Source organism: Aristolochia californica, unplaced genomic scaffold (genome assembly GCF_029961685.1).
Source record: "Aristolochia californica isolate CCGP_79_NKW_82.1479 unplaced genomic scaffold, dmAriCali1.0.hap1 SCAF_1, whole genome shotgun sequence".
In the NCBI taxonomy this organism is placed as follows: domain Eukaryota; kingdom Viridiplantae; phylum Streptophyta; class Magnoliopsida; order Piperales; family Aristolochiaceae; genus Aristolochia; species Aristolochia californica.
The window spans coordinates 33,178,693-33,322,871 of record NW_027181770.1 but is presented as its reverse complement, the minus strand read 5'-3'; positions in this window follow the sequence as shown (position 1 = coordinate 33,322,871).

Genomic DNA, 144,179 nt, shown 5'->3' with positions numbered 1-144,179 from the left:
CAGCGTCCATCACAGGTCTAGTTTGATATTTCTATGGACTTCATAGATGGACTTCCGTCTTCATCGGGTAAATCTGTTATCCTTGTAGTGGTGGATCGTTTCTCTAAGTATGGGCATTTCATTCCTCCGGCGCATCCTTACACTGCAACTCAGATTGCTCAACTTTTTATGGATAACATTGTCCGCTAACATGGGATGCCTAATTCAATTACTAGTGATAGGGATGCAATCTTTACAAGTACCTTCTGGAAAGAACTCTTCAAGTTACAGGGCACAACGTTAGCCTTTTCTTCAGCATACCCTCCGCAGACTGATGGCTAGACAGAGGTCGTCAATAGAACCATTGAAATGCATTTCCGCTATTTCGTGGGGGACTCACCTAAGAGGTGGGTTAAGTGGCTCGCCTGGGCTGAGTTCTGTTACAACACCTCCTACCACAGCGCACTTGGCACAACCCCATTCAAGGTGGTATATGGTAGAGAACCTCCCCGTCTTTTAGCCTATGAACCAGGGGCGTCTAAAGTCACCACTTTGTACCAAGCATTAGCTGAAAGAGACACATTCATCACTTAGGTGCGCACTCATCTACAGGAGGCACAACATTCTATGAAAAAATATTATGACAAGAAGCACCGGGAAGTCTTCTTTTCTCCTAGAGATTATGTTTGGTTTCATCTCCAACACTACAGGCAGTTGTCGTTGACAGCCTCCAAACGTCACAAGCTCTCTCCTAAATATTATGGTCCCTTTCAGGTGATGGACCGCATTGGGACAGTGGCCTACAGATTGCAGCTTCCGCCAGAGGCCAGAATTCACAACATCTTTCATGTCTCACAATTAAAGGCCTTCCAAGGTGATTCGCCTTTGCTGCACACCCCGCTGCCCCCACTCCATGAGGGACGTGTAATTTCTACCCCGGCATAGGTATTACAAACTCGCCGTATTCAGAGTGATTGGGAGATCTTAGAGAAATGGGCAGATGTTGACCCCAGTGACACGACATGGGAGCCATTAACGGCGTTTCGCACCCTCTACCCATACTTTGAGCTTGAGGACAAGCTCTTTCTCCAGGGGGGGGGGGGGTGATGTTATGGACTCCATAGCATCACGAGTTATCCATAGGCATAGGAATTAAATTATGTCAATTTACTTTTCATATAATTTCAATTCGGTTGGGTTTACTTTATTTGGTTTGGTTTACTTTGGGTTGGTTCAGTGTAATGTGGCGTGAACCACTTGACCTATGGGTCATCTTTTTATTTTCGTCCTCAACCCTATTTAGGGGGACATGAAGGAGAGGAGAGGCAACTATTGAGAAAATTATATTTTACAGGTCAGATTCTCCCTCAGAGGTCTAGGTCGGATTATCCCTTTGAGGTCCAAGGTTGAGCTTCCTCCAAAGCTCCTTCATTCTAATTGAGTTCCACCATTACTCGTTCAAGAAACAAGAATTCTCTTCCAACGTCAAGATCATCCATGGAGGGAAGAGAGGAAAGAAGGGTGACTCAATCCATGGCAAGGGAAGAACCTAACAGTGTTCCCCTTGAGGAACCCAAGGTTCAAATCTCCCTTTGATAAGCCTGGTTTCCCTTCTCCACTTGATTCTGAGTTCATTCCTCCCTATCCTCATTCCATTCCATTTTTCAATCACAAATCGTCATCATAGGTCAAATAGGAAGATCAAGGTGTCCTGGTTCTGCCCGCGAGTTGCAAGAAGATCTCTCCCTTCGTCAAATCACACGGTCCATGGTTAGAGATCACAACACTTTCGCCTGATTACTAAGCTTTAGCGGCTTCTACATTCGAAGTTCCATATGAAAGATCTAGGACAACTCACGTACTTCTTAGGACTAGAAGTACATCATCGGGACAAAGCTATTTTCTCAAATCAGCACAAGTATACTCAAGATATTATTACCTTAGCTGGTTTGGCGGACACCTCTTCTGTTGGTACTCCTATAGAGGTCAATGTGAAATACCGGAAAGATGAAGGGGACCTTGGTGATCCTACTCTCTCTCGGTGTTTAGTTGGGAGTCTCATCTACTTGAACAAGACTCACCCGAATATCTCTTATATCGTTCATCAGGTCAGTCAATTTATGTCTTCTCCATGGCATCTTCATCTTGAAGCAGTTTGATGCATTATTCGCTATGTTTGAGGTTCTCCTACTCATGGGTTATTCTTTCCTACGGGCTCGTCTCTTCAACTTATTGCCTATAGAGATGCTAATTGGGATGGTTGCCCTGATTCCCTTCGCTCTACTACAAGTTGGTGTATGTCCAAGTTATCAGGTTGGTGTGTGTCCAAGTTATCAGGTTGGTGTGTGTCCAAGTTATCTACTGAGGTAGAGTATCGAGCCATGTCTACTGCGTGTTCTGAAATTATATGGCTCAGCGGTCTCCTTGTAGAACTTGAGTTTCCTCAGACCACCTCAACACCCCTTCATGCAGATAACACTAGTGCTATTCAGATTGCTACCAATCCTGTTTTCCATGAACACACCAAGCACATTGAGGTTGATTTTCATTCTATTTGTGACACCTTGGAGCGTCAAGTGATATCGCTTCCTCACATCTCTTCGGATCACCAAGTGGTTGATGTCTTCACCAAAGCCATGACTCAACACTGCCATAATTTTCTGGTTGGCAAATTGTAAGGAATCACTTATGGATTTGGAATCAACACTCAGTTAAAAATCCCCCGCCTCCTCCTTTTCCCAACGATTGCAGAACCTGATATATAAAAACTAAAAAGAGTTTACAATCCCTTAAAATTACACACGTTTTGGAATTATCTCTCTCTACATTAGTGCATTGTGCATTTTAATTTTAGATGTATACTTTTTTCTTAAATCAAAACTTGTTTTTTCTCTTTCCATTCATTTCATATACAATAAAAGATATACAAGGCAAATAGATCACAAAAAAAAGAAAATTTAAGAATTTATGTATGGAAAAAATTTAAAGCAATAAAAAAATGTATGTAAAGAAAATTTATTCACACACCACTAATGAACACAAAAATTTTGTTATCCAAGTTTGAGAAATTCCTCTAGTTAAACCCTAATAGCAAGGAATTTTATAAGAAAGAGATTTTTCTACACATGTTTTAAGAAATGGATATGCATGTTTGAAACATGTTAAAAATGCAAATGGCCGATGGATCCAAACCTTCTAAAGAGAATAACATTAAATTCTCAAGTGAACATGCGGTGGTATATTTACTCGAGTCAAACAAGCCATTATTTTGCCTATTTACAAAAAGCTGACCTAACGATCATAGATGATTGTAAAGTGATTTGTCATGCTTAAAAAATGTAAGTAAAGAAAATTTATTCACACACCACAAATGAACTCAAAAGTTTTGTTATCCAAGTATGGGAAGTTCCACAAATTCAACCCTAATTGCTCGAAATTTTGGAGGAAAGAGATTTTTCTACTCATGTTTTAAAAAATTGATATGCATGCTTGAAACATGTTAAAGATGCAAATGACCTATGGATCCAAAAATTATAAAAGAGAATAACATTAAATTCTCAAGTGAACGTGCGGTAGGATATTTACCCGAATCATACAAGCCATTATTTTGCACATTTATAAAAAGCTGACCTAACGATCATAGATGATTGTAAAGTAATTTATCAAGCCTAATGGGATATATTTTTGTAAGGAATTACTTATGGATTGGGAGTCAACACTAATTTAAAAATCCCCCGCCTCCCCCTTTTCCCGACGATTGTTGAACCTGATATATAAAAGTTGAAAAGAGTTTACAATCCCTAAAAATTGCAGACACTTTTTGGAATTATCTCTCTCTACATTTGTGCATTTGTGCATTTCCATTTTATATGTATACTTTTTTCTTAAATCAAAACTTGAGTTTTTCTTTCCCTTCATCTCGTAAACAAGAAAAGAGATAAAAGGCAAATAGATCACAAAAAAATGAAAGTTTTAGAGTTTATGTATGGAAAGAATTTAAAACAATAAACAAATGTAAGTAAAGAAAATTTATTCACACACCACAAATGAACACAAAAGCTTTGTTATCCTTCATTGGGAAATTCCACAAGTTCAACCCTAATACCTCGGAATTTTATAAGAAAGAGATTTTTCTACACACATTTTAAAAAATGGATATACAAGCATGAAACATGTTAAAGAAGAAAATGCCCTATGGATCCAAACCTTATAAAGTGAATAACATTAAATTCTCAAGTGAACGTGCGGTGGGATATTTACCCGAGTCAAGCAAGCCATTATTTTGCTCATTTACAATAAGCTGACCTAACGATCATAGATGATTGTAAAGTGATTTATCATGCATAACGGGCTATATTTTTGTAAGGAATGACTTATGGATTGGGGGTCAACACACTGTTAAAAATGCCCCGCCTCGCCCTTTTCTCGATGATTGCAGAACCGGATTTATAAAAATAAAAAGAATTTACAATCCCTAAAAATTACAAACACTTTTTGGAATTATCTCTCTCTACATTTGTGCGTTGTGCATTTCCATTTTAGATGTTTACTTTTTTCTTAAATCAAAACTTGAGTATTCACTTTCCCTTCATCTCGTAAAAAAAAAGCGATAAAATGCAAATAGATCACAACAAAATGAAAATTTTAGAGTTTATGTATGGAATGAATTTAAAGCAATAAACAACTATAAGTAAAGAAAATTTATTCACACCCCACAAATGAACACAAAAGTTTTGCTATCCAAGTTTTTGAAATTCCAATAGTTCAACCCTAATTGCTCAGAATTTTATAAGAAAGAGATTTTTCTACACATGTTTTCAAAAATGGATATGCATGCTTGAAACATGTTCAAGATGCAAATGACCAATGGATCCAAACCTTTTAAAGAAAATAACATTAAATTCTCATGGGAAAGAGCGGTGGGATATTTACCTGAGTCAAACAAGCCATTATTTTGCCCGTTTAGAAAAGGCTGAACTAAAGATCATAGATGATTGTAAAATGATTTATCATGCATAACGGGCTATATTTTTGTAAGGAATGACTTATGGATTGGGAGTCAACACTCAAGTTAAAATCCTGCACCTCCCCCTTTTCCAGACGATTGCAGAATTTGATATATAAAAACTAAAAAGAGCTTACAATCCCTAAAAATTACGGACACTTTTTGGTATTATCTCTCTCAACATTTGTGCATTGTGTATTTCCATTTTAGATGTATACTTTTTTCTTAAATCAAATCGTTTGTTTTCACTTTCCCTTCATCTCGTAAACAAAACAAGAGATAGAAGGCAAATAGATCACAACAAAATGAAAATTTTAGAGTTTATGTATGGAAAGAATTTAAAGCAATAACAAATATAAGGAAATAAAATTTATTCACACACCATAAATGAACACAAAAATTTTATTAGCCAAGTTTTGGAAAATTCCACTAGTTCAACCCTAATATCTCGGAATTTTATAAGAAAGAGATTTTTCTACTCATGTTTTAAAAAATGGATATGCATGCTTGATACATGTTAAAGATGAAAATGACCAATGGATCCAAACCTTTAAAAGAGAATAACATTAAATTCTCAAGTGAATGTGCAGTGGGATATTTATCCGACTGAGACAAGCCATGATTGTAAAGTGATTTATCAAGTTTAACGAGCTATATTTTTGTAAGGAATGACTTATGGATTTGGAGTCAACACTCAGTTAAAAATCCCCTGCCACCTCCTTTTCCCAACGATTGCAGAACCTTATATATAAAAACTAAAAAGAGTTTACAATCCCTAAAATTTACAGGCACTTTTTGTGAATTATCTCTCTCTACATTAGTCCATTGTGCATTTCAATTTTAGATGTATACTTTTTTCTTAAATCAAAACTTGTATTTTCTCTTTCCATTCATTTCGTACACAATAAAAGATATAAAAGGCAAATAGATCACAACAAAAAGAAAATTTTAGAATTTATGTATGGAAACAATTTAAAGCAATAAAAAAATATATGTAAAGAAAATTTATTCACACACCACAAATGAACAGAAAAATTTTGTTATCCAATTTTGGGAAATTCCTCTAGTTAAACCCTAATAGCTCAGAATTTTATAAGAAAGAGATTTTTCTACACATGTTTTAAGAAATGGATATGCATGTTTGAAACATGTTAAAGATGCAAATGGCCTATGGATCCAAACCTTTTAAAGAGAATAACATTAAATTCTCAAGTGAATGTGCAGTGGTATATTTACCCCAATCAAACAAGCCATTATTTTGCCCATTTACAAAAATCTGACCTAACAATCATAGATGATTGTAAAGTGATTTGTCTTGCTTAAAAAATGTAAGTAAAAAAAAATTATTCACACACTACAAATGAACTCAAAAGTTTTGTTATCCAAGTTTGGGAAGTTCCACAAATTCAACCCTAATTGCTCGGAATTTTAGAAGAAATGGATTTTTCTACTCATGTTTTAAAAAATTGATATGCGTGCCTGAAACATGTTAACGATGCAAATGACCTATGGATCCAAAAATTTTAAAGAGAATAACATTAAATTCTCAAGTGAACGTGCGGTAGGATATTTACCCGAATCAAACAAGTCTTTATTTTGCACATTTATAGAAAGCTGACCTAACGATCATAGATGATTGTAAAGTAATTTATCAAGCCTAATGGGATATATTTTTGTAAGGAATTACTTAAGGATTGGGAGTCAACACTAATTTAAAAATCCCCTGCTTCCCCCTTTTCCCGACGATTTTGAACCTGATATATAAAGGTTGAAAAGAGTTTACAATCCCTAAAAATTATAGACACTTTTTTGAATTATCTCTATCTACATTTGTGCATTGTGCATTTTCATTTTATATGTATACTTTTTTCTTAAATAAAAACTTGAGTTTTTCTTTCCCTTCATCTTGTAAACAAGAAAAGAGATAAATGGCAAATAGATCACAACAAAATTAAAATTTTAGAGTTTATGTATGGAAAGAATTTCAAACAATAAACAAAAGTAAGTAAAGAAAATTTATTCACACACCACAAATGAACACAAAAGTTTTGTTATCCTACTTTGGGAAATTCCACTAGTCCAACCCTAATACCTCGGAATTTTATAAGAAAGACATTTTTCTACACACGTTTTTAAAAATGGATATGCATACTTGAAATGTGTTAAAAAAGAAAATGCCCTATGGATCCAAACCATTTAAGCGAATAACATTAAATTCTCAAGTGAACGTGCGGTGGGATATTTACCCGAGTCAAACGAGCCATTATTTTGCTCATTTACAATAAGCTGACATAACGATCATAGATGATTGTAAAGTGATTTATCATGCGTAACGGGTTATATTTTTGTAAGGAGTGACTTATGGATTGGGGGTCAACACACTGTTAAAAATTCCCCACCTCCCCCTTTTACCGACGATTGCAGAACCGGATATATAAAAATAAAAAGAGTTTACAATCCCTAAAAATTATGAACACTTTTTGGAATTATCTCTCTCTAAATTTGTGCGTTGTACATTTTCATTCTAGATGTTTACTTTTTTCTTAAATCAAAACATGAGTAATCACTTTCCCTTCATCTCGTAAAAAAAAAAAAAGAGATAAAATGCAAATAGATCACATGAAAATGAAAATTTCAGAGTTTATGTATGGAATGTATTTAAAGCAATAAACAACAATAAGTAAAGAAAATGTTTTCACATACCACAAATGAACACAAAAGTTTTGTTATCCAAGTTTTTGAAATTTCAATTGTTCAACCCTAATTGCTCGGAATTTTATAAGAAAGATTTTTCTAGACATGTTTTCAAAAATGGATATGCAAGCTTGAAACATGTTAAAGAGGTAAATGACCTATGGATCCAAACCTTTTAAAGAGAATAACATTAAATTCTCAAGGGAACGAGCAGTAGGATATTTACCTGAGTCGAACAAGCCATTATTTTGCCCGTTTAGAAAAAGCTGAACTAAAGATCATAGATGATTGTAAAGTGATTTATCAAGAATAACGGGCTATATTTTTGTAAGGAATTACTTATGGATTGGGAGTCGACACTCAGTTTAAAATCCCCCGCCTTCCCCTTTTCAAGACGATTACAGAAGCTAATATATAAAAACTAAAAAGAGCTTACGATCCCTAAAAATTACGGACACTTTTTGGTATTATCTCTCTCTACATTTGTGCATTGTGCATTTCCATTTTAGATGTATTCTTTTTTCTTAAATCAAAGCTTGAGTTTTCACTTTCCCTTCATTTCGTAAACAAAAAAAAGAGATAAAAGGCAAATAGATCACAACAAAATGAAAATTTTAGAGTTTATGTATGGAAATAATTGAAAACAACAAAGAGAAAAATTATTCACACACCACAAATGAACACAAAAGTTTTGTTATCCAAGTTTGGGACATTCCACTAGTTCAACTATAATAGCTCGGAATTTTATAAGAAAGTGATTTTTCTACATATGTTCGAAAAAATGGATATGCATGCTTGAAACATGTTAAAGAAGCAAATGCCCTGTGGATCCAAACTTTTTAAAGTGAATAACATTAAATTCTCAAGTGAACGTTCGGTGGGATATTTACCCGAGTCAAACAAGCCATTATTTTTCTCATTTACAATAAGCTGACCTAACGATCATAGATGATTTTAAAGTGATTTATCATGCGTAACGGGCTATATTTTTGTAAGGAATGACTTATGGATTGGGGTCAACACACTGTTAAAAATCCCCCGCCTGCCCCTTTTCCCAAAGATTGCATAACGGGATATATAAAATTAAAAAGAGTTTACAATCCCTAAAAATTGCAAACATTTTTTGGAATTATTTCTCTCTACATTTGTGTGTTGTGTATTTCCATTTTAGATGTTTACTTTTTTCTTAAATCAAAACTTGAGTATTCACTTTCCCTTCATCTCGTAAAAAAACATAGATAAAATGCAAATAGATCACAACAAAATGAAAATTTTAGAGTTTATGTGTGGAATGAATTTTAAGCAATAAACAACTATAAGTAAAGAAAATTTATACACAAACCACAAATGACCACAAAAGTTTTGTTATCCAAGTTTTTGAAATTCCAATAGTTCAACCCAAATTGCTCGGAATTTTGTAAGAAAGAGATTTTTCTACACATGTTTTCAAAAATGGATATGCATGCTTGAAACATGTTAAAGATGCAAATAACCAATGGGTCCAAACCTTTTAAAGAGAATAATATTAAATTCTCAAGGGAACGAGCGGTGGGATATTTACCTGAGTCCAAAAAGACATTATTTTGCTCGTTTAAAAAAAGCTAAAATAAAGATCATAGATGATTGTAAAGTGATTTATCATTCATAGCGGGCTATATTTTTGTAAGGAATAACTTATGGATTGGGAGTCAACACTCAGTTTAAAATCCCCCACCTTCCCCTTTTCCAGACGATTGTAGAAGCTAATATATAAAAACTAAAAAGAGCTTATGATCCCTAAAAGTTACGGACTTGTTTTGGTATTATCTCTCTCTATATTTCTGCATTGTGCATTTCCATTTTAGATGTATTCTTTTTTCTTAAATCAAAGCTTGAGTTTTCTCTTTGCCTTCATTTCGTAAACAAAAAAAAGAGATAAAAGGCAAATAGATCACAACAAAATGAAAATTTTAGAGTTTATGTATGGAAATAATTGAAAGCAACAACAAATGTACATAGAGAAAAATTATTCACACACCACAAATATACACAAAAGTTTTTTATCCAAGTTTGGTAAATTCCTTTAGTTCAACCATAATAGCTCGGAATTTTATAAGAAAGTAATTTTTCTACATAAGTTTTAAAAAATGGATATGCGTGCTTGAAACATGTTAAAGATGCAAATGACCTATGGATCCAAACATTTTATTGAGAATAACATTAAATTCTCAAGTGAACGTGTTGCGGGATATTTACCCGAGTCAAACAAGCCATAATTTTTCCCATTTACAAAAAGCTGACCTAACGATCATTGGTGATTGTAAAGTGATTTATCATGAGTAACGGGCTATAATTTTGTAAGGAATGACTTATGGATTGGGAGTCAACACTCACTTAAAAATCCCTTTCTTCCCTCTTTTTCGACAATTACAGAACCTGATATACAAAAACTAAAGTGTTAAAATCCATAAAAATTACGTACACTTTTTGGAATTATCACTCTCTACATTTGTGCATTGTGCATTTCCAATTTAGATGTACACTTTTTTCTTAAATCAAAACTTGAATTTTTTCTTTCCCTTCATCACTTAAACAAAAACATAGATAAAAGGCAAATAAATCACAACAAAATGAAAATTTTAGAATTTATGTATGGAAAAAATTTAAAAAAATAAACAAATGTAAGTTAAGAAAATTTATTCACACACCACAAATGAATACAAAAGTTTTGTTATCCTACTTTGAGAAATTCCACTAGTTCAACCCTAATACCTCGGAATTTTATAAGATAGAGATTTTTCGACATGAAACATGTTAAAGAAGCAAATGCCCTATGGATCCAAACCTTTTAAAGTGAATAACATTAAATTTTCAAGTGAACGTGCAGCGGGATATTTACCCGAGTCAAACAAGCCATTATTTTGCTCATTTACAATAAGCTGACCTAACTATCATAGATGATTGTAAAGTGATTTATCATGCGTAACGGGCTATATTTTTTTAAGGAATGACTACAACACACTGTTAAAAATCCCCCGCCTCCCCCTTTGCCCGACGATTGCAGAACCGGATATATAAAAATAAAAAGAGTTTACATGCCCTAAAAATTACGAACACTTTTTGGAATTATCTCTCTCTACATTTGTGCGTTGTGCATTTCCATTTTAGATGTTTACTTTTTTCTTAAATCAAAACTTGAGTATTCACTTTCACTTCATCTGGTAAAAAAAAGAGATAAAATGCAAATAGATCACAACAAAATGAAAATTTTAGAGTTTATGTATGGAATGAATTTAAAGAAATAAACAAATATAAGTAAAGAAAATTTATTCACATACCACAAATGAACACAAAAGTTTTGTTATCCAAGTTTTTGAAATTCCAATAGTTCAACCCTAATTGCTCGCAATTTTATAAGAAAGAGATTTTTCTACACATGTTTTCAAAAAAGGATATGCATGCTTGAAACATGTTAAAGATGCAAATGACCTATGGATCCAAACCTTTTAAAGGGAATAACATTAAATTCTGAAGGGAACGAGCGGTGGGATATTTACCTGAGTCACACAAGCAATTATTTTTCCTGTTTAAAAAAAGCTAAACTAATGATCATAGATGATTGTAAAGTGATTTATCTTGCATAACGGGCCATATTTTTGTAAGGAGTAACTTATGGATTGGGAATCAACACTCAGTTTAAAATCCCCGCGTTCCCCTTTCCCAGATGATTGCAGAAGCTGATATATAAAAACTCAAAAGAGCTTACAATCCCTAAAAATTATGGACACTTTTTGGTATTATCTCTATCTACATTTGTGCATTGTGCATTTACATTTTATATGTATTCTTTTTTCTCAAATCAAAGCTGGAGTTTTCACTTTTCCTTCATTTCTTAAACAAAAAAAAGAGATAAAAGGCAAATAGATCACAACAAAATGATTATTTTAGAGTTTATGTATGGAAATAATTGAATGCAACAACAAATGTACATAGAGAAAAATTATTCACACACCACAAATGAACACAAAAGTTTTGTTATCCAAGTTTGGGAAATTTCACTAGTTCAACCAAAATAGCTCGGAATTTTATAAGAAAGTGATTTTTCTGCATAAGTTTTAAAAAATGGATATGCATGCTTGAAACATGTTAAAGATGCAAATGACCTATGGATCCATACATTTTATAGAGAATAACATTAAATTCTCAAGTGAACGTGCGACGGGATATTTACCCGAGTCAAACATGTCATAATTTTGCCCATTTACAAAAAGTTGTCCTAACGATCATTGAAGATTGTAAAGTGATTTATCATGAGTAAGGGGCTATAATTTTGTAAGGAATGACTTATGGAGTGGGAGTCAACACTCACTTAAAAATCCCCTTCCTCCCCCTTTTCCGACAATTGCAGAACCTGATATATAAAAACTAAAGTGTTAAAATCCCTAAAAATTACGTACATATTTTGGAATTATCTCTCTCTACATTTGTGCATTGTGCATTTCCATTTTAGATGTACACCTTTTTCTTAAATCAAAACTTTAGTTGTTTCTTTCCCTTCATCACTTAAACAAAAAAAATATATAAAAGGCAAATAAATCACAACAAAATTAAAATTTTAGAGTTTATGTACGGAAAGAATTTAAAAAAATAAAAAAATGTAAGTAAAAAAATTATTCACACACCACAAATGAACACAAAAGTTTTGTTATCCTACTTTGGGAAATTCCACTAGTTCAACCCTAATACGTCGGAATTTTAATAGAAAGAGATTTTTCTGCACACATTTTAAAAAATGGATATGCATGTTTGAAACATGTTAAAGAAGCAAATGCCCTATGGATCCAAACCTTTTAAAGTGAATAACATTAAATTCTCAAGTGAACATACGGTGGGATATTTACCCGTGTCAAACAAGCCATTATTTTACCCATTTACAAAAAGCTGACCTAACGATCATAGATGATTGTAAAGTGATTTATCATGCGTAACAGGTTATATTTTTTTAAGGAATGACTGATGGATTGGGAGTCAAGACTCAGTTAAAAATCCCAGCCTCCTGCTTTTCCCCACGATTGCTGAACCTGATTTATAAAAGCTAAAATGAATTTACAATCCCTAAAAATACGGACACTTTTTGTAATTATCTCTCTCTACAATTGTGCATTGTGCATTTCCATTTTAGATGTATACTTTTTTCTTAAATCAAAACTTGAGATTTCACTTTCCCTTCATCTCGTAAACAAAATAAGAGATAAAAGACAAATAGAATCCAACAAAATGAAAATTTTTGTTATCCAAGTATGGGAAATTCCACTAGTTAAACCCTAATTGCTAGGAATTTTATAAGAAAGAGATTTTTCTACACATGTTTTAAAAAATGGTTATGCATATTTGAAACATGTTAAAGATGCAAATGGCCTATGGATCCAAACATTTTAAAGAGAATAACACTAAATTCTCAAGTGAACGTGTGGTGGGATATTTACCCGAGTCAAACAAGCCATTATTTTGCCTATTTAGAAAAAACTGACCTAACGATCATAGATGATTGTAAAGTGATTTTGTATGCATACCAAATGTAAGTAATGAAAATTTATACACACACCACAAATGAACTCAAAAGTTTTGTTATCCAAGTTTCGTAAATTCCACAAGTTCAACCCTAATTGCTTGGAATTTTATATGAATGAGATTTTTCTACACATGTTTTTAAAAAAAGTAAATCCATTCTTTGATACATGTTAAAGATGAAAATGACCTATGGATCCAAAAAATTTAAAGAGAATAACAATAAATTCTCAAGTGAACGTGCAGTGGGATATTTACCTGAGTCAAACAAGCCATTATTTTTCCCATTTACAAAAAGTTGACCTAATGATCTTAGATGATTGTAAAGTGATTTATCATACGTAAATGGCTATTTTTTTAAAGGAATAACTTATGGATTAGGAGTTAACACTAAATTAAAATTCCCACGCCCCCGCTTTTCCCGTTAATTGCAAAACCTGACATATAAAAAATAAAAAAAGTTTACAATCCCTAAAGATTACAGATACTTTTTGGAAATATCTCTCTCTACATTTGTGCATTGTGCATTTCCATTTTATATGTATACTTTTTTCTTTAATCAAAACTTGAGTTTTCACTTTCCCTTCATCTCGTAAACAAAAAAAGAGATAAAAGGCAAATAGATCACAACAAAATGAAAATTTTAGAGTTTATGTTTGGAAAAAATTCAAAGAAATAAATAAATGTATGTAAATAAAATTTATTCACACACAACAAATGAACACAAAATGTTTGTTGTCCAAGTCTGGCAAACCCCACTAGTTAAACCCTAATAGTTCGGAATTTTATAAGAAAGTGATTTTTCAACACATGTTTTTAAAAATGTATATGCATGCTTGAAACATGTTAAAGATACAAATGACCTATGGATCCAAACCTTTTAAATAGAATAACATTAAATTTTCAAGTCAATGTTCGATGGGATATTTACCCGAGTCAAACAAGCCATTATTTTGCCCATTTACAAAAAGCTGACCTAACGATCATAGATTATTGTAAAGTGATTTATCTTGCGTAATGGTCTATATTTTTGTAAGGAATGACTTATGGATTAGGAGTCAACACTCAGTTAAAAATCCCCTGCCTCCCTCTTTTCCCTATGATTGCAAAACTAGCTATATAAAAACTAAAAAGAATTTTAATTCCCTAAAAATTATAGACACTTTTTGGAATTATCTCTCTCTACATTTGTGCATTGTGCATTTCCATTTTATATGTATAATTTTTTCTTTAATGAAAACTTGAGTTTTGTTATCCAAGTTTGGGTAATTCCACTAGTTCAACCCTAATAGCTCGGAATTTTGTAAGAAAGAAATTTTTCTACACATGTTTTAAAAAATGGATATGCATGCTTGAAACATGTTAAAGATTCAAATGACCTATGAATCCAAACCTTTTAAAGAGAGTAACATTAAATTCTCAAGAGAAAGTGCGGAGGGATATTTACCTGAGGCAAACAAGCCAATATTTTGCCCATTTACAAAAAGCTGACCTAACGATCATGCGTAACAAGCTATATATTTGTAAGGAATGAGTTATGGATTGGGACTCAACACTCAGTTAAAAATCCCTCGCCTACCTCTTTTTTCGACGAACACAGAACCTGATACATAAAAACTAGAAAGAGTTTAGAATACCTAATAATTATAGACACTTTGTTTGAATTATCTCTCTCTACATTTGTGCATTGTAAATTTCCATTTTAGATGTATACTTTTTCTTAAATCAAAATTTCAGTTTTCACTTTCCCTTCATCTCTTAAACAAAAATAAGAGATAAAAGGCAAATAAATCACTATAAAATGAAAATTTTAGAGTTTATGTATGGAAATAATTTAAAGAAATAAACAAATGTAAGTAAAGAAAATTTATTCACAACACAAGTTTTGTTATCCAAGTTTTGGAAATTCCACTAGTTCAACCCTAATAGCTCAAAATTTTGTAAAAAAGAGATTTTTCTACACATGTTTAAAAAAATGGATATGCATGCTCTAAACATGTTAAAGATTCAAATGAGGAATGCATCCAAACCTTTTCAAGAGAATAACATTAAATTTTCAAGTGAACGTGCGGTGGGATATTTACCTGGGTCAACCAATCCTTTATTTTGCCCATTTTTAAAAAGCTGACCTAACGATCATAGATGAATGTAAAGTGATTTATCATGCGTAACGAGCTATATTTTTGTAAGGAATGACTTAAGGATTGGGAGTCAACACTCAGTTAAAAATCCTCCGCCTGCCCCTTTACCCGACGATTACAGAACCTGATATATAAAAATTAAAAAGAATTTACTATTCCTAAAAATTACAGATACTTTTTGGAATTATCTCTCTCTACATTTGTGTGTTGTGATATTCCATTTTAGATGTTTAATTTTTTCTTAAATCAAAATTTGGGTTTTCACTTTTCCTTCATCTCCTAAACAAAAAAAGGAGATAAAAGGCAAATAGATCACAACAAAATAAAAATTTTAGAGTTGATGTATGGAAAGAATTTAAAGCAATAAACAAATGTAATTACAGAAAATTTACTCACACACCACAAATGAACATAAAAGTTTTGTTATCCAAGTTTGGGTAATTCCACTTGTTCAACCCTAATAGCTCGGAATTTTATAAGAAGGAGATTTTTCTACACATGTTTTAAAAAATGGATGTCCATGCTTGAAACATGTTAAAAATTCAAATAATCTATGAATACAAACCTTTTAAAGAGAATAACATTAAATTTTCAAGTGAACGCGCGGTGGGTTATTTACCCGAGTCAAACAAGCCATTATTTTTCTCATTTACAAAAAGCTGACCTAATGTTCATAGCTGAATGTAACGTGATTGATCATAAGTAACGGGCTTTATTTTTTAAGGAATGACTTATGGATATGGAGTCAACACACAGCTAAAAATCCCCCGCCTGCCCCTTTTCAAGATGATTGTAGAACCTGATATATAAAAACTGAAAAGAGTTTACAATCCCTAAAAATTATATACACTTTTTGGAATTTTCTCTCTCTAAATTTGTGAATTGTGAATTTCTATTTGATATGCATACTTTTTCTTAAATAAAAATTTGAGTTTTCAGTTTCCCTTCATCTCGTAAACAAAAAAAGAGATAAATGGCAAACAGATCACGACAAAATGAAAGATTATAAGTAATAAATAAATATCTGGAAAGAATTTAAAGCAATAAATAAATATAAGTAAAGAAAATTTATTTACACAGCACAAATGAACACAAAAGTTTTGTTATCCAATTTTGGGTAATTCCACTAGTTCAACCCTAGTAGCTTAAAATTTTATAAGAAAGATGTCTTTGTACACATGTTTGAAAAAATGGATATGCATGCTTGAAACAAGTTAAACATTAAAATGACCTATGAATCCAAACCTTTTAAAGATAATGACAATAAATTCTCATGTGAACGTACGGAGGGATATTTACCCAAGTCAAACAAGCCATTATTTTGTCCATTTACAAAAAGATGACCTAACGATCATAGATGATTGTAAAGAGATTAATCATGCGTAACGGGCTATATTTTTATAAGGAGTGACTTTAAAGATTGGGAGTCAACAGTCAGTTAAATATCTCCCACCTCCACCTTTTCCCGACAATTGCAGAATCCGATATATAAAAACTTAAAAGAGTTTACAATCCCTTAAAATAACTGACACCTTTTGGAATTATCTCTCTCTACATTTGTGCATTGTACATTTCTGTTCTAGATATATACTTTTTTCTTAAATCAAAACTTGAGTTATCGCTTTCCTTTTATCTCGTAAAAAAAAAAAAGAGATAAAAGGTAAATAGATCACAACAAAATGAAAATTTTAGAGTTTATGTATGGAAAGAATTTAAATCAATAAACAAATGTAAGTAAAAAAATTATTCACACACCACAAATAAACACAAAAGTTTTGTTATCCAAGTTTGGGAAATTCCACTAGTTCAACCTTAATAGCTCGGAATTTTATAAGAAAGAGATTTTTCTACACATGTTTTAAAAAATGGATATGCTTGCTTGAAACATGTTAAAGATGCAAATGACCTTTGGATCCAAACCTTTTAAAGAGAATAACATTAAATTCCCAAGTGAACGTGCGGTGGGATATTTACCCGAGTCAATCAAGCCATTATTTTTCCCATTTACAAAAAGCTGACCTTACGATCATAGCTGATTGTAACGTTATTTATCATAAGTAACGGGCTATATTTTTTGTAAGGAATGACTTATGGATGTGGAGTCAACACAGTTAAAAATCACACCCCCCCCCCCCCCCCCCCCCCCCCCCCCCCCTCCCCCCCCCCCCCCCCCAACCTCCTTTTCTTGACGATTGCAGAACCTTATATATAAAAACAAAAAGAGTTTACAATCCCTAAAAATTACTGACACTTTTGGAATTATCTCTCTCTACGTTTGTGCCTTGTAAATTTCCATTTCAGATGTGTACTTTTTTCTTAAATCAAAATTCTAGTTTACACTTTCCCTTCTTCTCGTAAACAAAAAAAAAGATAAAAGGCAAAAAGATCATAACAAAATGAAAATTTTAAAGTTTATGTATGGAAATAATTTAAAGAAATAAACAAATGTAAGTAAAGAAAATTTATTCACACACCACAAATGAACACAAAAGATTTGTTATCCAAGTTTTGGTAATTCCACTAGTTCAACCCTAATAGCTTGGAATTTTATAAGAAAGAAATTTTTCAACACATGTTTTAAAACATAGATATGCATGCTTGAAACATGTTAAAGATTCAAATGAGCTATGGATTCAAACCTTTTAAAAAGAATAAATTTAAATTATCAAGTGGACGTGCGGACGGATATTTACCTGAGTCAAACAAGCCATTATTTTTTAACTTTAGAAAAAGTTGACCTAACGATCATTACAGACACTTTTAGGAATTATCTCTCTCCATATTTGTGCCTTCTGAATTTCCATTTTAGACGTATACTATTTTCTTAAATCAAAATTTGAGTTTTCACTTTCCCTTCATCTCGTAAAAAAAAAAAGAGATAAAAGGCAAATAGATCACACCAAAATGAAAATTTTAGAGTTTTTGTTTGGAAATAATTTAAAGCAATAAACAAATGTAAGTAAAGAAAATTTATTCACACATCACAAATGAACACAAAATTTTTGTTGTACAAGTTTGGGTAATTCCACAAGTTCAACCCTAATAGCTCAGAATTTTATAAGAAAGAGATTTTTCTACACTTGTTTTAAAAAATAGATATGCATGCTTGAAACATGTTAAAGATTCAAATGACCTATGGATCAAAAACTTTTAAAGAGAATAACGTTAAATTCTCAAGTGCACGTGCGGAGGGATATTTACCGGTGTCAAACATGCCATTATTTTCCAACTTTACATAAAGTTGACTTAACGATCATAGATGATTGTAAAGTGATTTATCATGTGTAATGGGTTATATTTTTGCAAGGAATGACTTCTAGAATGGAAGTCAACACTCATTTAAAAGTCCCCCGCATGCCCCTTTTCCCGACAATTGCAGAATCTGATATATAAAAACTAAAAAGAGTTTACTATCCCTAAAAATTATGGACACTTTTTGGAATTATCTCTCTATCCAATTATGCATTGTGAATTTCCATTTTAGATGAATACTTTTTGCTTAAATCAAAATTTGAGTTTTCTCTTTCCCTTCATCTCGTAAACAAAAAAAAAAGAGATAAAAGGAAAATAGATCACAAAAAAATGAAAATTTTAGAGTTTATGTATGAAAAGAATTTAAAGCAATAAAAAAATGTAAGTAAAGAAATTTTATTCTCACACCACAAATGAACACAAAAGTTTTGTTATCCAAGTTTGGGTAATTCCACTAGTTCAACCCAAAAAGCACGCAATTTTATAAGAAAGAGATTTTTCTACACATGTGTTAAAAAATGGATGTGCGTGCTTGAAACATGTTAAAGATTCAAATGATCCATGAATCCAAACCTTTTAACGAGAATAACATTAAATTTTCTAGTGAACGTGCGGAAGGATATTTACCCGATTCAAACAAGCCATTATTTTGCCCATTTACAAAAAGCTGACCTAACGATCATAGATGATTGTAAAGTTATTTATCATGCGTAATAGGCTATATTTTTTTAAGGAATGACTTAAGGAGTGGGAGTCAACACTCAGTAAAAAATCGCTCGCCTGCCCCTTTTCCCGACGTATGCAGAACCTTATATATAAAAACTAGAAAGAGTTTACAATCCCTAAAAATTACAGACATTTTTAGGAATTATCTCTCTCTACATTTGAGCATTGTGAATTTCCATTTTAGATGTATACTTTTTCTTAAGTCGAAATTGGTGTTTTCACTTTCCCTTCATCTCGTAAACAAAAAAAAGAGATAAAAGGCAAATAGATAACAACAAATTGAAAATTTTAGAGTTTATGTATGGAAAGAATTTAAACTAATAAAAAAATATAAGTAAAGAACATTTATTTACACACCACAAATGAACACAAAAGTTTTTTTACCCAAGTTTGGGTTATTCCACTTGTTTAACCCTAATAGCTCAGAATTTTATAAGATTCAAAGGACTTATGGATCCAAAACTTTTAATGACAATAACATTAAATTATCAAGTGAATGTGCGGAGGGATATTTACCCGAGTCAAACAAGCCATTATTTCGCCAATTTACAAAAAGTTGTCCTAGCAATCATAGATGATTGTAAAGAGATTTATCATGCATAACGGGTTACATTTTAATAAGGAATGACTTAAGGATTGGTAGTCAACAATCAGTTAAAAATCTCCCGCCTCCCCCATTTCCCTACGATTGCAGAACCTGATATATCAAAACTAAAAAGAGTTTACAATCCCTAAAAATTATTGAAACTTTTTCGAATTATCTCTCCTCTACATTTGTGCATTGTGTATTTCAGTTTTAGATGAATACTTTTTTCTTAAATCAAAACTTGAGTTATCACTTTCCCCTTATCTCGTAAACAAAAAAAAGAGATAAAAGGAAAATAGATCACAACAAAATGAAAATTTTAGAGTTTATGTATTGAAAGAATTTAAAGCAATAAACAAACGTAAGTAAAGAAAATTCATTCACACACAACAAATGAATACAAAAGTTTTGTTTTCCAAGTTTGGGAAATTCCACTAGTTCAACCCTAATTCCTCGGAATTCTATAAGAAAGAAATTTTTCTACACATGTTTTAAAAAATGGATAAGCATGGTTGAAACATGTTAAAGATGCAAATGACCTATGGATCCAAACCTTTTAAAGAGAATAACATTAAATTCGAGATTGAATGTGTGGTGGGATATTTACCCGAGTCAAACAAGCCATTATTTTTCCCATTGATAAAAAGTTGACCTAACGATCATAGCTGATTGTAACGTGATGTATCATAAGTAACGGGCTATATTTTTGTAAGGAATGATTTATGGATGGGGAGTCAACACTCAGTTAAAAATCCTCGGCATGCCCCTTTTCCCGACAATTGCAGAACCTGATATATAAAAACTAAAAAGAGTTTACTATCCCTAAAAATTACAAACACTTTTTGTAATTATCTCTCTTCACATTTGTGCATTGTGAATTTCCATTTTAGATGTATACTTTTTTCTGAAATCAAACTTTGAGCTTTCACTTTCCCTTCATCTTGTAAACAAGAAAAATATATAAAAGGCAAATCGATCACAACAAAATGAAAATTTTACAGTTTATGTATGGAAAGAATGTAAAGCAATAGAAAAATGTAAGTAAATAAAATTTATTCTCACATGACAATTGAACACAAAAGTTTTGTTATCCCAGTTAGGGTAATTCCACTAGTTCAACCCTAATAGCTCAGAATTTTATAAGAAAGAGATTTTTCTACAAATGTATTAAAAAGTCGATATGCATGGTTGAAACATGTTCAAGATTCAAATGACCTATGAATCCAAACCTTTTCAAGAGAATAAAATTAAATTCACAAGTGAACGTGCGGAGGGATATTTATCCAAGTCAAACAAGCCATTATTTTGCCAATTTACAAAAAGCTGACCGAAAGATCATGGATGATTGTAAAATTATTTATCAGGCATAACGGGCTATATTTTTGTAAGGAATTACTTATGGATTGGGAGTCAACACTCAGTGAAAAATCACTCGCTTGCCCCTTTTCCCTACGAATGCAGAACCTGATATAAAAAAACTAGAAAGAGTTTACAATCCCTAAAAATTACAAGCACTTTTTGGAATTATCTCTCTCTACATTTGTGCATTGTGAATTTCCAATTTAGATATATACTTTTTCTTAAATCAAAATTTGAGTTTTCAGTTTCCCTTCATCTCGTAAATAAAAAAAGAGATAAAAGGCAAATAGATCACAACAAAATGAAAATTTTAGAGTTTATGAATGGAAAGAATTTAAAGCAATGAAAAAATATATGTAAAGAAAACTTATTTACACATCACAAATGAACACAAAAGTTTTGTTATCCGAGTTTGGCTAATTCCACTAGTTAAACCCTAATAACTCGGAATTTTATAACAAAGAGGTTTTTCTACACATTTTTGAAAAAATGGATATGCAAGCTTGAAACATGTTAAAGATTCAAATGACCTATGGATCCAAACCTTTTAATGATTAGAACATTAAAATTTCAAGTGAATGTGCGGAGGGATATTTACCCGAGTCAAACAAGCCATTGTTTTACCTATTTACAAAAAGTTGACCTAACAATCATAGATGATTGTATAGAGATTTATCATGCGTAACAGGCTATATTTTTATAAGGAATGAATTAAGGATTGGGAGTCAACAGTATGTTAAAAATCTCCTGCCTCCCCCTTTTCCCGACTATTGCAGAACTTGATATATAAAAACGAAAAAGAGTTTACAATCCCTAAAAATTACTAGCACTTTTTGGAATTATCTCTCTCTACATTTGTGCATTGTGCATTTATGTTTTAGTTGTAAACATTTTTCTTAAATCAAAACTTGACTTTTCACTTTCCCTTCATCTCGTAAACAAAAAAAAAAAATAGATTAAAGCCAAATACATCACAATAAAATGAAAATTTTAGAGTTTATGTATGGAAAGAATTTAAAAAAATAAAAAAATGTAAGTAAAGAAAATTTATTCACACACCACAAATTAACAAAAAAAGTTTTTTATCCAACTCTGGGAAATTCCACTAGCTCAACCCTAATAGCCCGGAATTTTATAAGAAAGAGATTTTTCTACACATGTTTTAAAAAATGGATATGCATGCTTTAAACATGTTAAACATGCAAATGACCTATGGACCCAAACCTTATAAAGAGAATAAACTTAAATTCCCATGTGAACGTGCGGTGGGATATTGACCTGAGTCAAAAAAGCCATTATTTTTCCCATTTACAAAAAAACTGACCTAACTATCATAGCTGATTGTAATGTGATTTATCATAAGTAACATGTCATATTTTGCAGAGAATATACCCTATGGATATGGAGTCAACACGCAGTTAAAATTTCCCCCCCAACCCCTTTTCTTGACGAGTGCAGAACCTTATATATAAAAACTAAAAAGAGTTTACAATCCTTAAAAATTACAGACAGTTTTTGGAATTAGCTCTCTCACCATTTGTGCCTTGTGAATTTCTATTTTAGATGTATACTTTTTTCTTAAATAAAAATTTGAGTTTTCACTTTCCTTTCACCTCGTAAACAAAAACAAATGATAAAAGGAAAATAGATCACAACAAAATGAAAATTTTAGTGTTTTGTATGGAAAGAATTTAAAGAAATAAACAAATGTAAGTAAAAAAAATTATTCACACACAACAAATGAACACAAAAGTTTTGTTATCCAAGTTTGGGAAATTCCACTAGTTCAACCCTAGTAGCTCAAAATTTTATAGGAAAGAGATTTTTCTACACATGTTTTAAAAAATGGATATGCATGCTTGAAACATGTTAAAGATGCAAATGACCTATGGACCCAAACCTTTTCAAGAGAATAACATTAAATTCCCCAGTGAACGTGCGGTGGGATATTTACCCGAGTCAAACAAGCCATTATTTTTCCCATTTACAAAAAGCTGACCTAACTATCATAACTGATTGTAACGTGATTTATCGTAAGTAACGGGCTATATTTTTGTAAGGAATGACTTATGGATATGGAGTCAACATGAAGCTAAAAATCTCCCGCCTGCCCCTTTTCCCAATGATTGCAGAACCTGATATATAAAAACTAAAAAGAGTTTACAATCCCTAAAATTTACTGACACTTTTTGGAATTATGTCTCTCTACATTTGTGTAATGTGCACTTCTGATTTAGATGTATACTTTTTTCTTAAATTAAAACTTGAGTTTTCACTTTCCCGTTATCTCGTAAACCAAAAAAAGAGATAAAAGGAAAATAGATCACAACAAAATGAATATTTTAGAGTTTATGTATGGAAAGAATTTAAAGCAATAAAAAAATGTATGTAAAGAAAATTTATTCACACACCACAAATGAACACAAAAGTTTTGTTATCCAAGGTTGGGAAATTCCACTAGTTCAACCCTTATAGCTCGGAATTTTATAAGAAAGAGATTTTTATACACATGTTTTAAAAAAAGGATATGCATTCTTGAAACATGTTAAAGATGCAAATTACCTATGCATCCAAACCTTTTAAAGAGAATAACATTAAATTCCCAAGAGAACGTGCGGTGGGATATTTACCCGAGTCAAAAAAGCCATTATTTTTCCCATTCACAAAAAACCGACCTAACGATCATAGCTGATTGAAATGTTATTTATCATAAGTAACATGCTATATTTTTGTAAAGAATGACTAATGGATATGGAGTCAACACGCAGTTAAAAATCCCCCGCCTGCCCCATTTCCCACCGATTGCAGAACCTTATATATAAAAACTAAAAAGAGTTTATAATCCCTAAAAATTGCAGACACTTTTTTGAATTATCTCTCTTTAGATTTGTGCCTAGTGAATTTCCATTTTATATGTATACTTTTTTCTTAATTCAAAATTTGAGTTTTCACTTTCCCTTCATCTCGTAAACAAAAAAAAGAGATAAAAGGCATAGATCACAACAAAATGAAAATTCTAGAGTTTATGTATGGAAAGAATTGAAATCAATAAACAAATGTAAGTAAAGAACATTTATTCACACACCACAAATAAACAAAAAAGTTATGGTATCCAAGTTTGGGTAATTCCCTTAGTTCAATCCTCATAGCTCGAAATTTTATAAGAAAGAGATTTTTCTACACATGTTTTAAAAAATGGATATGCATGCTTGAAACATCTTAAAGATGCAAATGACCTATGGACCCAAACCTTATAAACAGAATAACATTAAATTCCCAAGTGAACGTGCGGTGGGATATTTTCTTGAGTGAAACAAGCAATTATTTTTCCCATTTACAAAAAGGTGACCTAACTATTATAACTGATTGTAACGTGATTTATCATAAGTAACGGGCTATATTTTTGTATGGAATGACTTATGGATAAGGAGTCAACATGTAGTTAAAAATCCCCCGCCTACCTTTTTTCCCACGATTGCAAAACCTTATATATAAAAACTAAAAATAGTATACAATCCCTAAAAATTATAGACACTTTTTGGAATTATCTCTCTCATTCATTTGTGCCTTGTCAATTTCCATTTTAGATGTACACTTTTTTCTTAAATCAAAATTTGAGTTTTCACTTTCCCTGCATCTCGTAAAGAAAAAAAAAAGAGATAAAAGGCAAATAGATCACAACAAAATGAAAATTCTAGAGTTTATGTATGGAAATAATTTAAACCAATAAACAAATGTAAGTAAAGAAAATTTATTCACACACCACAAATGAACACAAAAGTTTTGTTATCCAAGTTTGGTTAATTCCACTAGTTCAACCCTAATAGCTCGGAATTTTATAAAAAATAGATTTTTCTACACATTTTAAAAAATGGATATGCATGCTTGAAACATGTTAAAGATTCAAATGACCTATGGATCTAAACCTTTTAAAGATAATCACTTTAAATTCTCAAGTGAACGTGCGGAGGGATATTTACTCGTGTCAAACAAGCAATTATTTTGCAACTTTATAAAAAGTTGACCTAACGGTAATAGATGATTGTAAAGTGATTTTTCATGCATAACATGTTATATTTTTGTAACGAATGACTTATGGATAGGGAGTCAACACTCAGTGAAAAATCCCATGTCTCCTCCTTTTCTTGACGATTGTAGAACCTGATATATGAAAACTAAAAAGAGTTTACAATCCTTAAAAATTATAGACACTATTTGGAATTATCTCTCTCTACATTTGTGCTTTGTGCATTTCTATTTTATATGTATACTTTTTTCTTAAATCAAAACTTGAGTTTTCACTTTCCCTTTATCTTGTAAATAAAAAAAGAGATAAAAGGCAAAAAGATCATAACAAAAAGAAAATATTAGAGTTTATGTATGGATAGAATTTAAAGCAAGAAACAAATGTAAGTAAAGAAAATTTATTCACACACCACAAATGAACACAAAAGTTTTGTTATCCATATTTTGGCAATTCCATTAGTTCAACCCTAATAGTTCACAATTTTATAAGAAGGAGATTTTTCTACACATGTTTTAAAAAAGGTATATGCATGCTTGACACATGTTAAAGATGCAAATGACCATTGGATCCAAACCTTTTAAAGAAAATAACATTAAATTCTCAAGTGAACGAGCGGTATGATATTTACCTGAGTGAAACAAGCCATTATTTTTCCTATTTACAAAAAGCTGACCTAACGATCATAGTTGATTATAAATGGATTTATCATGTGTAACGGGCTATATTTTTGTATGGATTGACTTATGGAATTGGAGTCAACACTCAATTAAAAATCCCCCGTCTCTCCTTTTTCCTGACAATTGCTGAACCTGAAATATAAAAACTAAAAAGAGTTTACAATCCCTAAAAATTACAGACACTTTTTGGAATTATCTCTCTCTACATTTGTGCATAGTGCATTTCCATTTTAGATGTATACTTTATTCTAAAATCAAAACATGAGTTTTCACTTTCCCTTCATCTCGTAAACAAAAAAAAGAGAGAAATGGCAAATAGATCTCAAAAAAATGAAAATTTTAGAGTTTATGTATGGAAAGAATTTAAAACTGTAAACAAATGTAAGTAAAGAAAATTTATGCACACACCACAAATGAACACAAAATTTTTGTTATCCAAGTTTGGGTAATTCCACTAGTTCATCCCTAATGGCTCGGAATTTTATAAGAAAGAGATTTTTCTACACATTTTTAAAAAATGGATAAGCATGCTTGAAACATGTTAAAGATTCAAATGACGTATGGATCTAAACCTTTTAATGAGAATCACTTTAAATTCTCAAGTGAACGTGTGGAGGGATATATACCCGCGTCATACAAGACATTATTTTGCAACTTTACAAAAAGTTGACCTAATGATAATAGATGATTGTAAAGTGATTTTTAATGCGTAATAGGTTATATTTTTTTAACGAATGACTTATGGATAGGGAGTCAACACTTAGTGAAAAATCCCCCGCCTCCTCTTTTTCCTGACGATTGCAGAACCTGATATTTAAAAACTAAAAAGAGTTTAAGATCCTTAAAAATTATAGACACTATTTGGAATTATCTCTCTCTACATTTGTGCATTGTGCATTTCTATTTTATATGTATACTTTTTTCTTAAATCAAAACTTGAGTTTTCACTTTCCCTTTATCTCATAAATAAAAAAAAAGAGAAAAAAGGCAAATAGATCAGAACAAAAATAAAATATTAGAGTTTATCTATGGAAAAAATTTAAAGCAAGAAACAAATGTAAGTGAATAAAATTTATTTACACACCACAAATGAACACAAAAGTTTTGTTATCCATGTTTTGGCAATTCCATTAGTTCAACCCTAATAATTCAGAAATTTATAAGAAGGAGATTTTTCTACACATGTTTTAAAAAAGGTATATGCATGCTTGACACATGTTAAAGATTCAAATGACCATCGGATCCAAACCTTTTAATGAAAATAACATTAAATTTTCAAGTAAACGTGCAGTATGATATTTACCCAAGTGAAACAAGCCATTATTTTACCTATTTACAAAAAGCTGACCTAACGATCATAGTTGATTGTAAAGTGATTTATCATGTGTAATGGGCTATATTTTTGTATGGATTGACTTATGGAATTGGCTCCAACACTCAATTAAAAATCCCCCGCCTCACCTTTTTCCCGACAATTACAAAACTTCATATATAAAAACTAAAAAGAGTTTACAATCCCTAAAAATTACAGACACTTTTTGGAATTATCTCTCTCTACATTTTTGTATTGTGCATTTCCATTTTAGATGTATACTTTTTACTAAAATCAAAACTTGAGTTTTCACTTTCCCTTAATCTCGTAAACGAAAAAAAGAGATAAATGGCAAATAGATCACAACAAAATGAAAATTTTTGAGTTTATGTATGGAAAGAATTTAAATCAATAAACAAATTTATGTAAAAAAAATTTATTCTCACACCACAAATTAACAAAAAGTTTTGTTATCCAAGTTTGGGTAATTCCACTAGTTCAACCCAAATAGCTCGAAAATTTATAAGAAAGAGATTTTTCTACACATGTTTTAAAAAATGGATATGCATGCTTGAAACATGTTAAAAATTCAAATGACCTATGAATCCAAACCTTTTAAAGAGTATAACATTAAATTCTCAAGTGAACGTGCGGAGGGATATTTACCCGAGTCAGACAAGCCATTATTTTGCCTATTTAAAAAAACCTGACCGAACGATGATAGATGATTTTAAAGTTATTTTTCATGTGTAACGAGCTACATTTTCGTAAGGAATGACTCACGGATTGGGAATCAACACTCAGTTCAAAATCCCCCGCATGCTCCTTTTACCGACAATTGCAGTACCTTAAATAAAAAAACTAAAAAGAGTTTACTATCCTTAAAAATTACAGACACTTTTTGGAATTATCTCTCTCTAAAATTGTTCATTGTGAATTTCCATTTCAGATGAATAATTTTTTCTTAAATCAAAATTTGAGTTTTTACTATCCCTTCTTCTCGTACACAAAAAAAGAGATAAAAGACAAATAGATCACAACAAAATGAATATTTTAGAGTTTATGTATGGGAAGAATTTAAAGCAATAAAAAATTTAAGTAAAGAAAATTTATTCTTACACCACAAATGAATACAAAAGTTTTGTTATCTAAGTTTGGGTAATTCCACTATTTCAACCCTAATAGCTTGGAATTTTATTAAAAAGAGATTTTTCTACACATGTTTTAAAAAATGGATATGCATGCTTGAAAAATGTTAAAGATTCAAATGACCAATGAATCCAAACCTTTTAGAGAGAATAACATTAAATTCTCAAGTGAACGTGCGGAGGGATATGTGACCGAGTCAAACAAGTTGACCTAACGATCATAGATGATTGTATAGTTATTTATCATGCGTCACGGGCTATATTTTTGTAAGGAATGACTTATGGATTAGGAGTCAACACTCAGTTAAAAATCCCTCGCGTGCCTCTTTCCCTGACGAATGCAGAACCTGATATATAAAAACCAGAAACAGTTTACAATCCCTAAAAATTACAGACACTTTTTGGAATTATCTCTCTCTACATTTTTGCATTGTGAATTTCCATTTTAGATATATACTTTTTCTTAAATCAAAATTTGAGTTTTCACTTTCCCTTCATCTCGTAAAAAATAAAAGAGATAAAAGGCACATAGATCATAACAAAATGAAAATTTTCGAGTTTATGTATGGAAAGAATTTAAAGCAATAAATAAATATAAGTAAAGAAAATTTATTTACACACCACAAATGAACACAAAAGTTTTGTTATCCAAGTTTGGGTAATTCTACTAGTTCAACCATAAAAACACAGAATTTTATAAGAAAAAGGTTTTTCTACACATGTTTGAAAAAATGGATATGCATGCTTGAAACATGTTAAAGATTCAAATGACCTATGGATCCAAATATTTTAAAGATAATAACATTAAATTCCCAAGTGAACGTGCGGAGGGATATTTACCCGTGTGAAACAAGCCATTATTTTGCCCATTTACAAAAAGTAGACCTAACGATCATAAATGATTGTAAAGATATTTATCATGCATAACGGGCTATATTTTTAAAAGGAAGGACTTAAGGATTGGGAGTCAACAGTCAGTCAAAAATCTCCCGCCTCCCCCTTTTCCTTATAATTGCAGAACCTGATATATAAAAACTAAAAAGAGTTTACAATCCCTAAAAATTACTCACGCTTTTATGAATTATCTCTCTCTACATTTGTGCATTGTGCATTTCTATTTTAGATGTATACTTTTTTCTTAAATAAAAACTTGAGTTTTAACTTTCCCTTTATCTCGTAAACAAAAAAAAGAGGTAAAAGGCAAATAGATCACAACAAAATAAAAATTTTAGAGTTTATGTATGGCAAGAATTTAAAACAATAAAAAAATGTATGTAAAGAAAATTTATTCACACACCACAAATGAACACAAAAGTTTTGTTATCCAAGTTTGGGTAATTCCACTAATTCAACCATAATAGCTCAAAATTTTATAAGAAAGAAATTTTTCTACACTTGTTTTAAAAAATGGATATGTATGCTTGAAACATGTTAAAGATTCAAATGACCTATGGATCCAAACCATTTAAAGAGAATCACTTTAAATTCTCAAGTGAACATGCAGAGGGATATTTACCCGTGTCAAACAAGCCATTAGTTTGTAACTTTACAAAAAGTTGACCAAACGATCATAGCTGATTGTAAAGTGATTTATCATGTGTAACGGGTTAGATCTTTGTAAGGAATGACTTATGGATAGGGAGTCAACACTCAGTGAAAAATCCCCCGCCTCCCCTTTTCCCGACGATTGTAGAACCTGATATATAAAAACTAGAAAGAGTTTACAATCCCTAAAAATTACAGACACTTTTTGGAATTATCTCTCTCTAAATTTGTGCATTGTGCATATCTATTTTAGATATATACTTTTTTCTTAAATCAAAAATTGACTTTTCACTTTTCCTTTATCTCGTAAATAAAAAAAGAGATAAAAGGCAAATAGATCACAACAAAATGATAATTTTAGAGTTTATGTATGGCAAGAATTTAAAGCAAGAAAAAAATATAAGTAAAGAAAATTTATTCACACACCAAAAATGAACGCAAAAGTTTAACTATCCAAGTTTGGGCAATTACATTAGTTCAACCCTAATAATTCAAAATTTTATAAGAAGGAGATTTTTCTACACATGTTTTAAAAAAAGGGATATGCATGCTTGAAACATGTTAAAGATGCAAATGACCTTTGGATCCAAACCTTTTAAAGAGAATAACATTAAATTCTGAAGTGAACATGCGGTGGGATATTTACTCGAGTGAAACAAGCCATTATTTTGCCCATTTACAAAAAGCTGGCCTAACGGTCATAGATGATTGTAAAGTGATTTATCATGCGTAACGGGGTATATTTTTGTAAGGATTGACTTATGGATTGGGAGTCAGCACTCAATTAGAAATCCCCAACCTCCCCCTTTTCCCACCCATTGCAAAACCTGATATATAAAAATAAAAAGAGTTTACTATCCCTAACAATTACAGACACTTTTTCGAATTATCTCTCTCTATATTTTTGCATAGTGCATTTCCATTTTAGATGTATACTTTTTTCTAAAATCAAAACTTGTGTTTTCAGTTTCCCTTCATCTCGTAAACTATAAAAAGAGATAAATGGCAAATAGATCGCAAGAAAATGAAAATTTTAGAGTTTATGTATGGAAACAATTTAAAGAAATAAACAAATGTAAGTAAAAAAAATTTATTCTCACAACACTAATGAACACGGAAGTTTTGTTATCCAAGTTTAGGTAATTCCACTAGTTCAACTCGAATAGCTCGAAAATTTATAAGAAAGAGATTTTTCTACCCATGCTTTAAAAAATGGATAAGCATGCTTGCAACATGTTAGAGATTCAAATGACCTATGATTCCAAACCTTTTAAAGAGAATAACAATAAATTCTGAAGTGAACGTGCAGAGGGATATTTACCCGAGTAAAACAAGCCATTATTTTGCCCATTTACAAAAACCTGACCTAACAATCATAGATGATTGTAAAGTTTTTTATCATGCATACATGGCTATATTTTTTTAAGGAATGACTTATGGATAGGGAGTCAACACTCAGTTAAAAATCCCTCGCCTGCCCCTTTTCCCGACGAATGCAGAACCTGATATATAAAAACTAGAAAGCGTTTGCAATCCCTAAAAATTGCAGACACTTTTTGGAATTATCTCTTCCTACATTTGTGCATTGTCAGTTTCCATTTTAGATGTATTCTTTTTCTTAAATAAAAATTTGAGTTTTCACTTTCCCTTCATCTCGTAAAGAAAAAAAAAGAGATAAATGGCAAATAGATCACAACAAAATGAAAATTTTAGAGTTTATGTATGGAAATAATTTAAAGCAATAAACAAATTTAAGTAAAGAAAATTTATTCGCACACCACAAATGCACACAAAAGTTTTTTTATCCAAGTTTGGGTAATTCCACTAGTTCAACCCTAATAGCTCGGAATTTAATAAGAAAGAGCTTTTTCTACACATGTTTTAAAAAAATGGATATGCATGCAAGAAACAAGTTAAAGATCCAAATGACCTATGGATCCAAAACTTTTAAAGAGAATAACTTTAAATTCTCAAGTGAACGTGCAGAGGGATATTTACCCGTGTCAAACAAGCCATTATTTTGAAAATTTACAAAAAGTTGACCTAACGATCATAGATGATTGTAAAGTGATTTATCATGCTTAATGGGCTATATTTTGTATGGAAGGACTTATAGATTGAGAGTTAACACATAGTTAAAATTCCCCCGCATGCCCCTTTTCTTGACAATTGCAGAACCTCATATATAAACACTAAAAAGAGTTTACTATCCCTTAAAATTACAAACACTTTTTGGAATTATCTCTCTCTACATTTTTGCATTTCGAATTTCCATTTTAGATGTATACTTTTTCTTAAATAAAAAATTGAGTTTTCACTTTCCCTTCATCTCATAAACAAAAAAAAAAAAGAAATAAAAGGCAAAAAGATCACAAAAAATGAAAATTTTAGAGTTTATGTATGGAAAGATTTTAAAGAAATAAAAAATGTAAGTAAAGAAAATTTATTCTCAAACCACAAATGACCACAAAAGTTTTGTTATCCAAGTGAGTTAACAATCTCCCGCCTCCCCATTTCCCGACGATTGCAGACCCTGATATATAAAAACTAAAATGAGTTTATAATCCCTAAAAATTATTGGCACTTTTTGGAATTATCTCTCTCTACATTTGTGCATTGTGCATTCCAATTTTTGATGTATACTTTTTTCTTAAATCAAAACTTGAGTTATCACTTTTCCTTTATCTTGTAAAAAAAAAAAAAAGATAAAAGGCAAATAGATCACAACAAAATGAAAAGTGTAGAGTTTATGTATGGAAAGAATTTTAAATTAATAAACAAATGTAAGTAAATAAAATTTATTCACGCACCACAAATGAACACAAAAGTTTTTTTATCCAAGTTTGGGATAATCCACTAGTTTAACCCTAATTGCTCGAAATTTTATAAGAAAGAGATTTTTCTACACATGTTTTAAAAAATGGATATGCATGTTTGAAACATGTTAAAGATGCAAATGACCTATGGATCCAAACCTTTTATAGAGAATAACATTAAATTCCCAAGTGAATGTGTGGTGGGATATTTACCCGAGTCAAACAAGCCATTATTTTTCCCATTTACAAAAAGCTGATCCAACGATCATAGATGATTATAAAATGATTTATCATGTGTAAAGGGCTATATTTTTGTAAGGAATCACTAAGGGATTGGGAGTTAACACTCAGTTAAACTTCCCCCGCCTGCCCCTTTTCCTGACTATTGTCGAACTTGATAAATAAAAACTAAAAAAAGTTTAAAATCCCAAAAAATTACAGACACTTTTTGGAATTATCTCTCTCTACATTTGGGCCTTGTGAATTTCCATTTTAGATGAATACATTTTTCTTCAATCAAAAATTGAGTTTTCACTTTCTCTTCATTTCGTAAACAAAACAAAGAGATAAAACGCAAATAGATCACAACAAAATGAAAATTTTAGGGTTTATGTATGGACAGAATTTAAAGCAATAAACAAATGAAAGTAAAGAAAATTTATTCACTCACCACAAATGAACTCAAAAGTTTTGTAATGCAAATTTGGGTAATTCCACTAGTTCAACCCAAATAGCTCGAAATTTTATATGAAAGAGATTTTTTTGCACATGTTTTAAAAAATGGATAAGCATGCCTGAAACATGTTAAAGATGCAAATGACCTATGGATCCAAACCTTTTAAAGAGAATAACTTTAATTCCCAAGTGAACGAGCAGTGGGATATTGACTCGAGTCAAACAAGCCATTATTTTTCCCATTTACAAAAAGTTGACCTAACGATCATAGCTGATTATGACATGATTTATCATAAGTAATGGGCTATATTTTTGAAAGGAATGACTTATGAATTTCTAGTCATCACGGAGTTAAAAATCCCCCGCCTGCCCCTTTTCCCGATGATTGCAAAACCTGATATATAAAAACTAAAAAGAGTTCACAATCCTTAAAAATTAATAAAAAGTTTTGGAATTATCTCTCTCTACATTTGTGCCTTGTGAATTTCCATTTTAGATGTATACTTTTTTCTTAAATCAAAATTTGAGTTTTCACTATCTCTTCGTCTCGTAAAGAAAAAAAAGAGATAAATGACAAATAGATCACAACAAAATTAAAATTTTAGAGTTTATGTATGGAAAGAATTTAAAGCAATAAACAAATGCAAGTATAGAAAATTTATTCACATATCACAAATGAACACAAAAGTTTTGTAATCCAAGTTTGTGTAATTCCACTAGTTCAACCCTAATAGCTCGGAATTTTATAAGAATGAGATCTTTCTACACATGTTTTAAAAAATTGATATGCTTGCTTGCAACATGATAAAGATTCAAATGACCTATGGATCCAAACCTTTTAAAGAGAATCACTTTAAATTCTCAAGTGAACGTGTGGAAGGATATTTACTCGTGTCAAACAAGCCATTATTTTGTAAGTTTACAAAAAGTTGACCTAAAGTGATCATAGATGATTTTAAAGTAATTTATCATGCGTAACGGGTTATATTTTTGTAAGGAATGACTTATGGTTAGGGAATCAACATTCAGTGAAAAAGACCCCGCCTCCCCTTTTTCCCGACGATAGCAGAACCTGGTATATAAAAACAAAAAAGAGTTTACAATTGCTAAAAATTACAGACACTTTTTGGAATTATCTCTGTCTACATTTTCACTTTCCCTTTATCTCGTAAATAAAAAAAAGAGATAAAAGGCAAATAGATCACACCAAAATGAAAATTTTAAAGTTTATGTACGGAAAGAATTTAAAGCAAGAAACAAAAGTTAGTAAAGAAAATTTATTCACACACCTCAAATGAACACAAAATTTTTGCTATCCTTGCTTGGGTAATTCCATTAGTACAACCTTAATAGTTCGGTATTTTATAAGAAGGACATTTTTCTACACATGTTTAAAAAAAGGGATATGCATACTTGGAACATGTTAAAGATGCCAATGACCTATGGATCCAAACCTTTTAAAGAGTATAACCTTAAATTCTCAAGTGAACGTGCGGTGGGATATTTACCTGAGTCAAACAAGCCAATATTTTTCCCATTTACAAAAAGCTGACCTAACGATCATAGATGATTGCAAAGTGATTTATCATGTGTAACGGGCTATATTTTTGTAAGGATTTACTTATGGATTGGGATTCAACACTCAATTAAAAATCCCTCGCCTCCCCTTTTTCCCGCCAAAACAAAACCTGATATATAAAAAATAAAAAGAGTTTACAATCCCTAAAAATTATAGACACTTTTTGGAATATCTCTCTCTACATTTGTGTATAGTATTTTCCATTTTAGATGTATACTTTATTCTTGAATCAAAACTTGAGTTTTCACTTTCTCTTCATCTCGAAAACAATAAAAAGAGATAAATGGCAAATAGATCACAACAAAATGAAAATTTTAGAGTTTATGTATGGAAATAATTTAAAGCAACAAACAAATGTAAGTAAAGAAAATTTATTCTCACACCACAAATGAACACAATAGTTTTGCTATCCAAGTTTGGGTAATTCCACTTGTTCAACCCTAATAGCTCAAAAATTTATAAGAAAGAGATTTTTCTACACATGTTTTAAAAAATGGATATGCATGCTTGAAATATGTTAAAGATGTAAATGACCTATAAATCCAAATCTTTTAAAGAGAATACAATTAAATTCTCAAGTGAACGTGCGGAGGGATATTTACCTGAGTCAAACAAGCCATTATTTTGCCCATTTACGAAAAGTTGACCTAACGATCATAGACGATTGTAAAGTTATTTATTATGCGTAACGGGCTATATTTTTTTAAGGAATGACTTATGGATTGGGAGTCAACCCTCAGTTGAAAATCCCCCGCATGCCCCGGTTCCAAACAATTGCAGAACATGATATATAAAAACTAAAAAGAGTTTACTTTCCCTAAAAATTACAGACACTTTTTGGAATTATCTCTCTCTACATTTGTACATTGTGAATTTTCATTTTAGATATATACTTTTTTCTTACATCAAAATTTGAGTTTTCAATTTCCCTTCATCTTGTAAAAAAAAAAAAGAGATAAAAGGCATATAGATCACAACAAAATGAAACTTTTAGAGTTTATGTATGGAAAGAATTTAAAGCAATAAAAAAATGTAAGCAAAGAAAATTTATTCTCACACCACAAATGAACACAAAAGTTTTTTTATCCAAGTTTGGGAAATTCCACTAGTTCAACCTTATTTGCTTGGAATTTTATAAGAAAGTGATTTTTCTACACATGTTTTAAAAAATGGATATGCATGCTTGAAACATGTTAAAGATGCAAATGACCTATGGATCCAAACCTTTTAAAGAGAATAACATTAAATTCCCAAGTGAACGTGCGGTGGGATATGTACCCGAGACAAAAAAGCAATTATTTTTCCCATTTACGAAAAGCTGACCTAACGATAACACCTGATTGTAACGTGATTTATCATAAGTAACTGGCTATATTTTTGTAAGGAATGACTTATGGATTTGGAGTCAACACGCAGTTAAAAATCCCCCACCTACCCCTTTTTCGGACGACTGCAGAACCTGATAAATCAAAACTAAAAAGAGTTTACAATCCCTAAAAATTACAGATACTTTTTGGAATTATCTCTCTCTACATTTGGGCCGTGTCAATTTCCATTTTAGATGAATACATTTTTCTTAAATCAAAATTTGAGTTTTCACTTTCCCTTCTTTTCGTAAAGAAAACAAAGAGATAAAAGGCAAATAGATCACAACAAAATGAAAATTTTAGAGTTTATGTATCGAAAGAATTTAAAGCAATAAACAAATGTAAGTAAAGAAAATTTATTCACACACCACGAATGAACACAAAAGTTTGGTTACCCAAGTTTGGGTAATTCGACAAGTTCAACCCTATTAGCTCGGAATTTTAGAAGAAAGAGATTTTTCTTCACATGTTTTAAAAAATGTATATGCATGCTTGAAACATATTAAAGATCAAAATGACGTATGGATCAAAACCTTTTAAAGAGAATAACTTTAAATTCTCATGTGAACATGCACAGGGATATTGATCCGTGTCAAACTAGCCATTAATTTGCAACTTTACAAAAAGTTGGCCTAACGATCATAGATTATTGTAATGTGATTTATCATGTGTAACGGGCTATAGTTTTGTAATGAATGACTTATGGATTGGAGATTTTATAGTTCAACCCTTATAGTTCGGAATTTTATAAGAAGGAGATTTTTCTACACATGTTTTAAAAAAAGGGATATGCATGCTTGAAACATGTTAATGATTCAAATGACCTATGAATCCAAACCTTTTAAAGAGAATAACATTAAATTCTCAAGTGAACGTGTGGAGAGATATTTACCTAAGTCAAACAAGCCATTATTTTGCCCATTTACAGAAAGCTGACCTAACGATCATAGATGATTGCAAAGTTATTTATCCTTCGTAACGGGCTATATTTTTTCAAGGAATGACTTATGGACTGGAAGTCAACACTCAGTTAAAAATCCCTCGCCTGCCCCTTTTCCTGATGAATGCAGAACCTGATATATAAAAACAAGAAATAGTTTACAATCCCTAAAAATTACAGACACATTTTGGAATTATCTCTCTCAACATTTGTGCATTGTGAATTTCCATTTTAGATGTATAATTTTTCATTAAATCAAAATTTGAATTTTCACTTTCCCTTCATCTTGTAAACAAAAAAAGAGATAAAAAGGCAAATAGATCACAACAAAATGAAAATTTTAGAGTTTATGTATGGAAAGAATTTAAAGCAATACATACATATAAGTAAAGAAAATTTATTTACACACCACAAATGAACACAAAAGTTATGTTATCCAAGTTTGGGTAATTCCACTAGTTCAACCCAAATAGCTCGGAAATTTATAAGAAAGAGGTTTTTGTACTCAAGTTTGAACAAACGGATATGCATGCTAGAAACATGTTAAAGATTCAAATGACCTAAGGATCCAAACCTTTTAAAGATAATAACATTAAATTCTCAAGTGAACGTGCTGAAGGATATTTACTTGAGTCAAACAAGCCAATATTTTTCCCATTTACAAAAATTTGACCTACGATCATAGATGTTTGTCAAGAGATTTATCATGCGTAACAGGTTATATTTTTGTAAGGAATGACTTATGGATTGGGATTCAACATTCAGTTAAATATCCCCACCTCCCTTTTTTTTAGACGATTGCAAAACCTGATATATAAAAACTAAAAAGTGTTTAAAATCCCAAAAAATACAGACACTTTTTGGAATTATCTCTCTCTACATTTTTGCCTTGTAAATTTCCATTTTAGATGTATACATTTTCTTAAATCAAAATTTCAGTTTTCACTTACCCTTCATTTTGGAAAACAAAAAAAGTGGTAAAAGGCAAATAGATCACAACAAAATGAAAATTTTAGAGTTTATGTATGGAAAGAATTTAAAGCAATAAAAAAATGTAAGTAAAGAAAATTTATTCACACACCACAAATGAACACAAAAGTTTTGTTATCCAAGTTTGTGTAATTCCACTAGTTCTACCCTAATAGCTCAGAATTTTATAAGAAAGAGATTTTTCTACACTTGTTTAAAAAAATGGATATGCATCCCTGAAACATGTTAAAGATTCAAATGACCTATGGATCCAAACCTTTTAAAGAGAATCACTTTAAATTTTCAAGTGAACTGGCGGAGAGATATTTACCCGTGTCAAACATGCCATTATTTTGAAAATTAACAAAAAGTTGACCTAACGATCAAAGATGATTGTAAAGTGATTCAACTTGCATAACAGGCTATATTTTTGTAAGGATGACTTATGGATTGGGAGTCATCACTCAGTTAAAAATCCCCCGCATGCCCCTTTTCCCGACCATCACATAGCCTGATATATAAAAGCTAAAAAGAGTTTACTATCCCTAAAAATTACAAACACTTTTTGGAGTTATCTCTCTCTACATTTGTGCATTGTGAATTTCCATTTTATATGTATACTTTTTTCTTAAATCTTTGCGTTTTTACTTTCCCTTCATCTTGTAAAAAAAAAAAAAAAAAGATAAAAGGCAAATAGATCACAACAAAATGAAAATTTTAGAGTTTATGAATGGAACAATTTAAAGCAATAAAAAATTCTAAGTAAAGAAAATTTATTCTCACACCACAAATGAACACAAAAGTTTTTTTATCCAAGTTTGGGAAATTCCACCAGTTCAACCCTAATTGCTTGGAATTTTATAAGAAAGAGATTTTTCTACACATGTTTTAAAAAATGGATATGCATGCTTGAAACATGTTAAAGATGCAAATGACCTATGGATCCAAACCTTTTAAAGAGAATAACATTAAATTCCCAAGTTAACGTGCGGTGGGATATGTACCCGAGACAAACAAGCAATTATTTTTCCCATTTATGAAAAGCTGACCTAACAATCATAGCTGATTGTAACGTGATTTATCATAAGTAACTGGCTATATTTTTGTAATGATTTGGAGTCAACACGTAGTTAAAAATCGCTGCCTACCCCTTTTTTCGACGATTGCAGAACCTGTTAAATAAAAACTAAAAAGAGTTTATAATCCCTAAAAATTACAAACACTTTTTGGAATTATCTCTCTCTACATTTGGGCCTTGTCAATTTCCATTTTAGATTAATACATTTTTCTTAAATCAAAATTTGAGTTTTCACTTTCCCTTCTCCTCGTAAAGAAAACAAAGAAATAAAAGGCAAATGGATCACAACAAAATGAAATTTTTAGAGTTTATCTATCGAAAGAATTTAAAGCAATAAAAAATTGTAAGTAAAGAAAATTTATTCACCCACAACAAATGAACGCAAAAGTTTTTTTTATCCAAGTTTGGGTAATTCAACTAGTTCAACCCTAATAGCTTGGAATTTTAGAAGAAAGAGATTTTTCTACACATGTTTTAAAAAATTTATATGCATGCTTCGAACATATTAAAGATCAAAATGACGTGTGGATCAAAACCTTTTAAAGAGAATAACTTTAAATTCTAGAATGAACGTCGCAGTGATATTTACCCATGTCAAACTAGACATTATTTTGCAACTTTACAAAAAGTTGACCTAACGATCATAGCTGATTGTCAAGTGATTTATCATCCGGGCTATATTTTTGTAATGAATGACTTATGGATTGGAGATTTTATAGTTCAACCCTTATAGTTCAGAATTTTATCAGAAGGAGATTTTTCTACACATGTTTTAAAAAAGGGATATGCATGCTTGAAACATGTTAATGATTCAAATGACCTATGAATCCAAACCTTTTAAAGAGAAAGCTATTATTTTGCCCATTTACAGAAAGCTGACCTAACGATCATAGATGATTGTAAAGTAATTTATCATGCGTAACGGGCTATATTTTTTCAAGGAATGATTTATGGATTGGGAGTCAACACTCAGTTAAAAATCCCTCGCCTGCCCCTTTTCCCGATGAATGCAGAACATGATATATAAAAAGTAGAAACAGTTTACAATCCCTAAAAATTACAGACACTTTTTGGAATTATCACTCTCTACGTTTTGTGCATTGTGAATTTCCATTTTAGAGGTATAATTTTTCTTAAATCAAAATTTGAGTTTTCACTTTCCCTTCATCTCGTAAACAAAAAAAGAGATAAAAGGCAAATAGATCACAACAAAATGAAAATTTTAGAGTTTATGTATGGAAAGAATTTAAAGATATACATAAATATAAGTACAGAAAATTTATTTACACACCACAAATGAAGACAAAAGTTATGTTATACAAGTTTGGGTGATTCCACTAGTTCAACCCAAATAGCTCGGAAATTTATAAGAAAGAGGTTTTTCTACACATGTTTGAAAAAATGGATATGCATGCTTGAAACATGTTAAAGATTCAAATGACCTATGGATCCAAACCTTTTAAAGATAATAACATTATATTCTCAAGTGAACGTGCGGAGCGATATTTACTTGAGTCAAACAAGCCATTATTTTTCCCATTTATAAAAATTTGACCTATGATCATAGATGATTGTCAAGAGATTTATCATGCGTAACAGGTTATATTTTTGTAAGGAATGACTTATGGATTGGGATTCAACACTCAGTTAAAAATCCCCACCTCCCCCTTCTCCCTACAATTGCAAAACCTGATATATAAAAACTAAAATCTGTTTACAATCCCAAAAATTACAGACACTTTTTGGAATTATCTCTCTCTACATTTTTGCCTCGTAAATTTCCATTTTAGATGTATACATTTTCTAAAATCAAAATTTGAGTTTTCACTTTCCCTTCATCTCGTAAACTAAAAAAAGAGATAAAAGGCAAATAGATCACAACAAAATGAAAATTTAAGAGTTTACTTGTGGAAATAATTTAAACCAATAAACAAATGTAAGTAAAGAAAATTTATTCACACACCACAAATGAACACAAAAGTTTTGTTATCCAAGTTTTCTACCCTAATAGCTCGGAATTTCATAAGATAGAGATTTTTCTACACTTTTTTTAAAAAATGGATATGCATGCTTGAAACATGTTAAAGATTCAAATGACCTGTGGATCCAAACCTTTTAAAGAGAATATTTTAAATTCTCAACTGAACTGGCGGAGGGATATTTACCCGTGTCAAACATGCCATTATTTTGAAAATTAAGAAAAAGTTGACCTAACGATCAAAGATAATTGTAAAGTGATTTATCATGCGTAACGGGCTATATTTTTGTAAGGAATGACTTTTGGATAAGGAGTCAGCACACAGTTAAAAATCCCCCGCATGCCACTTTTCCTGACAATCGCAGAACCTGATATATAAAAACTAAAAAGAGTTTACTATCCCTAAAAATTACAGACACTTTTTGGAATTATCTCACTCTACATTTGTGCATTGTGAATTTCCATTTTCTATGTATACTTTTTTCTTAAATTAAAATTTGAGTTCTCACTTTCCCTTCATCTTGTAAAAAAAAGAAAAAATAAAAGGCAAATAGATCACAACAAAATGAAAATTTTAAAGTTTATGAATGGAAAGAATTTAAAGCAAGAAAAGAATGTAAGTAAAGAAAATTTATTCTCACACCACATATGAACATAAAAGTTTTGTTATCCAAGTTTGGGAAATTCGACTTGTTCAACCCTAATTGCTCGAAAAAAATGGATATACATAGTTGAAAATGGATATGCATAGTTGAAACATGTCTCGAAACATGTTAAAGATTCAAATGACCTATGAATCCAAACCTTTTCAAGAGAATAACATTAAATTCTCAAGTGAACATGCGGAGGGATATTTACCTGAGTCAAACAAGCCATTATTTTGCCCACTTACAAAAGGCTGACCTAACGATCATAGATGATTGTAAAGTTATTTATCATCCGTAACGGGCTATATTTTTTTAAGGAATTACTTATGGATTGGGAGTCAACACTCAGTTAAAAATCCCTCGCCTGCCCCTTTTCCCGACAAATGCAGAACCTAATATATAAAAACTAGAAAGAGTTTACAATCCCTAAAAATTACACACACATTTTGGAATTACCTCTCTAAATTTGTGCATTGTGAATTTCCATTTTAGATGTATACTTTTTCTTAAATCAAAATTTGAGTTTTCAGTTTCCCGTCATCTCGTAAACAAAAAAAGAGATAAAAGGCAAATAGATCACAACAAAATGAAAATTTTAGAGTTTATGTGTAGAAATAATTTAAAGCAATAAATAAATATAAGTAAAGAAAATTTATTTACACACCACAAATGAACACAAAAATTTTGTTATCCAAGATTGGGTTATTCCACTAGTTCAACCCAAATAGCTCGGAATTTTATAAGATAGTGGTTTTTCTACACATGTTTGAAAAATTGGATATGCATGCTTGAAACATGTTAAAGATTCAAATGACCTATGGATCCAAACCTTTTAAAGATAATAACATTAAATTCTCAAGGAAACGTGCGGAAGGATATTTACCTAGTCAAACAAGGCCAATATTTTTTCCATTTAAAAAAAGTTGACCTAACGATCATAGATGATTGTCAAGAGAATTATTATGTGTAACAGGTTATATTTTTGTAAGGAATGACTTATGGATTGGTATTCAATGCAAAGTTAAAAATCCCCGCCTCCCCTTTTCCCGACGATTGCAAAACTAGATATATAAAAACTAAAAACTGTTTACAATCCCAAAAATTACAGACACTTTTTGGAATTATCTCTCTCTACATTTGTGCCTTGTATATTTTCCTTTTAGATGCATACTTTTTTCTTGAATCAAAATTTGAGTTTTCACTTTCCCTTCATCTCGTAAACAAAAAAAAAAAAAGATAAAAGGCAAATAGATCTCAACAAAATGAAAATTTTAGAGTTTATGTGTGGAAAGAATTTAAAGCAATAAACAAATGTGAGTAAAGAAATTTATTCACACACCAAAAATTAATACAAAATTTTTGTTATCCAAGTTTGTGTAATTCCACTAGTTTTACACTAATAGCTCGGAATTTTATAAGAAAGAGATTTTTCTACACTTGTTTTACCAAATGGATATGCATGCTTGAAACATGTTAAAGATTCAAATGACCTATGGATCCAAACCATTTAAAGAGAATAACTTTAAATTCTCAAGTGAACTAGCGGAGGGCTATTTACCCATGTCAAACAGGCCATTATTTTGTAACTTTACAAAAAGTTGACCAAATGATCATAAATGATTGTAAAGTAATTTATCATGCGTAACGGGCTATATTTTTTTTAACTGATGACTTATGGTAGGGAGTCAAAACTTAGTAAAAAATGCCCACATGCCCCTTTTCTCGACAATTGAAGAACATGATATATAAAAACTAAAAAGAATTTACTATCCCTAAAAATTACAACCACTTTTGGAATTATCTCTCTATACATTTGTGCATTGTGATTCCATTTTAGATGTATAGTTTTATCTTAAATCAAAATTTGAGTTTTCACTTTCCTCTCATCTCATAAACAAAAAAAAAGAGATAAAAGGCAAATAGATCGCAACAAAATAAAAATTATAGAGTTTATGTATGGAAAGAATTTAAAGCAATAAACAAATGTAAGTAAAGAAAATTTATTCTCACACCACAAATGAACACTAGTTTTGTTATCCAAGTTTGGGTAATTCCACTATTTCAACCCTTATAGTTCGAAATTTTATAAGAAGGAGATTTTTCTACACATGTTTTAAAAAAGGGATATGCATGCTTGAAACATGTTAAAGATTCAAAAGACCTATGGATCCAATCCTTTTGAAGAGAATAACATTAAATTCCCAAGTGAATGTGCGGTGGGATATTTACCCGAGTCAAACAAGCCATTATTTTGCCAATTTACAAAAAGATAACCTAACAATCATAGATGATTGTAAAGTGATTTATCATGCGTAACGGTCTATATTTTTTAAACGAATGGCTTTTGGATTTGGAGTCAACACTTAGATAAAAATCCCATGCCTCCCCCTTTTCTCGACGATTGCAGAACCTGATATATAAAAACTAAAAAGAGTTCACAATCCCTAAAAATTACAGTCACTTTTCATAATTAGTTCTCTCTACATTTGTGCATTGGGCATTTCCCTTTTAGATGTACACTTTTTTCTTAAATCAAAACTTGAGTTTTCACCTTTCGTACATCTCGTTGTCAAAAAAAAGAGATCAAAGCCAAATATATCACAACAAAATAAAAATTTTAGAATTTATGTATGGAAAGAATTTAAAGCAATAAACAAATGTAACTAAAGAAAATTTATTCACACCCCACAAATGAATACAAAAGTTTTGTTATCCAAATTTTTGGAAATTCAACTAGTTCAACACTAATTGCTCGGAATTTTATAAGAAAGAGATTTTTCTACACATGTTTTAAAAATTGGATATGCATTCTTGAATCATCTTAAAGATGAAAATTACATATGGATCCAAACGTTTTAAAGAGAATAACAATAAATTCTCAAGTGAATGTGCGGTGGGATATTTACTCCAGTCAAACAAGCCTTTATGTTGCCCATTTACAAAAAGCAGACCTAACGATCATAGATGATTGTAAAGTGATTTACCATGCGTAATGGGCAATATTTTTTATGGAATTACTTATGGATTGGGAGTCAACACTCAGTTAAAAATCCCCCGCCTCCCCCTTTTCCCAAAGATTGCAGAACCTGATTCAAAAAAACATAAAAGAGTTTACAATCCCTAAAAATTTCAAACACTTTTTGGAATTATCTCTCTCTACATTTGTGCATTGTGCATTTCCATTTTAGATGTATACTTTTTTCTTTAATCAAAACTTGTCTTTCCTCTATCTCTTCATTTCGTAAACAATCAAAGATATAAAAGGCAAATAGATTGAAACAAAATGAAAATTTTAGAGTTTACGTATGGAAGTAATTTAAAACAATAATGAAAATTTATTCACACACCACAAATGAACACAAAAGTTTTGTTTTTCAAGTTTGGGAAATTCCACTAGTTCAACCCTAGTAGCTTGGAATTTTAAGAAATGGATATACATGCTTGAAACATGTTAAAGATGCAAATGACCTTTGCATCCAAACACTTTTAAAGAATATAACATTAAATTCTCAAGTGAACGTGCGGAGGGATATTTACCCGACTCAAACCAGCCATTATTTTCCCCATTTAGAAAAAGTTAACCTCACGATCATAGATGATTGTAAAGTGAATGATCATGCCTAACGGGCTATATTTTTGTAAGGAATGACTTATGGATTGGGAGTCAACACTCAATTAAAAATCCCCCGCCTCCCCCTTTTATTGTCGATAGCACAACCCGATATATAAAAACTAGAAAGAGTTTACAATTCCTAAAAATTACATATACTTTTTGGAAATATCTCTGTCTAAATTTGTGCATTGTGTATTTCCATTTTAGATGTATACTTTTTTTTGTAAATTAAAACATGAGTTTCACTTTCCCTTCATCTCGTAAACTAAAAAATGAGATAAAAGGCAAACAGATCACAACATAATAAAAATTTTAGAGTTTATGTATGGACAGAATTTAACGCAATAAACAAATGTAGGTAAAGAAAATTTATTCACAAACCAAAAATAAACATTAAATTTTTTTTATCCAAGTTTGGGAAATTCCACTAGTTCAATCCTAATAGCTCAGAATTTTATAAGAAAGAGATTTTTCTACACATTTTTAAAAAAAGGGATATGCATGCTTGAAACATGTTAAAGATGCAAATTACATATGAATCCAAACCATTTAAAGAGAATAACATTAAATTCTCAAGTGAACGTGCGGTGGGATATTTACCCAAGTCAAATAAGCCATTATTTTGCCCATTTAGAAAAAGTTGACCTAATGATAATTGATGATTATAAAGTGATTTATCATGCGTAACTGGCTATATTTTTGTAGGAAATGACTTATGGATTAGGAGTCAACACTCAGTTAAAAATCCCTCGCCTCCCCCATTTCCAGACGTTTGTAGAACCTGATATATAAAAACTAAAAAGAGTTTACAAACCCTTAAAATTACAGACACTTTTTGGAATTATCTCTCTCTACATTTGTGCATTGTGCATTTCCATATTAGATGTATACTTTTTTCTTAAATCAAAACTTGAATTTTACTTTCCCTTCATCTCGCAAACAAAAACAAAGAGATAAAAGGTAAATAGATCACAAAAAAATGATAATTTTAGAGTTTATGTATGAAAATAATTTAAAGAAATAAAGAAATGTAAGTAAAAAAAATTTATTCTCGCACCACAAATGAACACAAAAGTTTTCCTATCCAAGTTGAGAATAGTTCAACCCTAATAGCTCGGAAGTTTTTTAGAAAGAGATTTTTCGACACATGTTTTAAAAAATGGATATGTATGCTTCAAACATGTTAAAGATGCAAATGACCTATGGATCCAAACCTTTTAAAGATAATAACAATAAATTCTCAAGTGAACGTACAGTGGGATATTTACCCGAGTCAAAGAATCCATTATTTTGCAAATTTACAAAAAACTGACCTAACGATCATAGATGATTGTAAAGTGATTTATTATTCGTAAAAAATATAAGTAAAGAAAATTTATTCACACATCAGAAAGGAACACAAAAGTTTTGTTATCCAAGTTTGGGAAATTCCACTAGTTCAACCCTAAGAGGTCGGAATTTTATAAGAAAGAGATTTTTCTACACATGTTTTAATAAATGGATATGCGTGCTTGAAACATGTTAAAGATGAAAATGACCTATGGATCCAATAATTTTAAACAGAATAACATTAAATTTTCAAGTGAACGTACAGTGGGATATTTACCAGAGTCAAACAAGCCTTTATTTTGCCCATTTACAAAAAGCTGACCTAACGATCATAGATGATAGTAAAGTGATGAATCATGCGTAATGGGCTATTTTTTTTTTGTAAGGAATCACTTATGGATTAGGAGTCAACACTTAGTTAAAATTTCGCCGCCTCGCCCTTTTCCCGACGATTACAAAACCTAATATGTAAAAACTAAAAAGAGTTCACAATCCCTAAAAATTACAAACACTTTTTGGAATTATTTCTCTCTAATTTTGTGCATTGTGCATTTCTATTTTAGATGTATACTTTTTTCTCCAATCAAAACATGAGTTTTCACTTTCCCTTCATCTCGTAAACAAAAAAAAGATATAAAAGGCAAATAGGTCACAACAAAATGAAAATGTTAGAGTTTATATATGGAAAAAATTTAAAGTAGGAAAAAAATGTAAATAAAGAAAATTTATTCACAGACCACAAATGAAGGCAAAATTTTTGTTATCCAAGTTTGGGTAATTCCACTAGTTCAACCCTAATTGTTCGGAATTTTATAAGAAAGAGCTTTTTCTACACATGTTTTGAAAAATGGATATGCATGTTTGAAACATGTTAAAGATGTAAATGACCAATGGATCCAAACCTTTTAAAGAGAATAACATTAAATTCTCAAGTGAATGTGCGGTGGAATCTTTACCTGAGTCAAACAAACCATTATTTTAGCAATTTACAAAAAGTTGTCCTAACAATCATAGATGATTGTAAAGTGATTTATCATGCGTAACGGGCTATATTTTTGTAACGAATGACTTATGGATTGGGAGTCAACACTTAGTTTAAAACCCCCCACCTCCCTCTTTTCCCGAAGATTGCAGAACCTGATATATAAAAACTAAAAAGAGTTTATAGTCACTAAGAATTACAGAAAATTTTTGGAATTATCTCTAACTGCATTTGGGCATTATGCATTTCCACTAAAGATGTATACTTTTTTCTTCAATCAAAACTTGAGTTTTCACTTTACCTTCATCTCGTAAACAAAAAAAAGAGATAAAAAGGAAATTCATCACAACAAAATGAAAATTTTAGAGTTTATGTATGGAAAGAATTTAAAACAATAAACAAATGTAAGTAAAGAAAATTTATTCACACACCACAAATGAACCCAAAAGTTTTGTTATCCAAGTTTAGGAAATTCCACTAGTTTAACCCTAACAGCTCGGAATTTTATAAGAAAGATTTTTCTACACATGTTTTAAAAAATGGATATGGATGCTTGAAATGTTTTAAAGATGCAAATGATCTATGGATCCAAACCTTTTAACAGAGAATAATATTAAATTCTCAAGTGAACATGCGATGGAATATTTACCCAAGTCAAACAAACCTTTATTTTACCCTTTAACAAAAAGCTGACATAACGATCATAGATGATTGTAAAGTGATTTATCGTACGTAACGGGCTTTTTTTTTTAAGGAATGACTTACGGATTGGGAGTCAATACTCAGTTTAAAATCCCCCACATTCCCCTTTTCTCGACGATTGCAGAACTTGATATTTAAAAACTAAAAAGAGTTTACAATCCATAAAAATTACAGACACTTTTTGGAATTCTCTCTCTCAACATTTGTGCATTGTGTAGTTCCATTTTAGTTGTATATTTTTTTCATAAATAAAAACTTGAGGTTTCACTTTCCCTTTATCTCGTAAACAAAAAAAAGAGATAAAACGCAAATAGATTACAACAAAATAAAAATTTTAGAGTTTATGTATGGAAAGAATTTAAAGCAATAAACAAATGTAAGCATAGAAAATGTTTTAACACACCACAAATGAACAGAAAAGTTTTGTTATCAAAGTTTCCGTAATTCTACTTTTTCAACCCTAATAGCTCAGAATTTTATAAGAAAGAGATTTTTCTACACATGTTTTAAAATTTTGATATGCATGCTTAAAACATGTTAAAGTTGAAAATGACCTATCGATCCAAACCTTTTAAAACGTATAATATTAAATTCTCAAGTGAACGTGCGGTGGGATATTTACCCGAGTCAAACAAGCCATTATTTTGCCCATTTACAAAAAGCTGACCTAACATTCATAGATAATTGTAAAGTGATTTATCACGTGTAACGGGGTATATTTTTGTAAGGAATGACTTATGGATTGGGAGTCAACACTCACTTAAAAATCACCCGCCTCCCCCTTTTCCCGACGATTGCAGAACCTTATATATAAAAACTAAAAAGAGTTTACAAACCCTAAAAATTATAGAAACTTTTTGGAATTATCTCTCTCTACTTTTGTGCATTATGCATTTCCATTTTAGATGTATAATTTTTTGTTAAATCAAAAATTAAGTTTTTACTTTCCCTTCATCTCGCAAACAAAAAAAGATAAAAGGAAAATAGATCACAACAAAATGAAAATAGATCGCAAACAAATGTAGGAAAAGAAAATTGATTCACACACCACAAATCAACACAAAAGTTTTGATATCCAGGTTTGGGTAATTCCACTAGTTCAACCTTAGAAGCTCAAAATTTTATAAGAAAGAGATTTTTCTACACATGTTTTAAAAAAAGGATATGAATGTTTAAACATGTTAAAGATGCAAATAACCTATGGATCAAAACCTTTTAAAGAGAATAACATTAAATTCTCAAGTGAACGTGCGGTGGGATATTTACGTTAGTCAAACAAGCCATTATTTTTCCCATTTTGAAAAAGCTGACCTAAGGATCATAGATGATTGTAAAGTGATTTACCATGCATAACGAGCTATATTTTTGAAAGGAATCACTTATGGATTGGGAGTCAACACTAAGTTAAAAATCCCCCGCCTCCCCCTTTTCCCGACGATTGTAGAACGTGATATTTGAAAAATCAAAGAAGTTTACAATCCCTAAAAATTACAGACATTTATTGGAATTATCTCTACGTACATTTGTGCATTGTGCATTGTGAATTTCAATTCTAGACGTATACTTTTTTTTTAAATCCAAACTTGAGTTTTCACTTTCCCTTCATCTCACAAAATAAAAAAAGAGATAAAAGGTAAATAGATCACAACAAAATGAAAATTTTAGGGTTTATGTATGGAAAGAATTTAAAGCAAACAAATGTAAGTATAGAAAATTTATTCACACACCACAAATGAACACAAAAGTTTTGTTATCCAAGTTTGGGCAATTCCACAAGTTCAACCCAAATAGCTCGGAATTTTATTACGAAGAGATTTTTCTACAAATGTTTAAATAATTGATTTGCATGCTTGAAACATGTTATAGATGGAAATGACCTATGGATCCAAACCTTTTAAAGTGAATAACATTAAATTCTCATGTGAACGTGCGGTGGGATATTTACCCGAGTCAAACATGGCATTTTTTTGCCCTTTTAAAAAAAGATGACCTAATAATCATAGATGATTGTAAAGTGATTTATCATGCATAACGGGAAAAATATTTGTAAAGAATGACTTTTGGATTGGGAGTCAACACTCAGTTAAAAATCCCCTGCTTCCCACTTTTCTCGACGATTGCTGAACAACATATATAAAAACTAAAAAGAGTTCCCTAAAAATTATAGACACTTTTCGGAATTATATCTCTCTACATTTGTGCATTGTGAATTTCAATTTTAGATGTATAATTTTTTCTTCAATAACTTTCCCTTGAACACGCAAAAAAAAAAAAGAGATAAAAGGCAAATAGATCACAAAAAAATTAAAATTTTAGAGTTTATGAATGGAAAGAATTTAAAGCAATAAACAAAGCAAGTAAAGAAAATTTATTCACACACCACAAATGAACACAAAAGTTTTGTTATCCTAGTTTGGGTAATTCCACTAGTTCAACCCTAATAGCTCGGAATTATATAAGAAAGAGATTTTTCTACATATGTTTTCAAAAATAGATATGCATGCTTGAAACAATTTAAAGATGCATATGACCTATGGTTCCAAACATTTTAAAGAGAATAACATTAAATTCTCAAGTGAATGTGCGGTGGGATATTTACTCGAGTCAAACATGCCATTATTTTGCCCATTTACAAAAATCTTACCTAACGATCATACATGATTGTAAACTGATTTATCATGCGTAACCGGTTATATTTTTGAAAAGAATGACTTATGGATTGGGAGTCAAAACTTAGTTAAAAATCCCCTGCCTCCCCCTTTTCCCGACGATTGCAGAACCTGATATATAATAACTAAGAAGAGTTTACAATCCCTAAAAATTACAGAAACTTTTTGGAATTATCTCTCCCTACATTTATGCATTTTTACTTTCCCTTCATCTCGCAAACAAAAAAAAATAGATAAAAGGCAAATAGATCACAACAAAATGAAAATTTTAGAGTTTATGTCTGGAAATAATTTATAGCAATAAACAAATGTAAGTAAAGAAAATTTATTCACACACCAAAAATGTACACAAAAGTTTTGTTATCCAAGTTTGGGTAATTCCACTAGTTCAACCCTAATAGCTCGGAATTTTATAAGAAAGAGATTTTTCTACACATGTGTTAAAAAATGGATATGCATTCTTGAAACATGTTAAAGATGCAAATGACCTATGGATCCAAATCTATTAAAGAGAATAACATTAAATTCTCAAGTGAACATGCGGTGGGATATTTACCCGAGTCAAACAAGCCATTATTTTGCCCATTAACAAAAAGTTGACCTAAGAATCATACATGACTGTAGCCATGTGTAACCAGCTATATTTTTGAAATGAATGACTTATGGATACAGTGTCAACACACAGTTAAAAATCCTCCGCCTCCCCCTTTTCCCAACGATTGCAGAAACTGATATATAATAACTAAAAAGAGTTTTCAATCCCTAAAAATTACATACACTTTTTGGAATTATCTCTCTCTACATTTTTGCATTGAGCTTTTCCATTTTAGATATATACCTTTTTTTTTAAATCAAAACTTGAGTTTTTACTTTCCCTTCATCTCGCAAAAAAAAAAAAGAGATAAAAGGCAAATAGATCACAACAAAATGAAAATTTTAGAGTTTATGTATGGAAAGAATTAAAACAATAAACAAATGTAAGTGAAGAAAATTTATTCACACACCACAAATGAACACAAAAGTTTTGTTATCCAAGTTTGGGTAATTCCACTTGTTCAACCCTAATAGATCGGAATTTTATAAGAAAAAGATTTTCTTACACGTGTTAAAAAATGGATATGCATGTTAGAAACATGTTAAAGATGCAAATGACCGATGGATCCAAACCATTTCAAGAGAATAATATTAAATTTTCAAGTGTACATGCGATGGAATCTTTACCCTGTGTCAAACAAACCATTAGTTTACCAATTTACAAAAAGCTGACCTTACGATCATAGATGATTGTAAAGTGATTTATCATGCGTAACGGGCTACATTTTTGTAAGGAATGTCTTATGGATTGGGAGTCAACACTCAATTAAAAATCCCCCGCCTCCCCCTTTTCCCGACGATTGCAAAACCTGATAAATAAAAACTAAAAAGAGTTTACAATTCGTAAAAATTACCGACACTTTTTGGGATTATCTCTCTCTATATTTGTGCATTGTGCATTACCATTTTAGATGTATACTTTTTTCTTAAATCAAGACATGAGTTTTCACTTTCCCTTAATCTCATAAACAAGAAAAGGAGAAACAAGACAAATAGATCACAACAAAATGAAATTTTTAGAGTTTATGTATGGATAGAATTTACAGCTACAAACAAATGTAAGTAAAGAAAATTTATTCACACACCTCAAATGAACTCAAAAGTTGTGTTATCCAAGTTTGGGTAATTCCACTAGTTCAACCCTAATAATGCGAAATTTTATATGAAAGGGATTTATCTAAATATGTTTTAAAAAATGGATATGCATGCTTGAAGCATGTTAAAGATGCAAATGACCTATGGATCCAAACCTTTTAAGGTGAAGAACATCAAATTCTCAAGTGAACGTGTGGTGGGATATTTTATTCGAGTCAAACAAGGCATTATTTTGCCCATTTACAAAAAGCTGACCTAACGATCATAGATGATTGTAGCCATGCGTAACCGGCTATATTTTTGAAAGGAATGACTTATGGATTGGGAGTCAACACTCAGTTAAAAATCCTCCGCCTCCCCCTTTTCCCGACGATTGCAGAACCTGATATATAATAACTCAAAAGAGTTTTTAATCCCTAAAAATTATAGACAATTTTTAGAATTATCTCTCTCTACATTTTTACATTGTGCTTTTCTATTTTAGATGTATACGTTTTTCTTAAATCAAAACTTGAGTTTTTACTTACCCTTCATCTCGCAAAAAAAAAAAAGAGATAAAGGGCAAATAGATCACATCAAAATGAAAATTTTAGAGTTTATGTATGGAAGGAATTTAAAGTAATAAACAAATGTAAGTAAAGAAAATTTATTCACACACAACAAATGAACACAAAAGTTTTATTATCCAAGTTTGGGTAATTCCATTTGTTACACCCTAAAAGGTCGGAATTTTATAAGAAAGCGATTTTTCTACACATGTGTTAAAAAATGGATATGCATGCTTAAAACATGTTAAAGATGCAAATGACCTACGGATCCAAACCTTTTAAAGAGAATAATATTAAATTTTAAAGTGAACATGCGATGGAATCTTACCCTGAGTCAAACAAACCATTATTTTTCCAATTTACAAAAAGCTGACCTTACGATCATAGATGATTGTAAAGTGATTTATCATGCGTAATGGGCTATATTTTTGTAAGGAATGACTTATGGATTGGGAGTCAACACTCAATTAAAAATCCCCCGCCTCCCCCTTTTCCCAACGATTACAGAACCTGATATATAAAAACTAAAAAGAGTTTACAATCCCCGAAAATTATCAACACTTTTTGGAATTATCTCTCTCTACATTTGTGCATTGTGCATTTCCATTTTAGATGTATACTTTTTTCTTAAATCAAGACTTGATTTTTCACTTTCCCTTCATCTCGTAAACAAAAAAACGAGATAGAAGGCAAATAGATCACAACAAAATGAAAATTTTAGAGTTTATATATGGAAACAATTTACAGCTACAAACAAATGTAAGTAAAAAAATTTATTCACACAACTCAAATGAACACAAAAGTTGTGTTATCCAAGTTAGGGTAATTCCACTAGTTCAACCCTAATAACGTGAAATTTTATATGAAAGGCATTTTTCTACATATGTTTGAAAAAAGGATATGCATTCTTGAAGCATGTTAAAGATGCAAATGACCTATGGATCCAAACCTTTTAAATTGAATAACATTAAATTCTCTAGTGAACGTGCGGTGAGATATTTATTCGAGTCAAACAAACCATTATTTTAACCATTTACAAAAAGCTGACTTAACAATCATAGATGATTGTAGCCATGTGTTACCGCCTATATTTTTTAAAGGAATGACTTATGGATTGGAAGTCAACACTCAGTTAAAAATCCTCCGTCTCCCCCTTGTCCAACCGATTGAAGGACCTCATATATAATAACTAAAAAGAGTTTTCTATCCGTAAAAAATACAGACACTTTTTGGAATTATCTCTCTCTACATTTCTGCATTGTGCCTTTTCATTTTAGATGTATACTTTTTTCTTAAATCAAAACTTGAGTTTTTACTTTCCCTTCATCTCGCAAAAAAAAAAAGAGATAAAAGGCAAATAGATCACAAAAAAATGAAAATTTTAGAGTTTATGTATAGAAATAATTTAAAGCAATAAACAAATGTAAGTAAAGAAAATTTATTCACACACCACAAATGAACACAAAAGTTTTGTAATCCAAGTTTGGGTAATTCCACTAGTTCCACCCTAATAGGTCAAAATTTTATAAGAAAGTGATTTTTTTACACATGTGTTAAAAAATGGATATGCATGCTTGAAACATGTAAAAGGTGAAAATGACCTATGGATCCAAACCTTTTAAAGAGAATAATATTAAATTTTAAATTGAACATGCGGTGGAATCTTTACCCCGAGTCAAACAAACCATTATTTTACCAATTTACAAAAAGCTGACGTTACGATCATAGATGATTGTAAAGTGATTTATCATGAGTAACGGGCTATATTTTTGTAAGGAATGACTTATGGATTTGGAGTCACCACTCAATTAAAAATCCCCCACCTCCCCCTTTTCCCGACAATTGCAGAACCTGATATACAAAAACTAAAAAGAGTTCACAATCCCTAAAAATTACCGACACTTTTTGGAATTATCTCTCTCTACATTTGTGGATTATGCATTTCCATTTTACAGGTACACTGTTTTCTTAAATCAAGACTTGAGTTTTCACTTTCCCTTCATCTCGTAAAAAAAAAAAAGAACAAAGAAGGACAAAAGATCACAACAAAATGAAAATTTTAGAATTTATGTATGGAAAGATTCACAACTACAAACAAATGTATGTAAACAAAATTTATTCACACACCTCGAACGAACACAAAAGTTGTGCTATCCAAGTTTGGGTAATTCCACTAGTTCAACCCTAATAACGCAAAATTTTATATGAAAGGGATTTTTCTACATATATTTTAAAAATTGGATATACATGCTTGAAGCATGTTAAAGATGCAAATGAGCTATGGATCCAAACCTTTTAAATTGAATAACATTAAATTCTCAAGTGAACGTGCAGTGAGATATTTATTCGAGTCAAACAAACCATTATTTTTACCATTTACAAAAATCTGACCTAACGATCATAGATGATTGTAGCCATGTGTAACCGCCTATATTTTTTAAAGGAATGACTTATGGATTGGAAGTCAACACTCAGTTAAAAATCCTCCGCCTCCCCCTTTTCCAACCGATTGCAGAACCTGATATATAATAACTAAAAAGAGTTTTCTATCCCTAAAAAATATAGACACTTTTTTGAATTATCTCTCTCTACATTTTTGCATTGTGCTTTTCCTTTTTAGATGTATACTTTTTTCTTAAATCAAAACTTGAGTTTTTACTTTCCCTTCATCTCGCAAAAAAAAAAAAAGAGATAAAAGGCAAATAGATCGCAACAAAATGAAAATTTTAGAGTTTATGTATAGAAATAATTTAAAGCAATAAACAAATGTAAGTAAAAAAAATTTATTCACACACCACAAATGAACACAAAAGTTTTGTTATCCAAGTTTGGGTAATTCCACAAGTTCCACCCTAATAGGTCGGAATTTTATAAGAAAGTGATTTTTTTACACGTGTTAAAAAATGGATATGCAAGATTGAAACATGTAAAAGATGAAAATGACCTATGGATCGAAACCTTTTAAAGAGAATAATATTAAATTTTAAATTGAACATGCGGTGAAATCTTTACCCCGACTCAAACAAACCATTATTTTACCAATTTACAAAAAGCAGACCTTACGATCATAGATGATTGTAAAGTGATTTATCATGCGTAACGGGCTTTATTTTTGTAAGGAATGACATATGGATTTGGAGTCAACACTCAATTAAAAATCCCCCGCCTCCCCCTTTTCAAGACAATTGCAGAACCTGATACATAAAAACTAAAAAGAGTTTACAATCCCTAAAAATTACCGAAACTTTTTAGAATTATCTCTCTTTACATTTGTACATTATGAATTTTCATTTTACATGTATACTGTTTTCTTAAATCAAGACTTGAGTTTTCACTTTCCCTTCATCTCTTAAACTAAAAAAAGGAGATAGAAGGCAAATAGATAACAACAAAATGAAAATTTTAGAATTTATGTATAGAAAGAATTAACAGCTACAAATAAATGTATGTAAACAAAATTTATTTACACACCTCGAACGAACACAAAAGTTGTGTTATCCAAGTTTGGGTAATTCAACTAGTTCAACCCTAATAACGCGAAATTTTATATGAAAGGGATTTTCCTACATATGTTTTAAAAATTGGATATGCATGCTTGAAGCATGTTAAAGATGCAAATGACCTATGGATCCAAACCTTTTGAAGAGAATAACATTAAATTCTCAAGTGAACGTGCGGTAGGATATTTACTCAAGTCAAACAAGCCATTATTTTTCCCATTTACAAAAAGCTGACCTAACGATCATAGATGATTGTAGCCATGCGTAACTGGCTATATTTTTTAAAGGAATGACTTATGGATTGGGAGTCAACACTCAGTTCAAAATCCTCCGCCTCCCCTTTTCCCGACGATTGCAGAACCTAATATATAATAACTAAAAAAGTTTTCAATTCCTAAAAGTTACAAACACTTTTTGGAATTATCTCTCTTGACATTTTTTTTATTGTGCTTTTCCATTTTAGATGTATACTTTTTTCTTATATCAAAAATTGAGTTTTTACTTTCCCTTCATCTGGCAAAACAAAAAAAGAGATAAACGGCAAATAGATCACAACAAAATGAAAATTTTAGAGTTTATGTAAGGAAATAATTGAAAGAAAGAAATAAATGTAACTAAAGAAAATTTATTTACACACCACAAATGAAGACAAAAGTTTTGTTATCCAAGTTTGGGTAATTCCACTAGTTCAACCCTAATAGCTCGGAATTTTATAAGAAAGATATTTTTCTACACGTGTTAAAAAATGGATATGCATTCTTGAAACATGTTAAAGATGCAAATGACCTATGGATCCAAACCTATTAAAGAGAATAACATTAAATTCTCAAGTGAATGTGCGGTGGGATATTTACCCGAGTCAAACAAGCCATTATTTTGCCCATTAACAAAAAGTTGACCTAAGAATCCTAGATGATTGTAGCCATGTGTAACAGGATATATTTTTGAAAGGAATGACTTATGGATTGAGTGTCAACACTCAGTTAAAAATCCTCCGCCTCCCCCTTTTCCCAACGATTGCAAAACCTGATATATAAAAACTAAAAAGAGTTTACAATCCCTAAAAATTACCGACACTTTTTGGGATTATCTCTCTCTATATTTGTGCATTGTGCATTTCCATTTTAGATGTATACTATTTTCTTAAATCAAGACATGAATTTTCACTTTCCCTTCATCTCATAAACAAAAAAAGGAGAAACAAGACAAATAGATCACAACAAAATGAAAATATCTCTACATTTTTTGCATTGTGCTTTTCCATTTTAGTTGTATACTTTTTTATTAAATCAAAACTTGAGTTTTTACTTTCCCTTCATCTTGCAAAAAAAAAAAAGAGATAAATGGCAAATAGATCACAACAAAATGAAAATTTTAGAGTTTATGTATAGAAATAATTTAAAGCAATAAAAAATGTAAGTAAAGAAAATTTATTCACACACCACAAATGAACACAAAAGTTTTGTTATCCAAGTTTGGGTAATTCCACTAGTTCCACCCTAATAGGTCGGAATTTTATAAGAAAGTGATTTTTTTACACATGTGTTAAAAAATGGATATGCGTGCTTGAAACATGTAAAAGATGAAAATGACCTATGGATCAAAACCTTTTAAAGAGAATAATATTAAATTTTAAATTGAACATGCGGTGGAATTTTTACCCCGAGTCAAACAAACCATTATTTTACCAATTTACAAAAAGCAGACCTTACGATCATAGATGATTGTAAAGTGATTTATCATGCGTAACGGGCTATATTTTTGTTAGGAATGACTTATGGATTTGGAGTCAACACTCAATTAAAAATCCCCCGCCTCCCCCTTTTCCCGACAATTGTAGAACCTGATACATAAAAACTAAAAAGAGTTTACAATCCCTAAAAATTACCAACACTTTTTGGAATTATCTCTCTCTACATTTGTGCATTATGCATTTCCATTTTACATGTATACTGTTTTTTTAAATCAAGACTTGAGTTTTCACTTTCCCTTCATCTCGTAAACAAAAAAAGAAGATAGAAGGCAAATAGATCACAACAAATTGAAAATTTTAGAATTTATGTATGGAAAGAATTCACAGCTACAAATAAATGTATGTAAACAAAACTTATTTATACACCTCGTACGAACACAAAAGTTGTGTTATCCATGTTTGGGTAATTCCACTAGTTCAACCCTAATAACGCAATTTTATATGAAAGGGATTTTTCTACATATGTTTTAAAAATTGGATATGCATGCTTGAAGCATGTTAAAGATGCAAATGACCTATGGATCCAAACCTTTTAAAGAGAATAACATTAAATTCTCAAGTGAACGTGTCGTAGGATATTTTCTCATGTCAAACAAGCCATTCTTTTTCCCATTTACAACAAGCTGACCTAACAATCATAGATGATTGTAGCCATGCATAACCGGCTATATTTTTTAAAGGAATGACTTATGGATTGGGAGTCAACACTCTGTTCAAAATCCTCCGCCTCCCCCTTTTCCCGATAATTGCAGAACCTGATATATAATAACTAAAAAGAGTTTTCAATCCCTAAAAGTTACAAACACTTTTTGAAATGATCTCTCTCGAAAATTTTTTCATTGTGCTTTTCCATTTTAGATGTATACTTTTTTCTTAAATCAAAACTTGAGTTTTTACTTTCCCTTCATCTAGCAAAACAAAAAAAGAGATAAAAGGCAAATCACAACAAAATGAAAATTTTAGAGTTTATGTAAGGAAATAATTGAAAGCAAGAAATAAATGGAAGTAAAGAAAATTTATTCACACATCACAAATGAAGACAAAAGTTTTGTTATCCAAGTTTGGGTAATTTCACTAGTTCAACCCTAATAGCTTGCAATTTTATAAGAAAGAGATTTTTCTAAACATGTTTTAAAATATGGATATGCATGCTTGAAACATGTTAAAGATGCAAATGACCTATGGGTCCAAACCTTTTAAAGAGAATAACATTAAATTCTCAAGTGAACGAGCGGTGGGATATTTACCCGAGTCAAACAAGCCATTATTTTTCCGATTTACAAAAAGCTGACCTAACGATCATAGATGATTGTAAAGTGATTTATCATGCGTAATGGGCTATATTTTTGTAAGGAATCACTTATGGATAGGGAGTCAAGACTCAGTTAAAAATCCCTCACCTCCCCATTTTCCCGACGTTTGCAGAACCTTATATATAAAAACTAAAAATAGTTTCCAAACCCAAAAAATTATAGACACTTTTTGGAATTATCTCTCTCTATATTTGTGCATTGTGCATTTCCATTTTTGATCTATACATTTTTCTTAACTCAAAAATTAGGTTTTTACTTTCTCTTCATCTCGCAAACAAAACAAAAGATGAAGGCAAATAGATCACAACAAAATGAAAATTTTACAGTTTATGCATGGAAAGAATTTAAAGCAATAAACAAATTTCAGAAGAGAAAATTTATTCACACACCACAAATGAACCAAAAAGTTTTGTTATCCAAGTTTGGGAAATTCCACTAGTTCAACCCTAATTGCTTGGAATTTTATAAGAAAGAGATTTTTCTACACATGTTTTAAAAAATTGATATGGATGCTTGAAATATGTTAAAGATGCAATTGACCTATGGATCCAAACCTTTTAAAGAGACTAACAATAAATTCTCAAGAAAACGTGCGGTGGAATCTTTACCCGAGTCAAACAAACCATTATTTTACCAATGTACAAAAAGCTATCATAACGATCATAGATGATTGTAAAGTGATTTATCATGCGTAACGGGCTATATTTTTGTAAAGATTGACTTATGGATTGGGAGTCAACACTCAGTTTAAAATCCCCCGCCTCCTTTTTTTCCCGACTATCGTAGAACATGATATATAAAAACTAAAATGAGTTCACAATCCCTAAAAATTAGCGAAACTTTTTGGAATTATCTCTCTCAACATTTGTGCATTGTGCATTTCCATTTTAGATGTATACTTTTTTCTTAAATCAAAACTTGAGTTCTCACTTTCCCTTCATCTCGTAAACAAAAAAAAGAGATAGAAGGCAAATAGATCACAACAAAATGAGAATTTTAGAGTTTATGTATGGAAAGAATTTACAGCTATAAACAAATGTAAGTAAAGAAAATTTATTCACACACCACAAATGAACCCAAAAGTTTTGTTATCCAAGTTTGGGAAATTCCACTAGTTCAACCCTAATAGCTCAGAATTTTATAAGAAAGAGATTTTTCTACAAATTTTTTAAAAAAAGGTTATGGATGCTTGAAATATATTAAAGATGCAAATGACCGATGGATACAAACCTTTTAAAGAGAATAACATTAAATTCTCAAGTGAACGTGCGGTGGGATATTTACCCAAGTCAAACAAGCCATTATTTTACCCATTTACAAAAACCTGACCTAACGATCATAGATGATTGTAAAGTGATTTATCATGTGTAACGGGCTATATTTTATTAAGGAATGACTTAAGGATTCGGAGTCAACAGTCAGTTTAATATCCTCCACCTCCGCCTTTTCCCGACGATTTAAGAACCTTACATATAAAAACGAAACAGAGTTTACAATCCCTAAAAATTACAAACACTTTTTGGAATTATCTCTCTCAACATTTGTGCATTGTGCATTTCCATTTTAGTTGTATACTTTTTTCTTAAATCAAAACTTGAGGTTTCACTTTCCCTTCATCTCGCAAACAAAAAAGAAGATAAAAGCCAAATAGATCACAAAAAAATAAAAATTTTAGCCTTTATGTATGGAAAGAATTTATAGCAATAAACAAATGTAATAAAAGAAAATTTATTCGCACAGCACAAATGAAAACAAAAGTTTTGATATCCAAGTTTGGGTAATTCCACTAGTTCAACCCTAGAAGCTCAAAATTTTATAAGAAATAGATTTTTCTACATATGTTTTAGAAAATGGATATGCAAGCTTGAAACATGTTAAAGGTGCAAATGACCTGTGGATCCAAACCTTTTAAAGAGAATAACATTAAATTCTCAAGTGAACATGCGGTGAGATATTTACCCGAGTCAAACAAGCCATTATTTTGCCCTCTTAAAAAAAGCTTACCTAACGATTATAGTTGATTGTAAAGTGATTTATCATGCATAACGGGCTATATTTTTGTCAGGACTGGCTTATGGATTGGTAGTCAACACTCAGTTAAAAATCCCCTGCCTCCCCCTTTTCCGAACGATTGCAGAACTTGATATATAAAAACTATAAAAAGTTTACAATCCCTAAAAATTACAGACACATTTTGGAATTATCTGTCATTACATTTGTGCATTGTGCATTTCCATTTTAGATGTATACTTTTTTCTCAAATCAGAACTTGAGTTTTCACTTTCCCATCATGTCGTAATAAAAAAAAAAGATAAAAGGCAAATAGATCACAACAAAATGAAAATTTTAGAGTTTATGTAAGGAATGAATTTAAAGAAATAAAAAAATGTAAGTAAATTAAATTTATTCACACACCACAAATGAACACAAAAGTTTTCTTATGGAATTTTTTGAAATTCCACTAGTTTAGTCCCAATAGCGAGGAATTTTATAAGAAAGAGATTTTTCTACACATGCTTTAAAAAATGGATATGCATGCTTGATACATGTGATAGATGCAAATAACCTATGGACCCAAACTTTTTAAAGAGAATAACATTAAATTCTCAAGTGAACGTGCGGTGGGATATTTTCTCGAGTCAAACAAGCCATTATTTTACCCAATTCCAAAAAGTTGACCTAACGATCATAAATGATTGTACAGTGATATATCATGTGTAACAGGCTATATTTTTGTAAGGAAAGACATCTGGATTGGGATTCAACACTCAGTTTAAAATCCCTCGCCTCCCCCTTTTCCTGACGATTGCAGAACCTGATATATAAAAACTAAAAAGAGTTTTCAATCCCTAAAATTTTTAGACACTTTTTGGAATTATCTCTCTCTACATTTGTGCATTGTGCTTTTCCATTTTAGATGTATACTTTTTTGTTAAATCAAAAATTAGGTATTTACTTTCCCTTCATCTCGCAAACAAAAAAAAGATAAAAGTAAAATAGATCACAACAAAATGAAAATAGATCGCAAAGAAATGTAGGAAAAGAAAATTTATTCACACATCACAAATCAACACAAAAGTTTTGATATCCAAGTTTGGGTAATTCCACTAGTTCAACCGTAGAAGCTCTGAATTTTATAAGAAAGAGATTTTTCTACACATGTTTTAAAAAATGGATATGAATGTTTAAACATGTTAAAGATGCAAATGACCTTTGGATCAAAACCTTTTAAAGAGAATAACATTAAATTCTCAAGTGAACGTGCGGTGGGATATTTACATTAGTCAAACAAGCCATTATTTTTCCCATTTTGAAAAAGCTGACCTAACGATCATAGATGATTGTAAAGTGATTTACCATGCATAAAGGGCTATATATTTGTAAGGAATCACTTATGTATTGGGAGTCAACACTAAGTTAAAAATCCCCCGCCTCCCCCTTTTCCTGACGATTGCAGAACCTGATATTTAAAAAATGATGTTTACTATCCCTAAAAATTATAGACATTTCTTGGAATTATCTCTACTTACATTTGTGCATTGTGCATTGTGCATTTCAATTTTAGACGTATACTTTTTTTTTTAAATCCAAACTTGAGTTTTCACTTTCCCTTCATCTCGCAAAATAAAAAAAGAGATAAAAGGCAAATAGATCACAACAAAATGAAAATTTTAGGGTTTATGTATGGAAATAATTTAAAGCAATAAACAAATGTAAGTATAGAAAATGTATTCACACACCACAAATGAACACAAAATTTTTGTTATCCAAGTTTGGGTAATTCCACTAGTTCAACCCTAATAGCTCGGAATTTTATTACAAAGAGAATTTTCTACATATGTTTAAAATTTTGATTTGCATGCTTGAAACATGTTATAGATGGAAATTACCAATGGATCCAAACCTTTTAATGTGAATAACATTAAATTCACATGTGAACGTGCGGTGGGATATTTACCCGAGTCAAATAAGCCATTATTTTTCCCATTTAAAAAAAGCTGACCTAACAATCATAGATGATTTTAAAGTGATTTATCATGCGTAACGGGCAATATATTTGTAAAGAATGACTTATGGATTGGGAGTCATCACTCAGTTAAAAATTCCCCGCCTCCCTCTTTTCTCGACGATTGCTGAACAAGATATATAAAAACTAAAAAGAGTTCCCTAAAAATTATAGACACTTTTTGGAATTATCTCTCTCTACATTTGTGCATTGTGAATTTCCATTTTAGATATATAATTTTTTCTTAAATCAACTCCTCAGTTTTAACTTTCCCTTAATCAAGCAAACAAAAAAAAAGAGATAAAAGGCAAAGAGATCACAAAAAAATTAAAATTTTAGAGTTTATGAACGGAAAGAATTTAAAGTAATAAACAAAGCAAGTAAAAAAAATTTATTCACACACCACAAAGGAACGCAAAAGTTTTGTTATCCTAGTTTGGGTAATTCCACTAGTTCAACCCTAATAGCTCGGAATAATATAAGAAAGAGATTTTTTTGCATATGTTTTAAAAAATGGATATGCATGCTTGAAACATGTTAAAGATGCATATGACCTATGGTTCCAAACATTTTAAAGAGAATAACAATAAATTCTCAAGTGAACATGCGGTGGGATATTTACTCGAGTCAAACAAGCCATTATTTTGCCCATTTACAAAAAGTTTACCTAACGATCATAGATGATTGTAGACTGATTTATCATGCATAACCGGTTCTATTTTTTAAAGGAATGACTTATGGATTGGGAGTCAACACTCAGTTAAAAATCCCCCGCCTCCCCCTTTTCCCGACGATTGCAGAACCTGATATATAATAACTCAAAAGAGTTTACAATCCCTAAAAATTACAGAAACCTTTTGGAATTATCTCTCTCTACATTTGTGCATTGTGCATTTCCATTTTAGACGTATACTTCTTTCTTAAATCAAAATTGGAGTTTTTACTATCCCTTCATCTCGCATACAAAAAAAATAGATAAAAGGAAAATAGACAACAAAAAAATGAAAATTTTAGAGTTTATGTACGGAAATAATTTAAAGCAATAAAAAAATTTAAGTAAAGAAAATTTATTCACACACCACAAATGAACACAAAAGTTTTGTTATCTAAGTTTGGGTAATTCCACTAGTTCCACCTTAATAGCTCGGAATTTTATAAGAAACTGATGTTTTTACATATGTGTTAAAAAATGGATATGCATGCTAGAAACATGTTAAAGATGCAAATGACCTATGGATCCAAACCTTTTAAAGAGAATAATATTTAATTTCAAGTGAACATGCGGGGGAATCTTTACCTCGAGTCAAACAAACCATTATTTGACCAATTTACAAAAAGCTGACCTTACGATCATATATGATTGTAAAGTGATTTATCATGCGTAACGGGCAACATTTTTGTAAGGAATGACTTATGGATTTGGAGTCAACCCTCAATTAAAAATCCCCCACCTCCCCCTTTTCCCGACGATTGTAGAACCTGATATATACAAAGTAAAAAAGTGTTTAAAATCCCTAAAAATTACCGACACTTTCTAGAATTATCTCTCTCTATATTTGTACATTGTGCATTTCCATTTTATATGTATATTTTTTTCTTAAATAAAGACTTGAGTTTTCACTTTCCCTTCATCTCGTAAACAAAAAAAGGTGAAACAAGGCAAATAGATCACAACAAAATGAAAATTTTGGAGTTTATGTATGGAAAGAATGTACAGTTACAAACAAATGTAAGTAAAGAAAATTTATTCACACACCTCAAATGAACTCAAAAATTGTGTTATCCAAGTTTGGGAAATTCCACTAGTTCAACCCTAATAACGCGAAATTTTATATGAAAGGGATTTTTCTACATATGTTTTAAAAAATGGATATGTATGCTTGAAGCATGTTAATGATTCAAATGACCTATGGATCCAAACCATTTAAAGTGAATAACATTAAATTCTCAAGTGAACGTGTGGTGGGATATTTTATTCGAGTCAAACAAGCCATTATTTTCCCCTTGTACAAAACGCTGACCTAACGATCATAGATGATTGTAGCCATGTGTAACCGGCTATATTATTGAAAGGAATGACTTATGGATTGGGAGTCAACACTCACTTAAAAATCCTCCGCCTCCCCCTTTTCCCGACAATTGCAGAACCTGATATATAATAACTAAAAAGAGTTTTCAATCCCTAAAAATTACAGACACTTTTTGGAATTATCTCTCTCTATATTTTTGCATTGTGCTTTTCCATTTTAGATCTATACTTTTTTCTGATATCAAAACTTGAGTTTTTACTTACCCTACATCTCGCAAAAAAAAAAAAAGAGATAAAAGGCAAATTGATCACATCAAAATGAAAATTTTAGAGTTTATGTAAGGAAAGAATATAAAGAAATAAAAAAATGTAAGTAAAGAAAATTTATTCACACACCACAAATGAACACAAAAGTTTTGTTATCCAAGTTTGGGAAATTCCACTAGTTCAACCCTAATAGCTTGCAATTTTATAAAAAAGAGATTTTTCTATACACATTTTAAAAAATGGATATGCATGCTTGAAACGTGTTAAAGATGCAAATGACCTATGGATCCAAACCTTTTAAAGAGAATAATATTAAATTTTGAAGTTAACATGCGGTGGAATCTTTACCCCGAGTCAAAAAAACCATTATTTTACCAATTTAAAAAATGATCATAGATGATTGTAAAGTGATTTATCATGCGTAACAGGCTATATTTTTGTAAGGAATGACTTATGGATTGGGAGTCAACACTCAATTAAAAATCCCCCGCCTCCCCCTTTTCCCGATGACTGCATAACCTGATATATAAAAACTAAAAAGAGTTTACAATCCATAAAAATTACTCATACTTTTTGGAATTATCTCTCTCTACATTTGTGCATTGTGCATTTCCATTTTAGATGTATACTTTTTTCTTAAATCAAGACTTGAGTTTTCACTTTCCCTTCATGTCGTAAACAATAAAAGGAGATAGAAGGCAAATAGATCACACCAAAACGAAAATTTTAGAGTTTATGTATTTAAAGAATTCACAGCTACAAACAAATGTAAGTAAAGAAAATTCATTCACACACCTCGAACGAACACAAAAGTTGTGCCATCCAAGTTTGGGTAATTCCACTAGTTCAACCCTAATAATGCGAAATTTTATATGAACGGGATTTTTCTACATATGTTTTAAAAAATGGATATGCATGCTTGAAGCATGTTAAAGATGCAAATGACCTTTGGACCCAAACCTTTTAAAGTGAATAACATTAAATTCTCAAGTGAACGTGCGGTGGGATATTTACTCAAGTCAAACAAGCCATTATTTTTCCCATTTACAAAAAGCTAACCTAACGATCATAGATGATTGCAGCCATGCGTAACCGGCTATATTTTTTATAGGAATGACTTAAGGATTGGGAGTCAACACTCAGTCAAAAATCCTCCGCCTCCCCCTTTTCCCGACGATTGCAAAACCTGATATATAAAAACTAAAAAGAGTTTTCAATCCCTAAAAATTACTAACACTTTTTGGAATTATCTCTCTCTACATTTTTGCATTGTGCTTTTCCATTTTAGATGTATACTTTTTTCTTAAATCAAAACTTGAGTTTTTACTTTCCCTTCATTTGGCAAAACAAAAAAAGAGATAAAAGGCAAATAAATCATAACAAAATGAAAATTTTAGAGTTTATGTAAGGAAATAATTTAAAGCAATAAATAAATGTAAGTAAAGAAAATTTATTCACACACCCCAAATGAGGACAAAAGTTTTGTTATCCAAGTTTGGGCAATTCCACTAGTTCAACCCTAATAGCTTGCAATTTTATAAGAAAGAGATTTTTTCTACACATGTTTTAAAAAATGGATATGCATGCTTGAAACATGTTAAAGATGCAAATGACCTATGGATCCAAACCTTTTAAAGTGAATAACATTAAATTCTCAAGTGAACATGCGGTGGGATAGTTACCCGAGTCAAACAAGCCATTATTTTGCCCGTTTACAAAAAGCTGACCTAACGATCATAGATGATTGTAAAGTGATTTATCATGCGTAACGGGCTATATTTTTGTAAAGAATGACTTATGGATTGGGAGTCAACACTCAGTTAAAAATCCCCCGTCTCCCTCTTTTCCCGACGATAGCAGAACCTTATAAATAAAAACTAAACAAAGTTTACAAACCCAAAAAATTATAGACACTTTTTGGAATTATCTCTGTCAACATTTTTGCATTGTGCTTTTCCATTTTAGATCTATACTTTTTTCTTATATCAAAACTTGAGTTTTTACTTACCCTTCATCTCGCAAAAAAAAAAAAAAGAGATAATCACATCAAAATGAAAATTTTAGAGTTTAAGGAAAGAATATAAAGAAATAAAAAAATGTAAGTAAAAAAAATTTATTCACACACCACAAATGAACACAAAAGTTTTGTTATCCAAGTTTGGGAAATTCCACTAGTTCAACCCTAATAGCTTGCAATTTTATAAAAAAGAGATTTTTCTATACACGTTTTAAAAAATGGATATGCATGCTTGAAACGTGTTAAAGATGCAAATGACCTATGGATCCAAACCTTTTAAAGAGAATAATATTAAATTTTGAAGTTAACATGCGGTGGAATCTTTACCCCGAGTCAAAAAAACCATTATTTTACCAATTTAAAAAACGATCATAGATGATTGTAAAGTGATTTATCATGCGTAACAGGCTATATTTTTGTAAGGAATGACTTATGGATTGGGAGTCAACACTCAATTAAAAATCCCCCGCCTCCCCCTTTTCCCGATGACTGCATAACTTGATATATAAAGACTAAAAAGAGTTTACAATCCATAAAAATTACTGATACTTTCTGGAATTATCTCTCTCTACATTTGTGCATTGTGCATTTCCATTTTAGATGTATACTTTTTTCTTAAATCAAGACTTGAGTTTTCACTTTCCCTTCATGTCGTAAACAAAAAAAGGAGATAGAAAATAGATCACAACAAAACGAAAATTTTAGAGTTTATGTATTTAAAGAATCCACAGCTACAAACAAATGTAAGTAAAGAAAATTTATTCACACACCTCAAACGAACACAAAAGTTGTGTGGGTAATTCCACTAGTTCAACCCTAATAATGCGAAATTTTATATGAACGGGATTTTTCTACATATGTTTTAAAAAATGGATATGCATGCTTGAAGCATGTTAAAGATGCAAAGGACCTTTGGACCCAAACCGTTTAAAGTGAATAACATTAAATTCTCAAGTGAACGTGCCGTGGGATATTTACTCAAGTCAAACAAGCCATTATTTTTCCCATTTACAAAAAGCTAACCTAACGATCATAGATGATTGCAGCCATGCGTAACCGGCTATATTTTTTATAGGAATGACTTAAGGATTGGGAGTCAACACTCAGTAAAAAATCCTCCGCCTCCCCCTTTTCCCGACGATTGCAGAACCTGATATATAAAAACTAAAAAGAGTTTTCAATCCCTAAAATTACTAACACTTTTTGGACTTATCTCTCTCTACATTTTTGCATTGTGCTTTTCCATTTTAGATGTATACTTTTTTCTTAAATCAAAACTTGAGTTTTTACTTTCCCTTCATTTGGCAAAACTAAAAAAGAGATAAAAGGCAAATAAATCATAACAAAATGAAAATTTTAGAGTTTATGTAAAGAAATAATTTAAAGCAATAAATAAATATAAGTAAAGAAAATTTATTCACACACCACAAATGAAGACAAAAGTTTTGTTATCCAAGTTTGGGTAATTCCACTAGTTCAACCCTAATAGCTTGCAATTTTATAAGAAAGAGATTTTTCTACACATGTTTTAAAAAATGGATATGCATGCTTGAAACATGTTAAAGATGCAAATGACCTATGGATCCAAACCTTTTAAAGAGAATAACATTAAATTCTCAACTGAACGTGCGGTGGGATATTTCTCCGAGTCAAACATGCAATTATTTTGCCAATTTACAAAAAGCTGACCTAACGATCATAGATGATTGTAAAGTGATTTATCATATGCAACGAGCTATTTTTGTAAGGAATGATTTATAGATTGGGAGTCAACACTCAGTTAAAAATCCCCCGCCTCCCCCTTTTCCCGAAGATTGTAAAACCTGATATATAAAAACTAAAAAGAGTTTATAATCCCTAAAAATTATAGACATTTTTTGGAATTATCTCTCTCTACATTTGTGCATTGTGAATTTCCATTTTAGATGTATAATTTTTTCTTAAATCAAAATTTGAATTTTCATTTACATTTAATCTCAGAAACTAAAAAAGAGATAAAAGGCAAATAGATCACCACAAAATGAAGATTTTAGAGTTTATGTATGGAAACAATTTAAATCAATAACAAATGTAAGTGAAGAAAATTTATTCACACACGAGAAATGAACACAAAAATTTTGTTATCCATTGTTTGGGAAATTCCACTAGTTCAACCCTTATAGCTCGGAATTGTATAAGAAAGAGATTTTTCTGCACATGTTTTAAAAAATGGATATGCAGGCTAGAAACATGTTAAAGATGCAAATGACCTATGGATCCAAGCCTTGTAAAGAGAAAAACTTTAACTTCTCAAGTGAACGTGTGGAGGGATATTTACCCGAGACAAACAAGCCATTATTTTGCCACTTCACAAAAAAGTTGACCTAACGATCGTAGATGATTGTAAAGTGATTTATCATGCGTAACGGGCTTTATTTTTGTATGGAATGACTTATCGATAGGGAGTCAACACTCAGTGAAAAATTCCCCCTTTTCCCGACGATTGTAGAACCTGATATAAAAAAACTAAAAAGAGTTTACAATCCCTAAAAGTTACAGACTATTTTTGGAATTATCTCTCTCTTCATTTGTGCATTGTGCATTTATATTTTAGATGTATACTTTTTTCTTGAACCAAAAGTTGAGTTTTCAGTTTCCTTTTATCTAGTAAACAAAAAAAAGAGATAAAAGGCAAATAGATCACAACAAAATAAAAATTTTAGAGTATATGTGTGGAAAGAATTTAAAGCAAGAAACAAACGTAAATAAAGAAATTTTTTTCACAATCCACAAATGAACACAAAATTTTTGTTATCCAAGTTTGGGCAATTCTAATAGTTCAACCCTAATAGTTAGGAATTTTAAAAGAAGGAGATTTTTCTACACTTGTTTTAAAAAAGGGATATACATGCGTGAAACATGTTAAAGATGAAAATCACCTATGGATCCAAACCTTTTATAGAGAATAACATTAAATTCTCAAGTGAACGTGCGGTGCGATATTTACCCGAGTCAAACAAACCATTATTTTTCCCATTTACAAAAAGCGGACCTAACAATCATAGATGATTGTAAAGTGATTTATCATCCATAACGGGCTATATTTTTGTAAGGAATGACTTATGGATTGGGAGTCAACACTCAGTTAATAATCCTCCGCCTCCCCCTTTTTCACGACTATTGCAGAACTTGATATATAAAAATTAAAAAGAGTTTACAATCCCAAAAAATTAACGATACTTTTTGGAATTATCTCTCTCACCATTTGTGTATTGTGCATTTCAATTTAAGATCTAAACTTTTTTCTTAAATCCAAACTTGAATTTTCACATTCCCTTCATCTCGCAAACAAAAATATGAGATAAAAGTCAAATAGATCACAACGAAATGAAAATTTTAGAGTTTATGTATGGAAAGAATTTAAAGCAATAAAAAAATTTAAGTAAAGAAAATTTATTCACACACCACAAGTGAACACAATTTTTGCTATCCAAGTTTCGGAAATTCCTCTAGTTCAACCCCAATAGCTCGGAATTTTATAAGAAAGCAATTTTTCTACACATCTTTTAAAAAATGGATATGAAAGCTTGAAATATGAAAAAGATGCAAATAACCTATGGATCCAAACCTTTTAAAGAGAATAACATTAAATTCTCATGTGAACGTGCGGTGGGATATTTGCTCGAGTCAAATAAGCAATTATTTTTCCCATTTACAAAAAGCTTACCTTACGATCATAGATGATTGTAGCCATGTGTAGCCGCCTATATTTTTTAAAGGAATGACTTATGGATTGGAAGTCAACACTCAGTTAAAAATACTCCCCCCCCCCTTTTCCAACCGATTGCAGAACCTGACATATAATAACTAAAAAGAGTTTTTGATCCCTAAAAATTACAGACACTTTTTGGAATTATCTCTCCCTACATTTTTTCATTATGCTTTTCCATTTTAGATGTATACTTTTTTCTTAAATCAAAACTTGAGTTTTTACTTTCTCTTCAACTCGCAAAAAAAAAAAAAGAGATAAAAGGCAAATAGATCACAAAAAAATTAAAATTTTAGAGTTTACGTATAGAAATAATTTAAAGCAATAAAAAAATTTAAGTAAAGAAAATTTATTCACACACCACAAATGACCACAAAAGTTTTGTTGTCAAAGTTTGGGTAATTCCACTAGTTCCACCCTAATAGGTCGGAATTTTATAAGAAAGTGATTTTTTTACACGTGTTAAAAAATGGATATGCATGCTTGAAACATGTTAAAGATCAAAATGACCTATGGATCCAAACCTTTCAAAGAGAATAATATTAAATTTTCAAGTGAACATGCGGTGGAGTCTTTACCCCGAGTCAAACAAACCATTATTTTACCAATTTACCAAAAGCTGACCTTACGATCATAGATGATTGTAAAGTGATTTATCATGCGTAACGGGCTATATTTTTGTAAAGAATGACTTATGGATTTGGAGTCAACACTCAATTAAAAATCCCCCGCCTCCCCCTTTTCCCGATGATTGCAGAACCTAATATAAAAAAACTAAAAAGAGTTTAAAATCCCTAAAAATTACCGACACTTTTTGGAATTATCTCTCTCTACATTTGTGCATTGTGCATTTCCATTTTAGATGTATAATTTTTTCTTAAATCAAGACTTGAGTTTTCACTTTCCCTTCATCTCGTAAACAAAAAAAGGAGATAGAAGGCAAATAGATCACAACAAAATGAACATTTTAGAGTTTATGTATGGAAAGAATTTACAGCTACAAACAAATGTAAGTAAAGAAAATTTATTCACACACCTCAAATGAACACAAAAGTTGTGTTATCCAAGTTTGGGTAATTCCACTAGTTCAATCCTAATTAAGAAAGAGATTTTTCTTCACATGTTTTAAAAAATGGATATGGATGCTTGAAATATGTTAAAGATGCAAATGACCGATGGATCCAAACCTTTTAAAGAGATTAACATTAAATTTTCAAGTGAATGTGCGGTGGGATATTTACCCAAGTCAAACAAGCCATTATTTTACCCATTTACAAAAACCTGACGTAACGATCATAGATGATTGTAAAGTGATTTATCATTCGTAACGGGCTATATTTTTTTAAGGAATGACTTATGGATTGGGAGGCAACACTCAGTTTAAAATCCTCCACCTCCCCCTTTTCCCGACTATTTCAAAACCTGATATATAAAAACTTAAAATAGTTTACAATCCCTAAAAATTACAGAAACTTTTAGGAATTATCTCTCTCAACATTTGTGCATTGTGAATTGTTATTTTAGTTGTATACTTTTTTCTTAAATCAAAACTTGAGGTTTCACTTTCCCTTCATCTCGCAAAAAAAAAAAAAGATAAAAGGCAAATAGATCACAACAAAATGAAAACAAAAGTTTTGTTATCTAAGTTTTGGAAATTCCAAAAGTTCAACCCTAATAGCTCGAAATTTTATAATAAAGAGATTTGTCGACACATGTTTTAAAAAATGGATATGCATGCTTGAAACATGATAAAGATTCAAATGACCTACGGATCCAAACCTTTTATAGAGAATAACATTAAATTATCAAGTGAACGTGTCGTGGGATATTTACCCGAGTCAAACAAGGCATTATTTTTCCCATTTACAAAAAGCTGACCTAACGATCGCAGCTGATTGTAAAGTAATTTATCATAAGTAACGGGCTATATTTTTGTAAGGAATAACTTATGGATATGAAGTCCACACGTAGTTAAAAATCCCCTGCCTACCCTTTTCCCGACGATTCCATAACTTGATATATAAAAATTAAAAAGATAATACAAACCCTGAAAAGTACAAACACTTTTTGGAATTATCTCTCTCTCTCTATTTGTGCATTGTGAATTTCCATTTTAGATTTATACTTTATTCTTAAATCAAAATTTGAATTTTCACTTTCCCATCATCTCGTTAAAAAAAATAAAAATAAAAGGCAAATCAATCACAACAAAAAGAAAATTTTAGAGTTTATGTATGGAAAGAATTTAAAGCAATAAACAAATGTAAGTAAATAAAAATGTATTCTCACACCACAAATGAACACAAAAGTTTTTTTATCCAAGTTTGGGTAATTCCACTAGTTCAACCCTAATAGATCGGAAATTATAAGAAAGAGATTTTTCTACACATAATTTAAAAAATGGACATGCATGCTTCAAACATGTTAAAGATTCAAATGACCTATGAATCCAAACCTTTTAAAGAGAATAACATTAAATTTTCAAGTGAACGTTCGGAGGGATATTTACCCGAGTCAAACAAGCCATTATTTTTCCCATTTACAAAAAGCTGACCTAACGATCATAGATGATTGTAAAGTTATTTATCATGCGTAACGGGCTATATTTTTTTAAGGAATGACTTATGGACAGTGAGTCAACACTCAGTTAAAAATCCCCCGCATGACCCTTTTCCCGACGATTGCAGAACCTGATATATAAAAACTAAAAAGAGTTTACTATCCCTAAAAATTACAAACACTTTTTGGAATTATCTCTCTCTATATTTTGGCATTGTCAATTTCCATTTTAGATGTATACCTTTTTCTTAAATCAAAATGTAGTTTTCACTTTCCCTTCATCTTGTAAACAAAAAAAAAGAAATAAAATGCAAATAGATCACATCAAAATGAAAATTTTAGAGTTTATGGATGGAAAGAATTTAAATAAATAAAAAAATATAAGTAAATAAAATGAATTCTCACACTAAAAATGAACACCAAAGTTTTGTTATCCAAGTTTTGGAAATTGCACTAGTTCAATCCTAATAGATCGGAATTTTATAAGAAAGAGATTTTTCTACACATGTTTTAAAAAATGTATATTCATGCTTGAAACATGTTAAAGATGCAAATAACCTATGGATACAAACCTTTTAAAGAGAAAAAATTAAATTCCCAAGTGAATGTGCGGAGGGATATTTACCCGAGTCAAACATGCCATGATTTTTCCCATTTACAAAAAGCTGACCTTACTATCATAGCTGATTGTAACGTGATTTTCATAAGTAACGGGCTAAATTTTTGTAAGGAATGACTTACGGATATGGAGTCAACACACATTTAAAAATCCCCCGCCTACCCCTTTTCCTGATGATTATAGAACCTGATATATAAAAACAAAAAAGAGTTTAAAATCCCTAAAAATTTCAGACAATTTTTGGAATTATCTCCCTCTAAATTTGTGCCTTGTGAATTTCCATTTTAGATGTATACTTTTTTCTTAAATCAAAATTTGAGTTTTCACTTTCCCTTCATCTCGTTAACAAAAAAAAGAGATAAAAGGCAAATAGATGAAAACAAAAAGAAAATTTTATAGTTTATGTATCCAAATAATTTAAACCAATTAAAAAATTAAGGTACATAAAATTTATTCATACACCACAAATGAACAAAAAAAATTTGTTATCCAAGTTTCTGAAATTTCACTAGTTCAACCCTTATAGCTCGGAATTTTATAAGAATTTTTTTTCTACACAAGTTTTAAAAAATGGATATGCATGCTTGAAACATGTTAAAGATGCAAATGAGCTATAGATCCAAAAATTTTAAAGAGAATAACATTAAATTCCCAAGTGAATGTGCGGTGGGATATTTACTCGAGTCAAACAAGCCATTATTCTTCCCATTTACCAAAAGCTGACCTAACGATCATAGTTGATTGTAAAGTTATTTTTCATAAGTAACGGGCTATATTTTTTTAAGGAATGAGTTATGGATATGGAGTCAACACGCAGTTAAAAATCCCCCGCCTGCCCCTTTTCCTGCCGATTGCAGAACCTGATATATAAAAATTAAAAAGAGTCTACGATCCCTAAAAAAACCAAACACTTTTTGTTTTTACGAGATGAAGAGACAGTGGAACTCAGCTTTTGATTTAAGAAAAAATTATACATCTAAAATGGAAATGCACAATGCAAAAATATAAGGAGTGATAATTCCAAAAAGTGTCTGTAATTTTTAGGGATTTTAAACTCTTTTTAGTTTTTATATATCAGGTTCTACAATCGTCGGGTAAAGGGAGAGGCGGGGGATTTTTAACTGAGTCTTGACTCTCAATCCATAAGTCATTCCTTACAAAAATATAGCTTGTTACACATGATAAATCACATTACAATCATCTATGATCGTTAGGTCAGCTTTTAGTAAATGGACAAAATATTGGCTTGTTTGACACGGGTAAATATCTCACCGCACGTTCACTTGAGAATTTAATGCTATTATCTTTAAAAGGATTGGATCCATAGGTCATTTGCGTCCTTAACATATTTAAAGCTTGCATATCCATTTTTTAAAACATGTGTAGAAAAATCTCTTTCTTATAAAATTCCGAGCTATTAGGGTTGAACTAGTGGAATTTCCCAAACTTGGATAACAAAACTTTTGTGTTCATTTGTGGTGTGTGAATAAATTTTCTTTACTTATATTTTTTTATTGGTTTAAATACTTTGTATTCATAGACTCTAAAATTTTCATTTTGTTGTGATCTATTTGCCTTTTATCTCTTTTTTTTTTTACGAGATGATGGGAACGTGAAAACACAAGTTTTGATTTAATAAAAATGTATACATCTAAAATGAAAATGTGCATTGCACAAATGTAGAGAGAGATAATTCCAAAAAGTGTCGATAAATTTAAGGGATTGTGAACCCTTTTTAGTTTTTATATATCACGTTCTGCAATTGTAGGGAAAAGGGGGAGGCGAGGGATTTTAAACTGAGTATTGAATCCCAATCTAGAAGTCATTCCTTACAAAAATATAGCCCGTTACGCCTGATAAATCACTTTACAATCATCTATGATCGTTAGGTCAACTTTTTGGAAATGCGTAAAATAATGGCTTGTTTGACTCGGGTAAATATCCCACCGCACGTTCACTTGAGAATTTAATGTTATTCTCTTTAAAAGGTTTGGGTCCATATGTCATTTCATCTATAAAATGTATCAAGCATGCATATCCATTTTTTAAAACATGTGGAGAAAAATCTCTGTGTTATAAAATTCCGAGCTATTAGGGTTGAACTAGTGGAATTACCCAAACTTGGATAACAAAACTTTTTTGTTCATTTGCGGTGTGTGAATAAATTTCATTTACTTAAATTCATTTATTGCTTTAAATTCTTTCCATACAAAAACTCTAAAATTTTCATTTTGTTGTGATCTATTTGCCTTTTAACTCTGTTTTTTGCTTATGAGATGAAGGGAAAGTGAAAACTCAAGTTCTAATTTAAGAAAAAGTATACATCTAAAATGGAAATGGACAATGCACAAATTTAATGAGAAATAATTCCAAAATGTGTCTATAACTTTTAGGGATTGTAAACTTTTTATAGTTTTTACATATTAGGTTCTGCAATCATCGGGAAAAGGGGCAGGCGGGGATTTTTAACTGAGTGTTAACTCCCAATCCATAGGCGGGGGATTTTTAACTGAGTGTTGACTCCCAATCCATAAGTCACTCGTAAAAAAAATATAGCCCGTTACGCAAGATAAATCACTTTACAATCAACTATATTCGTTAGGTAAGCTTTTTGTAAAAGGGCAAAATACTAGCTTGTTTGACTCGGGTAAATATCCCACCGTATGTTCACTTAAGAATTTAATGTTATTCTCTTTAAAAGTTTTGGATCCATAGGTCATTTGCCCCTTTAACATGTTTCAAGCTTGCATATCAATTTTCTAAAACATATGTCGAAAAATCTCTTTCTTATAAAATTCCGAGCTTCTAGGGTTGAACTAGTGGAATTACCCAAACATAAATATCAAAACTTTTGTGTTCATTTGTGTTGTGCGAATAAATTTTCTTTTTCTTACATTTGTTTATTACTTTAAATTCTTTCCATACATAAACTCTAAAATTTTCATTTTGTTGTGATCTATTTGCCTTTTATCTTTTTTTTTTTTTTGCGAGATGAAGGGAAAGTGAAACCTCAAGTTTTGATTTAAGAAAAAAGTATACAACTAAAATAGAAATTCACAATGCACAAATGTTGAGAGAGATAATTCCTAAAAGTTTCTGTAATTTTTAGGGATTGTAAACTATTTTAAGTTTTTATATATCAGGTTTTGAAATAGTCGGGAAAAGGGGGAGGTGGAGGATTTTAAACTGAGTGTTGCCTCCCAATCCATAAGTCATTCCTTAAAAAAATATAGCCCGTTACGAATGATAAATCACTTTACAATCATCTATGATCGTTACGTCAGGTTTTTGTAAATGGGTAAAATAATGGCTTGTTTGACTTGGGTAAATATCCCACCGCACATTCACTTGAAAATTAAATGTTAATCTCTTTAAAAGGTTTGGATCCATCGGTCATTTGCATCTTTAACATATTTCAAGCATCCATATCCATTTTTTAAAACATGTGAAGAAAAATCTCTTTCTTAATTAGGATTGAACTAATGGAATTTCCCAAACTTGGATAACAAAACTTTTGGGTTCATTTGTGGTGTGTGAATAAATTTTCTTCACTTACATTTGTTTATTGCTTTAAATTTTTTCCATACATAAACTCTAAAATGTTCATTTTGTTGTGATCTATTTGCCTTCTATCTCTTTTTTTTGTTTACAAGATGAAGGGAAAGTGAAAACTCAAGTTTTAATTTAAGAAAAAATTATACAACTAAAATGGAAATGCACAATGCACAAATGAAGAGAGAGATAATTCCAAAAAGTGTCAGTAAATTTTAGGGATTGTAAACTGTTTTTATTTTTTATATATTAGGTTCTGCGATATCTGGGAAAAAAGGGGATGCGGGGGATTTTAAACTAAGTGTTGACTCCCAATCCATAAGTCATTCCTTACAAAAATATAGCCGGTTACACATGATAAATCACTTTACAATCATCTATGATCGTTACGTCAGCTTTTTGTAAATTGGTAAAATAATGGTTTGTTTGACTCGGGCAAAGATTCCACCGCATGTTTACTTGAGAATTTATTGTTATTCTATTTAAAAGGTTTGGATTCATAGGTCATTTGCATTTTTAACATATTTCAAGCATCCATATCAATTTTTTAAAACATGTGTAGAAAAATCTCTTTCTTATAAAATTCCGAGCAATTAGGGTTGAACTAGTGGAATTTCTCAAACTTGGATAACAAAACTTTTGGGTTCATTTGTGGTGTGTGAATAAGTTTTCTTTACTTAAATTTGTTTATAGCTTTAAATTCTGTCCATACATAAACTCTAAAATGTTCATTTTGTTGTGATCTATTTACCTTTTATCTCATTTTTTTTGTTTACGAGATGAAGGGAAAGTTAAAAATCAAGTTTTGATTTAAGAAAAATGTATACATCTAAAGTGGAAAAATGCACAATGCTCAAATGTAATGTGAGATAATTCCAAAAAGTGTCAGTAATTCTTAGGGATTGTAAACTCATTTTAGTTTTTATATATCAGGTTCTGCAAACATCGGTAAAAGGGGGAGGTGGGGGATTTTAAACTGAGTGTTGAGTCCCAATCCATAAGTCATTCCTTGAAAGAATATAGCCTGTTACATATGATAAATCACATTAAAATCATCTATGATCGTTAGGTCAGCTTTTTGTAAATGGGAAAAATAATAGCTTGTTTGACTCGGGTAAATTTCCCACCGCATGTTCACTTGAGAATTTAATGTTATTATATTTAAAAGGTTTGGATCCATAGGTCATTTGCATCTTTAACATGTTTCAAGCATGCATATCCATTTTTTAAAACATATGTAGAAAAATCTCTTTCTTATGAAATTCCGAGCTATTAGGGTTGAACTAGTGGCATTACCTAAACTTGGAGAACAAAACTATTTTGTTCATTTGTGGTGTGTGAATAAATTTTCTTTACTTATATTTCTTTATTGCTGTAAATTCTTTCCATACATAAAATTTAAAATTTTCATTTTTTTGTGATCTATTTGCCTTCTATCTTCTTTTTTTTGTTAACGAGATGAAGGGAAAGTGAAAACTCAAGTTTTGATTTAATAAAAAAGTATACATCCACAATGGAAATGCACAATGCAAAAATGTAGAGAGAGATAATTCCAATAAGTGTCGGTAATTTTTAGGGATAGTAAACTCTTTTTTTTTTTTAAATATCAGGTTATGCAATTGTCGGGAAAAGGGGGAGGCAGGGGATTTTAAACTTAGTGTTGACTACGTATCTATAAGTGATTCTATACAATAATATAGCTCGTTACACAAGATAAATCACTTTACAATTATCAATGATCCTTAGATCAGCTTTTTCAAAATATGCAAAATAAATGCCTGTTTGACTCTGGTGAATATCCCATCGCACGTTCATTTGAGAATTTAATTTTATTCTCTTTAAAAGGTTTGGATCCATAGGTCATTTGCATCTTTAACATGTTTCAAGCATGCATATCCATTTTTTAAAACATATGTAGAAAAATCTCTTTCTTATAAAATTGCAAGCTAATAGAGTTGAACTAGTGGAATTACCCAAACTTGGATAACAAAACTTTTGTCCTCATTTGTGGTGTGTGAATAAATTTTCTTTACTTACATTTATTTATTGCTTTAAATTATTTCCATACATAAACTCTAAAATTTTCATTTTGTTGTGACCTATTAGCCTTTTATCTCTTTTTTTGTTTTGCTAAAACTCAAGTTTTGATTTAAGAAAAAAGTATACATCTCAAATGGAAAAGCACAATGCAAAAATGTATAGAGAGATAATTCCAAATAGTGTTTGTAATTTTTAGGGATTTAAAACTCTTTTTAGTTATTATATATCAGGTTCTACAATTGTCGGGAAAAGGGGGAGGCGGAGAATTTTTAATTGAGTGTTGACTCCCAATCCAGAAGTCATTCCTTTAAAAAATATAGCCGGTTACGCATGGCTACAATCATCTATGATCGTTAGGTCAGCTTTTTGTAAATGGGAAAAATAATGGCTTGTTTGACGCGAGTAAATATCCCACTGCACGTTAACTTGAGAATTTAATGTTATTCACTTAAAAAGGTTTGGATCCATAGGTCATTTCATCTTTAACATGCTTCAAGCATGCATATCCATTTTTTAAAACATATGTAGAAAAATCCCTTTCATATGAAATTTCGCGTTATTAGGGTTGAACGAGTGGAATTACCCAAGTGAATAAATTTTCTTTACTTACATTTTTTTGTAGCCGTCAATTCTTTCCATACATAAACTCTAATATTTTCATTTTGTTGTGATCTATTTGGCTTCTATCTACTTTTTTTGTTTACGAGATGAAGGGAAAGTGAAAAATCAAGTCTTGATTTGAGAAAAAAGTATACATCTAAAATGGAAATGCACAATGCACAAATGTAGAGAGAGATAATTCCAAAAACTGTCGGTAATTTTTAGGGATTGTAAACTCTTTTTAGTTTTTATATATTAGGTTCTGCAATCATCGGGAGGCGAGGGAGGTGGGGGATTTTTAATTGAGTGTTCACTCCAAATCCATAAGTCATTCCTTAAAAAAATATAGCCCGTTATGCATGATAAATCACTTTACAATCATCTATAATCGTAAGGTCAGCTTTTGGTAAATTGGTAAAATAATGGTTTGTTTGACTCGGGGTAAAGATTCCACCGCATGTTCACTTGAAAATTTAATATTATTCTCTTTAAAAGGTTTGGATCCATAGGTCATTTTAGTCTTTAACAAGTTTCAAGCATGCATATCCATTTTTTAACACATGTGTAAAAAAATCACTTTCTTATAAAATTCCGACCTATTAGGGTGGAACTAGTGGATTTACCCAAACTTGGATAACAAAACTTTTGTGTTCATTTGTGGTGTGTTAATAAATTTTCTTTACTTACATTTTGTTTATTGCTTTAAATTATTTCTATACATAAACTCTAAAATTTTAATTTTTTTGTGATCTATTTGCCTTTAATCTTTTTTTTTTTTTTTTTTTTGCGAGATGAAGGGAAAGTAAAAACTCAAGTTTTGATTTAAGAAAAAAGTATACATCTAAAATGGAAAAGCACAATGCAAAACTGTAGAGAGAGATAATTCCAAAAAGTGTCTGTAATTTTTAGGGATTGAAAATTCTTTTTTGTTATTATATATCAGGTTCTGCAATCGAGTCGAAAAGGGGGAGGCGGAGTATTTTTAACTGAGTGTTGACTTCCAATCCAAAAGTCATTCTTTTAAAAAATATAGGCGGTTACAAATGGCTACAATCATCTATGATTGTTAGGTCAGCTATTTGTAAATGGGAAAAATAATAGCTTGTTTGACTCGAGCAAATATCCCACTGCTCGTTCACTTGAGAATCTAATGTTATTCACTTTAAAATGTTTGGATACATGGGTCATTTCATCTTTAACATGCTTGAAGCATGTATATCCATTTTTTAAAACATATGCAGAAAAATCCCTTTCATATAAAATTTCGCGTTATAAGGGTTGAACGAGTGGAAATCACAAAAACATGGATAACACAACTTTTGTGTTCATTTGAGGTGTGTGAATAATTTTTTTTACTTACATTTGTTTATATCTGTAAATTCCTTCCATACATAAACTCTAAAATTTTCATTTTGTTGTGATCTATTTGGCTTTTATCTCATTTTTTGTTTACGAGATAAAGGGAAAGTGAAAAATCAAGTCTTGATTTTAGAAAAAAGTATACATCTAAAATGAAAATGCACAATGCACAAATGTAGAGAGAGATAATTCCAAAAAGTGTCGGTACTTTTTAGGGATTGTAAACTCTTTTTAGTTTTTATATATTAGGTTCTGCAATCATCGGGAAAAGGGGGAGGCGGAGGATTTTTATTTGAGTGTTGACTCCAAATCCATAAGTAATTCCTTACAAAAATATAGCCCATTACGCATGATAAATCACATTACAATCATCTATGATCGTAAGGTCAACTTTTGGTAAATTGGTAAAATAATGGTTTGTTTGACTCGGGGTAAAGATTCCACCGCATGTTCACTTGAAAATTTAATATTATTCTCTTTAAACAGTTTGGATCCATAGGTCATTTTCATCTTTAACATGTTTCAAGCATGCATATCCATTTTTTAACACGTGTAAAAAAATCACTTTCTTATGAAATTCCGACCTATTTGGGTAGAACTAGTGGAATTACCCAAACTTGGATAACAAAACTTTTGTGTTCATTTGTGGTGTGTGAATAAATTTTCTTTACTTACATTTGTTTATTGCTTTAAATTTTTTTGTGATCTATTTGCCTTTTATCTCTGTTTTTTTTTTTTTTTGCGAGATGAAGGGAAAGTAAAAACTCAAGTTTTGATTTAAGAAAAAAGTATATATCTAAAATGGAAAAGCACAATGCAAAAATGTAGAGAGAGATAATTCCAAAAAGTGTCTATAATTTTTAGGGATTGAAAATTCTTTTTAGTTATTATATATCAGGTTCTACAATCGGTTGGAAAAGGGGGAGGCGGAAGATTTTTAACTGAGTGTTGACTTCCAATCCATAAGTCATTCCTTTAAAAAATATAGGCCATTACACATGGCTACAATTATCTATGATCGTTAGGTCAGCTTTTTGTAAATGGGAAAAATAATGGCTTGTTTGACTCGAGCAAATATCCCACCGCACGTTCACTTGAGAATTTAATGTTATTCACTTTAAAAGGTTTGTATCCATGAGTCATTTCATCTTTAACATGCTTGAAGCATGTATATCCATTTTTTAAAACATATGTAGAAAAATCCCTATCATATAAAATTTCGCGTTATAAGGGTTGAACTAGTGGAATTACAAAAACTTGGATAACACAACTTTTGTGTTCATTTGAGGTGTGTGGATAAATTTTTTTACTTAAATTTGTTTAAATCTTTAAATTCTTTCCATACATAAACTCTAAAATTTTCATTTTGTTGTGATCTATTTTGCTTCTATCTCCTTTTTTTGTTTACAAGATGAAGGGAAAGTGAAAACTCAAGTCTTGATTTAAGAAAAAAAGTATACATCTAAAATGGAAATGCACAATGCACAAATGTAGTGGGAGATAATTCCAAAAAGTGTTGGTAATTTTTAGATATTGTAAACTCTTTTTAGTTTTTATATATCAGGTTTTGCAATCGTCGGGAAATGGGGGAGGCGGGGGATTTTTAATTCAGTGTTGACTCCCAATCCCTAAGTGACACCTTAGAAAAATATAGCCCGCTATGCATGATAAATCACTTTACAATCATCTGTGATCGTAAGGTCAACTTTTTGTAAATTGGTAAAATAATGGTTTGTTTGACTCGGGGTAAAGATTCCACCGCATGTTCACTTGAAAATTTAATATTATTCTCTTTAAAAGGTTTGGATCCATAGGTCATTTGCATCTTTAACATGTTTCAAGCAAGCATATCCATTTTTTACTGAGTGTTGACTCCCAATCCATAAGTCATTCCTTTCAAAAATATAGCCAGTTATGCATGGCTACAATCATCTATGATCGTTAGGTCAGCTTTTTGTAAATGGGCAAAATAATGGCTTGTTTGACTCGAATAAAATATCCCACCGCACGTTCACTTGAGAATTTAATATTATTCAGTTTAAAAGGTTTGGATCCATAGGTCATTTGCATCTTTAACATGCTTCAAGCATTGATATCCATTTTTTAAAACATATGTAGAAAAATCCCTTTCATATAAAATTTCTCGTTATTAGGGTTGAACTAGTGGAATTACCCAAACTTGGATAACACAACTTTTGAGTTCATTTGAGGTGTGTGAATAAATTTTCTTTACTCACATTTGTTTGTAGCTGTAAATTCTTTCCTTACATAAACTCTAAAATTTTCATTTTGTTGTGATCTATTTGCCTTGTTTCTACTTTTTTTGTTTACGAGATGAAGGGAAAGTGAAAACTCATGTCTTGATTTAAAAAAAAAAGTATACATCTAAAATTGAAATGTACAATGCACAAATGTAGAGAGAGATAATACCAAAAGTGTCGATAATTTTTAGGGATTGTAAACTCTTTTTAGTTTTTATATATCAGGTTCTACAATCGGTTGGAAAAGGGGGAGGCGGAAGATTTTTAACTGAGTGTTGACTTCCAATCCATAAGTCATTCCTTTAAAAAATATAGCCCGTTACGCATGATAAAGCACTTTACAATCATCTATGATTGTAAGGTCAGCTTTTTGTAAATTTGTAAAATAATTGTTTGTTTGCGAGATTAAGGGAAAGTTAAAACTGAAGTTTTGATTTAAGAAAAAAAGTATACATCTAAAATGGAAATTCACAATGCACAAATGTAGAGAGAGATAATTCAAAAAAGTGTCCCTAATTTTTAGGGAACTCTTTTTAGTTTTTATATATCTTGTTTAGCAATCGTAGGGAAAAGAGGAGGCTGGATATTTTTAACTGAGTGTTGACTCCCAATCCATAAGTCATTCTTTACAAAAATGTAGCCCGTTACGCATAATAAATCAGTTTACAATCATCTATGATTGTTAGGTCAGCTTTTTGTTAATGGGCAAAATAATGGCTTCTTTGACTCGAGTAAATATCCCATCACATGTTCACTTGAGAATTTAATGTTATTCTCTTTAATAGGTTTGGATCCATAGGTCATTTGCATCTTTAACATGTTTCAAGCATGCATATCCATTTTTTAACACATGTGTAGAAAAATCTCTTTCTTTTAAAATTCCGACCTATTAGGGTTGAACTAGTGGAATTACCCAAACTTGGATAACAAAACTTTTGTGTTCATTTGTGGTGTGCGAATAAATTTTATTTACTTACATTTGTTTATTGCTTTAAATTATTTCCATACATAAACTCTAAAATTTTCATTTTATTGTGATCTATTTACCTTTTATCTATTTTTTTTGTTTGCGAGATGAAGGGAAAGTAAAAACTCAAGTTTTGATTTAAGAAAGAAGTATACATCTAAAATGGAAATGCACAATGCTTAAATGTAGAGAGAGATAATTCCAAAAAGTTTCTGTAATTTTTAGGAATTGTAAACTCTTTTTAGTTATTATATATCAGGTTTTGCAATCGTGGGGAAAAGGGGGAGGCGGGGGATTTTTAACTGAGTGTTGACTCCCGATCCATAAGTCATTCTGTTTAAAAATATAACCGGTTACGCATGATAAATAAGTCTACAGTCATCTATGATAGTTAAGTAAGCTTTTTGTAAATGGGAAAAATAATGGCTTGTTTGACTCGAGTAAATATCCCACCGCACGTTCACTTGAGAATTTAATGTTATTCTCTTTAAAATATTTGGAACCATAGGTCATATGCATCTTGAACATGTTTCAAGCATGCATATCCATTTTTTAGAACATATCTAGAAAAATCTCTTTCTTATAAAATTCCGAGCTATTAGGGTTGAACTAGTTGATTTAAGAAAAAATTATACATCTAAAATGAAAACTCACAAAGCACAAATGTAGAGAGAGATAATTCCAAAAAGTGTCTATAATTTTTAGGGAACTCTTTTTAGTTTTTATATATCTTGTTCAGCAATCGTCGGGAAAAGAGGGAGGCGGGGGATTTTTAACTGAAAAAATCATAGATGATTACAAGCCATTAGTTTGCCCATCTACAACAAGCTGACCTAACAATCATAGATGATTGTAAACTGATTTATCATACATAACGGGCTATATTTTTGTAGGAAATGACTTAGGGTTGGGAACCAACACTCAGTGAAAAATCTCTCACCTCCCCCTTTTCCCGACGATTGTAAAACCTAATATATAAAAACTAAAAAGAGTTTACCATCCTTAAAAACTATAGACACTCTTTGGAATTATCACTCTCTACATTTGTCCATTTTGCACTTCCATTTTAGATTTAAACTTTTTTCTTTAAAAGAACCTTGGAATTTTTTTCTCTCCCTTCATCACGTAAAGAAATAGAAAGCAAATAGATCATAGCAAAATAAAAACTTTAGAGTTTATGTGTGGAAATAATTTAAAACAAAAACAAATCTAACTAAAGATAATTTATTCGCACAATAAATTTTAAAAATGGATATGCATGTTTGAAACATGTTAACGACGCAAATGCCCTATGGATCCAAACATTTTAAAGAGAATAACAAACACTCATTAAATTCTCAAGTGAACGTGCGGTGGGATATTTAACCGAGTCAAACAAGCCTTTGTTTTGCCCATTTACAAAAAGTTGACCTAACAATCATAGATGATTATAAAGTCATTTATCATGCATAACGAGCTATATTTTTTTTTATAAGAAATGACTTATGAATTAGGAGTCAACACTAAGTTAAAAATCACCCACCTCCCCCTTTTCACAACGATAGCAAAAACTAATATATAAAAACTAAATAGAGTTTACAATCCCTAAAAATTACAGACTCTCTTTGGAATTATCTCTCACTACATTTGTGCATTGTACATTTTCATTTTTGATGTATACTTTCTTATTAAATAAAAACTTTGAGTTTTCGCTCTCCCTTCATCCCGTAAACAAAAAAGGCAAATAGATTACAACCCAATGAAAATTTTAGAGTTTATGTATGGAAAACATTTTAAACAAAAACAAATGTAAGAAAATAAAATTTATTCACACACCACAAATGAACACAAAAGTTTTGTTATCCAAGTTCTGGAAATTTTACTAGTTCAATCGTAATAGCTTAGAATTTTTTAAGAAAGAGATTTCTTCTTCACCTGTTTTAAAAATGGATATGCATACTTGAAACATGTTAAAGATGCAAATGACCTATGGATAGAAAATATTAAAAGAGAATAACAAACGCTCATTAAATTCTCAAGTGAACGTGCGTTGGGATATTTACCCTAGTCAAACAAGCCATTATTTTTCCCATTTACAAAAAGCTGACCTAACAATCATAGATGATTGTAAAGTGATTTATCATGCATAACGGGAAATATTTTTTTAAAATGATTTATCAAACATAACGGGTTATATTTTTGTAATAAAAGACTTAGGGATTGGGTGTCAAGACTCAGTTAAAAATCCCCCGCATCCCCTTTTTCCAGATGATTGAAAACCTAATATATAAAACCTAAAAAGAGTTTTCAATCCCTAAAATTACAGACACTCTTTGGACTTATCTCTTTCTACATTTGTGCATTGTGCATTTCCATTTTAGATGTTTTTTTTTCTCAAATCAAAACATTGTATTTTCGCTCTCCCTTCATTCCGTTAACAAAAAAGGCAAATAGTTCACAACAAAATGAAAATTTTAGAGTTTATGTATGGAACAAATTTAAAACAATAACAAATTTAAGTAAATAAAATTTATTCACACACAACAAATGAACACAAAAGTTTTGTTATCCAAGTTTCGGAAATTTCACTAGATCAATTCTAATAACTCAGAATTTTATAAGAAAAAGATTTCATCTACTCATGTTTTAAAATAGATATGCATGCTTGAAACATGTTAAAGATGAAAATGACCTATGGATCCAAACCTTTTAAAGAGAATAAAAAACTCTCATTAAATTCTCAAGAGAACGCGCGGTGGGATATTTACCCGAGTCAAACAAGCCATTATTTTTCCCATTTACACAAGGCTGACCTAACAATCATAGATGATTGTATAGTGATTTATCATGTGTAACAGACTATATATTTTTGTAATAAATGACTTATGGATTAGGAGTCAACACTCAGTAAAAAATCCCCCACCTCCCCCTTTTCCCGACAATTGTAAAACCAAATCTATAAAAACTAAAAAGAGTTTACAATCCCAAAAAATTACAAAGACTCTTTGCTATTATCTTTCTCTACATTTGTGCATTGTGCATTTCCATTTTAGATGTATACTTATTTCTTAAATCAAAACTTTCAGTTTCCGCTCTACTTTCATCCCGTAAACTAAAAAGGCAAATAGATCACAACATAATGAAAATTTTAGAGTTTAAGTATGGAAAAAATTTAAAAAAACAGCAAATCTATGTAAAAAAATTTTATTCAACCACCACAAATGAAAAAAGAAGTTTTGTTTTCCAAGTTTGGGAAATTCCACTAGTTCAACCCTAATCGCTTGGAATTATATAAGAAAGAGATTTCTTCTACTCATGTTTTAAAAATGGATATGCATACTTGAAACGTGTTAAAGATTCAAATAACCTATGGATCCAAACCTTTTAAATAGAATAACAAACGCTCATAAAATTCTCAAGTAAACGTGCGGTGGGATATTTACCCAAGTCAAACAAGCCATTATTTTGCCCATTTACAAAAAGCTGACCGAACAAGCATACATGATTGTAAAGTGATTTATCATGCATAACGGGCAATATTTTTGTATGAAATTACTTAAGGATTGCTCGTCAATACTCTATTAAAAATCCCCCGCCTCCCCCTTTCCCCGACGATAGAAAAAACTAATATATAAAAACTAAAAAGAGTTTACAATCCCTAAAAATTAAAAACACTCTTTGGAATTATCTCTCTCTACATTTGTGCATTGTGCATTTCCGTTTTAGATGTATTCCTTTTTCTTAAATCAAAACTTTGAGTTTTTGCTCTCCCTTAATCCCGTAAACAAAAAAGACAAATAGATCACTTAAAAATTAAAAAAAATGAGATTAGGGATGGAAAAAATTGAAACAAATAACAAATGTAAGTAATGAAAATTTATTCGCACACCACAATTGAACACAAAAGTTTTGTTATCCATGTTTGGGAAATTCCACTAGTTCAACTCTTATAGCTTGGAATTATAAGAAAGAGATTTATTTTACACCTGTTTTAAAAATGGATATGCATGCTTGAAACATGTTAAAGAAGCAAATGATGTATAGATCCAAACCTTTTAAAGAGAATAACAAACTTTCGTTAAATTCTCAAGTGAATGTGTCGTGGGATATTTACCCTAGTCAAACAAGCCATTATTTTACCCATTTACAAAAGCTGACCTAACAATCGTAGATTATTGTAAAGTGATTTATCATGCATATCGGGTTATATATTTTTGTAAGAAATGACTTATGGATTGGGAGTCAAAACTTAGTTAAACATCCCCCACCACCCCCATTTCCCAGTGATTGCAAAATCTAATATATAAAAACAAAAAAGAGTTTACAATCCCTAAAAATTACAGAAAGGTTTTGGAATTTTCTCTCACTACTTTTGTGCATTGTGCATTTCCATTTTAGATGTATACTTTTTTCTGAATTCAAAATTTTGAATTTTGACTGTCCCTTCATCCCGTAAATAAAAAATGGATATAGATCAGAACAAAATGAAAATTTTAGAGTTTATGTAAGGAAAAAATTTTAAACAAAAACAAATGTAAGTAAATAAAATTGATTGACACTCCACAAATGAACACAAAAGTTTTGTTATCCAAGTTTGGGAAATTCCATGAGTTCAACCCTAATAGCTTGGAATTTTATAAGAAAGAGATTTCTTCTACACATGTTTAAAAAATGGATATGCATGCTTGAAACATGTTAAAGATGCGAATGACCTATGGATCCAAAAATTTTAAAGCGAATAACAAAAACTCATTAAATTTTCAAGTGAACGTGCGGTGGGATATTTACCCGAGTCAAACAAGCGATATTTTTGGCCCATTTACCAAAAGCTGACCTAAGAATCATAGTTGATTGTAAAGTTATTTATCATGCATAACGGGCTATATAGTTTTGTAAGAAATGACTTATGGATTTGTTGTCAACACTCAGTTAAAAATCCCCCGCCTCCCCCTTTCCTCAACGATTGCAAAACCTAATATATAAAAACTAAAAAGAGTTTACATTCCTTAAAAATTACAAACACTCTTTGGAATTATCCCTCTCTACATTTGTGCATTTTGCATTTCAATTTTAGATGTATACTTTAATTTTAAGTCAAATCTTTGAGTTTTCGCTCTCCCTTCATCCGGTAGACAAAAAATTCAAATAAATCACAACAAAATGAAAATTTTAGACTTTATGTATGGAAAACAATTTAAAATGTTGGAAGATGAGATCAAGCCCAAACGACCAAGGATGGCCCACATATGTAATATTTTTATATGATGGGGTACATGACCAAAGAAGGAACACAAGATTGGCCCAAGCCGATAAGAAGTAGGACCCACAATGATTACCAAGAGCTAGCATCCTTATCACATGATTTGGAAGATCAAGAAGGACTCACAAAAGTATCTTTATCTTAGGGTCATGACCGAAGAGTTTTTGTTTAAGTTATATTTGTCTTTTATCAATATTGAGTTACTTAATTATGTTAGGACTTACCTTAAGTGTTAGAGTTTGGGTGTAATTGGGAAAATGGTAGTATTATTGTAATTGGACTCAACTACCTTCCTCTATTATAAATAGAGGTTCATGTACTCTGATTAAAACAAGTTATTTATGTCGGTGAAGTATTTCACTTTTCCATAAATTCAACATGGTATCAGAGCAGGTTCTGTGAGTTGACATGGTCAACTCACAAAGGTAATGGGATCCTTTTCTCTAAACCCTAAACCCTAAGTCAAGCTTCGTAGTTATTTTTTTTTCAGACCCTACACCCGTAGATTGCTTTGCTTTTGTTTCCTCTGTACATAGTCTTTTATATTGAATATTATATATTGACACAAATATATTTGAGTCTAATTTCCAAATAAAACCTATTTTTTCCAATCGGAGTTATCTATAGAGAGATATCGATATTTGAATGAGCGAAGGTCAGATTGCAAAAAGGTTCGAGCAGCACCAGCAATCTCCGGAATCCGAGGTATTTTTTGCTATCAAGAGCTAGAATTTCTCTGGATAAATATATATCAAAATAAATATGTATAAGTCTATTCTTTTACCTATCTAACCAATTTTTTATCTGAGTTATCTACAAAGGCAAAATTCATATTTGAAGCAGCAAAGGTCAGATTTAAAAAGAGGTTTGAACGGCAGCAGAAAACCTCAAATTCTGAGATATTTAATCCTATCAAGAAAGAGACTTTATATGGAGAATTATATAGCAAAAAAAAGATCTGTAAGTCAATTTTATTACCTATTCAACCAATTCATGGTAATATTCTTTTATAAGGACATATTGATCTTGGAAGAGTCAATGGTGGTTATGGAAAAATAGGAGAAAAAAAACTTAGTTCCCCCATATGACAAAGACCGAAACCTATCAGAATATTTATTCTCTCATAATTATATTTTATGAAGAGATGTTATACTTGTATGAAATTAATTTAATTCTAGTTTCAGAATTAAAAACATTTCCAGTCAATCTGATCTATATTGAATGATACATTGGAATTAGAAGAATCAAAGGTCATGCTGGTGTCCAATTGTATTGAAAAATCTGAATTTATGCCGATTATTTTGCGTCATTTTTTCAGTTGATATATCAGGAAAATATCTCACTTCTCCCTTGTTTGAGGGCTTATTTACGAATCTCTATTATTTGGGAATATTGTTGCTTCTATGATATTTGGTTCAAGTTGGGATCATTACCATTACCTCCCAGCTAGAGGGGGAGAAGTAGAAGAAGAACAAGCAAGTGGTATTTTATTCCTTAAGTTGTGGATAAGTTTATGTCACATAAATATTCAAGAATTGGGGAGCACAAAAGATGAAGCTTGTGCATAAAAGAAGAAATTTTTATATCAGAATATTTCATGGGTTCTTTGACAAAGTTTACTATTTCGTTCATGTTATATGAGTTGGAAGATGGTTATGTTATATTCAGCTACAACTATTAGGTCTCTTTGGGGACATTATTATTGAATAAGAGGTGGCCTCATGTCATCATTTACTTCATCCCCATCAAAAAGATTAAAATTATTTGTGGATGGGAGTCCATGATGGAGGAACTTCATCCCCGTCAAAAAGATGAAAATTATTTGTGGTTGGGAGTCCACGACAGAGGAACTTCATCCCGTCAAAAAGATAAAAATTATTTGTGGTTGGAAGTCCATGACGGAGGAACTTTTGATCACATTTATGTTATCCCACCCTCCCCCCCCCCCCCCCCCCCCCCCCCCCCCCCGTAATGGTTTTTACGTCTCCTACCACTTGAGAGTCATTGTCCTGTGGAGGGACACGATGGTGGACAGTTCAGAGCAATGCCGATAGACACACTACTGATCACAGTGGAGTGTGCCCTACATCCAGCATTAAGACAGGAGCATGAAGCAATTGCTTACCGGCTAGGAGATATTTTTACTCTCACTTATAATGCCACAGGGCCTCATTGAAGGACGCAACAGCGTGAGGGGGAACGTTGGAAGATGAAGGTATATTGGAAGATGTGCCATTTTATACAAAAATATTTTATACATCATTTGTAGCAAGCTAGGAGTTCATGTTGTTCTCCTACCCCCAACTTGAGGGGAGTGTTGGAAGATAAGATCAAGCCCAAACGACCAAGGAAGGCCCACATATGTAAGACTATTATTAGATGAGCCTAATGACCAAGGAAGGCCCAAGCCCAAAAGAAGTAGGACCCACAATGATTACCAAGAGCTGGCATCCTTATCACATTAGTGGGAAGATCAAGGACTCATAAAAGTATCTTTATCTTACGGTCACAACAGATAAGAGTTTTAGTTCAAGTTATATTTTTCTTTTAACCAAACTTTAAGTTTTTGCTTTACTTTCATCCCGTAATCTAAAAAGGCAAATAGATCACAACAAAATAAAAGTTTTAGAGTTTATGTATGGTAAAAATTTAAAACAACAAAAATTTCAAGAAAAGGAAATTTATTCACACTCCTCAAATGAACACAAAAGTTTTGTTATCCATGTTTGGCAAGTTCCACTAGTTCAACCTAATAGCTTGGAATTTTATAAGAAAGAAATTTCTTCTACACATGTTTAAAAAATGGATATGCATGCTTAAAACATGTTAAAGATACAAATGACCTATGGATCCAAACCATTTAAAGAGAATAAAAAAAGCTCATTAAATTTTCAAGTGAACATGCGGTGGGATATTAACCGGAGTCAAACAAGCCATTATTTGGCCCATTTACAAAAAGTAGACCTAACAATCATACATGAATGTAAAGTCACTTATGATGCGTAACAGGATATATATTTTTTGTAATAAATGACTTATGGATTGGGAGTCAACATTCAGTTAAAAATCCCCTGCCTCCCCCTTTTCCCGACGATAGCAAAACCTATTATATAAAAACTCAAAAGAGTTTACAATCCCAAAAAATTAAAGACAGTCTTTGGAATTATCTCTCTCTACTTTTGTGCATTGTGCATTTCCTATATAAAAACTTAAAAGAGTTTAAAATCCATAAAAATTAAAGACAGTCTTTGGAATTATCTGTCTCTACATATGTGCATTGTGCATTTCCATTTTAGATGTATACTTTTTTCTTAAATCAAAATTTTGAGTTTTCGCTCTCCCTTAATCCCGTAAACAAAAAACGCAAATAGAGCACAACAAAATAAAAATTCAAGAGTTTATGAGTGGAAAAAATTGAAAACAACAACAAATGTAAGTAAAAAAAATTTATTCACACACCACAAATGAATACAAAAGTTTTGTTATCCATGTTTGGGAAATTCCACAAGTTCAACCCTAATAGCTTGGAATTTTATGAGAAAGAGATTTCTTTTACACCAGTTTTAAAAATAGATACGCATGCTTGAAACATGTTAAAGATGCAAACGACCTATGGATCCAAACATTTTAAACAGAATAAAAAACGCTCATTAAATTCTCATGTGAACATGAGGTAGGATATTTTCCCGAGTTAAACAAACCTTTATTTTGCCCACTTACAAAAAGCTGACCTAACAATCATAGATGATTGTAAAATGATTTATCATGCATAACGGACTATATTTTTCTATGAAATGATTTATGGATTGGGAGTCAACACTCAGTTAAAAATCCCATGCCTCCCCCTTTTCCAGACGATTCCAAACCTAATATATAAAAACGAAAAAGAGTTTACAATCGCAAAAAATTACAGACACTCTTTGGAATTATCTCTCTCTTCATTTGTGCATTGTGCATTTCCATTTTAAATGTATACTTTTTTCTTAAATCAAAACTTTGAGTTTTCACTCTCCCTTCATCCCATAAAAAAAAAGGCAAATAGATCACAAAACATGTCAATTTTAGATTTTAAGTATGGAAAAAATTTATAACAACAAAAATTGTAAGTAAAGAAAATTTATTCACACACCACAAATGAACACAAAAGTCTTGTTATCCATGTTTTCGAAATTCCACTAGTTCAACCCTAATCGCTAGGAATTTTATAAAAAAGAAATTTCTTCTGCACATGTTTTAAAAATGGATATGCATCCTTGGATGATGTAAAGATGCAAATAACCTATGGATCCAAACCTTTTAAAGAGAATAACAAAAACGCTCATTAAATTCTCAAGTGAATGTGCGGTGTGAAATTTTCCCTATTCAAACAATCCATTATTTTCCCATTTATAAAAAAGTTGACCTAACAATCATAGATGATTGTAAAATCATTTATCATGTGTAACGGACTATATTAATTTTTATGAATAGACTTATGGATTGGGAGTCAACATTCAAGTAAAAATCTCCCGCCTCCCCCTTTTCCCAACGATAGCAAACCCTCATTTATAAAAACTAAAAAGAGTTTACAATCCCTAAAAATTACTGACACTCTTTGGAATTATCTCTCTCTACATTTGTGCATTGTGCATTTCACTTTTAGATATATTCTTTTTTAAATCAAAACTTTGAGTTTTCGCTCTCCCATAATCCTGTAAACAAAAAAAGGTAAATTGATCACATAAAAATTTAACTTTTAGAGTTTATGTATGGAAAAAATGGAAAACAAAAACAAATGTAAGTGAAGAAAATTTATTCACACACCACAGATGAATACAATAGTTTTGTTATCCAAGTTTGGGAAATTCCACTAGTTCAACCCTAATAGCTTGGGATTTTATATAAAAGAGATTTCTTCTATACCTGTTTTAAAAATGCATATGCCTGTTTGAAACATGTTAAAGATGGAAATGACCTATGGATCCAAACATTTTAAAGAGAATAACAAATGCTCATTAAATTCTCAAGTGAACTTGCGGTGGGATATTTAACCGACTCAAACCAGAAATTATTTTGCCCATTTACAAAAAGCTGACCTAACAATCATAGATGATTGTAAAGTGATTTATCATGCGTAACGGGCTATATTTTTGTGAGGAATGACTTATGGATTGGGAGTCAACACTCAGTTGAAAATCCCTCGCCTCCCCCTTTTATCGAAGATTTGTTAAGCACCTAGCCAATACTACCCAAAAGACCGGCCTTTTAGGAGCGGAACACATAGGTACTTAACCCAGGACCATAACATCACACCCCGCTCGCCCGAGCCGACGACCACGGCGGCATTAACACAGCAACGCGACCGGGTCAGGGGTCACGCCAGGGGCTTGCGGTCCACCTGCGCACGTGGCCGCTGGGACTCGAAGTCAGGACGTAGCGCCTGCTCTAATACCAAATGTTAAGCACCTAGCCAATACTACCCAAAAGACCGGCCTGTTAGGAGCGGAAGACATAGGTACTTAACCCAGGACCATAACAAGATTCCAGAACCTAATATATTAAAACTAAAAAGAGTTTAGAATCCCTAAAAATCATAGACACTATTTGGAATTATCTCTATCTACATTTGTGTATTGCGCATTTCCATTTTAGATATATACTTTTTTCAAGAATAAAAACATTAAGTTTTCGCTCTACCTTCATCCCGTAAAAAAAAAAAACAAATAGATTACAACAAAATGAAAATTTTAGAGTTTATGTAAGTAAAAAAATTAAAACAAAAACAAATGTAAGTTAAGAAAATTTATACTCGCACCACAAATGAAAACAGAAGTTTTGTTATCCAAGTTTGTGAAATTCCACGAGTTCAACCCTAATAGAATGGAGTTTTATAAGAAAAACTTTCTTGTACACATGTTTAAAAAATGGATATGCATGATTGAAACATGTTAAAGATGCAAATCACGTATGGACTGTGGGATATTTACCCGAGTCAAACAAGCCATTATTTTTCCCATCTACAAAAAGCTGACCTAACAATCATAGACAATTGTAAAGTGATTTATCATGCGTAACAGGCTATATATTTTTGTAAGAAATGACTTATGGATTGGGAGTCAACACTCAGTTAAAAATCCCCAACCTCCCCCTTTTCTTGACGATTGCAAAAACAAATATATAAAAACTAAAAAAAGTTTACAACACCTAAAAATTATAGAAACTCTTTGGAATTATCTCTCTCTACATTTGTGCAATTTGAATTTCCATTTTAGATGTATACTTTTTTCTTAAATAGAAACTTTGAGTTTTCGCTCTACCTACATCCCGTAAGCAAAAAGGGCAAATAGATCACAACAAAATGAAAATTTTAGAGTTTATGTATGGAAAAAATTTTAAACAACATCAAATTTAACCAAAGAAAATTTATTCACACACCACAAATGAACACAAAAGTTTTGTTATCCAAATTTTGGAAATTCCACTAGTTCAACCCTTATATCTTGGAATTTTACGCTTTTTTAAAGAAATTTCTTCTACATATGTTTTAAAAAGGGATGCCCATGCTTGAAACATGTTAAAGATGCAAATGACCTATGGATCCAAACTTTTTATTGAGAATAAGAAACACTCCTAATTAAATTCTGAAGTGAACGTGCAGTGGCATATTTACCCGAGTCAAACAAGCCATTACTTTGTCAATTTACAAAAGCTGACCTAAAAGTCATAGATGATTGTATAGTGATTTATCATGCGTAACAAACTTTATATTTTTTTAAGAAATGACTTATGGATTGGGAGTCAACATTTAGTAAAAAATCCCCCGCTTCCCCCTTTTCCCGTCAATTGTAAAACCTAATCTATAAAAACTAAAAAGAGTTTACAATCCCAAAAAATTACAAAGACTCTTTGCAATTATCTCTCTCTACATTTGTGCACTGTGCATTGCCATTTTAGATGTATACTCTTTTCTTAAATAAAAACTTTGAGTTTTCGCTCTACTTTCATCTCGTAAACTAAAAAGGTAAATAGATCACAACAAAATGAAAATTTTAGAGTTTATGTATGGAAAAAATTTAAAACAACAAAAAATATATGTAAAAAAAATTCATTCAACCACCACAAATGAAAAAAAAGGCTTTGTTTTCCAAGTTTGGGAAATTCCACTAGTTCAACCCTAATAGCTTGGAATTATATAAGAAAGAGATTCCTTCTACTCATGTTTTAAAAATGGATATGCAAACTTGGAACGTGTCAAAGATTCAAATAACGTATGGATCCAAACCTTTTAAATAGAATAACAAACGCTCATTAAATTCTCAAGTGAACGTGCAGTGGCATATTTACCCGAGTCAAACAAGCCCTTATTTTGCCCATTTACAAAAAGCTGACCTAACAATCATACATGATTGTAAAGTGATTTATCATGCATAACGGGCAATATTTTTGTATGAAATTACTTAAGGATTGCTCGTCAATACTCTGTTAAAAATCTCCCGCCTCCCCCTTTTCCCGACGATAGCAAAAACTAATATATAAAAACTAAAAAGAGTTTACAATCCCTAAAAATTAAAAACGCTCTTTGGAATTATCTCTCTCTACATTTGTGCATTGTGCATTTCCGTTTTAGATGTATTCCTTTTTCTTAAATCAAAACTTTGAGTTTTTGCACTTCCTTAATCCCGTAAACAAAAAAGGCAAATAGGTCACTTGAAAATTTAAACATTTGAGTTTAGGTATGGGAAAAATTGAAAACAATAACAAATTTAAGTAATGAAAATTTATTCACACACCACAAATGAACACAAAAGTTTTGTTATCCATGTTCGGGAAATTTCACTAGTTCAACTCTTATATTTTGGAATATTATACGAAAGAGATTTCTTTTACACCTGTTTTACAAATGGATATGCATGCTTGAATAATGTTAAAAAAGCAAATGACTTATGGATCCAAACCTTTTTAAAGAGAATAACAAACGTTCATTAAATTCTCAAGTGAACGTGCGACGGGATATTTACCCGAGTCAAATAAGCCATTATTTTACCCATTTACAAAATGCTGACCTAACAATCATAGATTATTGTAAAGTGATTTATCATGCATAATGGGTTATATATTTTTGTAAGAAATGAGTTATGGATTGGGAGTCAACACTCAGTTAAACATCCCCCGCCTCCCCCTATTCCCGGCGATTGCAAAACCTAATATATAAAAATTAAAAAGAGTTTAAAATCCCTAAAAATTACAGACAGTCTTTGGAAGTTTCTCTCTCTACTTTTGTGCATTGTGCATTTCCATTTTTAATGTATACTTTTTTCTGAAATCAAAATTTTGAGTTTTCACTATCCCTTCATCCCATAAATAAAAAAGGGAAATAGATCACAACAAAATGAAAATTTTAGAGTTTATGTAAGGAAAAAAATTAAAACAATAAAAAATGTATGTAAATAAAATTGATTCACACACCACAAATGAACACAAAAGTTTTGTTATCCAAGTTTGGGAAATTCCACGAGTTCAAACCTAATAGCTAGAAATTTTATAAGAAAGAGAATTCTTCTACACATGTTTTAAAAATGGATATGCATGCTTGAAACACGTTAAAGATGCAAATGACCTATCGTACCAAACCTTTTAAAGAGAATAAAAGAAACTCATTAAATTTTGAAGTGAACGTGCGGTGGGATATTTATCGGAATCAAACAAGCAATTCTTTTGCCCATTTACCAAAAGCTGTCCTAAGAATCAATGTTGATTGTAAAGTGATTTATCATGCGTAACAGGCTATATATTTTTGTAAGAAATGACTTATGGATTGGTTGTCAATACTCAGTTAAAAATCCCCCACGTCCCCCTTTCCTCAACGATTGCAAAACTTAATATATAAAAACTAAAAAGAGTTTACAATCCCTAAAAATTACAAACACTCTTTGGAATTATCTCTCACTACATTTGTGCATTGTGCATTTCCATTTTAGATGTATACTTTAATTTTAAATCAAATCTTTGAATTTTCGCTCTCCCTTCATCCCATAGATAAGAAAGGCAAATAAATCACAACAAAATAAAAATTTTAGAGTTTATGTGTGGAAAACAATTTAAAATGTTGGAAGATAAGATCAAGCCCAAACGACCAAGGAAGGCCCACATATGTAATATTTTTATATGATGGGCCACATGACCAAAGAAGGAGCACAAGATGGGCCCAAGCCCATAAGAAGTAGGACCCACAATGATTACCAAGAGCAGGCATCCTTATCACATCATTTGGAAGATCAAGAAGGACTCACAAAAGTATCTTTATCTTAGGGTCATGAACAAGAAGGGTTTTTGTTTAGGTTATATTTGTCTTTTATCAATATTGAGTTAATTTTGTTAGGACTTTCCTTAAGTGTTAGAGTTTGGGTGCAATTGGGACAAGGGTAGTATTATTGTAATTGGACTCTACTACCTTCCTCTATTATAAATAGAGGTTCATGTACTCTGATTAAAACAAGTTATTTATGTCGGTGAAGTATTTCACTTTTCCGTAAATTCAACATGGTATCAGAGCAGGTTCTGTGATTTGACATGGTCAACTCACAGAGGTAATGGGATCCTTTTCTCTAAACCCTAAACCATAAGTCTAGCTTCGTAGTTTTTTTTTTTTGACTCTACACCTGTAGATTGCTTTGCTTTTTTTCCTCTGTACATAGTCTTTTATATTGAAAATTATATATTGACACAAATATATTTGAGTCTAATTTCCTAATAAATCCTATTTTTTCCATTCAGAGTTATCTATAGAGAGGTATCGATATTTGAATGAGCGAAGGTCAGATTGCAAAAAGATTCGAGCAGCAGCAGCAATCTCCCAAATCCGTGGTATTTTTTGCTATCAAGGGCTAGAATATATATGGATAAATATATATCAAAATAAATATCTGTAAGTCTATTATTTTACCTATCCAACCAATTTTTTATCTGAGTTATCTACAAAGGCAAAATCCATATTTGAAAAAGCAATGGTCAGATTTAAAAAGAGGTTCGAACGGCAGCAGAAAGCCTCAAATTCTTAGATATTTTATCCTATCAAGAAAAAGACTTTATATGGAGAATTATATAGCAAAAGAAAGATCTGTAAGTCTATTTTATTACCTATTCAACCAATTTTTGGTAATATTCTTTTATAAGAACATATTGATCTTGGAAGAGTCAATGGTCGTTCTCGAAAAATAGGAGAAACAAAACTTAGTTCCCCCATATGACAAAGACCGAAACCTATCAGATTATTTATTCTCTGATAATTATATTTTATGAAGAGATTTTATACTTGTATGAAATTAATTTAATTCTAGTTTCATAATTAAAAAAATTTCCGGTCAATCTGACCTATATTGAAAGATATATTTGAAATAGAAGAATCAAAGGTCATGCTGGTGTCCAATTGTATTGAAAAATCCGAATTTATGCCGATTATTTTGCGTCATTTTTTCAGTTGATATATCAGGAAAATATCTCACTTCTCCCTTGTTTGAGGGCTTATTTACAAATCTCTACTATTTTGGAATATTGTTGCTTCTATGATATTTGGTTCAAGTTGGGATCACTGCCATTAGCTCCCAGCTTGAGGGGGAGAAGTAGAAGAAGAACATGAAAGTGGTATTTTATTCCTTAAGTTGTGGATAAGTTTATGTCACCAAAATATTCAAGAAATGGGGAGCACAAAAGATGAAGCTTGTGCATCAAAGAAGAAATTTTTATATCAGATTATTTCATGGGTTCTTTGAAAAAGTTTACTATTTCGTTCATGTTATATGAGTTGGAAGATGGTTGTGTTATATTCAGCTACAACTATTATGTCTCTTTGTCGACATTATTATTGAATAAGAAGTGGCCTCATGTCATCATTTACTTCATCCCCATCAAAAAGATAAAAATTATTTGAGGTTGGGAGTCCATGATGGAGGAACTTCATCCCCGTCAAAAAGATGAAAATTATTTGTGGTTGGGAGTCCACGACAGAGGAACTTCATCCCTGTCAAAAAGATAAAAATTATTTGTGGTTGGAAGTCCATGACGGAGGAACTTATGGTCACATCTATGTTATCCCCCCCCCCCCCTCCCTGTAATGGTTTTTACGTCTCCTACCACTTGAGAGTCGTTGTCCTGTGGAGGGACACGATGGTGGACAGTTCAGAGCAATGCCGATAGACACACTACTGATCGCAGTGGAGTGTGCCCTAAATGCAGCATTAAGACAGGAGCATGAAGCAATGCCTTACCGGCTAGGAGAGATTTTTACTCTCACTCATAATGCTACAGGGCCTCAATGAAGGACGCAACAACGTGAGGGGGAATGTTGGAAGATGAAGGTATATTGGAAGATGTGCCATTTTATACAAAAATATTTTATACATCATTTGTAGCAAGCTAGGAGTTCATGTTGTTCTCTCACCCCCAACTTGAGGGGAGTGTTGGAAGATAAGATAAAGCCCAAACGACCAAGGAAGGCCCACATATGTAAGACTATTATAAGATGGGCCACATGACCAAGGAAGGCCCAAGCCCAAAAGAAGTAGGACCCTCAATGATTACCAAGAGCTGGCATCCTTATCACATTAGTTGGAAGATCAAGAAGGACTCACAAAAGTATCTTTATCTTAAGGTCACGACAGATAAGAGTTTTAGTTCAAGTTATATTTTTCTGTTATCCAAACTTTAAATTTTTGCTTTACTTTCATCCCGTAATCTAATAAGGCAAATAGATCATGACAAAATAAAAGTTTTAGAGTTTATGTATGGTAAAAATTTAAAACAACAACAATTTCAAGAAAAGGAAATTTATTCACAGACCTCAAATGAACACAAAAGTTTTGTTATCCAAGTTTGGGAAGTTCCACTAGTTCAACCTAATAGCTTGGAATTTTATAAGAAAGAAATTTCTTCTACACATGTTTAAAAAATGGATATGCATGCTTAAAACATGTTAAAGATACAAATGACCTATGGATCAAAACCATTTAAAGAGAATAAAAAAAGCTCATTAAATTTTCAAGTGAACATGCGGTGGGATATTAACCGGAGTCAAACAAGCCATTATTTGGCCAATTTACAAAAAGCAGACCTAACAATCATACATGGTTGTAAAGTCACTTATGATGCGTAACGGGATATATATTTTTCTAATAAATGACTTATGGATAGGGAGTCAACATTCTGTTAAAAATCCCCCGCCTCCCCCTTTTCTCGACGATAGAAAAACCTATTATATAAAAACTCAAAAGAGTTTAAAATCCCTAAAAATTAAAGACAGTCTTTGGAACTATCTCTCTCTACATTTGTGCATTGTGCATTTCCTATATAAAAACTTCAAAGAGTTTACAATCCCTAAAAATTAAAGACAATCTTTGGAATTATCTCTCTCTACATATGTGCCTTGTGCATTTCCATTTTAGATGTATACTTTTTTCTTAAATCAAAATTTTGAGCTTACGCTCTCCCTTAATCCCGTAAACAAAAAACGCAAATAGAGCACAACAAAATGAAAATTCAAGAGTTTATGAGTGAAAAAAATTGAAAACAACAACAAATGTAAGTAAAGAAAATTTATTTACACACCACAAATGAATACAAAAGTTTTTTTATCCATATTTGGGAAATTCCACAAGTTCAACCCTAATAGCTTGGAATTTTATAAGAAAGAGATTTCTTCTACACCAGTTTTAAAAATAGATACGCATGATTGAAACATGTTAAAGATGCAAATGACCTATGGATCCAAACATTTTAAACAGAATAAAAAACGCTCATTAAATTCTCATGTGAACGTGCGGTAGGATATTTACCCGAGTTAAACAAACCTTTATTTTGCCCCATTACAAAAAGTTGACCTAACAATCATAGATGATTGTAAAATAATTTATCATGCATAACGGGCTATATTTTTCTATGAAATGACTTATGGATTGGGAGTCAACACTCAACTAAAAATCCAATGCCTCCCCCTTTTCCAGACGATTCCAAACCTAATATATAAAAATGAAAAAGAGTTTACAATCGCAAAAAATTACAGGCACTCTTTGAAATTATCTCTCTCTACATTTGTGCATTGTGCATTTCCATTTTAAATGTATACTTTTTTCTTAAATCAAAACATTGAGTTTTCACTCTCCCTTCATCCCATAAAAAAAAAGGCAAATAGATCACAAAACAAGTCAATTTTAGATTTTATGTATGCAAAAAATTTATAACAACAACAATTGTAAGTAAAGAAAATTTATTCACACACCACAAATGGACACAAAAGTCTTGTTATCCATGTTTTCGAAATTCCACTAGTTCAACCCTAATAGCTAGGAATTTTATAAGAAAGAAATTTCTTCTACACATGTTTTAAAAATGGATATGCATCCTTGAAACATGTAAAGATGCAAATCACCTATGGATCCAAACCTTTTAAAGAGAATAACAAAAACGCTCATTAAATTCTCAAGTGAACGTGCGGTGGGATATTTTCCCTAGTCAAACAATCCATTATTTTCCCATTTATAAAAAAGTTGACCTAACAATCATAGATGATTGTAAAATAATTTATCATGCGTAACGGGCTATATTAATTTTTATGAATAGACTTATGGATTGGGAGTCAACACTCAAGTAAAAATCTCCCGCCTCCCCCTTTTCCTGACGATAGCAAAACCTAATTTATAAAAACTAAAAAGAGTTTACAATCCCAAAAAATTACTAACACTATTTGGAATTATCTCTCTCTAAATTTTTGCATTGTGCATTTCCATTTTAGATGTATTCTTTTTTCTTAAATAAAAACTTTGAGTTTTTGCTCTCCCATAATCTCGTAAAAAAAAAAAGGTAAATTGATCACATAAAAATTTAACTTTTAGAGTTTATGTATGGAAAAAATTAAAAACAACAACAAATGTAAGTGAAGAAAATTTATTCACACACCACAGATGAACACAAAAGTTTTGTTTTCCAAGTTTGGGAAATTCCACTAGTTCAACCCTAATAGCGTGGAATTTTATATAAAAGAGATTTCTTCTATACCTATTTTAAAAATGCATATGCCTGTTTGAAACATGTTAAAGATGGAAATGACCTATGGATCTAAACATTTTAAAGAGAATAACAAACGCTCATTAAATTCTCAAGTGAACGTGCGGTGGGATATTTAACCGACTCAAACCAGAAATTATTTTGCCCATTTACAAAAGGCTGACCTAACAATCATAGATGATTGTAAAGTGATTTATCATGCGTAACGGGCTATAATAATTTTTAAGAAATGAGTTATGGATTGAAAATCAACAATCAGTTAAAAATCCCCTGCCTCCCCCTTTCCCCGACGATTCCAAGTCTTAATATATAAAAACTAAAAAGATTTTACAATCCCTAAAAATTACTGACAGTCTTTGGATTTATCTCTCTCTACTTTTGTGCATTGTGTATTTCCATTTTAGATGTATACTTTTTTCTAAAATCATAACATTGAGTTTTCGCTCTCCCTTCATCCCGTAAACAGAAAAGGCAAATAGATCACAACAAAATGAAAATTTTAGCGTTTATGTAACGAAAAAAATTTAAAACAACAACAAATGTAAGTAAAGAAAATTTACTTACACGCCACATATGAACACACAAGTTTTGTTATCTAACTTTGGGACATTCCACGAGTTCAACCCTAATAGCTTGGATTTTTACATGAAAGAGATTTCTTCTACACATGTTTTAAAAATGGATATGCATCCTTGAAAGATGTTAAAGATGGAAATGATCTATGGATCCAAACCTTTTAAAGAAAATAAAAAATGCTCTGTAAATTTTCAAGTGAACCTGTGGTGGGATATTTACCTGAGCCAAACAAGCCATTATCTTGCCCATTTACAAAAAGCTAACCTAACAATCATAGATGATTGTAAAGTGATTTATCATGCGTAACGAGCTATATATTTTTGTAATAAATGACTTATGGATTGGGAGTCAACACTCAGTTAAAAATCCTCTGCATTCCCCTTTTCCCAACGATTGCAAAACCTAATATATAAAAACCAAAAAGAGTTTAAAATCCGTAAAAACTACAGACACTCTTTGGAATTATCTCTCTCTTCATTTGTGCATTGTGTGTTTCCATTTTAAATGTATACCTTTTTCTTAAATAAAAACTTTGAGTTTTTGTTCTCCCTTCATTCCGTAAACAAAAAAGGCAAATAGATCAAACAAAATGAAAATTTTAGAGTTTATGTAAGGAAAAAATTTAAAACACCAACAAATGTATGTAAATAAAATTGATTCACACACCACAAATGAACACAAAAGTTTTGTTATCCAAGTTTGGGAATTTCCACTAGTTCAACAACCCATTACGCTTGGAAGTTTATAAGAAAGAGATTTCTTCTACACATGTTTTAAAAATGGATTTGCATGCTTGAAACATGTTAAATATGCGAATGACCTATGGATCCAAACCTTTTAAAGAGAATTTCAACTGCTCTTTAAATTCTCAAGGGAACATGCGGTGGGATATGTACCCGAGTCAAACAAACCATTATTTTGCCCATTTACAAAAAGCTGACCTAACAATCATAGATGAATGTAAAGTGATTTATCCTGCAGAACGGGCTATATATTTTTGTAAGAAAAGACTAATGGATTCAGAGTCAACACTCTGTTAATAATCCTTTTCCTCCCTCTTTTCCCGACGATTGCAAAACCAGATATATAAAATATAACAAGAGTTTACACTCCCTAAAAATTACAGACACACTTTGGAATTATCTCTCTCTACTTTTGTGCATTGTGCATTTCAATTTTAGATGTATACTTTTATCTTAAATCAAAACTTTGAGTTTTCGCTCTCCCTTCATCCCATAAACAAAAAAGGTAAATAGATCACAATAAAATGAAAATTTAAGAGTTTATGTATGGAAAAAATTTAAAACAACAACAAATGTAAGTAAAGAAAATTCATTCGCACACCACAAATGAACTCAAAAATTTGGTTATCCAAGTTTGGGAAATTCCACTAGTTCAACCCTAATAGCTTGGAATTTTCTAAGAAAGAGATTTCTTCTACACATGTTTTAAAATTTGATATGCATGCTTGAAACAAGTTATAGATGCACATGACTTATGGATCCGAACCTTTTAAAGAGAATAACAAAGCTCATTAAATTCTGAAGGGAATATGCGGTGGGATATTTACCTGAGTCAAACAAGCAATTATTTTGCCCATTTACAAAAAGCTGACCTAACAATCATATTTGATTGTAAAGTGACTTAACTTGCCTAACGGGACATATGTTTTTAAGAAATGGTTTATGGATTGAGAGTCAACACACAGTTAAAAACCCGCCGCCTCCCCCTTTTCCCGACGTTTGATAAACTTAATATATAAAAACTAAAAAGAGTTTAGAATCCCGAAAAATTACAGACACTTTTTGGAACTATCTCCCTCTACATTTGTGCATTCTTCATTTCTATTTTAGATGTATACATTGTTCTTAAATCAAATCTTTGTGTTTTCGCTTTCCCTTCATCCCGTAAAACAAAAAAGGCAAATAGATCGCAATAAAATGAAATTTTTTGAGTTTATGTAAGGAAACAATTTAAAAAACAAAAAATTGAAGTAAAGAAAATTTATTCACTTACCACAAATGAACACAAAAGTTTTGTTATCCAAGTTTGTAAAATTCCCTAAGTTCAACCCTAATAGCTTGAAATTTTGTAAGAAAGAGATTTCATCTACATATGTTTCAAAAATGGATATGCATGCTGGAAACATGATAAAGATGCAAACGACCAATGGATCCATACATTTTAAAGATAATAACAAACGCTCATTAAATTCTCAAGTGACCGTACGGTGGCATATTTACCCGAGTCAAACAAGCCATTATTTTGCCCATTTACAAAAAGCTGACCTAACAATCATAGATCATTGTAAATTGATTTATCATGCATAATGGGCGATATTTTTTTTAAGAAATGACTTATGCATTGGGAGTGAACGTTGAGTTAAAAATCCCTTGCCTCCCTCTTTTAACGATGATTGTAAAACCTAATATATAAAAACTAAAAAGAGTTTACAATCCCTAAATATTACAGACACTCTTTAGTATTATCTCTCTCTACATTGGTGCATTATGCATTTCCATTTTACATGTATATTTTTTTTTAAATCAAATCTTGGAGTTTATGGATGGAAAAAATTTAAAACACCAAAAAATGTAAGTAAAGAAAATTGATTCGCACACCACAAATGAACACAAAAATTTTGTTATCCAAGTTTGGGAAATTCCGCTAGTTCACCCCTAATTGCTAGGAATTTTATAAGAAAGAGATTTCCTGTACACAGGTTTTAAAAATGGATATGCATGCTGGAAACATGTTAAAGATGAAAATCACCTATGGATCCAAACATTTTAAAGAGAATTACAAACGTACATTAAATTGTCAAGTGAACGTGTGGTGGGATATTTACCCGAGTCAAACAAGTCATTATTTTGCCCATTTATAAAAAGCTGACCAAACAATCATAGATGACTGTAAAGTGATTTATCGTGCATAATGGGCTATATATTTTTGTAAAAAATGACTTATGGTTAGGGAGTCAACACTCAGTCAAAAATCCCTCGGCTCCCTCTTTTCCTGACTTTTGCAGCAACAAATTTATGTAAAGAAAATTGATTCACACACCACAAATGAACACAAGTTTTGTAATCCAAGTTTTGGAAATTTCACTAGTTCAACCCTAATAGCTTGGAATTTCATAAGAAAAAGATTTCTTCTACACATGTTTTAAAAATGGATATGCAAGCTTGAAACATATTAAAAATGCAAATGACCTATGGATTCGAACTTTTTAAAGAGAATAACAAACGCTCATTAAATTCTCAAGGGAATATGGGGTGGGATATTTACCTGAGTCAAAAGAGCCATTATTTTGCCCATTTACAAAATGCTGACCTAACAATCATATATGATTGTAATGTAATTTATCATTTATAACGGGTTTAATTTTTTCTAAGAAATAATTTATGGATTGGGAGTCAATACACAGTTAAAAATCCCCCGCCTTCCCCTTTTCCATACGATTCCAAAACCGAAGATATAAAAACAAAAAAGGGTTTACAATCCCAAAAAAATTAGCAACACTTTTTGGAATTGTCTCTCTCTACATTTGTGCATTGTGCATTTCCATTTTAGAAGTATTTCATTCTTAAATCAAAACTTTGGGTTTTCACTCTCCCTTCATCTCGTAAAGAAAAAAGGCAAATAGATCTCACCAAAATGAAAATTTTAGATTTTGTGTATGGAAAAAGTTTTAAACAACAACTAATGTAAGTAAAGAAAATTTATTCGCACACCACAAATGAACACAAAATTTTTGCTATCGAAGTTATGGAATTTCCACTAGTTCAACCCTATCACCTTGGAATTTTATACAAAAGTGATTTCTTCTACACATGTTTTAAAACTGGATATGCTGGCATGAATCTTGTTAAAGATGCAAATGACCTATGGATCCAAACCTTTTAAAGAGAACAACAAACGCTCATTGAATTCTCATGTGAACGTGCGGTGGGATATTTGCCCGAGTCAAACAAGCCATTATTTTGCCCATTTACAAAAAGCAGAACTAACAATCATAGATGATTGTAAATTCATTTATGTTGCGTAACGGGCTATATTTTTGTAAGCAATGAATTATGGATTAGTAGTCAACGCTCAATTAAAAATCCCCTTCTCCCCCTTTTCCAAACAATTGCAAAACCTAATATATAAAAACTAAAAAGAGTTTACAATCCCTAAAAATTACAAACACTCTTTGGAATTATCTCTCTCTACATTTGTGCATTGTGCATTACTATTTTAGATATATACTTTATTCTTAAATCAAAACTTTGAGTTTTCGCTCTCCCGTCATCCCGTTAACAAAAAAGGCAAATAGATCACGACAAAAACAAAATTTTAGAGTTTATGTATGGAAAAAATTTAAAACAACAACAAATGTAAGTAAAGAAAATTTATTCGCACACCACAAATGAACTTAAAAATTTTGTTATCAAAGTTTGGGAAATTCCACTAGTTCAACCCTAATAGCATGGATTTTTATAAGAAAGATATTTCTTCTACACATGTTTTAAAAATGGATATGTGTGCTTGAAATATGTTAAAGATGCAAATGACCTATGGATCCAAAGCTATTAATGAGAATAACAAACGCTCATTAAATTCCCATGTGAACGTACGGTGGGATGTTTATCTGAGTCAAACAAGCCATTAGTTTGCCCATCTACAACAAGCTGACCTAATAATCATAGATGATTGTAAAGTGATTTATCATACATAACGGACTATATTTTTGTAGAAAATGACTTATGGGTTGGAAACCAACACTCAGTGAAAAATCTCTCACCTCCCCCTTTTCCCGACGATTGCAAAACCTAATATATAAAAACTAAAAAGAGTTTACAATCCTTAAAAACTATAGACACTCTTTCGAATTATCACTCTCTACATTTGTGCATTTTGCATTTCCATTCTAGATTTAAAATTTTTTCTTTAAAAGAACCTTTGAATTTTTTGCTCTCCCTTAATCACGTAAAAAAATAGAAAGCAAATAGATCATAGCAAAATAAAAACTTTAGAGTTTATGTATGGAAATAATTTAAAACAAAAACAAATCTAACTAAAGATAATTTATTTGCACAATAAATTTTAAAAATGGATATGCATGTTTGAAACATGTTAACGACGCAAATGACCTATGGATCCAAACATTTTAAAGAGAATAACAAATGCTCATTAAATTCTCAAATGAACGTGCGGTGGGATATTGACCCGAGTCAAACAAGCCTTTATTTTGCCCATTTACAAAAAGTTGACCTAACAATCATAGATGATTGTAAAGTCATTTATCATGCATAACGAGCTATATTTTGTTTTATAGAAATGACTTATGAATTAGGAGTCAACACTAAGTTAAAAATCACCCGCCTCCCCCTTTTCACAATGATAGCAAAAACTAATATATAAAAACTAAATAGAGTTTACAATCCCTAAAAATTATAGACTCTCTTTGGAATTATCTCTCACTATATTTGTGCATTGTACATTTTCATTTTTGATGTATACTTTTTTATTAAATATAAACTTTGATTTTTTGCTCTCCCTTCATCCCGTAAACAAAAAAGGCAAATAGATCACCACCCAATGAAAATTTTAGAGTTTATGTCTGGAAAATATTTTAAACAACAAAAAATGTAAGAAAAGAAAATTTATTCACACACCACAAATGAACACAAAAGTTTTGTTATCCAAGTTCTTGAAATTTTACTAGTTCAATCGTAATAGCTTAGAATTTTTTAAGAAAGAGATTTCTTCTTCACATGTTTTGAAAATGGATATGCATACTTGAAACATGTTAAAGATGCAAATGACCTATGGATAGAAAATATTAAAGAGAATAACAAACGCTCATTAAATTCTTAAGTGAACGTGCGTTTGGATGTTTACCCTAGTCAAACAAGCCATTATTTTTCCCATTTACAAAAAGCTGACCTAACAATCATAGATGATTGTAAAGTGATTTATCATGCATAACGGGCATTATTTTTGTAAAATAATTTATCAAACGTAACGGGCTATATTTTTGTAATAAAAGACTTAGGAATTGGGTGTCAAGACTCAGTTAAAAATCCCCCACATCCCCTTATTCTTGATGATTGCAAAACCTAATATATAAAACCTAAAAAGAGTTTTCAATCCCTAAAATTACAGACACTCTTTGGACATATCTCTTTCTACATTTGTGCATTGTGCATTTCCATTTTAGATGTTTTTTTTTCTCAAATCAAAACATTGTGTTTTCGCTCTCCCTTCATCCTGTAAACAAAAAAGGCAAATAGTTCACAAACAAAATGAAAATTTTAGAGTTTATGTATGGAACAAATTTAAAACAATAACAAATTTAAGTAAAGAAAATTTATTCACACACAACAAATGAACACAAAAGTTTTGTTATCCAGGTTTGGGAAATTTCACTAGATCAATCCTAATAACTCAGAATTTTATAAGAAAAAGATTTCTTCTACTCATGTTTTAAAATAGATATGCATGCTTGAAACATGTTAAAGATGAAAATGACCTATGGATCCAAACCTTTTAAAGAGAATAAAAAACGCTCATTAAATTCTCAAGAGAATGCACGGTGGGATATTTACCCGAGTCAAACAAGCCATTATTTTTCCCATTTACAAAAGGCTGACCTACCAATCATAGATGATTGTATAGTGATTTATCATGCGTAACAGACTATATATTTTTGCAATAAATGACTTATGGATTAGGAGTCAACATTCAGTAAAAAATCCCCCGCCTCCCCCTTTTCTCGATATTTGTAAAACCTAATCTATAAAAACTAAAAAAAGTTTACAATCCAAAAAGTTTACAAAGACTCTTTTCAGTTATCTCTCTCTACATTTGTGCATTGTGCATTTCCATTTTAGATGTATACTTTTTTCTTAAATCAAAACTTTGAGTTTCAGCTCTACCCTCATCCCGTAAACTAAAAAGGCAAATTGATCACAACATAATGAAAATTTTAGAGTTTATGTATGGAAAAAATTTAAAACAACAACAAATCTATGTAAAAAATTTTATTCAACCACCACAAATTAAAAAAGAAGTTTTGTTTTCCAAGTTTGGGAAATTCCACTTGTTCAACCCTAATAGCTTGGAATTATATAAGAAAGAGATTTCTTCTACTCATGTTTTAAAAATGGATATGCATACTTGAAACGTGTTAAAGATTCAAATAACCTATGGATCCAAACCTTTTAAATAGAATAACAAATGCTCATAAAATTCTCAAGTACACGTGCGGTGGGATATTTACCCGAGTCAAACAAACCATTATTTTGCCCATTTACAAAAAGCTGACCTAACAAGCATACATGATTGTAAAGTGATTTATCATACATAACGGGCAATATTTTTGTATGAAATCACTTAAGGATTGCTCGTCAATACTTTGTTAAAAATCCCTTGCCTCCCCCTTTCCCCGACGATAGAAAAAACTAATATATAAAAACAGAAAAGAGTTTACAATCCCTAAAAATTAAAAACACTCTTTGGAATTATCTCTCTCTACATTTGTGCATTGTGCATTTCCGTTTTAGTTGTATTGCTTTTTCTTAAATCGAAACTTTGAGTTTTTGCTCTCCCTTATTCCCGTAAACAAAAAGGACAAATAGATCACTTAAAAATTAAAAAATATGAGTTTATGGATGGAAAAAATTGAAAAAAATAACAAATGTAAGTAATGAAAATTTATTCACACACCACAAATGAACACAAAAGTTTTGTTATCCATGTTTGGGAAATTCCACTAGTTCAACTCTTATAGCTTGGAATTATAAGAAAGAGATTTATTTTACACCTGTTTTAAAAATGGATATGCATGCTTGAAACATGTTAAAGAAGCAAATGATGTATGGATCCAAACCTTTTAAAGAGAATAACAAACTTTTGTTAAATTCTCAAGTGAATGTGCCGTGGGATATTTACCCGAGTCAAACAAGCCATTATTTTACCCATTTGCAAAAAGCTGACGTAACAATCATAGATTATTGTAAAGTGATTTATCATGCATAACGGGTTATATATTTTTGTAAGAAATGACTTTTGGATTGGGAGTCAACACTTAGTTAAACATCCCCCACCACCCCCTTTTCCTAGTGATTGCAAAATCTAATATATAAAAACAAAAAAAAGTTTACAATCCCTAAAAATTACAGAAAGTTTTTGGAATTTTCTCTCTCTACTTTTGTGCATTGTGCATTTCCATTTTAGATGTTTACTTTTTTATGAAATCAAAATTTTGAGTTTTCACTGTCCCTTCATCCCGTAAAAAAAAATGGAAATAGATCAGAACAAAATGAAAATTTTAGAGTTTATGTAAGGAAAAAATTTAAAACAACAACAAATGTAAGTAAATAAAATTGATTCACACTCCACAAATGAACACAAAAGTTTTGCTATCCAAGTTTGGGAAATTCCACGAGTTCAACCCTAATAGCTTGGAATTTTATAAGAAAGATATTTCTTCTACACATGTTTTAAAAATGGATATGCATGCTTGAAACATGTTAAAGATGCAAATGGGCTATGGATCCAAACATTTTAAAGCGAATAACAAAAACTCCATTAAATTTTCAAGTGAACGTGCGGTGGGATATTTACTCGAGTCAAACAAGCCATTATTTTGCCCATTTACCAAAAGCTGACCTAAGAATCATAGTTGATTGTAAAGTGATTTATCATGCGTAACGGGCTATATATTTTTGTAAGAAATGACTTATGGATTCGTTGTCAACACTCAGTTAAAAATCCTCCGCCTCCCCCTTTCCTCAACAATTGCAAAACCTAATATGTAAAAACTTAAAAGAGTTTACATTCCCTAAAAATTACAAACACTGTTTGGAATTATCTCTCTCTATATTTGTGCATTGTGCATTTCCATTTTAGATGTATACTTTAATTTTAAGTCAAATCTTTGAGTTTTTGCTCTCCCTTCATCTGGTAGATAAAAAATTCAAATAAATCACAACAAAATGAAAATTTTAGACTTTATGTATGGAAAACAATTTAAAATGTTGGAAGATGAGATCAAGCCCAAACGACCAAGGATGACCCACATATGTAATATTTTTATATGATGGGGTACATGACCAAAGAAGGAACACAAGATTGGCCCTAGCCCATAAGAAGTAGGACCCACAATGATTACCAAGAGCTAGCATCCTTATCACATCATTTGGAAGATCAAGAAGGACTCACAAAAGTATCTTTATCTTAGGGTCACGACCGAAGAGTTTTTGTTTAAGTTATATTTGTCTTTTATCAATATTGAGTTACTTAATTATGTTAGGACTTACCTTAAGTGTTAGAGTTTGGGTGTAATTGGGACAAGGGTAGTATTATTGTAATTGGACTCTACTACCTTCCTCTATTATAAATAGAGGTTCATGTACTCTGATTAAAACAAGTTATTTATGTTGGTGAAGTATTTCACTTTTCCATAAATTCAACATGGTATCAGAGCAGGTTCAGTGAGTTGACATGGTCAACTCACAGAGGTAATGGGATCCTTTTCTCTAAACCCTAAACCCTAAGTCTAGCTTCGTAGTTATGTTTTTTTTCAGACCCTACACCTATAGATTGCTTTGCTTTTGTTTCTTCTGTACATAGTCTTTTATATTGAATATTATATATTGACACAAATATATTTGAGTCTAATTTCCAAATAAAACCTATTTGTTCATTTTGGAGTTATCTATAGAGAGATATCGATATTTGAATGAGCGAAGGTCAGATTGCAAAAAGGTTCGAGCAGCATCAGCAATCTCCGGAATCCGAGGTATTTTTTGCTATCAAGAGCTAGAATATATATGGATAAATATATATCAAAATAAATATTTGTAAGTCTATTCTTTTACCTATCTATCCAATTTTTTATCTGAGTTATCTACAAAGGCAAAATCCCTATTTGAAGCAGCAAAGGTCAGATTTAAAAAGAGGTTCGAACGACAGCAGAAAGCCTCAAATTATGAGATATTTTATCCTATCAAGAAAGAGACTTTATATGGAGAATTATATAGCAAAAGAAAGATCTGTAAGTCTATTTTATTACCTATTCAACCAATTCTTGGTAATATTCTTTTATAAGGACATATTGATCTTGGAAGAGTCAATGGTCGTTCTGGAAAAATAGGAGAAACAAAACTTAGTTCCCCCATATGACAAAGACCGAAACCTATCAGATTATTCATTCTCTGATAATTATATTTTATGAAGAGATGTTATACTTGTATTAAATTAATTTAATTCTAGTTTCAGAATTTAAAAAATTTCTGGTCAATCTGATCTATATTGAAAGATATATTTGAATTAGAAGAATCAAAGGTCATGCTGGTGTCCAATTGTATTGAAAAATCCGAATTTATGCCGATTATTTTGCGTCATTTTTTCAGTTGATATATCAGGAAAATATCTCACTTCTCCCTTGTTTGAGGGCTTATTTACAAATCTCTATTATTTTGGAATATTGTTGCTTCTATGATATTTGGTTCAAGTTGGGATCACTGCCATTACCTCCCATCTAGAGGGGGAGAAGTAGAAGAAGAACAAGAAAGTGGTATTTTATTCCTTAAGTTGTGGATAAGTTTATGTCACCAAAATATTCAAGAAATGGGGAGCACAAAATATGAAGCTTGTGCATCAAAGAAGAAAATTTTATATCAGATTATTTCATGGTTCTTTGACAAAGTTTACTATTTGGTTCATGTTAGATGAGTTGGAAGATGGTTCTGTTATATTCTGCTACAACTATTATGTCTCTTTGGGGACATTATTATTGAATAAGAGGTGGCCTCATGTCATCATTTACTTCATCCCCATCAAAAAGATGAAAATTATTTGAGGTTGGGAGTCCATGATGGAGGAACTTCATCCCCGTAAAAAAGATGAAAATTATTTGTGGTTGGGATTCCACGACAGAGGAACTTTATCCCCGTCAAAAAGATGAAAAATTATTTGTGGTTGGAAGTCCATGATGGAGGAACTTATGATTACATCTATGTTATCGCACCCCCCCATCCCCCCCCCCCCCCCCCCCCCCCCCCCCCCCCCCCTCTAATGGCTTTTATGTCTTCTACCGCTTGAGAGTCGTTGTCTTGCGGAGAGACATGGTTGTGGACAGTTCAGAGCAATGCCGATAGACACATTATCGATAGCAGTGGAGTGTGCCCTATATCCAGCATTAAGACAGGACTATGAAGCAATGGCTTACCGGCTAAGACTGATTTTTACTCTCACTTATAATGCCATAGGGCCTCATGGAAGGACGCAACAACGTGAGGGGGAATGTTGGAAAATGAAGGCATACTGGAAGATGTGCCATTTTATACAAAAATATTTATACATCATTTGCAGCAAGCTAGGAGTTCATGTTGTTCTCTCACCCCAGCTTGAGGGGGAGTGTTGGAAGATAAGATCAAGTCCAAATGACCAAGGAAGGCGACATATGTAAGACTATTATAAGTTGGGCCACATGACCAAGCAAGGCCACAAGATGGGCCCAAGCCCATAAGAAGTAGAACCCACATTGATTACCAAGAGCTGGCATCCTTATCACATCAGTTGGAAGATCAAGAAGGACTCACAAAAGTATCTTTATCTTAGGGTCACGACAAAGAAGTTTTTTAATTCAAGTTATATTTGTCTTTTATCAAAACTTTGAGTTTTTGCTCTACTTTCAACCCGTAATCTAAAAAGGCAAATAGATCGCAACAAAATAAAAGTTTTGGAGTTTATGTATGGAAAACATTTAAAAAAACATCAAATGTTTGTAAAAAAAATTTATTCACACACCACAAATGAACAAAAAAATTTTGTTATCCAAGTTTGGGAAATTCCACTAGTTCAACCCTGATAGCTTGAAATTTTATAAGAAAGAGATTTCTTCTAGTCATGTTTTAAAAATGGATATGCATGCTTGAAACGTGTTGAAGATTGAAATTACCTATGGATCCAAGCCTTTTAAATAGAATAACAAACGCTCATTAAATTCTCAAGTGAACATGCAGTGGGATATTTAGCCAAGTCAAACAAGCGATTATTTTGCCCATTTAAAAAAAGTTGACCAAACAATCATAGATGATTGTAAAATGATTAATCATGCATAACAGGTTATATATTTTTTTTAAGAAATGAGTTATGGATTGGGAATCAACACTCAGTTAAGAATCCCTCGCCTCCCCCTTTCCCGGACGACGCCAAATCCTAATATATAAAAACTAAAAAGAGTTTACAATCCTTAAAAATTACTGACAGTCTTTGGAATTATCTCTCTCCACTTTTGTGCATTGTGTGTTTCCATTTTAGATGTATATTTTTTATAAAATCATAACTTTGAGTTTTCGCTCTCCCTTCATCCCGTAAAAAGAAAAGGCAAATAGATCACAACAAAATGAAAATTTTAGAGTTTATGTAACGAAAAAATTTAAAACAACAACAAATGTAAGTAAAGAAAATTTACTTACACACCACATATGAACACAAAAGTTTTGTTATCTAACTTTGGGACATTCCACGAGTTCAACCCTATTAGCTTGGATTTTTACAAGAAAGAGATTTCTTCTACACAAGTTTTAAAAATGGATATGCATGCTTGAAAGATGTTAAAGATGAAATGATCTATGGATCCAAACTTTTTAAAGAAAATAACAAATGCTCTGTAAATTCTCAAGTGAAAGTGTGGTGGGATATTTACCTGAGTCGAACAAGCCATTATTTTGCCTATTTACAAAAAGCTAACCTAACAATCATAGAGGATTGTAAAGTGATTTATGATGCATAACGGGCTATATATTTTTGTAAGAAATGACTTATGGATTGGGAGTCAACACTCAGTTAAAAATCCCTTGCAACCCCCTTTTCCCAACGATTGCAAAACCTAATATATAAAAACAAAAAAGAGTTTAAAATCCCTAAAAACTACAGACACTCTTTGGAATTATCTCTCTCTTCATTTGTACATTGTGTGTTTCCATTTTAAATGTATACCTTTTTCTTAAATAAAAACTTTGAGTTTTTGTTCTACCTTCATCCCGTAAACAAAAAAGGCAAAATTTTAGAGTTTATGTAAGGAAAAAATTTAAAACAACAACAAATGTATGTAAAGAAAATTGATTCACACACCACAAATGAACACAAAAGTTTTGTTATCCAAGTTTGGGAAATTCCACTAGTTCAACAACCCTTTACGCTTGGAAGTTTATAATAAAGAGATTTCTTCTCCACATGTTTTAAAAATGGATATTCATGCTTGAAACATGTTAAATATGTGAATGACCTATGGATCCAAACCTTTTAAAGAGAATATCAAATGCTCGTTAAATTCTCAAGGGAACATGCGGTGGGATATGTACCCGAGTCAAACAAGCCATTATTTTTCCCATTTACAGAAAGCTGACCTAACAATCATAGATGATTTTAAAATGATTTATCCTGCATAACGGGCTATATATTTTTGTAAGAAATGACTAATGGATTCGGAGTCAACACTCTGTTAATAATCCTCTGCCTCCCCCCTTTCCGACGATTGCAAAACCTAATATATAAAATATAACAAGAGTTTACAATCCCTAAAAATTATAGACACTCTATGGAATTATCTCTCTGTACATTTGTGCATTGTGCATTTCCATTTTAGATGTATACTTTTATCTTAAATCAAAACTTTGAGTTTTCGTTCTCCCTTCATCCCGTAAACAAAAAAGGCAAATAGATCACACTAAAATGAAAATTTAAGAGTTTATGTATGGATAAAATTAAAACAACAACAAATGTATGTAAATAAAATTGATTCACACACCACAAATGAACACAAAAGTTTTGTTATCCAAATTTTGGTAATTCCACTAGTTCAACCCTAATAGCTTGAAATTTTCTAAGAAAGAGATTTCTTCTACACATGTTTTAAAATTTGACATGCATGCTTGAAACAAGTTATAGATGCAAATGACCTATGGATCCAAAACTTTTAAAGAGAATAACAAAGCTCATTAAATTCTGAAGGGAATATGCGGTGGGATATTTACCTGAGTCAAACAAGCCATTATTTTGTCCATTTTCAAAAAGCTGACCTAACAATCATATATGATTGTAAAGTGATTTATCATGCCTAACGGGCTATATTTTTGTAAGAAATGATTTATGGATTGAGAGTCAACACACCGTTAAAAATCCCCCGCCTCCCCCTTTTCTCGACGATGGCAAAACTTAATATATAAAAACTAAAAGGATTTTAGAATCCCGAAAAATTACAAACACTCTTTGGAACTATCTCCCTTTACATTTGTGCATTCTGCATTTCCATTTTAGATGTATACTTTGTTCTTAAATCAATTTTTTGTGTTTTTGCTCTCCCTTCATCTCGTAAAACAAAAAAGGCAAATAGATCGCAATAAAATTAAAATTTTAGAGTTTATGTATGGAAAAAATTTTAAAAACTAAAAATTGAAGGAAAGAAAATTTATTTTCTCTCCACAAATGAACACAAAAGTTTTGTTATCCAAGTTTGGAAACTTCCACAAGTTCAACCCTATTAGCTTGAAATTTTGTAAGAAAGAGATTTCTTCTACATATGTTTCAAAAATGGATATGCATGCTGGAAACATGATAAAGATGCAAATGACCAATGGATCCAAACATTTTAAAGATAATAGCAAACGCTCATTAAATTCTTAAGTGAACGTACGGTGGCATATTTACCCGAGTCAAACAAACCATTATTTTGCCCATTTACAAAAAGCTGACCTAACAATCATAAATGATTGTAAACTGATTTATCATGAATAATAGGCTATATTTTTTAAAGAAATGACTTATGCATTGGGAGTTAACGTTGAGTTAAAAATCCCCTGCCTCCCTCTTTTACCGACGATTACAAAACCTAATATATAAAAACTAAAAAGATTTTACAATCCCTAAATATTACAGACACTCTTTAAAAGTATCTCTCTCTACATTGGTGCATTGTGCATTTCCATTTTACATGTATACTTTTATTTTAAATCAAATCTTGGAGTTTTCACTCTCCCTTCATCCCGTAAACAAAAAAGGCAAATGGATCACAACAAAATGAAAATTTTAGAGTTTATGAATGAAAAAATTTAAAGCAACAAAAAGTTTAATTAAAGAAAATTTATTCACACACCACAAATGAACATAAAAGTTTTGTTATCCAAGTTTGGGAAATTCCGCTAGTTCACCCCTAATTGCTAGGAATTTTATAAGAAAGAGATTTCAAGTACACATGTTTTAAAAATGGATATGCATGCTGGAAACATGATAAAGATGAAAATGACCTATGGATCCAAACATTTTAAAGAGAATTACAAACGCACATTAAATTCTCAAGTGAACGTGTGGTGGAATATTTATCCGAGTCAAACAAGCCATTATTTTGCCCATTTACAAAAAGCTGACCAAACAATTATAGATGACTGTAAAGTGATTTATCGTGCATAATGGGCTATATATTTTTGTAAGAAATGACTTATGGATAGGGAGTCAGAACTCTATCAAAAATCCCCTGGCTACCCCTTTTCCTGACTTTTACAACAACAAATGTATGTAAAGAAAATTGATTCACACACCACAAATGAACACAAAAGGTTTGTTATCCATGTTTTGGAAATTTCACTACTTCAACCCTAATAGCTTGGAATTTCATAAGAAAGAGATTTCTTCCACACATGTTTTAAAAATGGATATGCAAGCTGGAAACATGTTAAAAATGCAAATGACCTATGGATTCGAACTTTTTAAAGAGAATAACAAACGCTCATTAAATTCTCAAGGGAAAATGAGGTTGGATATTTACCAGAGTCAAAAAAAGCCATTATTTTTCCCATTTACAAAATGCTGACCTAACAATCATATATGATTGTAAAGTGATTTATCATTTATAACCGGTTTCATTTTTTCTACGAAATAATTTATGGATTGGGACTTAACACTCAGTTAAAAATCCCCCGCATCCCCCTTTTCCATACTATTCCAAAACCTAAGATATAAAAAAAAAAGGGTTTAGAATCAAAAAAATTAGCGACACTCTTTGGAATTGTCTCTCTCTACATTTGTTCATTGTGAATTTCCATTTTAGAAGTGTACTTCATCCTTAAATCAAAACTTTGGGTTTTCACTCTACCTTCATCCCGTAAAGAAAAAAGGCAAATAGATCTCACCAAAAAGAAAATTTTAGAGTTTGTGTATGGAAAAATTTTAAAACAACAACTAATGTAACTAAAGAAAATTTATTCGCACACCACAAATGAACACAAAAGTTTTGCTATCCAAGTTTGGGAATTTCCACTAGTTCAACCCTATCACCTTGGAATTTTATAAGAAAGTGATTTCTTCTACACATGTTTTAAAACTGGATATGCTGGCATGAAACTTGTTAAAGATGCAAATGACCTATAGATCAAAACCTTTTAAAGAGAATAATAAAAGCTCATTGAATTCTCATGTGAACGTGCGGTGGGATATTTACCCGAGTCAAACAAGGCATTATTTTGCCCATTTACAAAAAGCTGACCTAACAATCATAGATGATTATAAATTCATTTATCATGCATAACGGGTTATATTTTTGTAAGAAATAACTTATGGATTGGTAGTCAACGCTCAGTTAAAAATCACCGGCCTCCCCCTTTTCCAAACAATTGCAAAACCTAATATATAAAAACTAAAAAGAGTTTACAATTCCTAAAAATTATAGACACTCTTTGGAATTATCTCTCTCTACATTTGAACATTGTGCATTACCATTTTAGATATATATTTTTTTCTTAAATCAAAACTTTGAGTTTTCGCTTTCCCTTCATCCCGTTAACAAGAAATGCAAATAGATCACAAAAAAAACAAAATTTTAGAGTTTATGTATGGAAAAAATTTAAAACAACAACAAATGTAAGTTAAGAAAATTTATTCGCACACCACAAATGAACTCAAAAATTTGTCATCCAAGTTTGGGAAATTCCACTAGTTCAACCCTAAAAGCTTGTACTTTTATAAGAAAGAGATCTCTTCTACACATGTTTTAAAAATGGATATGCATGTTTCAATCATGCTCAAAATGCAAATGACCTCTAGATCAAAACCTTTTAAAGAGCATAACAAATGCACATTAAATTCTCAAGTGAACGTGTGTTGGGATATTTACTCCAGTCAATCAAGCCATTATTTTGCCCATTTACAAAAAGCTGACCTAACAATCATAGATGATTGTAAAGTGATTTATCATGTGTAATGGGCCATATTTTTGTAAGAAATGACTTATGGATTGGGAGTCAACACTCAGTTAAAAATCCCCCGCCTCCACCTTTTCCCGACGATTGCAAAACTTAATATATAAAAACTAAAAAGAGTTTACAATCCCTAAAAATTACAGACACTCTTTGGAATTATCTCTCTCTACATTTGTGCATTGTACATTACCATTTTAGATGTATAATTTTTTCTTCAATGAAAACTTTGAGTTTTTGCTCTCCCTTCATCCCGGAAACAAAAAAGGTAAATAGATCACCACAAAATGAAAATTTTGGAGCTTATGAAAGGAAAAAATTTAAAACAACTACAAAAGTAAGTAAAGAAAATTTATTCGCACACTTCAAATGAACACAAAAGTTTTGTTATCCAAGTTTGGGAAATTCCACTAGTTTAACCCTAATAGCTTGGAATTTTATAAGAAAGATATTAATTTTACACATATTTTAAAAATGGATATGCGTGCTTGAAATATGTTAAAAATGCAAATGACCTATGGATCCAAATCTTTTAATGAGAATAATAAACACTCATTAAATTCCCAAGTGAACGTACGGTGGGATGTTTATCCGAGTCAAACAAGCCATTAGTTTGCTCATCTACAACAAGCTGACCTAACAATCATAGATGATTGTAAAGTGATTTATCATACATAATGGGCTATATTTTTGTAGGAAATGACTTATGGGTTGGGAACCAACACTCAGTGAAAAATCTCTCACCTCCCCCTTTTTCCCGACGATTGCAAAACCTAATATATAAAAACTAAAAAGAGTTTATAATCCTTAAAAAGTACAAACACTCTTTGGAATTATCATTCTCTACATTTGTGAATTTTTTATTTCCACTTTAGATGTATACTTTTTTCTTTAATAGAACCTTTGATTTTTTTGCTCTCCCTTCATCACGTAAAAAAATAAATGGCAAATAGATCACAACAAAATAAAAATTTTAGAGTTTATGTTTTGAAATAATTTAAAACAAAAACAAATGTAACTAAAGATAATTAATTCGCCCAATAAATTTTAAAAATGGATATGCATGCTTGAAATAATGTAACGATGCAAATGACCTATGGATCCAAGCCTTTTATAGAGAATAACAAACGCTCATTAAATTCTAAAGTGAACGTGCGGTGGGATATTTATCTGAGTCAAACAAGCCTTTATTTTGCCCATTTACAAAAAGTTGACCTAACAATCATAGATGATTGTAAAGTCATTTATCATGCATAATGAGCTATATATTTTTTTGTATGAAATGACTTATGAATAAGGAGTCAACACGAAGTTAAAAATCCCCTGCCTCCCCCTTTTCACAACGATAGCAAAAACTAATATATAAAAACTAAATAGAGTTCACAATCCCTAAAAATTACAGACACTCTTTGGAATTATCTCTCACTACATTTGTGCATTGTGCATTTTCATTTTTGATGTATACTTTTTTATTAAATAAAAACCTTGAGTTTTCGCTCTCCCTTCATCCCGTAAAAAAAAAAAGGCAAATAGATCACAACCCAATGAAAATTTTAGAGTTTATGTATGGAAAACATTTTAAACGACAACAAATGTAAGTAAAGAAAATTTATTCACACACCACAAATGAACAGAAAAGTTTTGTTATCGAAGTTCTAGAAATTTTACTAGTTCAACTGTGATAGTTTGGAATTTTTTAAGAAAGATATTTCTTCTTCTGTTTTAAAAATGGATATGCATACATGAAACATGTTAAAGATGCAAATGACGTATGGATAGAAAATATTTAAAGAGAATAACAAACGCTCATTAAATTCTCAAGTGAATGTGCGGTGGGATATTTACCCGAGTCAAACAAGCCATTATTTTTCCCATTTACAAAAGGCTTACCTAACAATCATAGATGATTTTAAATTGATTTATCATGCGTAAAGGGTAATTTTTTTTAATAAATGACTTATGGATTGGGAGTCAACACTCAGTTAAAAATCCCCCGCCTCCCCCTTTTCTGACGATTGCAAAACCAAAAAATTATAGACACTCTTTGGAATTTCCTCTACTACATTTGTGCATTGTGCATTTACCTTTTTTATGTATAATTTTTTCTTAAATCAAAACTTTGAGTTTTCGCTCTCTCTTCATCCCGTATACAAAAAAGGCAAATAGATCACAACAAAATCAAAATTTTAGAGTTTATATATGGAAAAAATTTAAAACAACAACAAATGTAAGTAAAGAAAATTTATTTGCACACCACAAATAAACACAAAAATTAAATTTATTCGCACACCACAAATACACACAAAAATTTTGTTATCCAAGTTACGGAAATTCGACTACTTCAACCCTAATAGTTTTGAATTTTATAAGTAAGAGATTTCTTCTACACATGTTGTAAAAATGGAAATGCGTGCTTGAAACATGTTAAATATGTAAATAATCTATGGATCCAAACCTTTTAAAGACAATATAACAAACGCTTATTAAATTCCCAAGTGAATGTACGGTGGGATATTTACCCGAGTCAAACAAGCCATTATTTTGCCCATTTACAAAAAGCTTACCTAACAATCATAGATGATTGTAAAGTGATTTATCAAGTATAACAGGCAATTTTTTTGTAAGAAATGACTTGTGGATTGGGAACCAACACTCAGTGAAAAATCCCTCACCTCCCCTTTTCCCGATGATTGCAAAACCTAATATATAAAAACTAAAAAGAGTTTACAATCCTTAAAAACTACAGACACTCTTTGGAATTATCTCTCTCTTCATTTGAGCATTTTGCATTTCCATTTTAGATGTATACTTTTTTCTTTAATAGAACCTTTGAGTTTTTTGCTCTCCCTTCATCACGTAAAAAAATAAAAGGCAAATAGATCACAACAAAATAAAAATTTTAGAGTTTTTGTATGGAAAAAATTTAAAACATAAAAAATGTAAGTAAATTTAATTTATTCGCACAATAAAAATGAGCACAAAAGTTTTGTTCTCCAAATTTTGGGAAATTCCACTAGTTCAACCGTAATAGCTTGGAATTTTACAAGAAAGAGATTTCTTATACACATGTTTTAAAAATAGATAGGCATGCCTGAAATATGTTAATGAATCAAATGACCTATGGATCCAAACCTTTTAAAGAGAATAACAAACGTACATTAAATTCTCATGTGAATGTGCGGTGTGATATTTACCAGAGTCAATCAAGACATTATTTTGCACTTTAACAAAAAGCTGACCTAACAATCATAGATGATTGTAAAGTGATTTATCATGCGTAACGGGATATATTTTTGTAGAAAATGACTTAAGTATTGGGAGTCAACACTCAGATAAAAATCCCCCGCCTCCCCCTTTTCTCGTCGATTGCAAAGCCTAAAATATAAAAACGAAAAAAGAGTTTACAATCTCTAAAAATTACAGACACTCTTTGGAATTATCCCCCCCTACATTTGTTCATTGTGCACTTCCATTTTAGATGTATAATTTTTTCTTAAATCAAAACATTGAGTTTTCACTCTCCCTTCATCCCATAAACAAAAAATGCTAATAGATCACAACAAGATGAAAATTTTAGAGTTTATGTATGGAAAAAACATAAAACAACAACAAATGCAAGTAGAAAAAATTTATTTGCACACAACAAATGAAGGCAAAAGTTTTGTTATCCAAATTTTGGAAATTCCACTAATTCAACCCTAATAGCTTGGAATTTTATAAGAAAGTGATTTCTTCTACACTTGTTTTAAAAATGGAAATGCATGCTTGAAACATGTTAAAGATTCAAATGACCTGTGGATACAAACCTTTTAAAGAGAATAACAAACGCTCATTAAATTCTCAAGTGAACGTGCGGTGGAATATTTACCGGAGTCAAACAAGCCATTATTTTGCCCATTTACAAAAAGCAGACCTAACAATCATAGATGATTTTAAAGTGATTTATCATGCGAAACAGGCGATATTTTTGTAAGAAATGACTTATGGATTGGGAGTCAACGCTCTTTTAAAAATCCCCCGCCTCCCCCTTTTCCTGGCGATTGTAAAACCTAATATATAAAAATTAAAAAGATTTTACAATCCCTAAAAATTACAGACACTCTGTGGTATTATCTCTCTCTAAATTTGTGCATTGAGCACTTCCATTTTAGTTGTATACTTTTTTCTTATACGAAAACTTTGAGTTTTCACCCTCCCTTCATCCTATAAACAAAAAAGGTAACTAGATCACAACAAAATGAAAATTTTAGAGTTGATGTAAGAAAAAAATTTAAAACAACAAAAAATGTATGTAAAGAAAATTTATTCACACACCTCAAATGAACTCAAAAGTTTTGTCATCTATGTTTGGGAGATTCCACTAGTTCAACCTTATAGCTTGGAATTTAATAAGAAAGAAATTTCTTCTACACATTTTTTAAAAATGGATATGCATGCTTGAAACATGTTAACGATGTAAATGACCTATGTATCCACACCTTTTAAAGAGAATAACAAATGCTCATTAAATTCTCAAGTGAACGTGCGGTGGGATATATACCCGAGTCAAACAAGCCTTTATTTTGCCCATTTACAAAAAGCTGACCTAACAATCATAGACGATTGTAAAGTCATTTATCATGCGTAATGAGCTATATATTTTTTGTAAGAAATGACTTATGAATTAGGAGTCAACACTAAGTTAAAAATCTCCTACCTCCCCCTTTTCACAACGATAGCAAAAACTAATATATAAAAACTAAAAAGAGTTTACAATCCCTAAAAAATACAGACACTCTTTGGAATTATCTCTCTCTACATTTGTGCATTGTGCATTTTCAATTTAGATGTATACTTTTTTAATTAATAAAAACTTTGAGTTTTTGCTCACCCTTCATCCTGTAAACAAAAAAGGCAAATAGATCACAACCAAATGAAAATTTTTGAGTTTATGTAGGGAAAAAATTTTAAACAACAACAAATGTACGTAAAATAAATTTATTCACACACCAAAAAATTAACACAAAAGTTTTGTTATCCAAGTTTGGGAAATTTTACTAGTTCAACCATAATATCTTGAAATTTTTTAAGAAAGAGATTTCTTCTACACCTGCTTTAAAAATGGATATGCATACTTGAAACATGTTAAAAATGAAAATGACCTATGGATAGAAAATATTTAAAGAGAATAAAAAACGCTCATTAAATTCTCAAGTGAACGTGCATTGGGATATTTACCCGAGTCAAACAAGCCATTATTTTTCCCATTTACAAAAAGCTGACCTAACAATCATAGATGATAATAAAATGATTTATCAAGTGTAACGGGCTATATTTTAGTAATAAAAGACTTATGGATTGGGAGTCAACACTCAATTAAAAATCCCCCGCATCCCCTTTTTCCCGACCTTTGCAAAACCTAACACATAAAACCTAGAAAGAGTTTACAATCAGAAAAAATTATAGACACTCTTTGGACATATCTCTCTCTACATTTGTGCATTGTGCATTTCCAATTTAGATGTATACTTTTTTCCCAAGTCAAAACATTGTGTTTTCACTCTCCCTTCATCCCGTAAACAAAAAAGGCAAATAGATCACAACAAAATGAAAATTTTAGTGTTTATGCAAAGAACAAATTTTAAAAAATGACAAATGTAAGTAAAGAAAATTTATTCACACACAACAAATGAACACAAAAGTTTTGTTATCCAAGTTTGGGAAATTTCACTAGATCAATCCTAATAACTCGGAATTTTATAAGAAAAAAGATTTCTTCTACTTATGTTTTAAAATAGATATGCATGCTTCAAAAACATGTTAACGATGCAAAGGACCTATGGATCCAAACCTTTTAAAGAGAATAAAAAATGCTCATTAAATTCTCAAGAGAACGTGTGGTGGGATATTTGCCCGAGTCAAACAAGCCATTATTTTTCCCATTTACAAAAGGCTGACCTAACAATCATAGATGATTGTAAAGTGATTTATAATGCATAACAGTCTATTTTTTTTAATAAATGACATATGGATTGGGAGTCAACACTCAGCTAAAAATCCCCTGCCTCCCCCTTTTCCTGACTATTACATAACCTAAAAATTATAGACACTCTCTGGAATTTTCTCTCTCTACATTTGAGCATTGTGCATTTTCCTTTTAGATGTATACTTTTTTCTTAAATCAGAACGTTGAGTTTTCGCTCTCTCTTCATCCCGTATACAAAAAAGACAAATAGATCACAAAAAAATCAAAATTTTAGAGTTTATGTGTGGAAAAAATTTAAAACAACAACAAATGTAAGTAAAGAAAATTTATTCACACACCACAAATGAACTCAAAAATTGTGTTATCCCAGTTTGGGAAATTCCGCTAGTTCAACCCTAATAGCTTGGAATTTTATAAGAAAGAGATTTCTTCTACACATGTTGTAAAAATGGAAATACGTGCTTGAAACATGTTAAAGATGTAAATGACCTATGGATCCAAACCTTTTAAAGAGAATAAAAAACGCTTATTAAATTCCCAAGTGAACGTGCGGTGGGATATTTACTCGAGTCAAACAAGCCATTATTTTACCCATTTACAAAAAGCTGACCTTACAATCATACATGATTGTAAAGTGATTTATCAAGTGTAACGGGCAATTGCTTTGTATGAAATGACTTGCCGATTGGGAACCAAGATTCAGTGAAAAATCCCGCACCTCCCCCTTTTCCCGACGATTGCAAAACCTAATATATAAAAACTAAAAAGAGTTTATAATCCTTAAAAACTACAAACACTCTTTGGAATTATCTCCCTCTGCATTTGTGCATTTTGCATTTCCATTTTAAATGTATACTTTTCTTTAATAGAACCTTTGAGTTTTTTGCTCTACCTTCATCACGTAAAAAAATAAAAGGCAAATAGATCACAACAAAATAAAAATTTTAGAGTTTATGTATGGAAAAAATTTTAAAAAAAAATGTAAGTAAAGATAATTTATTCGCACAATACAAATGAACACAAAGTTGTAATCCAAATTTGGGAAATTCAACTAGTTCATCCCTAATAGCTTGGAATTTTATAAGAAAGAGATTTCTTGTACACATATTTTATAAATGAATATGCATGCTTGAAATAGGTTAAAGAATCAAATAACCTATGGATCCAAACCTTTTAAAGAGAATAACAAATGCTCATTAAAGTCTCAAGTGAATGTGCGGTCGGATATTTACAAGAGTCAATCAAGTCATTATTTTGCACATTTAGAAAAAGCTGACCTAACAATCATAGATGATTGTAAAATGATTTATCATGCGTAATGAGATATATTTTTGTAGAAAATGAGTTGTGGATTGGGAGTCAATGCTCTGGATAAAAATCTCCCGCCTCCCCCTTTTCTCGTCGATTGCAAAACCTAATATAAAAAAAACTAAAAAGAGTTTACAATCCCTAAAAATTACAGACACTCTTCGGAATTATCCCTCTCTACATTTGTGCATTGTGCACTTCCATTTTTTATGTATACTTTTTTCTTGAATCAAAATATTGAGTTTTCACTCTCCCTTCATCCCATAAACAAAAAATGCTAATAGATCACAACAAAATGTAAATTTTAGAGTTTATGTATTGAAAAAACATAAAACAACCACAAATGTGAGTAAAAATAATTTATTTTCACACAAAAAATGAACACAAAAGTTTTGTTATCCAAATTTTGGAAATTCCACTAGTTCAACCCTAATAGCTTGGAATTTTATAAGAAAGTGATTTCAACTACACATGTTTTAAAAATGGATATGCATGCTTGAAACATGTTAAAGATACAAATGACCTATGAATCCAAAAATTTTAAAGAGAATAACAAACGCTCATTAAATATTCAAGTGAACTTGCGGTGGGATATTTACCTGAGTCAAACAAGCCATTATTTGCCCATTTACAAAAAGCATACCTAACAATCATAGATGATTGTAAAGTGATTTATCATGCATAACAGGTTATATTTTTGTAAGAAATGACTAATGGATTTGGAGTCAACACTCTGTTAAAAATCCCCAGCCTCCTCCTTTTCCTGAAGATTATAAAACCCAATATATAAAAATTAAAAGGATTTTACAATCCCTAAAAATTACAGACACTCTTTGGTATTATCTTTCAAAATTTTTGCATTGAGCACTTCCATTTTAGATGTATATTTTTTTCTTATATGAAAACTTTGAGTTTTCACTCTCCCTACATCCTATAAACAAAAAAGGCAACTAGATCACAACAAAATGAAAATTTTAGAGTTGATGTATGGAAAAATTTTAAAACAACAAAAAATGTAAGTAAAGAAAGTTTATTCACACACCTCAAATGAAAACAAAAGGTTTTTTATCTATGTTCGGGAAATTCCACTAGTTCAACACTAATAGATTGGATTTTTATAAGAAAGTGATTTCTTCTACACATGTTTTAAAAATGGATATGCAAGCTTGAAACATATTAAAGATTGAAATGACCTGTGGATCCAATCCTTTCAAAGAGAATAACAAACGCTCATTAAATTCTCAAGTGAATGTGTGGTGGGAGAGTTACTAGAGTCAAACAAGCCATTCTTTTGCCCATTTACAAAAACCTGACCTAACAATAATAGATGATTGTCAATTGATTTTTCATGTGTAAAGGGCTATATATTTTTTAAGAAAGGTCTTATGGATTGGGAGTCACCACTTAGTTTAAAATCCCCCGCCTCCCCATTTTCCCGACGATTGCAAAACCATATATATATATGAGTTTTAGCTCTACCTTCATCCCATAAAAAAAAAGGTAAAAAGATCACAAAAAAAGAAAATTTTAGAGTTTATGTATGGAAAAAATTTAAAACAACAAAAAATTTAAGTAAATAAAATTTATTCACACACCATAAATGAACGCAAAAGTTTTGTTATCCAAGTTTGGGAAATTCTACTAGTTCAACCCTAATAGTTTGGAATTTTATAAGAAAGAGATTTCTTCTACTCATGTTTTAAAAATGGATATGCATGCTTGAAACATGTTAAAGATGCAAAGGACATATGGATCCAAAGCTTTTAAAGAGAATAACAAACGCTCATTAAATTCTCAAGTGAACGTGGGGTGGGATATTTACCTGAGTCAAACAAGTCATTATTTTGCCCATTTACAAAAAGTTGTCCTAACAATCATAGATAATTGTAAAGTGATTTATTTTGTGTAACGGGCAATATATTTTTGTAAGAAATATTTTTGTAAGAAATGACTTATGGATTAGGAAACAACACACAGTTAAAAATCCCCCACCTCCCCCTTTTCCTGACGATTGCAAAACTTAATATAAAAACTAAAAAGAGTTTACTATCCACAAAAATTACAGACACTCTTTGGAATTATCTCTCTATACATTTCTGCATTGTGCATTTCCGTTTTTTATGTATATTTTTTTCTTAAATGAAAACTTTGAGTTTTCAGTCTCTCTTCATCCCGTAAACAAATAAGGCAAATAGATCACTAAAAAATGAAAATTTAAGAGTTTATGTAAGAAAAAAATTTTAAAAAACATAAAATGTAAGTAGAGAAATTTTTTTCACACACCACAAATGAACACAAAAGTTTTTTTATCTAAGTTTTGGAAATTCCACGAGTTCAACCCTAATAGCCTGGATTTTTATTAGAAGAGATTTCTTCTACAAAAGTTTTAAAAATGGATATCCATGCTTGAAACATGTTAAAGATGCGAATGACCTATGGATCCAAACCTTTTATAAAGAATAACAAAAGCTCATTAAATTCAACTAAAAAGGGTTTAAAATCCCTTAAAATTATAGACACTTTTGGAATGTCTCTCTCTACATTTATGCATTGTGCATTTCCATTTTAGATGTATACTTTTTACTTAAATCAAAATTTTGAGCTTTTGCTCTCCCTTCATCCTGTAAACAAAAAAGACAAATCGATCAGAACAAAATTAAAATTTTAGAATTTTTTTATGAAAAAAATTAAAACAACTGAAAATGTAAGTAAAGAAAATTTATTCGCATACTACAAATGAACAGAAAAGTTTTGTTATCCAAGTTTGGGAAATTCCACTAGTTCAACTCTTTTAGCTTGGAATTTTATAAGAAAGTGATTTGTTCTGAGCATTTTTTAAAAATGGATATGCATTCTTGAAACATGTTAAAGATGCAAATGATCTATGGATCCAAACCTTTTAAAAAGAATAAAAAAGGCTCATTACATTTTAGAGTAAGCGTGCGGTGGGATATTTACCCGAGTCAAACAAGCAATTATTTTACCCATTTACAAAAAGCTGACCTAATAATCATAGATGATTGCAAAGTGATTTATCATGCGTAACTAGCTATTGTTTTTTTAAGAAATGACTTATGGATTGGGAGTCATCACTCAGTTAAAAATCTCCCCTCCCTCCCCCTTTTTCCGACAATTGCAAAACCTTATATATAAAAACTAAAAAGAGTTTACAATCCCTAAAAATTACAGACACTCTTTGGAATTATCTCTCTCTATATTTGAGCATTATGCATTTCCATTTTAGATGTATACTTTGTTCATAAATCAAAACTTTGATTTTTCATTTCGCCATCATACCGTAAAACAAAAAAGGCAAATAGATCACAACAAAATGAAAATTTTAGAGTTTATTTATGGAAAAAATTTAAAAAATGTAAGTAAAGAAAATTTATTCACACACCACAAATGAACACAAAAGTTTTGTTATCCAAGTTTGGAAAATTCCACTAGTTCAACCCTTATAGCTTGAAATTTTATAAGAAAGAGATTTCTTCTACACATGATTTAAAAATAGATATGGATGCTAGAAACATGTTAAAGATGCAAATGACCTATGGATACAAACCTTTTAAAGAGAATAACCAATGCTCATTAAATTCTCAAGTGAACATGCTGTAAGATATTTACCCGAGTCAAACAAGCCATTATTTTGTCCATATCCAAAAACCTGACCTAAAAATCATAGATGATTGTAAAGTGATTTATCATGCATAACGAGATAAATTTTTTTATGAAATAACTTATGGATTTGGAGTCAACGTTCATTTAAAAATCCCTCGCGTCCCCCTTTTCTTGACGATTCCAAAACCTAATATATAAAAACTAAAAAGAGTTTACATTATTTAAAATTACAGACAGTCTTTGGAATTATCTCTCTCTACATTTGTATATTGGGCATTTTTATTTTAGATGTCTACTTTTTTCTCCAATCAAAACTTTGAATTTTCGCTCTCTCCGTCATCCTGTAAACTAAAAGTCAAATTGATCACAACAAATTGATAATTTAAGAGTTTATGTATGGAAACAATTTTAAACAACTACAAATGTAAGTAAAGAAAGTTTATTCGCACACCACAAATGAACTCAAAAGTTTTGTTATCGAAGTTTGGGAAATTGCACTTGTTCAACCCAAATTGATTGGAATTTTATAAGGAAGAGATTTCTTCTACACATGTTTTAAAAATGGGTATGCATGCTTGAAACATGTTAAAGATGCAAATGACCTAAGGATCCAAACCTTTACAAGAGAATAACAAATGCTCATTAAATTCTCAAGTAGGATATTTAGCCGAGTCAAACAAGCCATTATTTTGCCCATTTACAAAAAGTTGACCAAACAATCAAAGATGATTATAAAGTTATTTATCATGCATAAAGTGCTATATTTTTGTAAGAAATAACTTATGGATTGGGAGTCAACGCTCAGTTAATAATCCTCTGCCTCCCCTTTTCCCGACGATTGCAAAACTTAAGATATAAAAACTAAATAGAGTTTACAATAACTAAAATTACAGATACTCTTTGGAATTCTCTCTCTCTACATTTTTGCATTGAGTATTTCTATTTTAGAAGTACACTTTTTTATTAAATATGAACTTTGGGTTTTCTCCCTCCCTGCATCTCGTAAACGAAAAAGGCATATAGATCATAACAAAATGAAAATTTAAGATTTTATGTATTGAAAATATTTAAAACAACAACGAACGTAAGTAAAGAAAATTAATTCACACACCACAAATGAACAAAAATGTTTAGTTATCCAAGTTCGTAAATTCCACTAGTTCAACCCTATTTGCTTGGAATTTTATAAGAAAGAGATTTCTGCTACACATGTTTTGATAATGGATATGCATGGTTGAAACGTGTTAAAGATGCAAATGACCTATGGATCCAAGCCTTTTAAAGAGAATAACAAACGCTCATTAAATTCTCAAGTGAACATACAGTGGGATATTTACCTGAGTCAAACAAGCCATTATTTGGCCAATTTACAAAAAGTTGACCTAACAATCATAGATGATTGTAAAGTGATTTATCATGCATAACATGCTATATATTTTTGTAAGAAATGACTTATGGATGGGGAGTCAACACTCAGTTAAAAATCCCCCTTTTCTCGACGATTGCAAAACCTAATATATAAAAAATAAAAAGAGTTTACTATCCCTAAAACTTACATACACTCTTTGGAATTATCTCTCTCTACATTTGTGCATTGTGCATTTCCATTTTAGATGTATACTTTTTTCTTAAATCCAAACTTTGAGTTTTCTCTCTCCCTTCATCACATAAACAAAACAGGTAAATTGGCTAATTTGTTCACCACAAAATGAAAATTTTTGATTTTTCGCTCTCCCTTTATCTTGTAAATAGATAAGGCATATAGATCACAACAAAAAGAAAATTTTACAGTTTGTTTATGGTAAAAAATTAAAACAACAACGAATGTAAGTAAAGAAAATTTATTCACATACCACAAATGAACACAAAAGTTTTGTTTATCCAAGTTTGGGAAATTCCACTAGTTCAACCCTATTAGATTAGAATTTTATAAGAAAGTGATTTCTTCTACACATGTTTTAAAAATGGATATGCGTGCTTGAAACATGATCAAGATGCAAATGATCTATGGATCCAAACCTTTTAAAGAGAATAGAAAATGCGCATTAAATTCTAAAGTGAACATGCGATGGGATATTTACCCGAGTCAAACAAGTCATTATTTTGCCCATTTACAAAAAGATGACTTAACAATCATTGATGATTGTAAAGTGATGTATCGTGAGTAACGGGACTATATATGTTTGTAAGAAATGACTTATGGATTGGAAGTCAACACTCACTTAAAAATCCCCCGCCTCCCCCTTTTCCTGACAATTGCAAAACCTAATAAATAAAAAACTAAAAAGAGTTTAAAATCGCTAAAAATTACAAAAAACTCTTTGGAAATATCTCTCTCTACATTTGTGCATTGTGAATTTCCATTTTAGATATATACTTTTTTATTAAATTAAAACTTTAAGTTTTCAGTCTCAATTCATCCCGTATACAAAAAAGGCAATTAGATTACAATAAAATGAAAATTTTAAAGTTTATGTAATGAAAAAATTTAAAAGAACAGCAATTGTAAGTAAATAAAATTTATTCACACACCACAAATGAACACAAAAGTTTTCTTATCCAAGTTTGGGAAATTCCACGAGTTCAACCCTAATAGCCTGGAATTTTATAAGAAAGAGATTTCTTCTACACATGTTTTAAAAATGGATATCCATGCTTGAAACATGTTAAAGATGCAAATGACCTATGGATCCAAGCCTTTTAATGAGAATAATTAAAGCTCATTAAATTCTCAAGTGAACATGCGGTGGGATATTTACCCGAGTCAAACATGTCATTATTTTGCCCATTTACAAAAAGTTGACCTAACAATCTTAGAAGATTGTAAATTGATTTATCATGCATAACGAGCTATATATATTTTTGTAAGAAATAACTTATGGATTGGGAGTCAACACTCAGTTAAAAATCCCCTGCATCTCTTTTCCCAACGATTGCAAAATCTAATACATAAAAACTAAAAAGTGTTTAAAATCCCTAAAAATTACAGACACTCTTGGGAATTATCTCTCTCTAGATTTGTGCATTGTGTATTTCCATTCTAGATGTGTAGTTTTATTTTAAATCAAATCTTTGAGTTTTTGCTCTCCCGTCATCCCGTAAACCAAAGAGGCAAATAGATCACAACAAAATGAAAATATTAGAGTTTATGTATGGGAAAATTTTAAAACAACAAAAAATGTATGTAAATAAAATTTATTCACACACCTAAAATAAACACAAAAATTTTGTTAACCAAGTTTTTGAAATTCTGCTAGTTCAACACTAATTGCTAGGAATATAAGAAAGAGATTTCTTGTACACATGTTTTAAATATTGATATGCATGCTTGAAATTTGTTAAAGATGAAAATGACCTATGGATCCAAACATTTTAAAGAGAATAACAAACGCTCATTAAATTCTCAAGTGAACGTGCAATGGGATATTTATTCGAGTGAAACAAGCCATTATTTTGCTCATTTACAAAAGGTTGACCTTACAATCATATATGATTGTAAAGTCATTTATCATGCGTAACGGGCTATATATTTTTGTAAGAAATGACTTATGGATTGGGAGTCAACACTCAGTTAAAAATACCTCGCCTCTCCCTCTTCTTGATGATTCCAAAACTGAACATGTAAAAACGGAAAAGAGTTCACAATCCTTAAATATTACAGACACTGTTTGGAATTATCTCACTCTACATTTGTTTATTGTGCATTTCTATTTTAGATGTATACTTTTTTCTTAAATCAAAACCTTGAGTTTCCGCTCTCCCTTCATCCCGTAAAAGAAAAAGGCAAATAGATCACAAAAAAAAGTAAATTTTTTAGTTTATGTATGAAAAAAATTTAAAACAACAACAAATGTAAGTAAAGAAAATTTATTCACACAACAAATGAACACAAATTTTGTTTTCATCCGTGTATGGGAAATTCCATTAGTTCAACCCTAATTTCTTGGCATTTTATAAGAAAGAAATTTCTTCAACTCATGTTTTAAAAATGGATATGCATGCTTGAAACACGTTAAAGATGCAAATGACCTATGGATCCAAAATTTTTAAAGAGAATAACAAACGCTCATTAAATTGTCAAGTGAAGGTGTGGTGGGATATTTACCCGAGTCAAACAAGCTATTTTTTTGCCTATTTAGAAAAAGTTGACCTAACAATCATAGATGATTGTAAAGTGATTTATCATGCATAACAGGCTACATATTTTTTTAAGAAAGGACTTATGGATTGGGAGTCAACACTCAATTAAAAATCCCCATTTTCTCGACATTTGCAAAACCTAATGTTCAAAAACAAAAAAGTGTTTACAGTCCCTAAAAATTACAGGCAGTCTTTGGATTTATAATCTCTACATTTCTGCATTGTGCGTTTCCATTTTAGATGTATACTTTTTTCTTAAATGAAAACTTTGAGTTTTCGCTCTACCTTCTTCCTATAAACAAAAAAGGCAAATAGATCACAACAAAATGAAAATTTTAAAGTTTATGTATGGAAAAATTTTAAAACAACAAAAAATATAAGTAAAGAAAATTGATTCACACTCCACAAATGAACACAAAATTTTGTTATCCAAGTTTGGGAAACTCCGCTAGTTCAACCCTAATTGCTAGGAATTTTATAAGAAAGAGATTTCTTCTACACATGTTTTAAAAAAAGATATGCATGCTTGAAACGGGTTAAAGATGCAAATGGCCTATGGATCTAAATATTTTCAAGAGAATAATAAACCCTCAATAAATTCTAGAGTGAACGTCCGGTGGGATATTTATTTCCAGTCAAACAAGACATTATTAAAAATCGCCCGCCACTCCCTTTTCTATACGAAAACTAGAAAGAGTTTACAATCCCTAAAAACTGAAAACACTCTTTGGAATTACCTCTCTCTACATTTTTTCATTTTGCATTTCCATTTTAGATATACACTTTTAATTTAAATCAAAATTTTGAGTTTTCGCTCTCGCTTTATCACGAACACAAAAAATGCAAAAATATCACAACAAAATGAAAATTTTAGAGTTTGTTTATGGAAAAAAATTTAAACAAAAAAAAATGTACGTAAAGACAATTTATTTGCACACCACTGATGAATACAAAAGTTTTGTTATCCAAGTTTGGGAAATTCCACTAGTTCAACCCTATTAGCTTGGAATTTTATAGGAAAGTGATTTCTTATACACATGTTTCAAAAATGGATATGCATGCTTCAAACATGTTAAAGATGCAAATGACCTATGGATCAAAACGTTTTAAAGGGAATAACAAAAGCTCATTAAATTCTCACGTGAATGTGCGGTGGGATTTTTACCCGAGTCAAACAAGCTATTATTTTTCCTATTTATAAAAAGCTAACCGAACAATCATAGATGATTGAAAAGTGATTTATCATGCATAACGGGCTATCATTTTTGTAAGAAATGACTTATGGATTGGGGGTAAACACTCAGTTAAAAATCTCCCCCCCCCTTCCCCTTTTTCCCGATGATTGTAAAACCAAATATATAAAAATTAAAAAGAGTTTACAATCCCTAAAAATTATAGACACTCTTTGGGATTATCTCTCTCTATATTTTTTCATTGTGAATTTCCTTTTTAGATTTATACTTTTTTCTTAAATGAATAATTTGATTTTTTGCTCTGCCATCATCCCGTAAAATAAAAAAGCAAATAGCTCACAACAAAATGAAAATTTAAGAGTTTATGTATGGAAAAATTTTAAAACAAAAACAAATGTAAATAAAGAAAATTTATTCAAAGACCACAAATGAACACAAAAGTTTTATTATCCAAGTTTGGATAATTCCACTAGTTCTAACCTACTAGCTTGAATTTTTATAAGAAAGAGATTTCTTCTACTCATGTTTTAAAAATGGATATGCATGCTAGAAACATGTTAAAGATGAAAATGACCTATGGATACAAACCTCTTAAAGAGAATAACAAACGCTCATTAAATTCTCAAGTGATGTGCGGTGGGATATTTACCTGAGTCAAACAAGCCATTATTTTGCCAATTTACGAAAAACTGACCTAACAATCATAGATGATAGTATAGTGATTTATTATGCATAACGGGCTCTATTTTTGTAAGAAATGACTTATGGATTGGGAGTCATCGTTCAGTTAAAAATCCCCCATGTCCCCCTTTTCTCGACGATTCCAAAACCTAATATCTAAAAAGAGTTTACAATCCCAAAAAATTATAGACAGTCTTTTGAATTATCTCTCTCTACATTTGTGCATCGTGCATTTCCATTTGAGATGTATACTTTTTTCTTCAATCAAAACTTTGAGTTTTCGCTCACCCTTCATCCCGTAAACAAAAATGACAAATAAATCACAAAATATTGTTAATTTTAGAGTTTATGTATGAAAAAAATTTAAAACAACTACAAATGTAAATAAAGAAAATTTATTCGCTCACCACAAATGAACACATAAGTTTTTTTATCCAAGTATTGGAAATTCCACTTGTTCAACCCAAAATGGGTAAGCATGATAGAAACATGTTAAAAATGCAAATGACCTAAGGATCCAAAACTTTTCAAGAGAATAATAAACGCTCATTAAATTCTCAAGTGAACGTGTAGTGGGATAATTACAAGAGTCAAACAAGCTATTATTTTGCCCATTTACAAAAAGCTGACCTAACAATCATAGATGATTGTAAAGTTATTAATCATGCATAACCGGCTATATTTTTTTAAGAAATGACTTATGGATTGGAGTCAACGCTCAGTTAAAACTCCCCCACCTCCCCCTTTTCCTGACGATTTCAAAACATAATATATAAAAAATAAAAAGAGTTTAAAATACCTCAAAATTAAAGACACTCTTTAGAATTATATCTCTCTACATTTTTGCATTGTGCATTTCCATTTTAAATGTGCACTTATTTCTTAAATCAAAACTTTGAGTTTTAACTCTCCCAACATCCCGTAAACAAAAAAGGCAAATAGATCACAACCAAATGAAAATTTTAGAGTTCACGTATTGAAAAAATTTAAAACAACAACAAATGTAAGTAAAAAATATTTATTCACAAACCAGAACTGAACACAAAAGTTTTGTTATCAAAGTTTTGAAAATTCCACAAGTTCAACCCTAATAGCATGCAATTTTATAAGAAAGTGATTTCTTCTACACATGTTTTAAAAATGGATATCCATGCTTGAAACGTATTAAAAATGAAAATGACCTATGGTTCCAATCCTTTTAAAGAGAATAACAAACGCTCATTAAAGTCTCAAGTGAATGTGTGGTGGGATACTTACCTGAGTTAAACAAGCCATTTTTTTCCCCATTTAAAAAAACCTGACCCAACAATCATAGATGATTGTAAAGTTATTAATCATGCGTAACGGGCTATATTTTGGAATGAAAAGACTTATGGATTGGGAGTCAACACTCAGTTAAAAATCCCCCGCCTCCCCCTTTTCCCGATGATTGTAAAACCTGAGATATAAAAATTGAAAAGAGCTTACAATCCCTAAAAATTACAGACACTCTTTGGAATTATCTCTCTCTACATTTGTGCATTGTGCATCTCAATTTTAGATGTACCCTTTTTTCTTAAATCAAAACTTTGAGTTTTCGCTCTCCCTTCATCCCGTAAACAAAAAAGGCAAATAGATCACAACAAAATAAAAATTTAAGAGTTTATGTATTAAAAATATTTAAAACAACAAAAAATGTAAGTAAAGAAAATTTATTCACACACCACAAATGAACACAAAATTTTGTTTATCCTAGTTTGGGAAATTCCATTGGTTCAACCGTTATAGCTTGAAATTTTATAAGAAAGTGATTTCTTCTTCACATGTTTTAAAAATGGATATGCATGCTTGAAATTTGTTAAAGATGCAAATGACCTATGGATCCAATCGTTTTAAAGAGAATAAAAAACGCTCATTAAATTCTCAAGTGAACGTGCTGTGGGATATCGACCGGAGTCAAACAAGCCATTATTTTGCCCATTTACAAAAAGCTGACCTAACAATTATAGATGATTCTAAAGTTATTAATCATGCATAACGGGCTATATTTTTGTAAGAAATGACTTATGGATTGGAGTCAACGCTCAGTTAAAAATCCCCCGCCTCCCATTTTTCCCAACGATTTCATAACATAATATATAAAAACTAAATAGAGTTTCAAATCCCTTAAAATTATAGACACTCTTTGGAATTATATCTCTCTACATTTGTGCAATGTGCATTTCCATTTTAGATGTATACTTTTTTCTTAAATCAAAACTTTGAGTTTTCACTCTCCCTACATCCTGTAAACAAAAAAGGCAAATAGATCAAAACAATATGAAAATTTAAGAGTTTAAGTATTTAAAATAATTAAAACAACAACAAGTGTAAGTAAATAAAATTTATTCACACACGACAAATGAACACAAATGTTTAGTTATCCAAGTTTTGGAAATTCCACAAGTTCAACCCATATAGCTTTGAATTTTATAAGAAATAGATTTCTTCTACACATGTTTTGAAAATGGATATGCATGCTTGAAACGTGTTAAAGAGGCAAATGACCTATGAATCCAAACCTTTGAAAGAGAATAACAAACGTTCATTGAATTCTAAAGTGAATGTGCAGTGGGATATTTACCCGAGTCAAACAAGCTATTATTTTGCCCATTTACAAAAAGCTGACCTAACAATAATAGATGATTGTAAAGTGATTTATCATGTATAACGGGCTATATTTAGGTAAGAAATGACTTATGGATTGCGAGTCAACAGTCAGTTAAAAATCCCCTACCTCCCCCTTTTGCCGGCTTTGCAAAACCTATTATATAAAAACAAAAAAGAGTTTACAATGGCAAAAAATTACAGACACTCTAAGGAATTATCTCTCTCTATATTTGTGCATTGTGTATTTCAATTTTAGATGTATATTTTTTTCTTAAATCAAAACTTTTAGTTTTCGTTCTAACTTCATCCGTTAAAAAAAAAGGCAAATTGATAACAACAAAATGAAAATTTTAGAGTTTATGTATGAAAAAAAATTTAAACAACAAAAAATGTAAGTAATGAAAATTTATTCACACAGCACAAATGAACACAAAATTTTTGTTATCCAAGTATGGGAAATTCCAATAGTTCAACCCTAAATGCTTGGAATTTTAAAAGAAAAAGATTTCTTCTACACATGTTATAAAAATGGATATGCATGCTTGAAACGTGTTAAAAATGCAAATGACCTATGGATGGAAACCTTTGAAAGAGAATAACAAACGCTCATTAAATTCTCAAGTGAACGTGCGGTGGGATATTTAACCGACTCAAACCAGAAATTATTTTGCCCATTTACAAAAAGCAGACCTAACAATCATAGATGATTGTAAAGTGATTTATCATACGTAACGGGCTATATTTTTGTGAGAAATGACTTATGGCTTGGGAGTCAACACTCAGTTGAAAATCCCTCGCCTCCCCCTTTTTCTGACGATTCCAAAACCTAATATATAAAAACTAAAAAGAGTGGTGGGATATTAACCCGAATTAAACAAGCCATTTTTTTACCATTTACCAAAAGCTGTTCTAACAATCATAGATGAATGTAAACTAAATTATCATGTGTAACGGGTTATATTTTTGTAAGAACTGACTTATGGATTGGGAGTCAATTAAAAATCCCTTGCCTCCCCATTTTTTCTACGATTGCAAAAAAGATTATATATAAAAGAAAGAGTTTACAATCCCTAAAAATTACAGACACTCTTTGGAATTATCTCTCTCTACATTTGTGCATTGTGCATTTCAATTTTAGATGTTTACTTTTTTCTGAAATCAAAACTTTGAGTTCTCACTCTCCCTGCATCCCGTAAACAAAAAAGCAAAATAGATCACCACCAAATGAAAATTTTAGAGTTTTGTATTGAAAAAAATTTAAATAACAACAAATGTAAGTAACGAAAATTTATTCACCAACCAAAAAAGAACACAAAACTTTTGTTATCAAGGTTTGGGAAATTCCACTAGTTCAACCCTAATAGCTTGGAATTTTATAA